General features: G+C 40.0%; 2 protein-coding genes across 5 annotated transcripts; both read left to right on the top strand.

Moving 5' to 3' along the window:
* Positions 1 to 3,595: 3,595 nt before the first annotated feature.
* Positions 3,596 to 43,496, top strand: LOC138744189 (hyaluronan-binding protein 2-like). 2 transcript variants are annotated; one of them, XM_069899954.1, is made up of 13 exons: positions 3,596 to 3,723; positions 9,161 to 9,185; positions 17,825 to 17,932; positions 20,923 to 21,039; positions 22,680 to 22,799; positions 25,365 to 25,539; positions 28,598 to 28,723; positions 32,236 to 32,330; positions 34,250 to 34,466; positions 38,100 to 38,236; positions 38,350 to 38,475; positions 41,259 to 41,404; positions 42,711 to 43,496. In XM_069899954.1, exons 1-13 carry the CDS (start codon positions 3,688 to 3,690, stop codon positions 42,864 to 42,866), a joined length of 1,584 nt encoding a protein of 527 aa, XP_069756055.1. In that variant the 5' UTR covers positions 3,596 to 3,687; the 3' UTR covers positions 42,867 to 43,496. The 2 variants fall into 2 exon arrangements, with proteins under 2 accessions (XP_069756055.1, XP_069756056.1); XM_069899955.1 differs by lacking the exon at positions 28,598 to 28,723 and having other exon boundaries at positions 3,597 to 3,723.
* Positions 43,497 to 58,908: 15,412 nt separating this feature from the next.
* Positions 58,909 to 121,460, top strand: LOC138744188 (hyaluronan-binding protein 2-like). 3 transcript variants are annotated; one of them, XM_069899950.1, is made up of 14 exons: positions 58,909 to 59,018; positions 59,863 to 59,881; positions 66,950 to 67,048; positions 69,907 to 69,975; positions 72,150 to 72,257; positions 93,829 to 93,945; positions 98,468 to 98,584; positions 100,740 to 100,911; positions 107,092 to 107,186; positions 108,193 to 108,472; positions 111,743 to 111,885; positions 117,880 to 118,014; positions 119,506 to 119,648; positions 120,891 to 121,460. In XM_069899950.1, exons 1-14 carry the CDS (start codon positions 58,950 to 58,952, stop codon positions 121,044 to 121,046), a joined length of 1,722 nt encoding a protein of 573 aa, XP_069756051.1. In that variant the 5' UTR covers positions 58,909 to 58,949; the 3' UTR covers positions 121,047 to 121,460. The 3 variants fall into 3 exon arrangements, with proteins under 3 accessions (XP_069756051.1, XP_069756054.1, XP_069756052.1); XM_069899953.1 differs by lacking the exon at positions 93,829 to 93,945; XM_069899951.1 differs by lacking the exon at positions 66,950 to 67,048 and having other exon boundaries at positions 58,910 to 59,018.
* Positions 121,461 to 121,896: the final 436 nt, after the last annotated feature.

Genomic DNA, 121,896 nt, shown 5'->3' on the forward strand with positions numbered 1-121,896 from the left:
GCCACGAGCAGGACTACCAGCTACAACCCCTGAGGGAATGACCAGGTGGAAAGGGAGAATGCCTCAGTTTGCAGGGCAGGCCTCCTAGCCCTCAGGTCAAGAGGCCTGCCTGTTTCCCAATGGCAAGGTCCTCTCAGAGGCACTGCACATTATCAGGTCCCTTCTATGTACCGCTATAAACGCTACCCTGCATGATAGGCTGTTTTCCTTCCCCAGGAGGTCAGCATCAGGAACCTCATTACCATTCTGGATACCGACCCCAGGGTGCGTTCTGCTCCGGAGACACACCAGGAGCCACAAGACAGATCCCCTAGTTGAGAAGGTCCACCTCCTCCACGTGAACCCCCAGTATGCTTATGTGGAGTACCAGGATGGGCAGGAAGACACTGTTTTCATCCAGGGCTTGGTCACAATGACAAACAAGACCATGGACAAGTTGAACCTGTAATAGACTTAGATCCACTTCATCCTGCCGGATTCTGTTTTAAAAGAAGGGGTGAATGTGGTGGAACCACCGTGTAACTGCTGTTCAATATGAATGGATTGTATGGCCTGGCCCTGGGTGGCCCTGTATCTGTAACTCAGCTCCTCAGAAATCCCATAAAGGCAGTCATGCCCAAACCCCTCCCTCAGTACCTACCTTGGAACCAGGCCAGTAACATTTGAGACGTGCTTTCAGTTTATGGTTATTAAAGACTATTAATCATGACTTCTAGACTGATGTGAATCATTGATAGCGTATCAAGGTTGTGAGAGAAGAGTACAACTGATATAAAAATATGGAAATGAAGAAACTAAAATTGATACATGGGTAAATGAATAAAGCCAGTATGAACAGGATAAGACATGGATATTAGAATGCAGGAAGCAGAATCAGTCTGAGTAAGATAAGAATCTCCTAGCCTTTAGACAGCAAGTTCATTGTATGAATGAGATAAGGATAGACAATAGATAATAATATGTAGGAAGTAGAGTTAGTCTGAATGAGATAAGGGTCTTCTAGCCCCAGATAGAATTAGCAGGTTTGCATATGTAATTAGTAAGCCTTAGACATAGCCAGTTCTACATATGAAGAGAACACAGCCCTGAGGGTCAGGAAGGACAATGAGGATAATGACATTAGACACCGACAGGATACCCCCTGGTCCTCCAAGTGCACAGAAACAGCACGTTTCTCCAGGAGGCAGAAGAATGTAAGGGGGGGGGGGGGGGTGTATTCCTATACTGAAATGAACTGTATAAAAGTTGGGTGAGCCCCAGTGTATGTGTGTATTCCCAGGGTAAGGGGAAACACCCAACTTTGCATTGTTGAATAATAAATGTTCTTTGTTCTCAATTTTTGTCTTGAGCAATTTCTGTGAAGGTACTTCTGTTTCTAACAAGGTCATTAACTGAAAAGTTGGGAGCCTCTGTAAGTTTATTCTGTGAAACTGTTCTGCCCATCTAATAGTAGTAATTGCACCCATATCTCCTCTTTTCTTGCTCTCTCCTCCCGTCATTCAGCTCCCTTCCTGTTCCTTTATTTCCATTCTGACTCATTTACCACGTTACCTCTTGCCAGTGTCAAACCTTTTGGAAACGTACATCATGAGGCAGTGAGTTCCACTTTCAAACCATTCTCCCAGTAAAGACATTTTTCCTCGCTCCCTTCATGAGGAGAAAACTAGAATTTGTGACTCGTCATTTTAGCCTTTCACCCACGACACTTCCAAATCATAGAGTCATAGAATTATACAGCACAGAAACAGGTCCGTTCAAGCCACTTCACCAATGCCACCATGATATCTATCTGCATTCATCCCTTTGCCTGCATTAGAGCCACATCCATCTTCATTGTTCCTCTCCAAGTACCTGTTCAAATGGTTTTCAGATGTTTTAATTGTATTTGCTACCTCTGGCAGCTCATTCCAGATTTAAAAACAAATAACTTCTGTATGAAAAAACTTACCTTCCAATCTCATTTAAGTTTCTCTCCTCTCTCCTTTGACCTTGTGCTGTCTGGTTCTAATCTCCCCTGCCCTATTCACTCCATTTATCCCCTCACAATTTCATCATCCTCTAAATTCCAGTGAGAATAAAATCGGCCTATCTAACATCTCCTGATAACTAAAACCATTCATCTGGGTGATTCATTCAAGACGGTGAAACCTTGCAAGACGCTGATGGCGTACCTGGCAGGATACTGAAAATCTCCATCAACCAACCAGCCGGAGTGCTCGCGATCATTTTCAACCTCTCATTGCTGCAGTCAGAGATTCCCACCTGCTTTAAAAGGGCATCAATCATCCTGGTACCCAAGAAGTGTAGCGTGAGCTGCTTCAATGATGTCTGCCCAGTAGCACTAACCACTACTGTGATGAAGTGCTTTGTGAGGCTAGTCATGGTCATAATTAACACGTACCTAAGCAAAGATCTGAACCTGCTGCAATTCACCTATTGACACAATCGCTCCGCAGCAGATGCAATATCGCTGGCACTCCACTCAGCTCTGGATCACCTCGAAAACAGCAACTCCTACATACGGCTGCTCTTTATCGATCACAGCTCAGCCTTCAACACCATTATCTCCTCAGTGCTGGTCAAGAAGCTACAAACTTTAGGCCTCTGTACCCCCCTCTACAACTGGATCCTTGACTTTCTCACTGGAAGACCACAGTCAGTACTAATTGGAAATAACGTGTCCTCCTCACTGATTATCAACACAGGCGCACCCCAAAGATGTGAGGTATCTGAGAAGATTCAGTATGTCACTGAAGACTATCAGAAACTTCTACAGGTGGACCATGGAGAGCATTCTGTCTGATGATATCTCTAACTGGTATGGACAAGAATAAAGAGGGTTGTTGACTCAGCCTGCGATATCACAGGCACCAGACTTCACTCCATCGAGGACATCTACATGAGGCGGTGTCTTAAAAAAGCAGCTTCTATCCTCAAAGATCCCCATCACTCAGGCTATGCCCTCTTCACTCTACTGCTATTGGGAAAAAGGTACAGGAGCCTAAAGGCGAGCACTCAATGGCACAAGGACAGCTTCGTCCCCACTGCCATCAGATTCCTGGATAATCAATGAACCAAAGACGTTGCCTTAATTTTCGTGCATTATTAATTTTTTTATAGTAATGTTGTACAGCTGTTATAATATGAATGTTTGGACTACGATGCTGCCTCAAAACACTGAATTTCATGACTTGTTCATGACAATATATTCTAATTCTCTTCTACTCTCTCTCTCTCTCTTTCTCTCTCTCTCTCTCTCTCTCTCTCTCTCTGTCTGTAGATAATGCTCCACAAAGAATCCACATCTACTTTATAGGCCCTAATAACCTGCTTGAACCCATAGCCATCCAAGTTGTCTCAGTATCTATCCAGTTTCCTTTACAAAGTAATGAGTAATTCTGTTCCCAAAGCTCTGATGTTGAGATCTGGATCATAACTGCACACATAAGCAATATACCTTGCATCATCTGCCCAAAACCTGTGTCCGAGAACTTTGAAGGACGAGAGTTTGCTATCTCTTTGCTAAATAAAAAGCAGATAATTTTTATTTAAACAATGGTTAATGATCAAATGAACCTTGATCTTATAAAACCATCAACAGCTTAATAATTGTGGCAGTGACCACTTATGAAGCATTCATAAAAGAGGCATACTTTCTCAGTGCTTGCTTCTAAGTTTTTTCTTGCGATGTTTTTAGCCTGGCTTGCATTTGTGTCATTGACTGTAAGTATATCCATTGAAATAATTTGTTCAAATAATTAGATTGTCCTTTTCGGTTTTCAAGTGTTTTCTGTTTAAGCAGTTAGAAGATCTGAGAAAAAGAATTAAGAATTTGGTGATTAGTTTTCTAATTTGCTAGGTTTGGTCAACAAGAGTAAAACATTTATTTAAATTAATCAGCTATTTTGGCAAGACCGGGGATGTATATTTTTAAATGTATTTACAAATGGAAACTCTGATAGGAGCAAACTTAATATTGCTTATAGATTTAGAAACTCATCAAGATAGAACATAGGACAGCACAGGAACAGGCCATTTGGCCCACAATGAATCTGTCAGCCACTATAAACTCCATATGGTCTATATCCCGCCATTCCATACCTGTCCATGTGCCTATCTTGATGCTTGTGTTATCTGCTTCTTCCACCTTCTGCAATAATGGATTGCAGGTACATAACATTCTCTGTGTTTAAAACATAAACTTGCCCTGTAAATCTCCTTTCAACATTCCCCCTCTCATTTTACAGCTAAGCCCTCAAGTGTTTGATATACGAATGCCTGACAAAAATGATAGATGCCTTTTAGTGACTACATTCACAAAGGTGACTGGAACTTAGACACAGTGGTAATTGGCAGTACTTTCCAAATGCCATACTTAGGGTGTCTGAGGATGCAGACAAGTGGAGGTCAAAATCTTGATATGTGCCAACTTCTACAAACATATCTTCAGCCAATGTACGGCAGAGGTCAAGTACGCAATCAGCCAGCACTAAAAAAACATCTGGTTACACTGCAGGCCTGATGCAATTCCATGGGATAGCACAACAGATCAACCCCTTCTCCAGGGACATCTTAAATTCAGTAACCATCAATGGGGTAGTAGAGAGGGAAGAGCAGGAATTGGCTCATTTCCCTTCCTGCCTGTGCTCCGAGTTTCCTTTTATTTTTTCCTCATCCTCCAGCCTTGTCGATTGGCTGAGACAGTTTCTGAGCCTTTGCAACAATTTTTAGTGTGCCGATCCCTCTGTCTGCATAATTGTTCTCATTTCAAACCCATGCATATTTCTACATCGATAACTGGAGATCATGGTCTGCCAGCTCCTCACATGCAGTTTCCTTCTAGGCCACGCAGTGATGGCACGACTGCTGGGATGAGGGGTGGAAGTGTGAAGGTGGTGCGGGTGATGGGTAGTGAGGGAACTCAGTTCTGGTATGAACTTCGGAATATTAACTCATTGAAGCAGGATGACAACCACATTTGCAACGTACTTCAATGAAGAGTAACAGGTATCGTTGGATGAAATCAAGAACACAGGAGACAGGGTGTTGTAGCCTCAGTTCACAACTCAAGGCCTCGAGAAAATAGGAGCAGGAGAAAAGTCAGTGCCTCCAATCAATGTGATCTTGACTGTTCTGGTCCGAGCCTCAACTTCTCTTCTGTGGCAGTTCCCCATAACCATCATTTCCCCAGTCCTCCAAAAATGTATCCATTTCCAAAGATCTAGCCTCCAAAACCTTGCAGAGTGGGGAATTCCATAGATTCATTGCCAGAAATTCCTGTGCACCTCCGATTTAAAGGACCATTGACTTACCTTGTAACGATGTCACTTTGTTCAAGGTTCTTTGCACTCGTGGAAAAGTCCCAACATCTGCCCTCAGAGTCTTTTTCTTCTAAACTTCAAAGAATTTTTTTTTGTTGCTGCTCTTGTTAGGACTATCTTCTCACCTCTACTGTATATCGGCGGGAGTCATTTACTGCATCGGCCTCCTCTTTATCGTAGACACTGGACGCCAATTGGGAGATCATTTTGATGAGCACCTGTCCACTGCCATAATGGGGACCTCCTAATGGCCAAACATTTTAATTCCACAGTCATTTATCACATCAGAATCAGAATTTATTGTCATGAACAAGTCATAAAATAGTGCAAATGTTCATATTATAACCATCTTTTGACACTTCTGTAAAAACAGTAAAAATTATAGTGCACGAAAATTAAGTCAGTGTCTATGGTTCATTAATTACTCAGGAATCTGATGGCAGCGGGGAAGAAGCCGTCCTTGCACCGCTGAATGCTTGTCTTCAGGCTCCTGTACCTTTTCCCCGATGGTAGCAGAGTGAAGAGGGCATGGCCTGGGTGGTGGGGGTCTTTGAGGATAGATGCTGCCTTTTTAAGACACCATCTCATGTAGATGTCCTAGATGGAGTGAAGTCTGGTGCCTGTGATGTCGCAGGCCGAGTTAACAACCTTCTGGAGTTTATTCTTGTCCTGAGAATTGGCACCTCCATACCAGGCAGTGATGCAACAAGCCAGAACAAATCTGTCCAAACTGAGGCTACCAGCAAATTGGAGGAACAACACTTAAGATTCTGTCTGGTACTCTCCAACTAGAAGGCATTAACATTGAGTTGTCCAGGTTCTGTTAGGTCCCTCCTCAATCTCTCTCTCTTTTTCCTGTGCCTATCCCTCTGTCTCCTCTCCCCACCCCCTTTCCCTCTCTGAACTATCCCATCCCTATCATCTCAGCTTTTTTCTCTTCTGCCCTCTCATCCATATCCACTATGAACTCTTTCCTGTTGATCTGTGCACCTCCGCCTGCCCCTTTTCGTTCAGGTGCCTGCCTGCCTGCCTTTTGCTCACACCTTGATGAAGGGCTCAGGCCCAAATCATTGGTTACCCTATGCTTCCTATAGATGTTGCATGACCTGCTGAATTTCTCCAGCAGTTTTGTGTATTGCAGTGCAATCGCAGACTAACCTCTTTACTGGTTAGTGTAGCAGTTAGCATAATGCTGTTAAAGTGTCAGCTGTTAAGTGTTAAACTGTTCAAATCCCAAGAACTGGTCTGGTGAATCTCTTCTGGATTGCCTCCAGTTGCAGTAATATTTCTTCATAAATCAGGGCACCTAAACTGCTCCACCTAAACTCTGCACGATTGGTACAAAACTCTATTTTCCAAGCTGCGCAATGAACATTAGGGATCGATGCTATTGTTTCCTATTTTTTTAAATCATTTATATTAATGATTTGGATGAGGGGGTAGTTAACTGGGTAAGCAAATATGCAGACAATACGAAAATAGGGGGAGTGGTGGATAGTGAGGAAGGTTTACTTGGATTACAGAAGGATTTGGTTTGTTTGGAAAAGTGGGCTGAAAGATGGCAGATGGAATTTAATGTAGACAAGAGTGAGGAGCTGCATTTCAGAAAAAAAATTACCAAAATAGGACATATGCAGTTAAAGGGAAGGCATTGAGGAATGCAGAGGAACAGAGGGATCTTGGAGTTTTGGTACAGAGTTCCTTGAAGGTGGATTCCCATGTGGACAGGGTGGTTAAGAAGGCATATGGTATGCTGGCCTTCATAAATCATAGCAAGAGAATAGGAGCTGGAAAGTGATGCTGTAACTGTTTAAGGCATTGGTGAGGCCAGGTTTGGAGTATTGTGTTCAGTTCTGGTCTCCAAATTACAGGAAGGATATAGATAAGGTGGAGAGGGTGCAGAGAAGATTTACCAAAATGTTGCCTGACTTACAACATCTAGAGTACAGAAAAAGATCATGGAGACTGGGACTTTATTCATTGGAATATAGACGGTTGAGAAGGGATTTGATAGAAGTATTTAAAATTATGAAGGGAATAGATGGACGAGACGTAAATAGACTCTTTCTCCTGAGGGCAGGGGAGGTTGGAACAAGAGGGTATAAGCTAAGGGTAAGGGGGGCAAAACTTTAGGAGAAATGTTAGAGGATGCTTCTTCACTCAGAGAGTGGTGGCAGAATGGAATGATCTTCCAGAGGAGATAGTTGTGGCAGGGTCTTTTCTGTCATTTAAGAGACGGTTGGATGTGTACATAGATATGAGGGGGTTGGAGGGTTATGGGCGGAGAGTGGGAGGGGGGATCTAGTTGAGTTGTTCAAATTAACCGGCGCAGACTCTAAGGGTTGATATGGCCTATTTTTGCGCTGTAAACTGTAACCTGTTATCTAATATCCTATTTGTCTTCCTCACTTCTTGTTGCACATGCATGTTAATTTTTTCCCCATCTTCAAAACATCCAGCTCCCTGTCTATTTCAGGTAGCGGGATCTCTTTCACTTGTAATCTCTCTCCAACCAAATAATATTCTGTCTCTTGATTCCTGCTATCAAAATGTATGATGTCACAGTTTCCAAGATTAAACTGCATTTTTCCTAGTTTTCACTCACTCAACCTATCTAAATTCTGTGCAGAATCCACATACAATACAACCTCTAGTGTCTGGCACCTATGGGGATTGGTTGATGCTGGACAAGTGAATTTTCCAGTTGCTTGAGATGGCGTGTTGCGTGATTGGCAAACGAGGTGCACCTATTTTTAACTTCTGCATTTTCTACCTATTTATTTTCCATGGTGTTTTGTCGCTTCAATTCTAGATGACAGGAATTTTTAACTGTACCCTCATTTTCCCTTTATTGTGTCCAAGTGTTCTGCCACATCATTCATCAAAGATGCCCGTTGACCCTCAGTTTAAACAGAATGGGGAAAATAAATAGCAGCCGCTGGGATTTTGAGCTCGTATATCTGTAGTACAGTGTGGATATATCTGAAGCAGACAAATTCACTGTTGTACCTGCATGAGCCAAATGCCTCTTCATTATTTTTGCCAGTTCTGTTTATTTTGCAAGTAAAAGGGTGAGTGAATTTAAATTGATAAAAACTCAAATCGAGCTTAATTCATTTCTAAGAAAAACTATTTTACACCTTTTGACAGAATCAACACACATATTTTTAAAAGCAATTGCAGGAAATAGTCAGCAGGTCACGCAACAAGGAGGTGAGAAATGATTTATGATCAGAAACGGCAAAAGATGGAAAGTGTGCGAATGCAGAGAAAATGAAGGGGGGGGACGGCAATAGAATAAAACAGAAGGCCTTTGGTAGATCAGAGATCAGGAAGGAAAGAACTACTCAAGCCTTGGATGGTGCCAGCGGAGAGAGATCAGTAAAGGCCAGTGAAGAGCAGATAAGGACTCTGGCAATGGGTAGAGAGGAATGAAATCAGGAGTACTGGAAAAGGAGAATGAAAAAGGAAATGAAGGCTAGAATTATGAGATACAAAGGTGATTATCTCAAATTATTCAATGAGGTCCTGAAGGCTGTAAGGCTGCAGAATAGAAATTAAGATGATGTTCCTTCCGCTACTATTGAACATCATGGAAACAGTGTAGGATTTTTATTGCAATTAAGAACCAAAAGAGAAAGCAAAATAGGTGAACAAAGCAAATGAAACAAATGGAAATGCTCTTGCAGAGAGGGGCAGAGCTCCTTCAGGATGAGCGTCTCTTTATGCCAAAAGATGGAGGGAAACAGAGAGCAATGAAGGATATTTTTATTTATTTCTTGTTTGATACTCTTGGTATAATAAAGTTAAACTGAAGATTCTGCTTTTGTTTCATATAGCATGCAGTTCCATATCCATCATTTGGTAAGTTTAATTTTTCTATAGCTACTAACAAATCATCAGAATTATACAAGGTGATTTTTATGAATTATTCTGTTTGAAGTAAGACAGACACATTTCACTGTGTATATTAATATCCAAGATATTGTGCAAGATTTGATTTCTGGTGTTAATGAGTATAAGAAATGATACTGTCAATTTAGTCTCATGTCACAATTTAACCCTAATGTCACAAATGTAGAAAATTGCTTCCTTTAAACAAATTTTAAATTTATATAATTTCAAGTGCAAGGCTCAAATGAAAGGGTTATTCCGGACTTCCAGTGAATCTTTGATCCTGGCACCAAAATAATCTTCGAGCTTGTTAATTAAACACATCCAAAAACACGGTTAATTTCCAAAGCTGCAATTCTACCTTTGAATCTACATAATGTGTGAGTTTATAAATGAAAACTAACAATGTCCTTGGGTTTAGGAATCCTAAATATTATTTTTCCATAGCATTGGTTTCATTGTACAAAGAATATTTTAAGGGTTTGAGTATATTTATTGCTATTGAGTACAACAAGGTAAGGATCTCAGTTCTTGCTATATGTAATAATCTAATCCAAGGTTATCTTTCTTTCTTGAAATGAGTAAATCCTTCTATTCATCATATCTTGAGTGTTAATTAGATTGCTTTGGATTAAAGCTGATGTAAATGTTCCACAGTCTGGAGTGTGGCAGGAATTGTAAGCCATTGCAAGTGGATTTCTGCGCCAAATATTATTTAAAGGCTGAGGTGTATATTTTAAGGACCACTGATTTCTTTTGCCCAATTAAATGTGAAGAATTTAAGATGATGATATTTGTAGAAGTCGTTTGGATTTAGGTTTCATTCTCAAATGCAATTACCCAATTCACAATAGTTAATCCTTGATGAAGGGCTCAAGCCCAAAATGTCGGTTCTGTATCTTTACCGTTGCTACATAAAGGGCACTGTTTGACCTGTTGTGCTTCTCCAGAATTTTGTGTTTTTACTTCAATCACAGATTTTTGTGATTTACTTTCTCATTAGTTAATCCTTAATTGGACCATTAATATCAATATTTCATAGGAAGATGGCAATGGTCATTTTAAACTGACTGCTTAGATGTTTCTGAGGTGATGTCCACTGGTTGCAGCCTGAAAAATTAACCTTATCTAGCCTACACATGTAGACAGAGGTTGGCATGGTGGTGAGGTGGCATAGCAGCTGGCATTGTGGCCCCCAGATTAAGGAATCCATATACAGTCCTCTCCTTGTATGCCGTATGTGTAGATTTCACACGGTTTTCCTATTGGCATGTGAGTTCTGGTCTCCTCCGATGCCTCAAAGGCATGCTGATTATTTAATTGGCTACAGTTAATTACCTCATAGTGTAGGTAAGTAGACAACATAAGAAATTGAAGCAAGAATAGGCCATCCAGCCCATCGAGCCTTCTCCACCATTCAATGAGACCATGGCTGATCTGATGATAGGCTTAACTCCACCCACCTGCTTTTCCCCCATATCCTTTAATTCCCCTACTATGTAAAAATCTATCCAACCTTGGCTTAAATATATTTACTGAGGTGTCCTCCACTTCCTCAATGGGAAACAAATTACATAGATTTACCATCCTCTGGTAAAAGCAGTTCCTCCTCTTCTCCATCCTAAATCTACTACCCTGAATCTTGAGGCTATGTCCCCTTGTTCTAGCCTCCCCCACCAATGGGAAAAAGTGACCTGCCTCTATCTTATCTATACCTTTCATAATTGTATAAATTTCTATAAGATCCCCTCTCATTTTTCTAAATTCATGGAGCATAAAACAGGCACTTGGACCCACACACAATATTGTGCCAACTTATATAAACCTATTCAACAAACTAAACCTTCCCTACTTCACACTTATGCCTGTCTAAGAGTCTTTTAAATGGCTCTATTAGACATGCCCCCATCACCACCCCTACCAATACATTCCAGGCACCCACTATTCTCTTTGTAAAAAAAAATGTACCCCGATGTTTCATCTAAACATCACCTTATACAGATGTCCTCTGATATTTGCTTCTGTCACCCTGGGGTGAAAGGTGGTGCTGCCCGCCCTATCAATGCCTCCTGATAATCTTCTAGACCTCTATAAAGTCACCTCTCGTCCTTCTTCGTTCCAAAGAGAAAAAGCCTTAGATGTCTTAACCTTGCCTCACAACAGGCATTCTCCAATCCAGGCCATATCCTGGTAAACCTCCTCTGCACCCTCTCCAAAATTTCCCCATGCTTCCTAAAATAAGGTGACCAGAACTGAACAGAATATTATAAGGGTGATCTAACCAGGGTTTTATAGGGTTACAACATTATTACAATGCAAAAACAGGATTGCTCTTTGTGTGAGAAGGCCGGATGGCCATATTGCAGCAGGAGATTCATTCTTGCAGGCATCTACGACTGGGCAGCTACAACTTGCTGTGAGCTCCTCAGATGAACATCATGTCCTTTATTTCCATGTATAGAGTCACGCTTGTACAGCAAAGTGGGTACAGCAAAACTTTTATTTTGACATTTAATCATGTTAGGGATGGCACAACTTGCTTGATGATGAGAAGTTGAGAAGGTGGCTCCTATTTACAATTCTTGAGGGATGATAAAATATCTTTACAAAATTATTAAATTAAATTATTACTTCTGCACTTTTATTCTGAATTTTTAATTTAAATGTCGACATGCAGCGCAGTTACGGGCCCTTTCAGCCCTTGAGCTGCCCGATTATACCCAATTTACCTACAAACCAGTATGTTTTGAAGTGGAAGGAAACTGGAGCACCTGGAGAAAACCCATATAGACACTGGGAGAATGTGGGGAGATCGTTCAAACTCCTTACAGAAAGTGGCAGATTCGAACCCCGGTCGCTGTAACAGTGTTAACCGTGATTCCTCTCTTTCTTCTTTCCAATGAGTAACTGGAGCAACAGTCAAACACTCCTGAATCTAATTTCTGGTCAGAACACACTTCTACACCTTTGCATCTTTCTGAAACCTTTGTCCTTTTGGCAAAGATCAACATTTGCTTCAACCTATTTTTCTTTGCCTTCATATATAAAAATATATACAATGTCAGGAGAATAAACAACTGGTTCCTGACAACTCTCACACTGGAACTTAGGACAGGGTGAAATTGTCACTAAATCTCGATATAGTCATTAGAGACTGAGACAAGGAAACAAGGAAGATATTGTATCTTTGGGAGATACTGTATATTTTGGCGTATAAGTCAACTGGCATATATGTTGACCACCATTTTTCAGCCTAATTTAAAGAGTTTATGGTATATCCAGTGTAGAAGTCGACCCCTATTTTTGGGGCTGTCCAGGCCTCCCATAAACAATCCAAATTTTTAAAAAATACCCCAATCACAAGTAAGAAAGCTGCAAATTAAGTAAGTAAAAAAACCCCTCTGCCTAACAGGCAGCAATGGTGAGGTGGTGACGTTGTTCTCCCAGTGGGAGCAAGAATCTCGGCCTGCCAGGCAGGAGCAACAATGGCGACCTCAGAGTCCCAGGTTGGAGTAGTAATGGCGGCACCCAGTGGTGTGGGGGTGTCAGGGAGCAGCGGTGCCAGTAATGGGGAGGTGCTTCCAGCCTTGACTTATATGCTGATTGAAGTCAATCTGTTTTTAATCGGTGAATTTAAGGTCTCAAAAGTGTATCCTGTGTATAAGTCGACCCACCCCACACCTTTTTGAGAAATTTTTTAGGGCTTCATGATGACTTATATGTTGAAATATATGGTAGGTCATAAATTTATGGTAAGAGGACAGGGAACTTCTTCACTAAAACACTGGTCTGCTTCTGAACTCGCTGTTTGAAAGAGTGGAGTGTGGGAGAGCATTCATTACATCCTGATGAAGACTTGGCACATAGACCCTTCAAGGCTGTAGACTGAGAAATAAAACATATCTATTTTTATCTATTTACCACACAGTATAAGCCGATTCCAGCCACTGAAACCTGTGCTACCTAATTAGACCCAATAAGCTATGGTTTCCTCCCAACCCAGAATGTTTTTGGAGGGTGGGAGGAAACCGTAGCTACCAGAGTGGTGCCAGAGTAGGTTTGGAATGGGTTGTTCAATGTAGATAAAACAATTTTATTGGGGCCCACGTCTAATATATATCCTACTCAGATCTTAGGAGTTTCAGGCTCTGTGTTATGGTCAGCATTCTTGACAAAATCTTTAATCTGCCAAAACAATTATTTGTGAATAATCACCGTGTACAATGGTGGATAGTTTTCAGAGAACGTTCTGCTTTGGAGCTATTCCATGCAGCAGAAGGAAGGAAATATCAGATGGTCCACCCACAACAATGAAAATGCCAGCTTATTGATCAAAAAGCAAATTTAATAAGACAATATTAATTTTGTCCTCTAACATTGGCTCATCAAAGAGCATTGCTCAACCAAAAAGGACAGAGCTTCAAATGCATGGGAACAGCCCCATCCTGTAGTTTCCCTGCCACGACACCTGCCATTCTGACTTGGATGGATTGTATTGCTGTTTCTTCATTGTGGATACGTCTACACCTCTGAGTCCCTGGGGCTCAGGGCAGCAATATGTTCATTTCAAGAACAAAAGAAAGTCAAGAAGTCATCTCCCTCATCTTCTCAAAGTCAATTAAGGACTCCTTGTCAGTAATGCTCAGGCCCTGAAAATGAAGACATTTCTAAAATAAGCTGTTTAAGAGTTTTGAGATTAGTTTGCTTTTAGATATTGGTGTCCTATGTTTGCCCATCATGGGAAGTAGTTCGATTGAATACACTGTACTGGGCCACTGTCAAATTATTCATCTGTATGTTTAGATAAATGATTAACCTTGCGTGTACAGACATCACATAATCTATGCACTTCTAATTATCTTTAGTTGCCCTTCATTATCATTTTTCCACTGATATTGAACCTTAATTCTTTCTTCACTGCTGCAACCAGTCCTATTTAATATCGGATCCTCAGACTATTTTTTATCCCACTCACTGACAACCTGACACATTCCTTTACTTAGCATGGACCACCTGCAACCAACCGATGGACCATCAGTTGGGAGTGGGAGAGGTGGCAACGCAAGCACCTCCCCAAACCACCAAAGGGATTTTTGTTTTGCATTGGTGGGAAAATTGTTTGAGAATTTAAAAATTTTTTTAGTCATCGAAACCTTATTTTGCTGTTCACTTGTTTATTACATTGAAATGTTTGTCGTTGCCTTGTTACCGTGGACTAGCAATAATAGACAACAGGATGAGAAACACTACTTCACTCACTTCAATGGCTAAGTCATATTGTACACTAATTGCTTATTCTTCCCCTTGCATCTACTGATCTGCTTTAGATCCCACATACATATTGCCTTAATTTTATAATTCCCACTTGTGCTTTCTTTATCATTCCTCTGTGTGTTTCTAATCTCTCAGCACATCTCCAAGAATTTAATCACTCTACTATTGATGGCTGTGCATTCAGCTACCAAGGCCACAAGGTCCATATCCATTTTAGCATTATCTCTCTACATAATTCTCCTCATTTCTAAGTGATTAAGAATATTTATTTACATAAAATGAAGTGGTCTACACCATCTCATCAACAATTGAATTTAGATAACAGGAATTGCCTTGATAATTTACTTTTATATTTCTTCATGTAGGTCAAGGCTGAATTTTGCTTGTCAATGCTCTTGTGAAGAACCATGTGATATTTCACAACATTAAATATTCTACACAAATGAAAGCTGTGGTTGTGACATTTGAAGAAATGTATTTGTTAAACAAACAAAGGCTACCATTTTAATTTGTGAGCTGCCACGCTTGAATATTTAGTGATGAAGTATTTGTCATCTGCTTCGATGCATGTAAGCCCGCTGTTGTGAGTGTGGGAACAGATTTGATGGGTCTCAAAAGCAAGGACACAGTGTGACAGTAAATGGCTTTATTTACAGAAGACGCATGTGGGAAGATGGCAATAGGGATAAGGCGCATGCAGGCGCACACACGCACGCACACACACGCACGCGCACACACACACACACACACACACACACACACACACACACACACACACACACACACACACTGAATGAACTGGAGTACACAGTGCTGTTACATACAATCAAGGAAAAGAAACAATATGATACCCATCATCCCTTGACTCAGTGCAGGCATGAACTTATGCTACTCGGGATGTTCCCAACCCTTTACTACTGCACACCTTACCAAACGAATTCTCCAGTGCCGTTCCACGGTACTTGGCTTGGAGTGAAGCAGAGTGGTCCCTCGAAGATGGCAAAAAGAGAGAGAAGCAAGCACACGTGGTGCCCTTTTATAGTACTGGAGGACTGGGGAGTCCATCCCAAGTCATCTACAGCGATCAATGGCTCGGAGCCAGCAAAGGTTAATTAATTACAAAAGTACTTAACAGGGCCAATGGTCAGGTGTGCATTGATGGGTGGAGTGGAGCCAAACCTTGATTTGTTGGTGGTGTGTCTTCCGACCAGGTAATGGGCAGTGCTTTCACATGACAGCCACGACCCTTCACAATACATCTGCACCAAAGTGTAAAGTAAGGAGCAAGCTTCTTACTGACGATTGATAAAATGGACTGCTGATCCCCTCCGACCCAGATCAGCCATCCTCAACAGGGCCATACAGCACCTCTGGGGCCAGAACACATTTAAGTAAAAGCTTTGTTTTCTTTTCACCTCACATAACATAAATAATTTTTAATGTTTTTTTTTAATGCAGTCTTTAGGAGAGAATCACAGAAGAAACCAAAACTTGACGGCTTCACAGGGAAGGGGGCCCATAAATTTGAGTAATGTCCTGGAGAGGTGGCGGGGGGTGGGGGGGGGGTCATCACCGAATGGCTGGCCTAGATAATGGCAACATTCACGCATCAGGATTTTGGATCCTCACGAACAAGTTTCATGTCATCACGAACTTCCGTGGGTAGATGGAATTTCCACTCATTTCTCTTTGTCCTGCTGCTTGGGAGGAGGATTTGTCTTTCTAGCTTTCATCAAGTTTTCTATTTCCTTGAAGTGGACTCCGTTTGCTAAATATACGCATTTAAGTTTGATTTAAATATGTTTTTAAGTCTGATATTTTAGTATTGATAACTTTTTTTGTTGGTAGTATCTTTATTTGTTATGTTTTATCTTTTTTTTGTGTAAGTGGGCCTTTTTTTATATAATATTGTTCATTTTATTAACTCTTCACTCTTTCACTCTTTATCTTGGGGGGGGTTAGACTAACTTTAAGCTAGGTCATTAATGTGTACTAATTATTGGGGGGGGGTTTAGTTTATTTAGTCTGCCGATGTAGTACTGTAATTTTTATTTTCTTACGTTTAATCTTTTTACTGTAACTTTCTATTTTATTCATGTTATAAAATCTTAAATAAAGTTTAAAAAAAAAAGTTTTCTATTTCCTCCCTTTGCTTTCTTCTTAAAAAGGCAACACAGTTAGTGCAGAAGTCAGTACAATGGTTTGGCAACACTTGCCACCCAGGTTCAAATTCGGCGCTGTCCGTAAAGAGTTTCAACATTTGGCTCGTGAACGAGCTGGTGCTCCTCTTTCTAGCCACCCTTCAAAAACATACGGGGTTTGTCAGTTAATTGGTGTATTTGGGTGGGATGGGCTTGTGGGCTGGAAGGGCTTGCTACTGTACTGTATCTCTAAATGTCAAGAATGTGGGACAAGAAGAAAAAATAATTATTCTTTGACACACTTGAATCTTGATAAGCTGACATCACAAGCTCATTGATATATTGGTATTAACAGGTCATGAAAACTCTGGTTCCAATTTAATTAATAGTACACGTCTCAGCGTTTTGAATGATGAAGTGAAAATTGGCCTTGATTCTCAACATGACTATTGGGAGAATAAATGAGTTAAATTGCCACCTCGTTGCTGATACCTGAGCAATGCTCTCCCAATTTAACAATAATCATAAACTGTCCCCAGATGTTCCAGTTTATGCTACCAATGGTGGAAACGTGACTGATTCTGGGAAAATGTTAGGTGAATTGTGCATATGTACTTGGTGTACTTAGCCAGTTTTACTTCAAGAAATGCTTCTTTGCTTAGAAAATATGGACCCAATTTCTGAACTGCAGTTTCTTTTGTTCAAGACGCCTGCTCTCGACCTGATGGAATATTGATTACATTAGAAGCCCCATTTCGCCAATAAATGAATTTAAAGGTCCCATTATTGTCACATAATAACACATTTAGAATGAAATTCTTTAACTCTTGTCTACCGGAAGGCAGACAGAGAGTCATCATTTTGTCCAGCGCCCCTCACAGAAACCTGCAGCACCTGGTGTTCCTGGGCGGTCTCCCCTCCAAGTACTGACCAGGCCCAAGCTTCCGAGATCAGACAGTCTCAGGTGGATTCAGGCTATTAGGTGCTGTTTTAGACAGTTATCATCAGAAAAAAAAAACATTTTGCAATCTTGTGCTTTGAGTAAAGCATAAGTGATAAAACAAAAGGTATTACAGGCCACTGGAAAAAAAATTACAGGACCTTTCTCAAACAGGAATGTCAAGATCCCATTCAAGATCAATACTTTAGTTTATTTGGTGAAGGCTTACAATAAATGTTTTATGAATCTTTCAGATAACTGCCAGCCAAACCCTTGCCAGAATAGTGGAACCTGTGAGCAGACAGAAAATGGTTTTGAATGTCATTGTCTGACCCTATACAATGGAACCTCTTGTGAAATAGGTAACTATCAATGCTAAAATATCACTTTCCAATGGTGCTTGTTAAACATGGTTAAACAATTTACCACAATGAATTGAAATAAACAATTTTCAAATGGTTGTTCTTAGAAATGCAACATTTTTTCTTTAACTCTGTTATAGTTGGTAAAGCAATTAATCATTCACTATTAATCCTTTGTCGTGAAAGGCAAGATCGGCAGAGAGAGGAACAGGTTTTCTCCCCACAGATGCTGACTGGTCTATTAAGTATATTGGTATTTCTGTTTTTATTTCAGCTTTCAAGCATCTACACTTCCTTGCTTTTTCAAATCAGTAGAAGTGGAAGTTGGAAAAATAAGTTCATATTCTACTTTTATTGATCTCAAATTATTTTATGCATGATAAATTATTGTCTACCTTCATCCAAAGTCCTTCCAAGAAAAGCTGCTAGGGTTAGCTTTAGCAAATCATTAAAAAAATACATTGAATTGTGCTATTGCTATGAGAGTAAAACTGTCAGTGTTCATCCTTATCGCTCGGTAAAACTGTCAGAAAAATTGGATTTTCTATGTATGTGCAGTTAATTCAAGAAATTCTGATAGGACTGTCAAGGATTCCATCCCTCCAACTGGGTCCATGCTTTGTTGCCTTATCAAGAGAAATAACTTGAATAGATATGAACATCACTGTAAACTTCACTGAAAAGATTCCACATTTTTGAATGAGGACTACATTAATTTACATTGGTGGGCTAAGCCATAATTTCTCCCTGGCAAATTTTCTGAATCTAAAAAAAATATGGATTTCCATTTGTGTGGGTTATAATTCCCTCAAGTGAATATGTCACATTTAAAAAGAATCTTTATTTATGATACTTCACAATTAGCTGCATGAATATATTCCACGCTTCATTTTGCAGCTTGTAAAATGTTTTCAACAATAACTAAAAATTATGCGCTTTTCACTCCTTTGAGATTTCTTTGATGTGATTTTCTGCTCAACCAGTTTGATAATAATGCAGCTACTGGATCCTCAGAGTCATTTTGAATTGACACGAGACCACAAAAGGTATCAGCAAAAGTGAAATCCTTGTCACAGACATCACTAAAGCTTTGTGGGTAACTTCCTCCGAGTTGATGGCAAAGATCGTCATTACTGGTGCATACCTCACCCCAAAGCCCGCACCAGTATGACTTCATTTTGCAAAGCTTCCTCCCATTTTTTTTTTACATTATGGTTTCCTTTTTATGTGGTTACTTTTAGGAAGATAAAGACATCAAATTTCTTTGAACTTTACTTGAACTGTAGTGCAACTAATTGGCTAAAAATTAAGCCAAGAGTCGGCCTAAACCTGGCTTTCTTTGACCATGTCACAGCTATCCCTTGAGTCAAGGATGATGGCCTTCATTCTGTTGATCCACAGAGCAAAGACACCTGTGCATGTATTTGTTTAATCTGTACTTGATGTTGCACTCTAAGAAGCACACGATACTTCACAAATCAACCATCTAATTCCAATGGCATGGAAACCACGATGATTGGATCTGATGAATTTATTGCAGCCTTCACCCGCCTTCACAGCTGTTGAGTTCAGAGCAACTTTGTCCTCCTGTTCCACCATTGAGAACTTGGCTGGATTGTTCTTTGTCAGGGATCTCACCCTCTATCTTACCGCCATGGGTAACCTGACCTGGAGCACAGCTCCAGACAGCATCACTCTCGGGATCACAGGACCACACAAGCTGCTCCACCACGACAAGGTGACTACACGTCATAAGGCAATTGGCATGAAGATGGTTGGATCAGAGAGTTCTTTCCTCTCTTCTACGAGAGAGTTAAAATTCATCTGGAGTCTGATACACTGTACTGACAAGCTAAGAGAAGAAAAATACCAGACTCAAAAGAGATTTGCATCAATCGAATTGGATAGTCAAACTTAGTCTGGACCTCAAACTCTGGAGGCCAAAATTTTATAAATTCTATGATGTAGATTGATCTCTTGTTTGCGGAACAAAGACCAAGATTGAGACTTTGACTCAACTTGCACACAGGAGTTTTTAGCATGAAGGAACAACAGGATGTAGCACATGAGGTACCCACCAACCTCATGTAACTAACTTGTTCAATCACACATGACAACAAAGTTTTTCAAAAGGTTTGATTCCTGACTAAAAATCGGGGATCATGATAGACAATTTCAAGCAGAACACAATGATAATTTTAGATTTGCTGTATCACATAGGAAGTTGGAGAAACATTAAATTGACTTTTGTTGAATTTAGCCTGTTTAATTGCTTAATGATGCTGACACATTGTGTTAGTTCAACTGACCTAAAAATATTTTCCCACTGATTTTCGTTTGTACTCAGCATCTGATCCCCTCGTGTCGGTGTCCAACAATAGTCGGCCAGCATTGCCCTGATATCACTTTTCCATGGTTGCAATGTCCTGATGAAACTTTTCCCCTTTCACCACGATTGTTACTGACCAATAGGAAAATGTTACGGTGATTTTTATGATCAGCAGCCTAAAATCCATGGAATACACCCAAAAGCGTTCAGAAAGCAATATCTTCATTATCCAGTGTCAGTGATCCTACAATCTCCTGTAGGGCCACTGTTGAAAAAAATTATTGGGTGTAAATTTAACATAAAAGCATGGTTTGTGATACAAGGAAAGTCTGTGCTTGGATTCTAACTTGGTATTCTGCTTTTGATAGAAATCTCACTCACTTCCGCACTGGGTCGAAAATACCAGCTCCTGTCTCCAAATCGATAAAAAAAATCAAATAACTTTCATTTCTTCTCTCTTTGATTTTGCCAGAAACTTTCAGATTTTTATTATTTTTGATCCCTTTTGGTTTTGTTCAAAAAGTAGTGAAATATAGCAATATTAAATTTGGAATCTATGAAAGGACTGGACTGCATAATCACGTCATGTAAAGTACAAATGCAATTGGTTTCTGTTCAAGTAAAAGACAATGGACGACATGCTTAATTTATTCTTTTCCAGAGAATGACCCTTGTAAGAATAACCCATGCAGCCATGGAAACTGCCTCATCACAATTGTACCTCCTTATTATAAATGTAAATGCAGACATCCTTATCAGCTTCCAACATGTACCAACGGTAAGCTTTTTCTTCTGACTGGGAACTTGCCAGTATGTATAATCTTTATTTTGCTTCCTAATTTAAAGTTATTTCTCAGCATTTCTAAATGCATGTGTACTAATACAATTTTTAATCTTTCGCATCCACTTGTTTGCAAAAAAAATTGTTCAGTGGCAATTGAAGATAATCAAGAACCAACCATAACTAGAGCAAAAAAATGGGTTGGTGTTGTTTCAACATCTTAACAGTCAATGACTCGAAGCAACCAGAAGTGACACGAAACAGATTTGAGGGTAAACTGAGCTACATCTTGGAAATGTAACCTTCCTACCTCTTGATGTTTTTAATCCCAGGTCTGTTGCAGATTTGGAAAGCGTTACGGTGCGCTGCTCACTCAACTGTGCCAGTCTGATTTAAATCTGCCTCCAGCCCAATCATTTGAGGGAGAATCTCATATTCCCACTGTTGATTATTTTGAGAGTTTGAAAGGAACCAGATCCTGTTTTAAAAACTGCAAATCATGCCCACAATTTAAAAAAAGTGGAGATCATTTCTCAATTCAGCAAGAGCCGAAGGTGGGATTGGCAATGTTCATGTCATGTCTCATTTATGGTGGATGAGACACAAACTTTAACCCAATTCGACCAGAATAGTTTATTAAATAAATTACAACATTTTCTTGGTGTGTATTACAGAGGGAGCTCTGTAAGGAAAACTGAGCTGGGAATTAGAGGATTATTACTGTAAATGGCTTTTAGTAGGATAAAAGATGGAAAATAGGTCTGTCCTATTACACATGCATGGCTAGAATTGATGGATGGAGTGGAAGATTTCTCTATCAACCAATTCTCTTGTAGACTGTAGTTAGTAGATCTGTTCCTCCATACTCATCTTTGTTTTTAACACTCATAACATTTGACACCACCCCAACCATTTTTATCACGGCAGCCAGCCCATAGGCTATCTTCCTTTTCCCATGGCTTTCCCTGGCTAGAAAAGGATGGATCCCCTCCACTCCCTCACCAATGGAGGGGCGAATTGTAAGGGCAGGGCAGTGCGGCAAGGCACAGCGGTGCACATTACAAGTGCGCCCCTGTGCAGTTCAAGTAGGGTTGCCAGTCCTTCCTTAGGTTGTAGGTAATTTTTTTCCAGGGGAACACAGATCTGCATTTCTGTGTTCCAACATTCAATGTTCAAGTAGGAGTCGGACTTCCAAGCAACTGCTATTTGTATAGCCTGTTTGGCAACCCATGGTCTTTTAACTGTGACCTTCTTGCTCATCAGCCCACTGCATCCAGCCAGCAGGTGACTGGCTGGCTGGCTTGTTTTCTGCACCTGTGCATGGCATTTTAATAATCTATGTTGATTGAATTTGCTGATGCCTGCCTTGCTTTGCAAAAGTGGTCACTGTGTAGAAAGAAATGGGGAGAAGAACTCAAGCCAATTATTTGATGCCCAAGGCTGTATTCTGTAATATTCAAGTGAACCTTTAAGTGGTTGAGTGGCCCATTTGCCCACTGGATGTGGCTTTACAACACGAAGTAGGATTATGGGCTCATTCAGTCGTGAAGGAGAGACATTAGCATTTATAAATACCGAGTAAGTTAAATGCTTTGCAATTTGGCATTAAGGATGCTCTATGGTTCTTTGATTTTTAGCTAGTGCTGTTTGTGAACCAAACCCCTGCCATAACGGAGGAACATGCATGCAAACAGAGGATGGCACAGGATTCCAGTGCTTGTGCTCAGACCTATACGAGGGAGAACTTTGTGAAGTAGGTAAGGACACCATCTTCATGGATTTAAAACTGGAGTTGCAATTCAAAAATAAGGAGTTAGATATTTTATAACAGAGATACGGCAAAAATTTTGCTCTTGCAGGCTGCGGGTCATTGGGGTTCTCTTTCTCAAAATTTGAATATTTTTAAGGCAGACTTAGATCATTGTTAATAAGCAAGAGATGGGTGGGAACAGGGAGCTGAGATTACTCTCAGAACAGCCACAATTTTGTTAAATGGCAGAACAAGCTTGATGAGATGAATACACTACACCTGCTCTGAATTCATACACGAGTTCATTTGCCTATTGCAATGAGTAGTTGCAAATACCAATGAAGAAGAGAGGATGGATCTCCTTGGAGTCAGTTAATAGTTCTCTCATAACTGAGGCAGAAGGTTGTAGTTTCAAGTCCTAGTCCAAAATCCTGAGAAAAAGATGAGTGCTATATTAGTGGAGACACTGGTCCAGAACTTGGTACTGACTTTTGTCTCCCAATAATGCGGCTTCAAAAAGCTTGCAAATACTTGCAGGATTTGTTGGTACTGTTTCTATTGTGCAATTCCACTACCTTACAAGCTTTACTAGCTGGAATTCTCACGACTGGAACTTTAAGAACTGAAAATTCATCAGGCAGTCCTTAAACTCTCCAGCTGCTGGGAGTATTGTTCCACCTGCCATTGATTTTTGAGGGGAGAAAGGCTGTTCATAGGTTTACCAATGTGATTGGTGCATCACATCGCACATAGTGTAGGAGGGAGTTCTTCAGTTCGGGTAGGGGCGCATTCTGACAGAGAGCCTTCCCAACAAAGGACGTTGCCAGAGGGCTATTTCTAAGGACGAATTTGATGTCTTTGTAAACCTGTAGCAAAAACCTTTGCATCCTCCTGTGAATGAGTCCTGGTCTGATGGAAACAAAAACAAAGTCAATAACTTCCTTAATACAAGAGTCAAAAGCCTATTCCAGCAGTTCTAGGTCCTGAGGCTAATGAGCTGGAAGTCCAAGGGACTTGAATCTCATGGTACTTTTAATGACTAGGTGTTCCCTTTTGCATTCTAATGGTGATCCATAAAGAGGAGTGTTATGACCAGACAAAAGTCCATTGGAATCTAGTATTGGCTGCAGCAAAATGTTTGAAGATTCAAGGTGGGGTCAGGGTTGAGCATGAGGACCATGTGGGGTAGGCATTGAGTATGTGAGAGGTGGGCTTGTGAAGTAAAACCCTGGGTTTTAAAAAATATATGTATTTTGGTTTGGGATTTATGTGGAGAGAGGGGAGGGCAGAGCATCCAGAGAGGCTGAGGTTGGAATAAGAGAGGGGAGTCGTGAAGTTGATGTCTTGGCAATAATTGGAAAGATAAGGATTCAGAGTGAGCAGGCTCTCTGGGACAAGGTGGGCAAAAGGAGGACCTTTTTTTTAAATTTCCTTTTTTTTTCTCCCTCATCTTTTTCTTCACAGTCTTTCTGTGAATTCCTGCTTACAGGGATGGGTCCTTTTTAACATTATGCATTGTGACCCTTCAACACTTAATAGTCAAGCTCTTGAATGAACAGCCCCCATTTTATTTCGACCCAAGTGGATGGAAATCATCCATGTGAAACAACTTTCGGCATTACTCTCTGCTGACAATAGTTGTATAAGCTGGATGTGAATGAATCAGTGCTCAGAATAAGAAAATCTTGCACCAAAATGTCCATGCACCATGAAAGACTGCTAGTGGTCATTTCAAATATTTGTCCAGGTCATTTCTGTGGGTGGAAGGTGTCTCTGAGATCTACCCCCATTGATTCTCCTAGATCAGTGGTTCTCAACCTTTTCTTTCCACTCATATACCACTTTAAGTATTCCCTATGCCATCGGCGATTAGGAAGGGATTGCTTAAGGTGGTGTGTGGGTGGAAAGAAAAAGTTTGAAAAGCACTGTTTTAATCATCCCGAATTGATTCGTTATGCGTACAGTTTCATAACTCCAAAGGAAAAGGGGCAAAGACAATTTTTCTCAAGCAAAATATTTCAGTAACATTTGGGTCTAGAGCAGTGATCCTCAACCTTTCCACCCACTTTCTACCCACATCCCACCTTAAGCAATCCCTTACAAATCACAGAGCACCAATGGCATAGGGAATACTTAAAGTGGTATGTGAGTGGAAAGAAAAAGGTTGAGAACCACTGTCCTAGATGATTCTCTCCCTGACAATAACATGGGGTAGGCCCATCCTGTCTCCACTATTTCCAGGAGGCTGAAAGGTCTAATGAATAATTAACATCTCTTTGGTGAAAAACTGGTTAAGGAGCCCCTTTGATGCAGTTAGTTTATTGATTATGATCTGGCAAGGGGGCATTGCAGTGGAAGGTGGACAATGGCTTCACTAGGAGTAATAAAAAGATAATACTTGTATTGACTACATTCACTAATGAAGGTTTCAGTTAATTATTGACAGAATTTATACCACACACAAATAAAGGTACAGAAGAATCTTGCATTCTTTTCTCCCTAAAAATCAGGGCAAAAACTCAGAGCCTCCCATTTCTGTATAAAGTGGTTAATCCATGATTTGCTTCTCTAGGAATGGATGATTGCTACAGAGACTACACTAATGGTACCACATACCAAGGACACGTCAGCCAAGCCAGAAATGGAGAGCCATGTCTGTATTGGAGTTCACATTTACTTCTGTCACCAGAAATGATTATTGAGATGCAAAATAATGGAAGCAAAGATGAAGATCATAACTACTGCAGGTAAACTGACATTTGACTTATAGTGTATGGTGAGATTTAGATTAGTCAATGCATTAATTTTCACTGAATTGAAATTTCTAATCAGCTTTATCTACATCCCATGTAGACATTTCAGAACACTTATTCATCAAACATTACAGACTTAAGTACAGAAGGGAATTGCAAGCCTTCCAAGTGGTCTCTATGCCTCAATACCCCACAAACGCGACCTTATCTAACATTGTAGAACATGGCCTGGCCTTCAATAGCCCCCACCTTCTCCAAGGTGATCCAAGCAGCAGGTTGAGTTCTTGATTCAAATCCATAGCCTTGCCTTGTCTTTTCTTGGTGTCTTTGTCCTTTCTGCTGATCCCACCTCATGTCCAACCTTCGTCCAACTTGTTTTTCCCCATACCTTCCACTGCAGGAGAGCTGGTCACTTAGCCACCATTGTGGAGGATTAGTGTCAATTCTCGATCCAGGTTCTGGGTTAAGATCTGAATCAACAGTTTACTCTCCTGAGGAATGAAGGACTCATATAACTTTTCTTTAGTCAATTCCCTTAAACAGGCCTGTGGGAAGTCCATCAAGGATCTCCCTGAACGTACAAAGAATATATTCTCCAATGCTACCAGACATTAACCAATCTCCAAACAATCATCTCCTAGGCAACAAGCATCATCCCATCAGTATTAAGCTAAGCAATGTCCATCTATATGATGCACCATATTGGGGACCAATCACACCGATGTGACCCCCCCCCCACCCCACCCTGCTCTCAGGTATTTTTAGAGTTTTGATTTCCCTAATTCCTGTAAATCACATGACTATAGGGAAACCAGACTGCTGGAAGTTAACAGCCAGGATCAGCAACACACATTCCAGAGCCTCTCGCTGTCCTTGGTCAGGGCTACTGGAATTTCAGCTTGGCTAGTCATTGCCAGTCAACTGCCCCAGTGTAACCATTAACCAAGTTCGTTTTTGTCTTAATATCTTTGGTTACTTAATGCGTAAATGGATTTGATGTATTAAACCGTGCATCTTGGCGCCTCACAGTTTGGCGGGCAGCAACCTCCTTTGAAGAAGACCGCAGAGCCCACCTCACTGACAAAAGGCAAAGGAGGAAAAACCCAACACCCAACCCCAACCAACCAATTTTCCCCTGCAACCGCTGCAATCGTGTCTGCCTGTCCCGCATCGGACTTGTCAGCCACAAACAAGCCTGCAGCTGACGTGGACTTTTTACCCCCTCCATAAATCTTCGTCCGCGAAGCCAAGCCAAAGAAAGAGATTAAACAATACCAATCTAAACTAGAAAGCCCCTTCTACTCCGTGCTCAACCCTTGGGTACCTTGCTGTTTTAAAAATGCCATTCTTCTTAATTGTAACTGCGGCCTCTCCAACATCTCCAACTTTCCTCTTGCCATGCTGTTTGGTTCGGACTTGCCCTTTTGTCTTCTAAATGCGCTGTGTTTTGAATTGACCTCATGCACCTGTGGAGAACTAATGAAGATTGATAAATTGACCATAACCATATAACCATTTACGGAGCGGAAACATGTTGGCCTTTCGAGTCCGCAGCGGTTCACTGATTTTGTGCGCCCTCTTCAGGCATTGGTGATTTTAAGTGTCATGTTGAATTATTAATTTCAGACAATTATTCATATTTATGATGCAGGTAACTGTTGAAAGTGGAACATAAAATAGCATATATGATCATTGAGAACCTATCTTTCTGGTGTTGCAATACAGCAAATCATTGGTTTTTGACAACCTTATTCACCAGTGAATACTGTTAGACGTCTTTCTGCCTTCATTTGCTTGTCCATGATTCCTTCACCTATTCTTTATTAAAATGACTGGGTGGGAAATAGGATCAATCAGCTACAGAAGATGAAAAAAGAATGATTAGTGTGGTAAGCACCTTTTTACTTCCCTGAAAGATTAGTCCTCCCTGTCAATTTATTGCTCCCAAGGAATAATGTGGCTCATTTCATGTGGCGTGCTTTTATCGCTCCTTGTTGGTTGTTAGAATGTCAGTGGTCCTACAGGGCAAAAGAATTTAGGATGCAGTACAATAAGCTTATTTTCATAATGAATGTAACAGGTTTGTATCTCCTGGCACATTACCAGATGCCCCTCGTGCATCTACTTCAGAAAAAAATAATTTTATTGAAAAGTGGGCCAGTTTATCCAATTTAAAAACACTCTTAACCCTTTGGACTCCACGCCCCCGTTATCAGGGACTACCAGCAAGCATATATACTCTGTTTTCTGGGACCTTTTATACCCAACCACTAGCTGGTGTTCGTACGGTAGTTTATCCATGGACCCAATCCGGAGTATATGCTATGAAAGAATAAAAAATGGCTGGAGTCCAAAGCATTAAGATAATAATTAATCAAAGATTCACATTTATGTTCAATTATTTTTATGCCAATGTAGTTAGTTAGACTTGACTTTCAGACATGATACAGCTCTGAGATTTGACTGAATTCCTTCTATACAGAAGACGCGGAACGACATTGATTATGTACCAAGGAATCCAAAAACATTGCCAATTGAAGCATTTAAGTTAAACACAGCAGTTCAGTGGGTATGTTGGTCTACTCCTTTAGCCGGAAGAAGAGAGCACCAGGTACAGGATGCTCTAAATTGATAGCTGAGCACTTGAGATTTTGTTGGAAGGAGTAACAAAATCTTACTCATTTTCTAGCTTTGAACTTTGAGCAGGGAGCCTTGGCCTGATTCTCTTCACTACAGCAGATGCTCCATGCTGTTGTGTTTAATTTCACTTTCAATAACCCTTTTCTGAATAACGAGGATACCTAGATCGTGAGCTCTTTATTCCTCATTGCAGTTTTTTTTCTTTTCTGACAGAATAGTTAATTTCACAAAGTTCACAAAATATTCTATTTGCCACATCTTTGTCCATTCACTGAACCAATCTAAATCCCAAGGGAGCTTGGTATGTCATTTTTGTAGCTTGTGATCAATTTTTTTATGTCACAAAAGGTAAAACGTTCAAAGTTCATTTATTGTCATGCATGCAAATCTACAAATATTCTTCACTCTAAAGGCACTTCAATCAAGAAGAGAAAGAGAAGAAAAAGAGTGCCCTTCAGAGACATCGAATGTCCATAAATCCTACCACCTTCTCTGATGCTGCCACATCGCATCTGTTCCAGTGGCGACTGGCATCCAGGTCACTATCCTTGGCTTCCGGTTGTAAACTCCTGATACGATTAGAAAGCTGTCAACATCTGAGGCCCCTCAGGAGCCCTATACACCATCGCCGCTCTCGTGAATCTGATCTGGTACCTGCCTCCCACAAGCCTGCCTCCAGCAGCCTGCATGGATCCTTCAGCCACTGAGCCCCTCGGTGGTCCGCTGCTATGGCTTTCTGCTCTGAAGAGTCCTTTCCCAGGTTTCTCCTTTGCAGTTGAGGGCATGGGGGGGTGGGGTGGTGGGTTGGCCTTCCACTCTGATGCCCTGTTAATCCCACAACCGTGAGCTGGGCTGCCAAGAGAGGGTGCTGTCATCTTAGGCGTGGACTTCCATGGATCCCCCAATGTACAGAAAAAATTCAAAGGAAGATAAAAAAAATGATGTGACGCTCTGAGCCCAGCTGCAGCACAGGGACTCACATAAGACCAGCTACATGGAGGAAACACACACTACTCTAACCGAAGTTACAACGTCACATTTAACTCACTGGCACCAAGAGGTAACAGAGGGTAAACTTGCAGTATGGATTTTAATTGAAATTGCTGTCATATTAATTTTGTGCATGTTTTGTATCTTGTAAATTTTCTCAACGACCTTCCATTATCTGCCATGACAGAGGTGGCGAGTTGAATGCACAAGAAGAAGAATTGCTAACCTGTGGCCTATTGGTGGTCTAAAAGCTTGAAGCTCGGTAGGACGGGCAAGTCCTGGATGGGGGTCCACATGCCATGACCGGAAGTGCATTTCAAATGAAGTTTTCTGACGTGCGACTGGTTTAAAGGGCCCATGTCCTCAGCAGGCATTTGCGGTGCTCTCAATTCCACGGTATCTCCAGGATTGACAATGGAAACAGTTAAATTGGACGACTACAACAATTGTAAACAAGCAAATCATAGACCACAGCTAAAATAGTGAAGGGATATTGAGAAAAGAACATTCAAACGTTCTTTCAAAGCCAAGCTCAAGAGACCCACTTGAAACGAGAATGAAGTTGAAACAATGAGGTCAAAGGTTTGAAGCACTTTAGACAATGAGATAATGGCTCCATTTCACTTCATTTCATGATCTTCAACAGGGAAGTCATGCTGGGGTCGTGTCCAATACACAAACATGCTGGCAAAACTCAGCAGGCCACACAGCATCCATAGAGAAGTAAACAGCGACCGTTTATTTGGACCCGGGCCCCTCGCCAGATTTAATGATCTACCCTGATAACCCACCGTTCAAACTGGGCAGCACATTTCCAATGTTACAATCTGCCAAGAGTCCTTCATTGGTGAAAATATGCTTTGTGATGTCCTAAAACAGATGTGAAGGGCACTTTATAACTGCAGCTACCAGAAAATGGGCTCTGCTGCCTGGGCCTGTCAGAAGCATAAGCAGAAAATGGGATTGGCAAAACATCAACAGAGATTTTGAATCTGTTCTGCCTGACTGGTAGTCATTAATCTGGTGGAACCGATTGGAAAATCCAGATTTATCTGCAGAGTTTAACAGGCATGAGATGAAATTGCAGAGCATGTGAATAGTTGCCTATAGATTCTGCAGAGGCTTTTGTTTAGGGTGTGGCGGAAAACTTCAGTGTAGTATTCATTTCACATCTGCAATCACCCTCAAGGCGGAGGGTTAGTGGTCTCGTGTGGAATTGAAGACAGATGTATGGATGTGAAGCTCCCTTCCCTGACTGACATTAGTAAACCAATTGGGATTTTAGGCAAAATCTGCCTTCATGGCTTTTTGCTAGTTTAAGCCTAATGTTCCAACTAATATCCTCACCGCTGATTTACAAGTCTCAGAATAACCAAGCTTTGCTTTTGCAAGAATCCTGCTTTTATTTAACAGCTGTGTGAGCTTGCCCAGCCATCTTCAAAGATTTGAATAGGTGAATCAGAGGTTTCTCTGTTCCTGCACCCACTTGAAAATGGGGGCTTTAATCCTATATGGCCTCTGGTTCTTCCAAAATGTTTTCTCTCTTCAGTAAGCTACCCTTCACCTGTAGATAAAACCATTGACATCAAACAAACTGACAATGCAACCATCAGCAATGCTTTTGCCTTGAGAACTCGCAGGATGTGGAACAAAGGGAATTTCCCTGAGAAAGCTAGAAATATGGCCATTAAGGAACAGTTTAGCTCCTTTGTTTGGGTACTGTTTTGCACTAATAGTGTGCAATGTGGCCTACTGGGAAACACCCAGCAGACAAGAATATACAAATGAAAGAAAATTGACGGAGTTATTTAAAGTTGAAAAACTATCACCTTCTCCAACTTCAGGTAATTTCCTCTTTCCTTCTGTTTATAACAGGTCTGGCATTTTTACCCCATATGACTTTTTTCCCTTTCTCTTCAATTTTGTATATTCTGAGGCTGGGCACATCCTAGTAAGGCCAGACTGTACCACATTAGCAACACATTACACAGGCAAAGAGGTTTAACTGGCTCCTAATGGATGTCATTCCACCCTATCAGAGTAATTTCTTGGTTCTACCAATTGTTATACCCATGCTTAAATGGATCTCACGCTAGGAAAGGTTATTGGCCTTACCTCATTTTTACTTTGTTATTTTTCTCAAAAGCATGCGCCATGTTTTTGTACTTTGCTCAATACCATGCACTACTTACCAGACTGTAGCACTACACCCTTCCCTGTTGTCTATTTATTTATTTATTTGTTCCTATTGGAGTACCTGCTGTATGAGTTGACTTGCTTGGATAGCAGGCAAATTAAAGCTTTTTATTGCAGATAAGAAACAATTACAAACAATCCTCCACCTTATCTGCTACCTAAACAAATTTGTTTCTCACTTTCTCAGTTCAAGAGAAAAGTTTCTTTCCACACATGGTGCTGATCTACTGGCATTTTCCAGCAGTTTCTGTTTTTATTTCAGATTTCTAGCATTTGCCGTGTTCTTCATTTTCATTCACAATGTTAATGCTGAAATTAAATTCAGTAAAGCTAGTTTTAATTTACCACTGTTTTATTATCAGAGTACGTACGCGACATCACGTACAACCCGAATTCTTTTTCCTGCACTGAGGAGGAATTACCACTTTCTGGTAATGCTGTACGCATTGCGTGCACATAAACAAATAAAGAGCTGTAAACCAATAACAATTGTAAATAAACTGCAATACACGAAGAATTTTTAAAAAGTCAATAAAGTGCACAAGAGTCCTTAAATGAGTCCCTGACTGAGTTTGTTGTTGAGGAGTCCGATTGTGGAGGGGTAGCAGCTGTTCCTGAATCTTGTGGTACCTAGACCTCTTTCCTGATGACAGAGCATGTGCTGGGTTGTGTGGATCCTTGGTGATCGCTGCTGCTCTCCAACAGCAGCATTCCCTGCAACTGCAATGCTTGACAAAAGTGGAAGTTTATAACTGTCAATAAAAAAGCAAAGTAATCGTGCACTTAAGTCATTGTGTTTAAAATGCCACTACAGAGATGTTGACACTTTCTCTAAGTTCTATGTTTTTTTTAATTGTTATTCAGGAACTTTGAAATTGCAGGGCAGCCCTGGTGCTTTATTCACGATACAGCTGGAAATGTAATCTCCGAGGATTGTGCAGTTCGCAGTTGTTCACGTGGTATGCTTTTCCCATACACTTTTTTGTATCGCATCGCAAAGCTCACCAAGGCACAGGGTGCTCCTGTAGATGCAAAGCACTTCAGAATGTGTGATTTTTTTTTTCTTAAGATTCTTATTAATATTATTATTAAGAGAATGCAACATCATTTGCTGAATATTCAGATTTTGTATGAAAAGGTAAAAATAAACTTTCATCTGACTGCATCCCGTATGGTCCTAAACTATGGCCAGCAGTTTGCTACCAGCTAGTAACCACCCACCCCCCCCCCCCCAACCCACTCCTGCCCTGCACTATTACAGGAAGGGTGTGGAGACTTTGGAAAGGGTACTGAATTACTCCTGGTGAATTAGATGGGAGAGATTAGACAAATTTGGGTTGTCTTATCTGGAGTATCAGAAACAGAGGGAGACCTGGTAGGTTTATAAGATGGAGTGGACGGTCAGAACCCCTATTTAATGGTAAAGATGTAACATACTGGAGGAGGTGGGCTTTAAGGTAAGAAGGATATGCAGGGTGAGTATTTTATAGAGAGTATGTTCTGTCCCTGCTGCCAGCAGTAATAGAAGTAGATAATAATAGTATCATTTAAATATATTCCATATACAGGGTATAGGGTGATGTGTATCATAGGCAAATTACAGAGATTAACCTGAGCATCATGTTCAGTGGAGAAATTGAGGCTGAAGGGTCTGTCCCTGTGTTGTACTATTGTTGGTGACCTAATGTCTTCATTGAGGGGAAGGTTATTGTACTCTTCACTGAGCAGTCTTCCATTTGACTAAGGATTATTGGTTCTATTTTATTGCTGGGTAAAATATACCGTATCGTGTGTTCCCCACACCCCCCCCCCCCCCAAACCACCACTTTATGCTCTACAGGGCAACTTCTCTGGTCACGTGCTAATTTATTACTGTGTATGCTTGGCACCCTGTACTTGCCTCTCTAGAGATTGAACCTACAGATGATGTAAGCCTCTGAGCGTTACTCTCTTTTTTTGACGGCAGGGGAGGGAGGTGGGGGATGGTGCCACACTCATCGATCTACCTTATTGCAATGAGAGGTCTCTAAAGTTCAATTCCGTCAACTTGAATGAAGCCGGAAAATTCATTTCGTGATTTGCCAAGCTGTAGCATTTTGCATGACTCATTTCCACCCTACCTGCTGACGTGATGCAAGTACAACCTATGCTTTTTCTGTCTTGGTATTTTTTCATGCTTGAAAATGTATATAAGTGAAGGATTTATTGCAATAGCAATGTCGGCCAGGACACTTAAATCTCTTTTGAAACACTGTTAGAGTGTTCCACTTGCACCTTATGATCCCAGGATTTTCTAGCAGGAACCTCCAACTGCCAATTTACTGTTCATTTTCTCTTGCTTTCCATAACATTTCAGTGGGTTTCCTTCTTATTTCTGACTGAACTACTGACAACATATAAATGTATCAGACTGATTCATTGCATTTGGTTACACAATAGGAAGTGCTTAATTCCATTAGATTCACTCATCTGATTCATTACCTTACAGCAAACAGCTTTATAATATTTTTTCTCCTTTTCAGAGCTGTACCCAATGATACAGCTGGTTCATTTGAGAACAAGCTAAGGCCTTTGTACACATGAGAGGAAAATACACTAAGCAGATTTCTTTCCTTTACCACACTCTAATTGCCACATTTTAATGATCCTAATTTATATAAAGTTCCTCATCTAGAGGAAATTGAAACATCTATTAAGTTGAATCTTGAAATATAAATCAAAATGAAAAATATGTCAATGCTAAAACAGTGAACAGTCAAATATATATTTCTTTACATTATGACCTATATTTAATTGTGATATTGGTATCTTTATTTCTGATCACCTCTAGATGGGTTTTCATGTACAAATCTGTCTGGACTTTTATAATCTGTTCCAGGTTCTGAAACGGAGACTTCTGATGAAGAAATTAGCATTAGTAGCTACAATGCCCCGGAGATGAAGCCTCAGTTTGTCCTTCAAATGTTTCATGGTGCAGACACGGATATTTATGCAAACCCTTGGCAGGTATCCATCCGGTTGAGGAGACACATCTGTGGAGGATCTTTAATCCACTTATGTTGGGTTCTAACCGCAGCGCACTGTATTTATGAGGGGTATGTGCTTTATTTATTGGAAAATTTGCAAACTATCCAAGACAATAGTTCGCTCTTTCCAAATATAGTATACAAAGTGTAGCCAGAGGTCTCTCTGACAAAAACTGCAAAAGCATGTCAGTGATAAAGAGTGAATGTATTATTTTTCATAACAAGTGTTAAATTTTATTGAGGCCAGAGGACTTTTTCTCTTAAGTTTCGTTGTGCATGTAGGTGTTTGGAACCTGCTTCTATTTGGCTTTGATTAACTGGCAATAGCAAAGCTGTGATACTCCAGTGGCACAATTCATTGGTGAGAGGGGCCCAAGTGTCATGAGGTTATCAAACGTGCTGAGCAGCTCTTCGCTAATGGGAACGTGTGGTGGAGAATGCGTGATTTTAAATGAACTTACTTTCAGCATTTTGTGGTTTCTGCTGGCTCTCAGCACCAGGGGATGTGGCCTCTACATTAACCTCAGGAGCTGTGCCCACAGAGCCTTTAGGGTTCTCTCGATCATTGCAGGGGGGTTTCTCGGGTGTTCTGGTTCCTCACAGCATCAAAGATATGCTGGGAGGTGAGTCGGCCATAGTCAATCACCACTTAGTGAAGGCTTCTGGCAAGATGAATCAAAATGGTGCTGAAGATATGAACATGCAGGGAAACAGGGGACCAGAGCAAGGGAGAATGAGACTAATGGGATTGCTCTTCAGGGAGCTGACATGGACCTGATGGGGCATATGGCCTCCTCTGCATCACTGGGAGAAGTAAATGTGGAAGGTACTTATGACCAGAAGTTAGAATCAGAAATATGACAGTCATCTAATTTTTAAAAAATTTCAAATGAATTATTAGTAAATAGATGTACAATTTAGTTTTGAAGGGTCAGAGAAGTACAAAATGACTTTTAAAGGCTAAGAACACTATGAAAAATTAAGGGTTAAAGGGGCTCACTTGGAAATTCTTACGAGGGTGAAGTAGGATAGTACATACATTCATGGGCCAATAACGTTGAGGCCTGGACTAGTGATTTGGAGACCACTGTCCAACTGGTCTGAGGCTTTGCCTGAGTTTGAAGAGGAAGTAACATGCTTAAGTAAGTGGTGGTGGTAATGTAGGAAGAGTAGACATTTCCTCATCTTCTAGACAGCTAATCATCCATCTTAACGGGGAGTTGGTTGATAGCCAAGTACTTTTATGACATAATTTGGAATATTTTGAAAGAACTGGCCGCAAACAGAGCTGTATAGCCCAGGGGCGTATCAATGCAAAATAACACCTATGGCAAGGATGGGAAAATGGCGACAAGGAGTTCTCACAAGTGTTGTATTTGGCGTTGAATAAATGAGAGCAAAAACTAGGATGAAGAAGGAGAACGACAGTACCGAACATAGAAGAAACAGGTGTGTGTTCCTTGTATGTCCAGGGTGGCAGTGCTTGGGGTGCCCCCTTCAAGTGGCACCCTAGACACATGCCATACCTACCCTATCCTAGATACGCCCCTGGTATAGCCTTCACTTTGGTGGGTAAAATATCATGGAGAGTGTAGGCAGCTATTTCAGGCATTCCTAAACATGATGTGGTGCCATTAAAGTGACATAGCACCACTCCATGAGGGCTATATAGCAAAAACACCATGCAACAGGCAGAGCTAAGTGATCTCATCTGACTAATCAGATCAAAAGTCTGTAGTTCCCCCACAGGTAAAGAACAATTAAAAATCTCAGAGGAGGAGATGACTTCAAAGAGTATCCCATCCTCAATGATAGCAGAATCCAATGTGTGAATGAAGCATTTGCAAACATGTTCAACAGAATAGATGGCCCATCTCAGATTCCTGCTGCATCAAGGGTCTAACCCTTTTGATTCAAAGACGCATCCAAAGATGATGGGAGTAGACATGTCAGCTAGATATGTTTTCTCTCTTACCAATTGTTTTCAGCAAAGCTATAACACAGGATTCCTTAGAAAATCAGAAGACTGATAAATCGCCGGGACCTGATGAGATATATTGGAGCTTACTAAAGGAAGTGAGGGGTGAGATTGCTGGGGTTTTTGCAATGATATTTCTGTTCTCTCTAGCCACAGGGGAGGTGCAGGAGGATTGGAGAATGACAAATGTTACGCTTGTGTAAAAAAGGTCATCAGAACCTTGGAATTATCAACCAGTGTCAGTGGTTGGCAAACTCTTGGAGAGGAATCTTAGGGACAGAATTTATGAGCATTTTGTCGAGCTAAGGGATGTAGGAGCATGGATACACAGTACTTTGAAAGTGGCGTCACAGGTGGATACAGTGGTCAAAAGGCTGTCAGAACATTAGCCTTCATTAGTCATAGAATTGAGTATAGAAGTTGGGAGGTCATGTATAAGATGTTGAGAAGGCTACAGAGAAGTTTTATGAGGACATCGCCAGGACTCAGGGGTCTAAGCTATAGGGAGAGTTTGAGTAGATGAGGACTTTATACCTTAGAAAACAGGAAGATTAGAGGTGATAAGAGAGATATACAAATTCTACTGTTCGTTTGATTTTCATTCACCAGATTTGAGTCATTAGCCCACTGATCTAACTTCTAGCTGATAATAGACAATAGACAATAGGAGCTGGAGTAGGCCATTTGGCCCGTCGGGCCAGCACCGCCATTTTAGATCATGGCTGATCATTACCATCAGTACCCCTTTCCAGCCTTATCCCCATAACCCTTAACTCTGTTACCCACAAGAGTCTTATCTAACTCTCTTTTGAACATAGTCAGTGAATCCGCCTCTACCACCCTCTGTGGCAGAGCATTCCACAGATTCACACTTCTCTGGGTAAAAAAATGCTTTCTCATCTCCGTCCTAAAGGGCCTACCCTGTATTCTTAAACTATGCCCTCTAGTCCTCGTCTCCCCCATCATTGGGAACAAGTAATCAGACTTCACCTTGTCTATCCCCCTGATGATTTTATATACCTCAATCATTTCCCCCCTCATCCTTCTAAACTCCAATGGATACAAGTCCAGTTTTTCTAGCCTTGCTGCATATGACAACCGTGCCATCCCTGGAACTAACCTTGTAAATCTGCGCTGCACACCCTCTATAGCTAGTATGTCCTTCCTCAAGTTTGGAGACCAGAACTGGACGCAATACTCCAGGTGGGGTCTCACCAGGGCCCTGTATGCCTTCGTGAATCCGAGTTGCTAATGGCACAGCAGGGTATTATGTGCCATGGACAATTCATTTAGTCAGGTCAGGTTCACACACCTCAATCTTTGGGATTATCAGGATGATGACCTCAAATAGTAGAAGATGAACATCTGGATTTTCTGCAGTTTATGAGGCTCTTTTTTTTTTTGTTGGTGATGCCTCTAATAAGAATTGACAGATTAGCAAATTGCTTTTCTTTTGTTGTGAGCTGTTGCATTTCATTACATTTTTCCCCACTTTTACATTATAAAAACATGCTTTTCTCAACTTTTATTCTTCATTCACAGAGGATATAGTCCGATCATTCACTTCATTGCAAATCCAGTCAATTAAGCCACAAAGTCAACGAATGCAATCCCAGGAAAAATGATAGAAAGAAAAATGAAATTGACCATGTTAAACTGAATGCGTCCATAGAATTATTTGGCCGTATAATAATTCCAGAATTAATTATCTATTTTTTTAAAAGTGTTCCAGAATCAGAGTTTAAAGTCTACGTTGGTAAAACCTATATCCGTAGGAGAGGGGGAGTAATTTTTGATGTTGAACGGATCATTATCCATGAATCTTTTCAAGAAAATACTGATGCATTATACAATGACATCGGTAAGTATCTGTGAAATTCATCAGTAAAATTAGCTTTCATTTCAGTCTGAATTAGAAGTAACATTTCACTTTACAGTATTTCTGACACTGACTGAATTACTTTCTTCTTCCAGCTTTACTTAAACTCAGTGGTGGCTGTGCTGAAGAAAGCAGTAGAGTTAAAATCATAAGACTGGCAGAAGATTATTTTCCTCCTGGGACTGAATGTAGAATATCTGGATGGGGAAGGACGCATTTAGGTATTTCATTGTTGACATGATTATCACTCCAATTCCAGTATTCCTGGATAGAATAGAGGAAAGAAACAGAGAGAGGGATGAGACAACGAAAGAGTTCAAAGATATAATACAGAAAGATTAATCTATTCCCATTGAGTTGAAAGAAGAAAACCTCCCTTCAGACATTCTTGCTGGACATACTATGTCAAGTTTAACTTTAAAATGTCACATATTAAAAGCAAACAATATGATTTCTATGCCTTACTTTTAGCTAAAAATGCACAATCTCCCTCTAATTTGCATTTTGATTTTTTAAAAAAACTAATTGTTTTACTCTCCTCTGTCACTCTTGCTGGGCCAAGTATCAATTATCAACCCAGGTTCTAAAACTTGAAAATTCCTATCCACAGCTCTCTGGAAATATTTCCACCAAAAGAACTGCAGTGCCTAAGAAGGTAGCTCACCATAACTTTTTTGTCTGGTAATTGGAGATTTGCAATAAATGCTTGACTTACCAGCACTCTCCATAATCCTAAAAAATTGAATTTTCAAAGAGAATCAATGTAAGTTTCATTCTTGGAAGTTTGGTGCATTGGTATAGAAGGTTATGGACCAGATAAAGAGTAGAGCAGAGAAAGAGTTGAGCAGAGAAATGGCTGATAGAATTCAATGCAGATAAGCGTGAAGTTATGCATTTTGGAAGCTGGAGTACATAGTTAATGGCAGAATTCTTCACAGTGTGGAACAACAGTGGGACCTTGGGCTCCAAATCCATGGATCTCTCAAGATGAATGGGGTAGCTCGAAGACTTAAGAGTCATGAGGTAATGTTGCAGCTCTATAAAACTGGTTAGACCACACTTGCAATATTGTAATGTTTGCCTCATTACAGGAAGAATATGGAAGCTTTGGAGAGGGTGCAGAGGAGATTTACCAAGATGTTTCCTGGGTTGGGAACCAGATCTTATGAAACAATGTTATCAGAGCTAGGGCTTTTGTCTTTGGATTAAAGAAGGATGAGAAATTACTTAATAGAGGCCTACCAGATGATGAAAGGTATAGATTGAGTGGGCAGCCAACACGTTTGTCCCAGGGGTGACAGTAGCAAATACCAGAGGACATCTGTATAAAGTGAGAGGAGGAACATTTAGAAAAGATGTCAGGGATAAGTTTTATTACCCAGAGTCATGGGTGCATGGTCTGCATTGCCAGGGTGGTGAGCGAGGCTGGTACAATAGGAGCATTTAAGACTCTTAGACATACACATGGTTGAGAGGGTTTTGGGCCTCAGGTAGGGAAGGTTCACACTGTTCAGTAGGTTTACATAGACGGGCACAACATCGTAGGCTTAAGGTTCTGAATGTTCTAATGTAAACTGTTTTTCTGCTCCCACTACTTTCTAATCCACCCCAAAAGAAAGTTGACTTGATTTCTGTTCCATGACTCCTTATTAAATTTGTCACTTTTATCAAGAAACTGGCCTGGAAGATTCAGAACAGGATTTCAGTTTGTGCGTTGAATTTACACAACTGCACCTTAACAAAGGCATTGATGGAGAAAACCAAATACTTTGGACAGTAAAACCCCCACTTTTCAGAAAGATCTTAAGCACAAAGTAAATCAGAGTTAGTCCTGCAACATATTCCTGAAGGAGTGTGTCATTGTCAAATGTACCATCTTATAAATGTAATAGCCAGGCTGATCTGCTAGTTAGATAACATGCAGAAAATTACAGGACATTTCCTAGTAGATCTAGCAAGTTTTACCCCTCAATCAACATCAGCAGGACAGATTATCTGATACAACATATTGTTTGTAATTTGATCGTAGTGTTATCTAATTTACATTGTAACCTTACACCAAAAGCACCTTGCTCTGTCCTCATGAAATTTCTTATCTGAATGCAAATCTCCAAAAGCAACCTTCTGGATCCCTATTTCCCTATTTCTTCTAACATCCACAATGTTGTAGGTAATCAAGATTACGAGTGGTGCTGCAGGAAGGTCAACCACTCAATTGAGACGAGACTATTATTATCTCCTGCTTTATTTGTTCCTGGCATCAGGCAAATATCTTGTCTGCAATACATAAAAACCACACATGAACTTGCAATGCACAAAAGTGCTGGAGAAACTCTGCAGGCCATGCAGCAATGAGAGTAAGTAGAGGGTAACCAATAGTTTGGGCCTGAGCACAAGAAGATTTTCCTCTACCCTCCTACCCACACCTGTCCCTTCTTCCCTCCTCTCACCTTCTCTCCTTTCCTCCCCCAACCCTATCCCACCTTTCTATTCAGGTCCCTGCCTAATTTTTGCTTAAAACGACATAGGGCTCAGGCCAAAATGTTGGCTATCCTTTACGTCATATACATGCTGTATGGTTGCTGATCTTCTCCACCACTTTTGCGGAATGCTCCTTAGTCCCAATGTCTGCAGACTTTCCTGTTTAACGAACGTGAACTTGAATCTTGTTGCACCCTCATTACATCCCAGTGGGTTTTGCAAGCAATGGAATATTTTTGAAGCACTTGAGGATCTGAGGATGGACTTCAACTAACCACTTCCCAATTTTGCAATCAATCAAGAACATTGTAATGGGAATGAATAATAAAGGAATGACCTCCTTAGTAGTTTATACCCTACTCACAGGTTACCGTTATTCCAATTGTTATTTCAGGTCACCTCGTGGAAATCCTTAGCTTAATGATTTTCAGCGACACTTAATCTGAATAGAGCATAAGTTTATGCCATCTATATCGGCCACATTTAGAAAAGAATACATCTATGATTTCTCATTTCATTGCAGGGCGTATACCGAATCAATTATTGGAAGGCACTGTGGAACTAATAAGCAGGAGCGTCTGTACAGGACCAGAAGTTTATGGAAAGTTACTGGGACAGAATATGATGTGTGCAGGATATTTGGAAGGAAATTCAGTTGATGCCTGTGATGTATGTCGTAGCAAATAATGAAATGTTTATCATTTATTTTTTACATCATATTGGCACATTTATTTATCAAAGAGTTTAAATTGTGGCTTGTGAGCTTTCCACCACCTAGTATTCCAAGCAGCAGCAAATGTGTCTTCCTTGAGGTGGTTTGATTTGGTTTATGTCAGATCTACCAAGTCACAAGGAATTTTGCAGCAATTAAGCTATCATCTGTCCTCTGTACTGATTAACATTCTATAGTATTTTGGTAAATCTGACCAGAATTCAGAGAATTTAAAGGAATAAGAGCCAAGTTTTTCCAGGCATGATGATTTTATTCCAATCTCGTCCTGCCAGTGTAAAACACTTCCTCTGGACCTACCTCTTGTTTTTACTTCACTTACTTTGTTGCCATCCACTTGGAGCTTCTCCCATTATCGCTTTAATCATCCAGGGGTTCCAGCCAGGGATACGCCTAAAATCGCCTGTTACTTGGCATCAAGCTCTCTGACCTACTAATCACATGAGCTTTGATAATGGTAGCCATTTTGCTGTGGGGCCTCCTCACAGAAGTGACTTATTATTTCTTTAGCACATTGACATCGATGTGAATTTCCTCAGTTTCTCCAACACTGTGTGTTTTTACTTCAACCGCAGTGTCTACAGATTTTCGTATTTTACTTTCCTCAAAGTGCTGCTGGTTCCAGCAGCAGTAAACATGGTCTTCATATTTCCTGGGGTTGTTTGTACCACCCTACCATGACCCAGAAAAAAAGACCAACTCTCAGGTTAATGTAATCTTTGCACAAAAAAATCTCAATGCTGTGCAATTGAAAAACAGCATCTCATGAAGTAGAACAATGCCTTGGCATGTCATTATACTTGTAAAGTTCAACTCATGCATTTTTAGTGATTCAGGAAAACCCCTGGTATGCAGCACATTGGGGGATTGGTAGATACCATATAAGTAAATTTTTCAGTTGCTTGAGCTCGCTTCTTATGTGATTGATGAACTAATGTTGCGATGCGCCAATTTTAAACTTCCTTTTTTTTAGCTATTTATTTTCCATGATTTTTTTTTGCCCATTGCTTGATTTCTGGATACGGATAACAGAGGTCTTATTTTCATTTGTGTCTGATTCATTTACCCACCATGAAGTTCCCTCAAATAAATTCAATCAAGACCAAGGTACTTGATCAAAGCAGATTTAACTTTGGCCACCACAGTTAATTTAATTAGACCCTCAATATGTAAGTTGCAAGAAACATGTTTTTGGCACAAGTAGCAATAAATCATCACGAATGCTGAAATATTTCTCTTTGACAGGGTGATTCTGGAGGACCACTTTCTTGTGAGAAAGATGGAGTGCGCTATCTGTATGGAATCATCAGCTGGGGACAGAGCTGTGGAGTTAAAAATAAACCTGGTGTTTATACCATTGTCCCCAGGTTCCTCAGCTGGATAAGAGGGCATATTCAATAAATTGATATAATGTGAAACTTAACCTTCAACCAACATTTTAACCTAAAATTAAACTTTCCTCTCTGGATTTCCTCTTCATGTTTCCCTCCTCCCATTTTCCTCTGTGAATAATTAGTGTTTGCATGTTTATAAAACAGCATGGTTCCTTTTCATTTGTTACGCGGTATCTCAGTTGCTTCAAAGTAATACCTCTCCATGTAAATCATGTTCTTATCGACAGGTCTAACCCTGTCTTGTCCTCAGTGATATGCCTGTTTATTAAAACACTGACTTCAGGTGGTGGAAGATGAGAATAAATTCAGTTCACAATGACAGAGGTTGGACATAATTCCACTGGATCTGGCCTAGAGTAGAGGAAGGTCATTGTATTGTATTTTGTCTTCGATTTTCTTTCTGTTGGCTTCAATTTGTTGGTATTAACATGTGGCATGTTGAGCACTAACTGCAGGCTATAAATTTCTAGGCATTGATGATGCCTATACAAAAGCCATTCTATTATGAAGCCGTTTTTCATCCATCACAAATACCTTTATATTTAGAACATAGTGGAGCCAGTTTGGAGCTCTCCAAAGTGAACATGGAACTGAATGTACCTGTTTCAAATAAATTCGAATGGTTTCATCATCCTAATCCAATAGTTTTCATTTTATGACCATATGCAATGAGAAAGTTTGCATGCAACAGAAACAATGGAGACTGTTTCTCATCACTTGGTGTTTTCCTGCAGATTCCGCCCTGCTCCAGCTCCCTCAACAGCCCCTAAGGCTAGAGCTGGATGAGGTCCTCACCCAGGATGAGACATATAAGGCAATCGAACAACTGAAAAGTGACAAAGCAGCAGGTATGGATGGAATCCCCCCCAGAGGTCTGGAAGGCTGGCGGCAAAACTCTGCATGCCAAACTGCATGAGTTTTTCAAGCTTTGTTGGGACCAAGGAATACTGCCTCAGGACCTTTGTGATGCCACCATCATCACCCTGTACAAAAACAAAGGCGACAAATCAGACTGCTCAAACTACAGGGGAATCACGCTGCTCTCCATTGCAGGCAAAATCTTCGCTAGGATTCTACTAAATAGAATAATACCTAGTGTCGCTGAGAATATTCTCCCAGAATCACAGTGCGGCTTTCGCGCAAACAGAGGAACTACTGACATGGTCTTTGCCCTCAGACAGCTCCAAGAAAAGTGCAGAGAACAAAACAAAGGACTCTACATCACCTTTGTTGACCTCACCAAAGCCTTCGACACCATGAGCAGGAAAGGGCTTTGGCAAATACTAGAGCGCATCGGATGTCCCCCAAAGTTCCTCAACATGATTATTCAACTGCACGAAAACCAACAAGGTCGGGTCAGATACAGCAATGAGCTCTCTGAACCCTTCTCCATTAACAATGGCGTGAAGCAAGGCTGTGTTCTCGCACCAACCCTCTTTTCAATCTTCTTCAGCATGATGCTGAACGAAGCCATGAAAGACCTCAACAATGAAGACGCTGTTTACATCCGGTACCGCACGGATGGCAGTCTCTTCAATATGAGGCGCCTGCAAGCTCACACCAAGACACAAGAGAAACTTGTCCGTGAACTACTCTTTGCAGACGATGCCGCTTTAGTTGCCCATTCAGAGCCAGCTCTTCAGCGCTTGACGTTCTGCTTTGCAGAAACTGCCAAAATGTTTGGCCTGGAAGTCAGCCTGAAGAAAACTGAGGTCCTCCATCAGCCAGCTCCCCACCATGACTACCAGCCCCCCCACATCTCCATTGGGCACACAAAAAACGGTCAACCAGTTTACCTATCTCGGCTGCACCATTTCATCAGATGCAAGGATCAACAATGAGATAGACAACAGACTCGCCAAGGCAAATAGCGCCTTTGGAAGACTACACAAAAGAGTCTGGAAAAACAACCAACTGAAAAACCTCACAAAGATAAGCGTATACAGAGCCGTTGTCATACCCACACTCCTGCTCGGCTCCGAATCATGGGTCCTCTACCGGCATCACCTACGGCTCCTAGAACGCTTCCACCAGGGTTGTCTCCGCTCCATCCTCAACATCCATTGGAGTGCTTTCATCCCTAACGTCGAAGTACTCGAGATGGCAGAGATCGACAGCATCGAGTCCACTCTGCTGAAGATCCAGCTGCGCTGGGTGGGTCACATCTCCAGAATGGAGGACCATCGCCTTCCCAAGATCGTGTTATATGGCGAGCTCTCCATTGGCCACCATGACAGAGGTGCACCAAAGAAAAGGTACAAGGACTGCCTAAAGAAATCTCTTGGTGCCTGCCACATTGACCACCGCCAGTGGGCTGATAACGCCTCAAACCGTGCATCTTGGCGCCTCACAGTTTGGCGGGCAGCAACCTCCTTTGAAGAAGACCGCAGAGCCCACCTTACTGACAAAAGGCAAAGGAGGAAAAACCCAACACCCAACCCCAACCAACCAATTTTCCCCTGCAGCCGCTGCAACCGTGTCTGCCTGTCCCGCATTGGACTTGTCAGCCACAAACGAGCCTGCAGCTGACGTGGACTTTTTACCCCCTCCATAAATCTTTGTCCGCGAAGCCAAGCCAAAGAAAAATTCCTGGAAAGGGTAGAAACTGAATATTTTTGTTCCTACTTCCGAGTTGAGACTCGCCTGCACTGTTGGGAACTCTCTGCTTTTTTTCAGATTCAATAGACTGCAAATGATAGATTGATTTTCACCTTATTGGTTAGGTCGTTCAACATTCCCGACTTCTCCCTCTGTCCCTGGAACAAACTCTTATTCATTTGACAAGATCCTTTCCAAATTGAAATATGTTGCCATTAGAACCATTATTTTATATATATATTTTAATTTAGTGATACTGCATGGTAGCAGGCACACGAGCCCACGTTGACCAAAAACACCTGTGTGACCAATTCACCAAGGTTATGTGAGAAGTTTTGTTTCACAAAATATGACTTTACCTGATTGGCTATTAAAATTAGATAGATCTTCCATAGACCAGTATCCTCTCCACTGCAAAATCATTATCATCCTGAGTCTTATTAGCTACATTGCTTAGCACCATGGTCACAAATTCTTTCAGATTCATCCCCAGGTGTCAGGACAAGTCATCCCGAAAACTAGACTAATAACCAAGAGGAAAAAATACAGCGAAGAGAGGAGTAAATCATGAAAGCCTACAGAAACCATGAATGAAGTAAAAACACAATGGTGGAGAAACTCGCCAGGTGAAACAATGTAGCAAAGGTAAAGATACAAAACCAATGTTATAGAAAAGATACAAATGCATAACCAATGTTATAGCTAAGATGAAGATACATAATCAATGTTATAACCTACTCTCAGTTCTCTCTCTCTTCCCCATCCCTCTGTCTTCTTTCCTCCAGCTCTCCTTCCTCTTCCCTCTCCATTCACAGAACGATACCCCTCCCCTCAATGTTTTCAAGCATTGAAGCCTATGTCATTAGGAACCAACTAAGATGGATCAGTCATGTTGTGCAGATGGAAGATTAACATCTGCCAAAAGAAAGCTTCTACTCCCACCTTCAAGAAGGCAGGCATAATAGAAGTGGACCACAGAAGAGACTCAAAGATGACTTAAAATCCAACATGAAGAAATGTAACATTGACCTTAATAATTGGGAAACCAATGCCAAGAACAGGAAACTGGCAAACCATCTTCCCAGAAGAAACAGCTACTTTCAAAGCCAACAGATATGCAGAACTAGAAGAGAAGTAAATGGATAGAGAGCCAGCAACAACCAAAGCCTGATCTGCCATCTGGGAACAACCTGTCCTGAATGTGGAAGATCTTTCAAAGCCAAGATTGGACTCATAAGCTACTTGAGAACCCATAAATAGATCAGTGGAATGAAGTCCATCATCCTCGACTTCGAGGGATAGCCACGACGACTGCGGCAGCGTGCCCTCCCTCCCTGCCTGTGGAATTGTGCTCCTCCCCTCCAACATTTTTTTCGGGTGCCTGCCTACATTTTACTCATTCCTTAATGAAGGGTTCAAGTGCAAAATGTTAGTTATGCATTTTTATCTTTGCTTTATTAAGTATACTATTTGACCTGCTGAGTTACTCCAGCATCATGTTTTTACTAATAACCAGGAGATGTGAGGTCAACCTGCTGCATCAAATAGGCAACTTAAATCTGCTTAATTAAATGATCAGGAATTAAATAGTTGGAATTGTAACAGAATATATAGATATATATAGATATGATTTTTGGGAGATAAATTGGGAAAGGTTTGTTGGAATAGGTCACATACAAACACTTTAAAACAAATTTTATTTGAAATACTGGAGATGCTAGACATGTTCGCTATTCAGCTTTTGCAAGAGCTTTGAAGAGTGCTCAAGAGACTTCACTAATGGATTGTTGTTTACCAAAGGCAACAAATGAAAGAGCATGCCGGAGCTGCTATGTCTGGAAGAGAACTTGCCTTTCTGAGAGGGTCGTGTGGTTTTGCAAGCAGAGAGAGTCAAGCAGGCTTTCTCTCAGAGAGTCAGAGAAAGAGAGAGAGACACACAGAGATCACTTGTACCGTGTTACAGCCAGCAGAATTAGCTGGGACTGGAACAAGATGAGCTGGCAAGCCCATTTGGAAGACAGCCTGGTCAAAGCCCTTGTGGTTCACACAAGAGGAGAGGACTGGCTATCTAATGTTTCACTTGAAATAAGAGAAATAGAAAGGCACTCTGCTGTGACCTGAAAAAAAGAGGTTATCATCTGGAGAACCCTGAAGGGGCAAGTTTCGTCAGCAAGACACTGGAGTGCCTGATAGAAGTACATCAGTTGTGGCTGTCCTGGAACAACAAATCTCTCTCTTAAAATTTGTGATCTTAAAGGGAACTTCCAAGTGTTGTTATCAAGTGAAAATATTATTACTGCAGGGAAACAGACCATTTCAGGATTATTAGTAGAGGAAATGGCATCCAGGGTGGACAGGATCTCTAGAATATACAGTAATGTAGAATGATAGATAGCTACAACACAGAAGACAGGCCATTCAGCCCTTCTTGTCTGTGCCAAAACATCATTCCTCTCATCCCACTGACCTGCACCCATTCCATAACCCTCCAGACCTCTCCCATCCATGTATCTTTCCAATTTATTCTAAAACTTAAGAGTGAGCCCACATTTATCACATTAGATGGCAGCTCATTCCAAACTCCCACCACTCTCTAAGTGAAATTCCCCCTAATGTTCCCCCTAAATCTTTCACCTTTCACCCTAAAACCATGTCCTCTCATAATTATCTCTCCCAATCTAAGTGGAAACAGCCTACTCACATTTGCTCTGTCTATTCCCCTCACAATTTTGTAAGCCTCTACCAAATCTCCCCTCATTCTTATACGCTCTAAGGAATAAAGTCCCAATGGGTATACCCTTTCCCTGTAACTCAACTCCTGAAATCTTCCAACATCCTAATAAACCTTCTGGGCACTCTTTCAATCTTACTGATATCCTTCCTATAGTTTGGTGACCAGAACTGCACATAATACTCAAAATTTGGCCTCACCAATGGCATTTACAACCTCACCATAACATCCCAACTTGTGCACTCAAAACTTTGATTTATGAAGGCCAAGTGCCAAAGATTTCTTTACAATCCTGTCTACCTGCAATGTCACTTTTAGGGAATTATGTATCTATATTCTCTGCAATCCTCCATGCCCTACCATTTACTAAGTATGTCCTACCTTGGTTTGTCCTACCAAAATGCAACACCTTACATTTGTCTGAATTATATTCTATCTGTCATTTTCTGCCCCATATTTCCAGTAGGTCCAGATTCCTCTGCAAGCTTTGAAAGTCTTCCTCGCTGTCCACGATGCCTCCAATCTTAGTGTCATCAGCAAATTTGATCCAATTTCCCACATTACCATCCACATCATTGATATTTTCAACAAACAACAATGGTCCCAGCACCAATCCCTGAGACAAATCACAGGCCTCCAATATGAGAGCAATCATCCACTGGCACTCTGACTTCTCCCATTCAGCCAATTTCAAATCCATTTTCCAAACTCTCCATGGATACCTAGTGTCTGAACCTTCTGAACTAGCCTCCCATGTGAGATTTTGTCAAAGGCCTTATTAAAATCCATGTAGACAATGTCCCCAGCCTTTCCTTCATCTACTTTCTTGGTTCCCTCCTCAAAAAATCCTATAAGATTCATTAAACATGACGCACCACGCACAAAGCCATGCTGATTCTCCTTAATCAGCTCTTGGCTGTCCAAATACTTGTATATCCCATCTCTCAGAACACCGTCCAATAATTTACTCACTATTAATGTCAGACTCACTGGCCTATAAGTTCCTGGTTTATTTTTGGAGCCTTTTTTAAACAATGGAACAATATGAGTTACCCTCCAATGTGTTGACCCAGATACTATTTTGTTCTCAGGAATAATTCTTCTGCATGAGTGAATAAGCACAGGGCAGACCCATTATTAGCACTTGTATATTTCATCAGGCTGGCATATTGCCATGGCACTCTGAATGCACCAGGATGTTGAGTGTGAAGGAGGTGATTGAGAGTCAATTGCTATGAAGGTAAGTGGAGCAAGAAATAATTAATGATATTCCTATTCTCGGCATCTCAAAATGAATCTAGATAATTACAATTAAAAGGTCCCTTTATGGACTCCAGATGAGATCATATTTACCCAAACATTTGCTCATGCCACAAACATTATTTGGTTCTATATTGATAGAATGATTCAAAGGGCAATTATGCCAATTTAAAAGTTTGGGCATGATATAAAAAGGAATATGAAGAAAATATTTTAATTTACTGATCTAGTCTCACCTCCTGCAGAGATTACTGAATTAGAATAATTCAATACCTTCTGAAGGAATTTGGATGGGCACTTCAGTGAGATTAACATGTTGAGCTATCAGGAAACATTAAAAGATTGGTGCACATGGAATTCCTCCATTAAGAACCACCATGAACTTTATGAGCTGAATAGATTCCTTCTGCACCCAATCAATTCAATCATTTTAAAACAAGGGCCTTGACAACTTTTATTTTTAAGTCCAAGTTCCTCTTTTATCATTTCCAATGAGGAGATTGGAGCAACTTCAGTAATGCAATATATGATGTTGAGGTGTCCTTTCTGCAACTGATGAATGGGCGCAACAATTTTGAATCTCCAGGATTTTGTTGTCCATATTTGAACAGTAGTTAATGGATTTCTTTGTGTCTCCTTGCACTTTGATCTTTGATATGCTGTTTACTTAATGCGAGTCAAAATGAAGTGGAAATATTAGCTGCGGTTCAGATGAAATAGTATATTCAAGTACAGTCAAATATTGGTACGTCCTAACATGTGACAAATGAAGGGACATCTCTCAGGGCCACATATGATGAAAAATCACTGCAAAAATAAATCCTCAGTCAGACTTTAGAGGTAGATCTTTGTTCTTTCCCAACATGGGTTAGAGAACACATGGATAACCATGCCCAGCTCAGTGAACAGGGGCAAACTCTTTCCTGAGGTGCAATCAATGTTGCAATCTCCATAATCAATGCGTATGAAAGCAAACTGAATGATCTGTCCTAGAGAAGCTCTCAGGGAACAAGGCAACATGAAAAAAAGTGCAGGTATTTCTATTTTCCATGTCAGCCTCAATTGGAGATGATTGCTGTAGACATTTGTAACTTGCTGGGCCTGGCAAAGATATTGGACCCTTGTGTTGTGGAGAGAAATCACAGAGACCTTTGGGGAAATAAAATAAAGTATTTTTGAGGCTGTAGTTGAGGAGGTGAGAATATTTAATACCTTTTAATAGCTGGGGAATGTATGAGGATGATGTAACAATTACAGCACAGAAACAGGCCAATTTGGCCCTTCTAGTCTGCACTGATCCAAGTACCCTCCTCTAATCCCATTTACCAGCACTCTGCCCATATCCCTCCATCCCCCTCCCATCCATATATTTATCCAACTCTTTATTAAATGACAAAATTGACCCTGCCTCCACCACCTTTCCCGGAAGCCCATTCCACACAGTAACCACTCTCTGAGTAAAGAAGTTCTCCGTCATGTTATTCCTAAACCTTTGCCCATCAACTCTCAACCCATGTCCTCTTGTATCTATCTCTCCTACTCTCAGTGGGAAAAGCCTTTTCACATCAACTCATTATCTTAAACACCTCTACCAAATCCCCTCTCAGCCTTCTACGTTCCAAGGAATAAAGACCTAATTTGCTCAATCTTTCCTTGTATTCCAAATGCTGAAACCCAGGCAACATTTTTGTAAATCATCTCTGCACTCTCTCTATCTTGTTAATATCCTTCCTATAAATCGGTGACCAGAACTGCCCACAGTACTCTAAATTTGGCCTCACCAAATGCCTTGTACAGTTTCATTACTTCCCAACTCCTATATTCTATGCACTGATTTATATAGGTAAGCATACTAAAGGCCTTCTTCACCACCCTATCCACATGCGCGCCTACCTTCAGGGAACAATGCACCGTTATTCCTAGATCTTTCTGCTCCACTGCATTCTTCAACACCCTCCCATTTACCACCCATGTCTTGCTTTGATTATTCTTTCCAAAATGAAGCACCTCATACTTCAGCATTAAACTCCATCTGCCATCTTTCTGCCCACTCCTCAAAGCAGTTTAAATCCCTCTGCAATCTTTGAAAACCCTCTTCATCATCCACAATTCCCCCTATTTTACTATCACCTGCATATTTATGATGAAAGGTTATTGTCATACACACAAGTACAATGTAAAAGTGCACAATAAATCCACTGAAATTCTTGCATACTGCAGCCACACAGATACATAAAATAAACTAACAAAAATAAGTATAATTAAGCACACGAGAGTTATAAAAGGAAAAGGAGGATTGTTTCGTCATTCCCCTTTAACTCCTGAAAATGCCATGTTCCAATTTGCAAGCAAACGGATTGCTCTCTATCTTCCCCATCCTCTGCACCTATCTGCTCTTGGCAGAATAATGACTTTACTTTTCCATTCCTGTTGCAATTCATTTGACATTGGCAGTATTAACTCATTCTGCATTGCAATACTGTGCAAGATGTGACCAGCAACAATGATTCCTAGACTGGGTGGTAAAATTTATCCAGGGCACCTTAAGCGAGACTTCAATAGGCATTTGGTCTGCTTTATTAAAATTCTTGGAGTCCCATGGGCCTCATTATATTTGTTCTCCTGCTTATGACTTAAGACAGAAGATATGACTGTAGGGGATATCTCTGATCATTAATCACCCATCTTGGAACCTGATTCTGAGTCACCATTGTGGTGGATTGTAGCAATAAATATAGTCAAGACAGCTTCCTGGGTAAGAAGCGTTAACATGCATGTCAAGTTGATTGACGTTGCACACCAGGTGGCCATTTGATCAATGAAAGTCTCTCTTATTAATAGATTGAGGCAAATGCAGCATTCAAAGGCACACCTATTTTGTCAAGTGCTCTTTACACTTGTTCAAACTTTAGAATGCGACAGCTTTCACTCTTTATTTCATGGATAATAAAACTGTCTGGACAGTTCATTAATGCCCTTCTTCAATCAATGGTTGAGTGGTGAAAGACAACAACAGTAGATGCTGGAATCTTATGCCTTGATAAAGACTCCAAACCCAAAACCTTGACTAACCATTTCTCTCCATGGAAGCTGCTTGATCTTTTGAATTCCTCCAGCCTTTCATTGTTTGTCCTTCACAGTCACAAAGATAGAAAGTCAGTTGGAGATCTAGTACTAAAAACATTTTAACACAGGGCCACTTCCATTGTTGCAGACAATGTGAATCTACTGCTGCCTGAGTAGTAAAAGTTCTCGTAATCCAGCTGCCAAAATTGCCTTCTTTTCTCCTTCACAAATGGCACAGATTTATAGGACCCCCACAGCCTGTAAACTCTATGGCTTTACTGAATATAGTGTGTATATAAATGTGAAGGCACCTTTAAGAATTGGGTGCAGAATGTGGCATAAACCTTGATAAGTTGTCAGACCATTCATTGCTGTTTAACTGAGGCTTGCTTCCTTCATAAAACATAGCTCTTACAAATTGCCTATACATGCAGTCAGTCAAAGAAGCCGAGAGACCTGATATTGGTGTCAAGTCTGAGATGCTACTGCTTGAAGGCATGGGAGGACAGAGATCTAAAGTCAGGGAAATACCCAAGGGACTGATCCAAATTTTGCTACAGAAAGGATGTGGAAGCTTTTGGAGAGGTTGCAGAGATGATTTATGAGAATGATGCTTAGATTGCAGAACGTGTCTCATCAGACAAGGTTAACAGAGCTAGGGCTTTTCTTGTTGGAGCAAAGAAGGATGAGAGGTGGCTTAATAGAATTCTACAAGATTATGAGAGGCATATGGCCAGCATATCTTTCCTGGGACAACAGTAGAAAATACCAGAGTACATCCCTGGGATGGGCGGCACGGTTGATGTAGCAGTTAGTGTACTGCCTTTACAGCGCCAGCAATCGGGACCAGGGTTTGAATCCAGCACTGTCTGTAAGGAGTTTGTATGTTCCCCTCACATCTGCGTGGGTTTTCCTAGCAGCTCCGGTTTCCTCCCACCATTTGAAGGTTAATTGGGTGTAAATTGGGCGGCACGGACTCGTGAGCCAAAATGGCCTGTTACCGTGCCATGTGTCTACATTTTAAAAATATATAATTAACCTCCCCCTCCCCCAAGTGTACAGCCAATGCCTTATTAATATACTTAATAATATACTAATAAAAATAAAGACTCTTAAGCAGGGATCAGGAGACACTTTAAGAGAATCACTCCAACCGCGAGTGGCATCAGCTAAGAGCAAAGCACGACCAAGGCTCTCCACTGGCTGAATATGTGCTCTCATCTTCACCAAAGGTTTTTGTGTTACCTCAGCAAACATTTACTTTTATAATTTTAAACTTTTATTTACATTTTTATTTATTCTTATTTTATTTACTTTCCTCAATTTCTTTTTTTGTCATTTGCTTGAATTCCGGATAACAGAAGTTTTACTGTATATATAGAGGGAGAAATTGTAAGATTGGATGACAATAATTTTGATTGGAAAAGGGTCTCACAAGAGTTTTCTTGTGTATCCAGGTATTTTCTTAACAAATAATTAAGCTGATGGACTGCACTTATTTTTTAGAGCTTTAGAATTTAATTCTCATCTTCCTTATAAAACAATGCGAGTTACAAGAATGAAAGGATGCTTCAGTCCTATTATGATCTGAAAACTATTGTCCAAATGCTCCAGAAATCAGAGTGGTGGACTCTGCAGTACAGAAACCACCACTGCCCAGAAACTCTTGAGAATATGAAGTGTGAGAGAGGAGATACAATATGTTTCCAATTATCCAAAACACTCGGACCAGATGTGCATCAGTTAATTCCATTTTCCGGATATCTGATCTGCAGCCCAGTTTAAGCAGCAGAAATTTACATCGGCCGTCGCCGATCCCGACACTTCCCAACTGCCATTGTCGAACCTGCCCAGGCCCAAAGTCGCCGCTCAGATCCCTGACACCTCCCCACCACCATCACGGAATCTGCCCAGGCCCAAGTTCCCCACTCAGATACCGACACCTCCCCACTGCCATTGTCGAACCTGCCCAGGCCCAAAGTCGCCGCTCAGATCCCTGACACCTCCCCACCACCATCCCGGAATCTGCCCAGGCCCAAGTTCCCCATTCAGATCCCGACACCTCCCCACCATTATCATGGAACCGGCCTGGGAAACTCCTTCCCTGGCTCCGGCCATCGACCCAGTGGAGCTCCCAATGCTACGGCCACCAACTCGAACACTGGCCCCGGCCGCTGATCCAACAGACTTCCCGACACCATGGCTGCCAACCCAAACCCTGGGTCCGGCCGCCGACCCACCAAAATTCCCAATGCCCCAGCCGTAAACTCAAGCCTGGGGCTTACCAGAGCTCCTAACACTTCGACTGCCAAATCCAGTGTTGAACCAGTGTGCTTACCTGCAGGATATCCTGATGCTGATGCCACTGACTCTCGTCTGTGCCCCAACCATCCTCGGGACGGAGCTTCCCACTACCCTGAAGTCCCTGCTCTGATCTCAGCCCAGTAGGATCAGCCTAATACTTGTACAGTATCAGTGGTTAAAACAACAACAAATAACAAGGGAAGGTTTTTCAAGCATCAAATAAAGTTTAATTCTTACGTCGAGTACATGAGTATTTGAGAGCAATGTTGGACTCAAAATGGCACTAACATCGCATCAGAGTCCAACTTGAGTACATGAGAACTCCAATGGATTCAAAATGGCGAGTCTCACTTGAGCGTGGCAGGTAAAAAAAATTCAACTTTTTTTCAACTTGTGACATCATGTTGCCGCCAAAGGTTTTTGCGGATAACTGGTAATTTCAGTAAAGTGGCTTTCGGATAATTGGAATTGTACTGTATGTGGTATTCAGTTCCACCAGATGGCTCCCTATCAAAAAAACATCCCAATGTACTTGATTCATTTTCCATACCATACCATCCCACTGCCATCTATGTTGGCCCACAAAGCATTTCATTTCCTCACGAATTTTCCCATAATTTCTACCCTCTCGCATATGCACTTCAGACAATTTACAGGGGCCAATTCACACCCAACGTATATGTCTTTGGGATGTCTCTGCAGCACTTGGGGAAACCACAGGAGTCTCAAGGAAAACATTCAAACTCAACGGAGGGAGCACTAGGATCAAGGACTCAGATTGCTGGGATTGTGGTGCAGCACCGGCCCCATCACAACACTCACTGGGCAGACTTTGATGGAGGACAGGAATATCGAGGTTTTGGAAGTGGGGATGGGGACATTAACTCTGAGCCCTCATCAGAATAGGAGCATGTATTGAGCAAGCCCAGACATTACCATTGTGTGAATGAAACAACAGGGGTTTAGATGAGCTTACATTAACAAAGAGTAGACCATTAACAAAGAGGTCATTGGAATAGTCAAACCTGGAGGGAAACATTGTAAATGAGAGTTTTAGGACCAATCTATTAGGAGCCTTGACTTAAGCAGTTAGATTCTTTCGAACAAGAGTATTATTTAAACCATAATACTGGAAAATAATAATTTACTTCAGTTTCTTGGGTTCACTTTCAACCCACCTCCAATCCCAGGAAAACCCTTTGGCATCCTACTTTACTATTCATGACCTGCTGTAAATTTCAGTCCATACCAATGTTACTTGCTCCAGTTGCAATTACTTGCTCCAGTTGCAATGTTACTTGCTCCAGTTGTTACTTGTTCCAGTTGCAATGTTACTTGCTCCAGTTGTTACTTGCTCCAGTTGCAATGTTACTTGCTCCAGTTGTTACTTGCTCCAGTTGTTATTTGCTCCAGTTGTTACTTGCTCCAGTTGGAAGTGTACGAGTGTGGCTTATGAATCAGAATCTGTTTTATTGTCATGAACATGTGTCGTGGAATTTGTTGTTTTACGGCAGCAGGATTGTGTTGATCAAGGTACAAAATTGCAATAAATTATAGTTCTGTAAACACAATATGTAAAAATAAATAATTAGTGCAAAAATTGGAAAAAAAAATGAGGCTGATGGTCCATTCAGAGATCTGGTGGAGGTGTGGAAGAAGCTCTTATTGTAATGTTAGGTGTGTATTCGGGCTTCTGAGTACCTCTACCTCCTTCCTGATGGTAGCAGTGAGAAAAGGGCACGGCCTGGGTGGTGAGGGTCCTTGATGATAAAGGCTGCTTTCTTGAGGCACCGCATCTTAAAAATGTCCTTAATGAAGTGAAGATTGATGCCCATGATGGTGCTGGCCATGGCTACACCCCTCTGTCGCCTTTTCCTATCCTGTGCATTGGCACCTCCGTACCAGACAGTGATGCTACCAGTCAGAGTGCTCCTCAGGGTACACCTGTAGAAATTTGCAGGAGTCTTTAGTGACAAGCCAAATCTCCTCAAACACCTAATGAAATATAGCCACCTGGCAAGCCTTCTTCATAATTGCGTCGACATCATGGCCCCAGGATAGATTGGCAAATTTGTAGATTACATTTGAATTTTTGAGTCGTGCCTAGCCACTCAGTCATGAGTGTAGAAAGAGAATGAAGCAGTTGGCTGAGTACACATCCTTGAGGTGCATCTGTGCTGATTGTTAGATGTGGTTACGGATTTGCACTGACTGTGCTCTTCGGATGAGGAAATCAATGATCCAGTTGTGGAGGGAGGTGCAAAGGCCCAGGTTTTGACACTTGCTGACCAATACTGAGGGGATGATGGTGTTAAATGCTGAACTGTAATCGGTGAAAAGCAGCTTGATGTATGACTTGCTGTTGTCCAGGTGATCCAGGGCTAATTGGAGAGCCAGTAAAATTGCAGCTGCTGTGGAATGGTTGTGGTGGTAGATAAATTTTGCTGTGGGTCCCCATCTTTTCTTTGGTACAAGTTGATTCTGGACATGGCCAACCTCTCAAAACATTTCATTAAGTCAATGTGAGTGTCACTGGCCAGTAGTCATTGAGGCAGCTCACTCTCCCTTTCTTGGGTACCGGTATAATTGATATGTCTATGAACCTCTGGCTGCAGCAGTGAGAGATTGAAAATGTCCCTGAACTCTCCAGCTAGTTGGTTGGCACAGATTTTCAATATCCTGCCAGGTCCTCCATCAGGGCCAAACACCTTGCGAGGGTTCACCCTCTTGAAAGATGTTCTGATGTTGACCTCTTAGGTGGATATGACAGGGTCACCAGCTTCTTCAGGGATTCTCATTAGTACAGTTGAATTCTCCTTTTCAAAGCAAGCATAAAAGGTGTTCATCTCATTGGGGAGTGAAGCATCACATCCATTGTAGGATGTAATAGCCTGAAAGCCCTGCCATACCTGGCAAGTGTCTGGACCACAGGTCTTAAAGGCCCCTAACCTGACTTTGCCCTCAGCAGGTTGAAAATCCTCTAGTTAATCCACGACTTTTTGGTCAGGGTACTCATGGTTTGAGGCATGGGAAAATGCTCATCAACACAGGTCCTGATGAAGACGGGGACAACTGTGGCATATTCATTCAAGTTTGAAGATAAAGCCTTGAATATGATCCAGTCCACCGATTGGAAGCAGTCCTGCAGGAGCTCCTCTGCTGTTCTTGACCGTACTTTCACCATTTTCACCACTGGTGCCGTAGTCCTCAGACTCTGCTTGTGCACCAGGAGTAGAAGTATAGCCAGGTGATCACACTTGCCGGAGCACGGATAAGGGATGGCTCGGTAGGCATTCATGATGGTGGTGTTACAGTGGTCAAGTATGTTAGAACCTCTGGTGGCACAGGCAATATGTTGGTGATAGGTCTTCAGGCTGACCTGCTTGAAGTCCACTACAATGATCGTGAAGACATTAAGGTGTGTTGCCTCGTGGCTGCTGATCACATTGCTCAGCCCCTCAACTTCCAGCCTGATGTTAGCCGGGGGCAGAATGTACACAGCGACCAGGATGATGGCCGAGTTGATTGGCCTCACTTTCAGGAAGTACTTTTCTGCATCTAACTTTAATACTGGGCAACTGTGTCAAATAATGGATAATTTTGAATTACTTATTATTTATGCCTTCCAAACACTGAATTCAATGCTACTGTGTGTCAGCCGGGATATATAGTGTACATTTGTTTTGGTTTAACCCATTTTATATTATTTTTATGTTTAAAATAATTCACTGGGGTGAACACTCAGGCAAGTGCTGGTGCATCAACACCACCCCTGGTATGATATGAACAGAAAACTTGCTGTGCCAATTTAAGGAGATAGACTAGGATCTTTATTAATTATATCCCTCCCTACAATCAGGCATCAATTTGAACTGGAAGTTGGAAGGAAGGAGCAGCTGATGAAAGTGTAATTTAGCCTTTGTAAGTACAAATGCGTTCATTATAATTTTGAGCTTTTTTTCTATTTTTACCAAAGTCAAAGTTTTTCCTCATAAATTATCTATGTTTGAAGACTGGTTAATAACTTCTAGTGTGTTCATATGACCCTTGACTTATGCCGAAATGTTGTAATATAAATAGCAGAAAGTCAAATCTGCAGAATGAAGCACATTACTTCCAAATCTTTGAACGATGTCAAAAGTCATAGTTCGGTTAATTACCAGGTGCTTTTTCCTCTGGCTGGCTGCTATGTCGCTTTCTGTAAGTAAGCACTTTTTTAACACTGCTGTTAAAAGTGTGTATCTGCGATATTTTTGTTGAAAGTAGGAACACAACAAAGTACTTTCTGCAACCTGCTGTATGCATATATTAGTCAACGACTAAAACGATGACACACAACTTTCTGGTTTTAACATAATTAAAAGTTGCCTTTGTTGGAGAATTTAATTTGTCCGACTATTGAAAATATGTCGATGAAGCATCAGTTCATTACGGTGTTTCGCTGTCTCTCTCCCGATTATTGCACACTTTCCTTCGCATAATTTCTGTGCTCAGTTAACTCTGCATTGCGTCCATTAAGCCCTCAGTTACAAGAGAACATTGTCTTACTTGGAATTCTAAGAACATGATGTCATGCTGGGTTTTCTTTTATTGTTCCTGCTTAGAGTTTATTCCTAAAAACTGCTTTTAATTGAAGTAATATAAAGGATTGTACAGACTAGCTTTACACAAGCAGCTAAGAACAAATTGTCCCATTGAGTGAAAACCTGTTTTAATTCAAAGGGACCTCTGAAAATGGTTACAATTGTGCAAGCATTTCACTAAAAAGATGTATGAACAAGATGCAATGTAAATGTTGACAGAGTGATGTCATAATATTACTGCATCGTATCCATTTCCATGTAAACCCTTTAACTAGTCAATAGGCACACTCTAGTTTGAACCGTTGATGATACATTCAAGTTTTAATATGGACCATTCTTATTAGTGTTGAAGAAACTTATTTCATTGGAAAACTTTAAAATCATACCGATTAGTTAAAATTATTTAATTATATTAAATTTACTGATTTTTATCAAACTATCATATTTTTGTATCTCCACAGACAGCTAAAAGTGATAATGGTAAGTATTTTTAATCTCTCTCTCTCTCTCTCTCTCTCTCTCTCTCTCTCTGTATATATATTTATTATACACAATGATGTTCAATATGTAAAATTAAAGAAATATTATTCTTGAGTACTTCACAAGATTCTCTAATCCAGCTCCACAATGGCTAACACTTTCATTGAGATAAAAACTGAAAAAGTGACATGCATGGGGATTTTTACTGCAGTTTCATTCGATTTCGGTGTAAAACTGGTCTTGACCTGAATCTCATGGAAAGAGATGGCTTTAAGGTGGCAATGAGTTTAATGCCTCATCAAGTATATCAGGTAGGATGATGCCACCATTCATATAGCAGTTCCTCCACAATATTATTCACATTCCTTTGGACATTTCATATAAATCGGGCAAGTTAATAATACTTGACCCCTAATCCTGATTTCCTGCCTTCAACAGAATGGAGCTAATTCCAGCCTCAAATATTTTCCACAGGCTTATTAATGTTTTACTATTCTGTTGTACCTATTTCTTCCTCCACTCCCCAGAACAATTAAACTTTTATTATAGAAAAACTATAAAGCTGCAATCAGGTAATTGTCCTCACTTGACCATTGAAAGGAAAATGATTTAAGGGCAGCACAATTAGCGTAGAAGTTTGCACAACACTATTACCGTACCAGCAACCAGGTTCAAATCCGGTGCTGTCTGTAAGGGGTCTGTACGTTTTTGTCACATCTACATGGGTTTCCTCCAGGTGCTCCAGTTTCCTCTCACCTTTCAAACATGAGGGTGGTAGGTTAGTTGGGGTATTTGGGCAGCGACAGCTCGGGGGCCAGAAAGGCCTGTTATCGTGCTGTATGTCTAAATTTAAAATCCATTTTATTTGAAAATGCCTGATTTTTCAATATATGGCTCTGATTAGTCAGCGGAATCCATGACTAATGGGAAAAATTCAGTGAACAATGCACAAATTCTTCATCAATGCTACCAGACCAGATGTTGCGAAGACCTCGTTTTGACAAATGACGCCAATGTGTCCGGCCATAATGTTTCCCAGTTAGCAGAGGATAAAAAATATCAACACCTACTATCCGCTAACATTCAACAGAAGTCCTTGCTATGTGCCTGACTCCTTACTGCAATGAGAATGTGTATCTTAATTTATTGCCATTATTGCTATTTAATCGGGAATTCCCAGATACAAGGTAACCAATGAAAAATAATAATAGGTGTACAAGTTAGGACCTGGAAGGAAAATGATGTTGTTCTCATTGCATTGGCGCTCTTGTCTCTGTTGAGAGTAAAAGTTCCAATTGCAAGCGCCCGCAACCAGTTGTAGAGCAGGGATTAGGTCTGTCAATTGACAAACTAGGCATCAGGTAAATAAGGTTGGGCATTGCCTATAATGGTTTTGCAGCTGTTTTCTCTTTATGTTTTCTGGGGCACATCTGTATACCTGAGCAATGATTCGAAGGAACTTCCTCAGTAAAAAAATGTTTGTGTTGTCAGTGGAAATTTCTAGTGTTGAAGAGCAGGCAATATGATACCTGGCCCAAAATAAATATAAATGAATGGGCAATGTTCATTGTGTGCAGAGTTAGGCATTAGTTAGCCTGACAGACATAACATTTTAATTAGTGGAACATATTTCAAACACATATCCTTTGTATGGATTCAATAATTTAATGATTGGATAATGCTGAGTATGACTAATAACATAAGGCATGGGATTAGAAGGTTTGCAGAAAGACGTGGTAGAAAGCAGTAAAAGATTGGTTTACACTCTGATGGGAACTGTAGACAGGCTGTCAGACATCTCCCTTGAACAGCTGATCAACCCCTTCCACTGCTACAGAAAAAGAAGTGAGTTCCACGTTTAACACGAGCAGACCTTGCTTCAGTCATGCTCCAACTGGAATTTACTGCAAATGAATGTTCACGAAATTTTATAATGTTCCATAACAAGTGTACACAAAAAAAGCACCTGTCCTGTTACCTGAGGCAAGTCAGTATATTTCTGCTACATGTTTATGATCAGGAGTCCAGGTCTACTGTTGCCCTTGACAACACATCTCTTTCCATGGAGGAAGCTCGGTTCCCTTTTGCTGCTTAAAATGCAGGATGAACTCACGGGTAGCCAACACATAACTGTTGTGTACTGAGAAATAGCTGCAAAAGCAAAGTGATCTTTAATACTCCCCCAGAGCCCTGAGAGACGTAAGCATTTCTCAGGAGGAAGCAGACTTTTGTGCTCTGGGGTAGAAGTGAGAACAGAAGCACAAAATGCCCTTTGGACATCTCCATTTCCAAATAATGGCAGGAGGCAGGTGGTGAAGGAAACTCCTCCATTTTAGACGATTGCACCACACTTTACCCAGGAAACTCTACAGTCAAACTCAACCCTTTCAAGTGCATGTAATTGCATGCATGGCTTGGTTCAGCATCATGCTGAAGACGCTGTTTACATCCGGTACCGCACGGATGGCAGTCTCTTCAATCTGAGGCGCCTGCAAGCTCACACCAAGACACAAGAGAAACTTGTCCGTGAACTACTCTTTGCAGATGATGCCGCTTTAGTTGCCCATTCAGAGCCAGCTCTTCAGCGCTTGACGTCCTGCTTTGCGGAAACTGCCAAAATGTTTGGCCTGGAAGTCAGCCTGAAGAAAACTGAGGTCCTCCATCAGCCAGCTCCCCACCATGACTACCAGCCCCCCCACATCTCCATCGGGCACACAAAACTCAAAACGGTCAACCAGTTTTCCTATCTCGGCTGCACCATTTCATCAGATGCAAGGATCGACAATGAGATAGACAACAGACTCGCCAAGGCAAATAGCGCCTTTGGAAGACTACACAAAAGAGTCTGGAAAAACAACCAACTGAAAAACCTCACAAAGATAAGCGTATACAGAGCCGTTGTCATACCCACACTCCTGTTCGGCTCCGAATCATGGGTCCTCTACCGGCACCACCTACGGCTCCTAGAACGCTTCCACCAGCGTTGTCTCCGCTCCATCCTCAACATCCATTGGAGCGCTTACACCCCTAACGTCGAAGTACTCGAGATGGCAGAGGTCGACAGCATCGAGTCCACGCTGCTGAAGATCCAGCTGCGCTGGATGGGTCACGTCTCCAGAATGGAGGACCATCGCCTTCCCAAGATCGTGTTATATGGCGAGCTCTCCACTGGCCACCGTGACAGAGGTGCACCAAAGAAAAGGTACAAGGACTGCCTAAAGAAATCTCTTGGTGCCTGCCACATTGACCACCGCCAGTGGGCTGATAACGCCTCAAACCGTGCATCTTGGCGCCTCACAGTTTGGCGGGCAGCAACCTCCTTTGAAGAAGACCGCAGAGCCCACCTCACTGACAAAAGGCAAAGGAGGAAAAACCAAACACCCAACCCCAACCAACCAATTTTCCCTTGCAACCGCTGCAATCGTGTCTGCCTGTCCCGCATCGGACTTGTCAGCCACAAACGAGCCTGCAGCTGACGTGGACTTTTTACCCCCTCCATAAATCTTCGTCCGCGAAGCCAAGCCAAAGAAAGAAGAATTGCATGCAACACCAAAAAGGATCAGAGATTTCATCTGAAGTGTGAGGCAACAATGCTTTTGCCTTACTCACACCTCCAGCCTCACTACTCACAGCACTTCAATCTTACTTACCTCTTCCGGATCTTCAACAATGGCCACTTTAGCAACCTTCTCCTCAGCCCCACCTCATTTCAGATACAAATGCCTCATTCTTTTTTCATGTCAGAAACATTGCAATACATTCTCTTCTTCTTTGCAATAGTAGGTTGCCTCCAATTACCAAAGGAGATTTGCACCCCTCCTTCCTCCACAAAACATGAGTAGTGCCAGATCACCCTTCATAGAGACTGATCAATGCTCAGGGAAACACCATTCAGAATCCTTACACATTCCTTTTGTTTATCCTCCTTTTGTCTCACCCTAGAAATGTGGCATGGAAAGTGACAGATCCTATCATCAGCCCTGGTTCTCTCTCTCACTTTTTCTCTCTCTCTTTCACATTCTCTCTTTCACTTTTTCACTTTCTCTCTCTCTCTCTCTCTCTCTTTCCTTCTCACTTTCAATCTCTCACTTTGTCTTCTTTCTCTTCTTCTGCCCTTTCTCTTTCCTCCCTCTTCTTATTTAACAAAAACTATCCTTTGCCCCTTTTATTTCAAAGCATACAAAAGTCAATATAGCTTCAGAAACAAAGTGCCAGACTTCCTGATAACGAATATTGGCACTATGTACAAATTGGACGTTAGACTAGAGGGTATATTTTTCACATGGTAAATTATTAGAAATGGGAGAGAGGACATCGGTGGAACAAGTCTGTAAAAAGCTTTACTCTGGGGGGCTTTGAGAGGCCAGCCTAACTAATGGGAAAGTGATGGGCATAAAATAGGAAATGTCAATCATACTCTGCAGTCTGCAAGTGAACCAGGGCACGATATTTCATCGCGAGAGAAACCCAAAAGTCATCACAAAGTAATGATACCATTCTGTCCACACGAACAAAGGACTGTGCGATTAAAAACAGTCACTTTCATGAAGCCTCTCTAGGTAGTATTTACATATCCCAAACAGGCCACGACTGACACGGCTTCTGGAGGAAAGTGGTATTTTTGTTTTATTTATTCATTTGTGAGATGTTGTCATCATCGGCTTCTAAATAATAAGTTTTGCTTGTCTCATTGAGAGTAATTGCTTTGGATTTGTTCAGCTCTTTGTTGGGTAGATCACAAGAGTGAAACTGTTCTGGAACAGTGGCTAGAGGATGGCCTAGTCTTGGAGAGCAAATGTTAAGATGAGATATTATCAAGTTCCATAGTCTTTATTGTAGCCAAGATTCTCAAATTTTCTTTGTAAGTCTGGATCCAGCAATGGTGAGAACCCCAGGAGGAGGCTGAGATTGCCCACTTCCCAGAACTATTCTCCCAGAAGAGTGGCATAGGTTCCAAGGAAGAAGCAGACATTAATTGACTCAGACGCTCTAAAAGATTATCCTTAACAAACCTAAGCCACATTACCATTTTTATTACTGAGGACGACAAAGTATAGATGCATATTGAAACAATGATGTAGTTGAGGTTCTCTAATGAAGACTGGAGATCAATCTTAAATGACAAGCATTTTAGAATTCTTACTTTACAAGAGAATGCAAAGTATTGTGAACATATTTCTAGATTTGTTGTTTTGAATCTGAAAGCTTTTATCTACTCTGTATCCGCTGGCCAGTCATTCTCATAAATTTGAGCGTACCAGGGAAATACCACTGCTTGTTCACACAAAGGATGTATAACCATATAACTACACTTTTTTGAAGGAAATCTGCAGTGAACCCCACAAAATGTAATGAAATTTTATATTGTGCAGTTCAGATCGTGGGATTAGCAAAAAAATCAGACATAAAGCACTATAGAACATAATGGCTCCACACAGGGCTTAGGACCAGCTGTAGTGTAAACGTCTGCAGATTTCACGCGCCCATGCCCACTGAAGGCAACTCGGTGTCACAGCAGCATACCCAGCCTCTTGCCCTGACACTGGACTCAGTATTGCACCCAGGGGCTACACTCAACTGAGGGGGTCAGGCTTGAATGAGTCACCAACCTCCACGAGAAATCAAGTGAGAGCAACATGATTTGTTTCTGGCTATTTTAGCTAAATGAATCATTTTAATTACTTCACATGGCCAGTGAAATTTTAAGAGGTTTTATTATCCTTTTAAAGAAACACAAGAGCGGCAGATGCTGGAACCTTGTGCCAACAAAGTGAAGCCAGGGGGACTCAATAGGTCAGGACGGATATATGGAGAGAGATGGACAGCAAATGCTTCAGGTCAAGACCACTCATTTTTCACCATGTATGCTGCATGACCTGCTGAGTTCTTCCAGCTCCTCTTATGGTTCATTTTTATTATATTGGAATTTTATATTATAATATATTGGAATATAATATATTATATTATATTCCAATTTATATAATATTGGAATAAAAGCTTACTGGGACCACCAGCTGTCATGGTGATCCACGGGAAGGGCTGCAGTTTCCTCTGAACATGAGGCCATTGCAGCTCATGCCCTACTCTACCTTGTGGAAGGGATTGAGCAGCAATTCTAGCGGGACGCCGTGGGACGTGCCTTTGCCAAATGGAGATAGGGATCCCATAAGGCATGAGGCAGGTTTGAATCCACAATCCAGCCTGTTGAGGTAAGACTGGATCTATCTTTTGGGTTGATACTTAAAAATGAAATGTTGCCTGCCCAATCCCCAAAACTGGTCACTACTGGATAAACAAAAACGTGAAATCCAACTGCTGAATGTAATCCTATAGCCTTTGGCGGAAATTACACTCCATAGTACAATAGAACACCTCAGCACAGAAACAGGCCCTTCAGCCCTTATAGTCTGTGCCAATCTAGACTGTGAATACTAGATAACTGTTGGGTTTGGCACTGTTGTGATTGGATGATTGAGTATCAATGACTGTCTCTGCCCAATGAATCAATGGCATCCGTGGAACTGTAAATCCAACGTGGCTCATTTGCTCCAGAAAAATGTCAGAGAATTAAAAATAAAAGAGCATTTTAAATACACCAAAATTGTCCCAGAAATGTTGATCACTTTAAAAAGAATTGCCATAATGCAAATTGATCAGGAGTTTATTAAATCCATGAATGTATTCAAATCAAATGAAACTGCATTTCAATAAAATAGGCCATGGTAGAGAGCTCCATGTACTGTACAACTATAAACGTCTTTATAAAGAAAATACATTGATTATTTTCCAACCCTTAATACAAAAGAAATCTTCTGTTTGGATTTCTACTATTAATATGTTTTTGTGTAAGAGGAATTTAGTTTTGCAGCACAACCAAATGGGCAAGTGAACTGGCTTGTACCATTGCCTAAAATAACAAGATCCTGTAAAATGAACCATTGTCTGTAACCCCTTAAATGCATGACTGAAAATAACCATCTTCCAATTGGTGCAGGCAACTGTTAGAAGTGAAGGCAAATATTTCTCAACCCAAATTTTCCAGAATCATTGATAAAATCTTCTTCTTAGGCAATACTGCGGGGTCAAGTTTGATTCGCTTCCAATCCAGTCCTATGGGCTCTGAAGTGTCTGAAGAGTCCTTTGTGGGATCTGCAGACTCAGCCACAGGTGGGGCAGGCGGTGCTTGCTGGAGCGGGAGGGTGGGCTGGTTTGGAATGTTACGCACGCCTTCTGCTGTTTGTTCATGACGTTCAAGTACCTCCCCCAAGAGACTGGAGATGGACAGTGCTTTCCTATGTTATTCCTTCTCTCATTTGTGGTCTTTCAGGAGCTTATCAAGGTTCTTGATTATCTGGAAGGGCACTGTAAAGAAGTAGGCACAGATTGGCAGGAGAATGTAATGCCATCCTTTCATTTTTTTCAGTGAAGGGGTGAATGATGGATTGGTATTCAACCTTCAGATGTGCACATACACAAATATTATCTATGCACCGTAAACACACAATTGAGGTTAGGGGTGACCATGGTTTTGGAGAGGAGACAATGACTGTTGAAGAGCTTCCTGCTTGTCCTGAACATTGACACTCTCACACAGGAGGTCAGCAGATGCTGAGGAGCTAGTGTAGTGCCCAAGCGTGCTGGCGGAGCTCAGCAGTTCATGCAGCGTCCATGCAAAGATACCTGCTGGCCTGTAGTCCTTTTCCCTCACCCCCAACCTTCTTATTTGGGCTTGTTCCTGACCTTCTGCATACCCGAAGAAGAACTGCATTCCCGAAGAAGGACCGCCTGCTGTTTTCTGTGGATGCGGCGAGACCTGCTGAGTTTCTGCAGCAGATTTGTGGTCAGTACTCTCGAGCAAGAAATGCATTGGAGGTGAGGTGTGTAGTGAGAAAGGTTGAAAAGCAGCTTGGTGCAATGCCGTAGCCCAGTCTGCAGCAGACCCATTGGTCAGACTTAAGTCTTGTACACCACCAGAAAACAAATGTAGAGTTGTAAAAAATTTCTGAGCCAAATTTCATACTTCATTATCGATCCACGGTCAAAACATTGAAAGCTTTATGATGTCAATGAAGGCCACATGCGGGTTAATGCCACCCTTGCTCTTCTCCAGATACCATTCAATAATTTCCGCAATTTGACGCCTCATTTTAGATGCTATTTACATCAATGATGTTCTTCAGATTTGTAAGGATGCGCTCTTCTTCCTCTTTTAGGGTTTTAGAGTTATAAACTCAACCCAGGAGTACATAATTTTAAAAAAAATTATTTTTATTTACAAGCCGATTTTGGCCATTGAAACCCATGTCGCCAAATTAACCTACAACTCTGAATGCTTTGGCGGATGGGAGGAGACCAGAGCACCACAGGAAAACCCATGCAGGTCACGGTGTGGTGGGGCAGAGGGGTGGCGGTGGGAACATACATACTCCCTGCAGACAGCATCAGATTTGAATCCGGATCACAGGCGATGTAACAATGTGCCGCTAACCACTGTGCCTACCAAATACTTCATGCTGAGAATTATGCTGATGGACTTGGTGAGCAATATCAGCATAATTCTCACTTTAGATTTCAGCTTTTATTATCAGTACATACATGACATCACATAAAACCCTTTTCCTGTGGGCGAGGATCAGAGAGAATTTTTAAAACTCAATATATGTGCACAAGTATGAGTTATTAAATGAGTCCCTGATTGAGTTTGAGGAGTCTAATGGTAGAGGGGTATCGGCTGATCCTGAACCTGATGGTGGGAGTTTTGTGGCATCTAGACCCCTTTCTTGATGGCAGCAGCAAGGACAAAGCACGTACTGTGTGGTGTAGATCCTTCATGATTGCTGCTGCTCTTCAACAGCAAGGTTCCCCGTAAAAGTACTCGAGGGTCGGTAGGGGTTTGCCTGTGATGTATCCACTACCTTTTGCAGGGCTTTACGTTTGAGAGTATTGGTGTCCCCATACCAGACTGTGATGTAGCTGGTCACCACATCTACTCCAGAGGTCTTTGTTGTTTAGAAGTTGCTGGATCTGACCATCAGGCAGGTGAACAGAGGAATGATTGATAGAATTTAATACAGTAAGGTGCTGCATTTTGGGAGAGCTAACATCAAGGGCAGGAGCTAAGTAGTGAATGGAAGGGATTTGGGGAGTGTTGTAGAACCTAGGGATGTAGGAGTACAAATACACATTACTTTGAAAGTGGTGTCAAAGTAGATAGGGTGGTCTTAAGGCTCCTGTCACGTTGGCCTTCCTCAGTCAGAGTACTGATAATAGATGTTGGGAGGTCATGTTGCAATTGTATAAGGCATTGACGAGGCCCCATTTGGAATATTGTGTTCCGTTTTGGTCACCATGTTGTTAAGCTGGGGAGGGTGCAGAGAAAGTTTACAAGGATGTTGTCAGATCTCAGGGGCCTATGCTATAAGGAGAGGTTGAATAGGCTCAGTTTTTATTCATTGGAGCACAGGAAGTTGAGAGATTTACAAAATAGATCGGGTGAATGCAGAGTCTTTTGCCTAGAGCAGAGGATTTAGGTTTAAGGTGAAGGGGGCAAGATTTACAGAACCTGAAAGATACTTTTTTTTAAACACAGAGGGTGGTGAATGAATGAAACAGGGGGTGCAGGAGGAGGGGTTGAGGCAGGTACTATAACAACTTTTAAGAGAACTTTGGAAGGATACATGGATAAGACAGGTTCGGAAGTCAAACAAAGGCAGGTGGGACTAGTATGGGACCTTTGGGTTGTCATGAGTAAGTTGGGCCAGAGCCTGTTTCCATTTGAAGTCTATGTCCTTTTCAACCTTTTGCTGGGCTGAGATTTCACTGAAATAGTCACAGATGGGGTCTGTGTTGTCTTTAATGAGCTCGTCTAATCCTTGTTCTCAAGAGGGCAGGTTTAGAGATTTGGATGATAAAAATTGTTATTTGAATATAAATGTTGTGTTTTGTGAAATGGGAGATAAAGTTAATTTTCTAAATTTGAACCAATGTTATTGTAAAAATAATACTTAAATCTGATTTAATCATAGGAGACGATCATACGGGCATGGATGAAGACCATATTCCTAGTTGGATGGAATATGTCTACCATGATAATGGTTGGTGGTAAACTTATAACATTATCTTGCACCTTTAACTGTATGTGATTTACAAAGTGTATATTGTCCAATATAAATGTTCTGGTTTGGGAATTTTATCATTTTGTCCATGAAAAGTGATAGCAGAATGTTTAATATTTTTCTCTTTTTGTCTCATACTCAGATTGCCTGGACAATTAGTTGTATAAGTGATTTAGAGGCCCTAATATTCCTCATTGACTGTAGACAAAAAAAAATTAATAGTTTGCAATGCAAAAAAATTCATTTCTAATTGGTGAAGATCCCTTTAGTGGCATCAAAGTGAGCAGGCGCCAATTGTGATTTCCAGCTCCAAACAAACACACTTCTCAGTTCTTCTTTATCATCTTACCAAGAACCGAAGCAACAATGAGATGAGGGACTGTGGTCCTGGACTTCCTGCAATGGTATCGGAACCATGAATGCATCCTATTTTCTTTGGCATTAGAAATTCACGCACGCACGCACACACAGCCAGGGTTGACAATAGCAATAAGAATCGTCATAGTCGACAACAGCCATTCTTAACCAGGATCCTATCTCTCCCCCTCTTTCAGGGCCATTCTCAACAAGGGTTCTACCCAGGGCGCTGCGCTAATTTTTTAGGTGTTGGAGCTCACCAAAAATGGCAACAGGGAGGGGCCTGGAGCGGTCCCCTGAGGTGATGGAGCAGTCCTCTGAGGTGCTGGACTGAAGCTCCAGTGAGCTCCAGCAGCACTGCACCCCTGGTTCTACCACTCCCCCCACCCTTCCCCGAGGTCACAGCATATTTACATAAAAGCCTATTTTCTTTTCACCTCACAGAACATCAATTTTTAAAAATGTTTTTAATGTGGTGAGCAGGAGAGAAATCCGGAGGAAACCTAAAGTTGACTGCTTCGCAGGGAATGGGGGTGGAGGGGCAGGATGGGGAGGGGCATAGTAGTTAGTGCAATGTTTTTTACAGTACCAGTGACTAGGATCAGGGTTCGAATCAGGCACTGTCTAAGTGTCTGCATAGGTTTCCTCCGGATGTTCCAGTTTCCTCCCACCAATCAAAACGTAGCAGGGTTGTAAGTCAATGGGGTGTAATTGGGCGGCATGGGCTCATGGGCCAATAGGGCCTGTTACTGATCTACATTTAAAAAAAACTTTGAGCAAAGTCCTAAGAGGGCCATAGCCAAAAAAAAAAGGTTGAGAATGGTTGGTCTACAGCATGGTGTTGATCAGTTGTTCCTATTGCATTAGCAATTATGGTAAGTGGAAGGAGTGCTATTAAGGGTAGGACATACAGAATTAATGTCAGTGCTCTTGGGAGCATTGAGGAACCCAAGGGGAAAACACAATATTTCACTGGAACAGATTTGAAGGAGATTCACCAGGGTGTTACTTGGACTGAAGCATATCATAGAAGAGGAAAGACTGGATAAGGTGGCTATGTTTTCCTTGGAGTAGAGAAGGCTAAAGGTGGTGGGGGGTGGGCAGTTGATGGAGATGTAGATACTTTTGAGGGACATAAATAGGTTAAGTTGTGGAGCACTTTTCCCCATCGCAGAGGTACTTAGAACTGGAAGGTTAAGGATTAGGGTAAGGCTGTCAGAGGTTGGGAGGGGATCTGACAAATACCCTTTTCATCCAGAGGGTGGATTGGATCTAGAACATATTGTACTAATTGGGGGGGTGGTGGCAAATATTCTCACTACATCTACAAAGTATCCCGATAAAGACTTGATTCACGAACAGATCAACGGCAGGTAAATGGGATTGATGTGCAAGGCTGAAGGGCCTGTTTCTGTGCTGTATGAATCTGCGGCTGAACAACGCTAACAATATGTATGGTATTCCCTATAGTCATTTCTTTGCCTGCCCTTTTTATGAAAGATGTGTAGAACAAATTTGAGGAAAGGAGACTAAGATAACATTGAAGGGGGATTTCAGATTTTTTTGTTGCTGAGGTTGAATAGATTCAAACAAGATCTGTGCAAGAAATAACGGAATAAGTTTGACCTAAGATGTTAATTTGGTTTCTCTCTCCACACATATTGTCCGACCTGCTGAGTGTTTCCAGCAATTGTGCATTTTCTACTCTCCTCAAATATATCTTGATTGATGATAGAATTAAAGAACCTTCAAGTGGGGGTGAATATTTATTAACAATAATATTAATGTTTATCCAGATCCCTGTTTGTCAAACCCTTGCCAGAACCAAGGAACCTGCGAAACAACTGCTTCAGGTTTCAATTGCCGATGCCGTCGTCAATTCCACGGGAAAAGGTGTCAGAGAGGTAATATGTTAATAACGTCTACAGTCATACTTCCCAATGTACATTTAACAACGGCTGGCCTAGTGGTTAGGGAAACACTATTACAGCGCCAGCAATCGAGGTTCAAATCCGACGCTGTCTGCAAGGAGATTGTACATTCTCCCCATGTCCATGCGGGTTTCTTCCGGGTGTTCCGGTTTCCTCCCTCCCTTCAAAATGTACTGGGGTTGTAGGTCAATTAGGTAGCACGGGCTCATGGGCAGAAAGGGCCTGTTACCATGCTGTATGTCAAAAATTAAATGTAATTAAATCAGTGCTACTTTGATAGGTTATTGAACTTTCTTTATGGGCCCCTAGAAATGAAGTTGGGATAAGGAACTCAGCAACTGGTAGCCATAATGCTACGTTTCACTGCAATGGTGTATCAATCTTCTTTCCATCCACTTCTGACTGAAAACTGATCAAAATAATAAACGTAGCATCTGTGTAAACTGATTTTACTTTTAATCCAACTATTAATAACATATAAAACTGGATGATGTCGTAACTGCTCATTTTACTGTTGGTAGTTGTCAGAATAATTTGATAAAGGTTATTATTCCGATCAATACTGCCACACTTAAATGGAATTTTACAATGATAGATAATTATGCACCTTCTGAAGTTTTATTTTTCTGGAGCAATGGGGCTAATTGCCTCCTTGCTCACATTGTTCTTTCTCTCATGTGACCATCTCTATTCTGGATGCCAGATCTGGAAAGGAGAAAGACAGCGGAGAGAAAGCATATGGGGACAACAATGAGAGATTGGAGGGCACGGGTGCAAGACAGGGTACCAAGAGAGAACAGGAAGGAAGATGGGGCACATGAATTGTCTGTAGGACTTTTGAGGAGTCAGCCCATTGCACCTGGCAGATCTGTTGAAGCGAGTCTTATTGAGAATGGATGGGATTCAAATCTAGCTGCCGTTCAGATCATTTCTGGATGGCTGGTGGTTAAGGGTGGACAGCAGTGGCGTAGCCAGAGGGGTGCAGGGAAGCAGTTGCTCCCCTAAGCACATTTGTTCAAAAGGGGCGTCTTGTTGAACTGTGTGCTCACCAGTGGTGGATTGACCACTAGCTTAGGCTAAGTAGGTTCAAGCCTAGGGGCCCAAAAGGGAGGGAGGGAGGGAGAGGGGGCAGATAGTAAATTGGTTATAACAATCGCTGATGGGTGACAAATGGTTTTTTGGACGTCATCAATTGGAGCCCCGGTTCAAAACATTGATTGTTCTTCTCCCGCTGAGTTACTCTTGTGGATTGCGTTTGGCTTCAGAGCACGGCATCTGGCATCTCCTTATGTGCCTCCAGTCAATGGGTGTCAACATGTAAGCTCCCTGCTGATTGGGTACATTCAGCTATTAGCTGGTGTGGATCGGGGTTTTTGTGTTGCGTATGCATGTTAATCACTGCGAACCCAAGGCACAAAACAATATTCAATTTATAGTTAGAGTATATCAGAGAGCTGTGAGAAAGATGTTTTATTTAAAAACTGAATTCATTAGAAGCAAATTGTGCCCCACAGTTCAGGTAGGCTGAGGGGAGGGTTCAGAATTGGGGCATCAGGAGCTCCAGTGTGTGATAGGCTGAGGGGAGGGTTTGGAGTCGGGGCATTGGAAGCTCAGGTGTGTGGTAGGCCGAGGAGAGGGTTTGGAGTCGGGGCGTCGTACAATTTTTTCAGTGCTTCAAACCCACCCAAATTTTGTTTAAGATGTAAAATAATTAAATAACATGCGTGTTTTATTATGTTTTGATTTTAAATACCAATAACAATTATGTGCTTCCTTTAAAACTGCATCTTCCTTCAAATCTTTAGGTTCCTTGTGTTTTGATGTTAAATACAAAATAAAAATGTGTAATGAATTTTAAATTATTTGGTCTGCGTCGTGAAAGTGCGCACATTAATTTCCTTTGTGCGCAGGTTGCAAAATGTGTTTACACATGCACAGCTTTGAGGGAACAGTGGTCATGGCACTTTTTTTATGTGCTTGCTCCCCCTAAGGTTAAAACCTGGCCACATGCATGATGGACAGTTGTTGAGTCCCAATACAAACAGCACCACTATTAATAAATATAAATACCATTATTAAGTATGAAATATGTTCACATGATTTAGACTGCTTTCCTCTCCAGGAGTAAATCAATCTTCTGATATTTGCAAATTATCGCTCTCAGTAAACAGTCGAGATTACTTTTGACAATATCACTAATATTATCCAAAGTATTGAAGCTCTCCTTTAACCTTCTGAAAGCTGGATCATTATTTTTGATTTTTTGCATGAGTGACTGAAAAGATCAGGTAACAATGGATAACAAAGATTTTGCTCCTGAACACATTAGAGGGTGGATTTTGGATTGCTGATCACGAAAATCACCTTAAAATGTTCCTATCACGTATGGTTTTTAGATATAACCTATTTTTGTGATTTCCTGTCATATTTTCAATCTACTTCAAGCATACCAAACCATTAGGTGGACATGTCATTGAAAATTTCTGCATTCGCACTTGAACGTCTTCCCTGTTGCTCTTGGTGCAGTCAGTAACGAACATGCTGAAAGGTTTTCACCAGGGCATTGCAACCATGGGAAAGCAGTAACAGCTCAATTGGAATCCATCAATGCTGGCCGACTATTGTTGGACACTGACACGAAAGACATCAGATGCTGAGTACAAACGAAAATCAGCGGTGAAACATCTTGTGGTCAGTTGATCTAACGCAATGTGTCCACATCATTATGTGATTAAACATCCTAAATTCAATAAAAGTTCGTTTAATGTTTCGCCATCTTCCTACACAATACAGCAAATCTGAAATGATCTTTGAGATCAGCTTGAAGTTGTCGATCATAACCTGCAATTTTTTCAGGAATCAAACCTTTTGGAAAAAATATAGTTGTCCAGTGTAATTTTTTTAATTTTTTTTATTTTTCACACAATAAACCATACTGACCAAAATGCATACAGATATTTTTCTCTTGAATATATATTAAGTCCATGTGTTTGCTTGTTTGCTCGTGGATCCATCTTCCACTCAGTTGCATTCTATGGCCCTAAATTTAATCAATAGGAGTAGTGTAATCGACAATTAGGCAAACATTTTCAAAGATGAAATGAAAAATTTTTGGCTATTTACTTCAGAGAAAGGAAACAATATGTAGGTTGGACCTTCGATAAATTGGACTGGAGTAGTAATGGTGTAAGTGGATTGGACTTCTTGATATTGCCATATTTGCCAGTTCTATCCCAGTTAACTGAGAGTGTGATACTGAAATGAAATCACTGTTTGCCTTCAGATCAAGGTGCATCTACAAACATTATAAAAATGTGACGCTTTCCAATATTATAGAGTCAATGTCCTTGTGGTTGGAATCCAGTGCTCAAGAGTTGATTAACTATGTTGGCAGACTCTGCAGCAATAGGTTTCTGCAGTTCCACAGTCACCAGTACCAGTAAATTGTGCATATACTACTCTGCAATTTACTACCTAAATTTGGCATAATATATCCCTCAGTGGTGCTGCTTTACAACAAAGTCAATGTTATAGGATCATTTTAGATTCTGAGCCTTTTGGGGACTGAGCAATATGACTTGCAAAGCACCTGTCAAAGACAATCATAAGATGAGAATATGGATGCATACATAGGAACATAGGAAGTAGGAACAGGAGTAGGCCAAAAATGGCCCATCGAGCCTGCTCCGCCATTCAATACGATCATGGCTGATCTAATTTATGACCCAACTCCACCTACCTGCCTTCTCCCCATATCCCCTAATTCCTCTATCATGTAAAAATTTATTTAACCGAATTTTAAATCCCCTCAAACCCTCACTACCCAAGAAGGGTTTTTGAACGGGGCTTTGGAAGTACAACATTCATCTCTTCTCCAGAATCAGACACACTTACTCTTCCTCCAGCCTCCGGTACAATTTTATTGAATGTGACTTCTTAATATTTCAAGTAATCATCAATCTAATTGGGATAAATTATTTTTGGGCAAGGATGTGCGAGATAAGTGGAGGATATTCAAAGGTGAAATTTTGAGAGTGCAGCGTTTGTATGTTCCTCTCAGGATAAAAGGCAAGAATTGTATAAATGGAATTATGACATTTTTAAAGGTAGAAAAGAAATACCAATTTTAAGGCATTTGTTTCAAATATGGAACGGGATACATGTGGAAAGAGGTATAAGGAATTATCAGTTGGCTCAATTGACTTTAAAAAAAGAATCAGTTTCTTCCGTTTACAAAGAATAATTCTTTATTTGACAATTGATATGAAAAAGGTATACAGAAAATATGAGATTGTTTCAGAGGTTTGTTGTTTATGACGTTTGATCAATTAAAGGGGAAATATAGGATATTGTACAATACAATATTTGCATATTATCAATTCCGATCATATTTGATGGAAAAAATAGGAATGAACTTGAGACTTCTGGAATATAGTCAATTTGAATATGTGTTAACAGAGATCTTTATTATTCAAAGATTTGTAACTACTATGTATAATAAATTACAAGAAAAAAAGGATTTGTATAAAACTAAATTGAAGTGGGAACAGGATTTAAATATACAAATTCAAGAAGAAATATGGATGAAATTGTGTAGAGATAGTGTAACTAATACAATTAATGCTAGATATCAAATGGGTACATCAAATGTATTATACACCCTATAAACTGAATAAATTTGATTTGAATTTCTATGCTCAATGTTTTAGATGTTAAAAAGGGGTTGGTAATTTTTTGCATTCAGTATGGTCATGTGAAAAGGTAAAAGATTTTTGGAGAGAAATATGTGAAGATTAGAGAAGATATTGAAAGTGAAGGTTAAATTAGATCCAAGAATTTTTTTGTTGGGCAATATATATGGTGAAGATGTTAAGTTAGAATTAGATAAATATGACAGGAGATTTTTGAGTTTAGCAACGGCAATATTGAGAAAGTGTGTAGCTAAAATGTGGAAATTGGAAAATAATGTTAAAATAGAAAAATGGTTTAATGAAATAAAATGTTCCCCTTAGAAAAAATTAGTTTTAATTTGAGAGCTAATTATGATACATTTTGTCAAATATGGAAGCCTTATATGTGATTTATGAATATAGATTAATCCAGACCTTCTCATCCAATCTTCCAACCCCCCCCCCCTGAAAATATGGTACTTTAATCAAGAATTATATTATGGTATTATTAATGTGGTTATAATCATTATGATGAATGTTTTCTTTCTTTTCTTTTTTATAACTGTAGGAGTTAGGGATGGTGGGAGGTGGGGGGGTGGTGAAAATTGAACATCATTTTGTAATGTTATAGCAAGTTCATTTGAAATGTATGAAGATACTAATAAATAAATCTTCCAAAAAAAAAAGATAAAAGCCAAGTTTAGAAAGCATAGAGAAACTTGGTTTTTGAGAGACATTAGGGATCTGGTTCAGAAGACGAGAGTGGTGTATATGATGCAACAGGTGTAAGAGCAAATGAGATACTTCACGAGTATAAAAATGCAAGGTAAACCTCAAGAAAGAAATCAGGAAGGTTAAAAGAAGACATGAGGTCACTTAGGCAGACAATGTGAAGGAAAATCTTAAGAGTTTCTACAGGTATATTAAGAGCAAAAGGATAGTAAGGGACAAAAATTGATCACTTGAAGATCAGAGTAATCGGCTTCGTTTGGAACCAAAAAAAGATGGGAGATATCTTAAATGTTTTTTTTTCTCCATCAGTATTCTTCATGGAAGTAAGGAGAACAAGCAGTGAGGTCATGGACCCTTAACAAATTAAAGAGGAAGAATTGCTTGCTGTCTTAAAGAAAATAAGGGTGGATAAATCCCCGGAGCCTGACAAGATATTCCCTCGGACCTTGAGGGAAGCTAGCGTAGAAATTGCTGGGACTCTGGCAGAAATATTTAAAATGTCCTTAGCCACAGGTGTGGCGCCAGAGGATTGGAGGGTAGCTCATGTTGTTCTATTGTTTAAAAAAGGCTGCAAAAGTAACCCTGGAAATTACAGGCTAATGAGCCTGACATCGTATTAGATAAATTATTAGAAGGTGTTCAAAGAGAATGGATATATAATTATTTGATTAGCCATGGGCTGATTAGGGATTGTCAACATGGCTTTGAGCCTGGTAGGATGTGTTTAACCAATCTTATAGTGTTTTTCAAGGAGGTTACCAGAAAAGTTGATGAAGGCTGTGGATGTTTTCTACGTGGACTTTAGTAAAGCCTTTGACAAGGTCCCAAATGGGAATTTAGTCAGGAAGGTTCAGTCACAAGGTATTCATGGTGAAGTAGTGAACTGGATTCAACAATAGGTGGACAGGCAAAGCCAAAGAGAAGTGGTGGATGATAACTTCTCAGACTGGAGGCCTGTGATTACTGGTGTGACTCAGGGATCAGTGTTGGGACCATTGTTATCAATGATCTGTTTGATAATGTGGTAAATTGGATCAGCAAGTTTGCAGATGACACTAAGATTTGTGGACAGTGAAGAAGGTTTTCAAAGCTTGCAAAGGGATATGGACCAGCTGGAAACATGGGCTGAAAATTGGCAGATGGAATTTAATGGAAACAAGTATGAGGTGCTGCATTTTGGAAGGACTAACCAAGAAAGGACATATACAGTAAATGGTCGGACACTGAGGAGTGTGGTAGAACAGAGGGATCTGGGAATACAGATACATAATTCCCTGAAAGTGATGTTACAGATGGATAGGGTTATAAAGAGAGGTTTTGGCATATTGGCCTTCATAAATCAAAGTATTGAGTACAGGAGTTGGGATGTTATGTTAAAGTTGTATAACACATTGGTGAAGCCAAATTTGGAGTATTATATGCAGTTTTGGTCACCTAACTACAGAAAAGATATCAGTAAGATAGAAGGAGTGCAGAGAAGATTTACTAGGATGTTGCCTGGACTTCAGGAACTGAGTTACAGGGAAAGGTTAAGTCTTTATTCCCTGGAGCATAAAAGAATAAGGGAAGAATTGATAGAGGTATTTAAAATTAAAGGAGGATAGACAGAGTAAATGTAGATAAGCTTTTTCCATTGAGGGTAGGTGAGATGCAAACCAGAGGACATGGGTTAAGAGTGAAAAGGGAAAAGTTTATCTATGTGAATGTGAGGGGAAAATTCTCCATGCATAGAGTGGTTGGGGTATGAAACAAGCTTCCCATTGAGGTGGTGAATGCGGGCTCAATTTTAACATTTAAGAGGAATTTGGACAGGTATGGAGGGCTCTGGACTGGGTGTAGGTCAGTGGGTCTAGGCAAGAAAAAATGGTTCAGTAGAGACTAGGTGGGTCAAAGAGGCCTGTGTCTGTGCTGTAATATTTTATGATTTGAACTCATTCAATCAATATCTGCTACCCTCCGCGACATGATGCTTTCAACTCCAAGCAGAGAAGTTGTATTGAGAGGGCAAGTGCAACTCAAGAATAAATAATCCTTTTGTTGCTTTTCAGTTTCAAATACATTTGCAATATTAAAGTCTAGATGATTCTACTCTGGAATGATTGGCGAACAACAGTTGCATGTCATTGAATTTTCCAAAGCCACCAGCCCTTTACTGAACAGGAGCATCTCCAGTCTTAATTGAAGGACACTGGCCTTGCCACACCACTGGCAAAGCTTCGTGTGGCTGGAAATGCATTGCTGCAATGCTCGGGGAAGCCTCGCCCTACATTTCTTTTTCAAACAACACAGTTCAATGTGTTGTTTGTCCATAACCATGGCAGCAAAGTTTTGGCATGGTAGCTAGTGCAACGCCATTGCAGTGATCGGGACCGGGGTTTCAAATTCCACACTGTCTGTAAGGAGTTTGTACATTCTCCCTATGTCTGCGTGGGTTTTCCCTGAGGGCTCCGGCTTCCTCCCACTATTCAAAACCTAGGCATGTAGGTTAATTGGGTGGCAAGGGCTCATGGGCCAAAATGTCCTGTTCCCGTGCTGTATGTCTAAATTTAAAAAATAAGGTAGCCATTTTTCTCATTGACTGGGGACATAATTACAAGTAAAAGGATCACTTGGTAGTATTGAGATGGCAATATCTATGATATTCACCTCCATAGGAATGCTATAGAGTCATTGAGTCACGGACCAGTACAGTACAGAAATAGTCCTTTCAAACCAAATCCTCTGCACCAATTATAATGGCTTCTTATCTCTTCCCCTGCATTAGGGCCACATCCTAGTAAACCTTTCCTATCCCAGTACCTGCCCAAGTCCCCGTTAAAAGCTGTAATTATATCTAAACTCAGTTTCTCTAACACTATGTTTTTACTTCAACCACTGCATCTGCAGACTTTCAGGTTTTCCTCCTCTCACTGTAACAAAAGCCTCACATTCCAGTCATCGCCTCAATGATTCTCTTCTGTTCTCTTTCCAATGCTATTACGTTCTTCATGTAGTGTGGCAACGAGAACAGTAACCTGACCAAAGTTTTGTACAGCTAGCACAAGGACATTCCAATTCCTATACTCAACACCTAGCCCTCTGGAGGCAAGCATGCCATATTGCCTTCTTCACTTCCTTATTCAATTGCAACTCCAGATTTGCATCCCAAGGTTTCTCCTCGGTTCTCTGCAGTTTATTGTAAATGTCAGCCAGTATTTGACATTCTGAAATGAGATATCTCACAATTGCTAGGGTTAAATTTTCATCTGCCACCAGTCCACCCAGCTTTCCATCTGATTTATGTCCCTGTTTTGCCTTTGACAAGCTGATGACTACCCAGGACTCCATTATTTTTTGTGTCATCAACAAAGTTACTAATCAGACCCCACACACACACACACACACACACACACACACACACACACACACACACACACACACACACACACACACACACACACACACACACACACACACACACACAATGGTCCCAGGACCAATCAATCTCTCTGACTTGTTACGTACTTCCAGTAAGAAAAATTGATTTCTAACATATTGTAAACTAGCAGGATACCTGACATTGCCTGGGAAATGAAACACTCAGTTGTTGATGATCTTAAAGGTTAAATTCAATGAGGTCATGATATTCAGCATAAAATGTTACCACAATTATAGTAAACAGTAATGCAAGTCAATGCTAGTGTTTTGTTTCTTGCTGCCTGCTCCTTGTTTGTCTGGAGTCATCAACAGTGAGGGGTGAGACTGATGTTCCTCTGCTGTCTCTTGCTTTCCCCTTTGTCTAACTCTACGGACTTATGAGGAGTTTCTTCCAATGTTTGCTTTGCTTGAACTGGGTTTGGGCACTTGTTTTTATTCTGAATGCACATTGATGCGCAGCCCTGTAACTAATGAGGTGTCCTGCTGCATGTTCACATTATTTTTTGAACTTCGTACAACCTTAAAGGTTAAATTCAATGTGGTCATGACATTCCGCATCAAATGTTACCACAATTATAATAAACAGTAATACAAGTCAGTGCAAGCTGGTCAAAAAACACTTTTGAACTTCATATGACCTTAAAGGTTAAACTCAACATTCTGCATCAAATGTTACCCTACTGAATCTCCTTGGACATATCTAGAGTGCTCCATATTGATTTGCACAGAGAACAAACAGACATACATGCGCAAATATGTATTAAATTAATTGACTTTAAATTTAAAGGCCGCGGGGCATGGCAAGATGGCGTAGAAGGAAGACATATATTCCACCTCTCCCCAGCTGGATTATTAAATACCCAGTTTTTCAATAGTATAAAAGTTATTAAAAATAAGATTTACAGTTATTTAAATAACAGTGCTTTATGATGGCATCCAATGTGAAAAAGTTTAAACCTCAGCTTCAGAAAAAACTACCATATAAAAGTGTGGAAGAACTGAGGCCTACCTGCATAGCTGAATCCACAGAGTCTTTGCTGGGAGTTTCCAAGCCTCAGAGGACTCCAGCCCGTTTGAGTTTGACTCCAGCGCCGATCCTGCATCTGCAAGATGGCGCCGGCACATCAGTGAGTTCGGCCGCTGCCGACCCACATTCATGTGAAGCTGTGCGCGTGGGCGGCACAGCCGATAAGGGGACCCGCGAACCCGCGACCTTGCTGGGCAGCCCAGTGGCGCGCAGGGTAGCATCAGAGGACGCCTCTGCGAATCCGACGGCCTTGCCTGGCCTGCGTGTGGCATCGCGGGTCCGAGAGCTGCTGGAGAAAGTCGGGGCTGTGGCGTCCCGAAGAGGTCAGGGTGCATTGGGTATCCAGAACTGCAGCCATTCAGTCAAAGGACCTATGATGACTGAGGAAGAAGAGGAACTTCTTCCTTATTGGAATTCATCCAGGAGGAGGAGCTTGCAGTTAAAGAAGGTGAATCTCAAAAAGTGGAAGTGGAATCTGGACTGGATTCAGTGTTCACTGTTTTGGGAGGGATTGCTTGTCAAATGCAGCAAATGCATAATATGTCAAAACAAATATCAACTCAAATGAATCAAGGAATTATGGAGATGAAAATAAAAATGAATACTTTATGTGATGAAAGGTCAACTGTGAAACAGAAAATTACTGTAGTTAAAAGTGATATTAATAAATGTATAAAATCAGTTGATACTGTGAAAGATCATTTTAAGAAAATTGAAACAGCTTTCTCTGAGTGTCAAACTCAGGTAGAACGTAATAGAGGAAAAAATGGAAAAAGTGTAGATTGGGGGATTCAGAAAAGAGATTTAATGAAGAAGATTGATTCATTGGAAAAATCAAAGTCGAAGGAATAATGTGAAAATAGTTGGTCTCCCAGTGGACATTGAAGGTGCTGACCCTATAAAAATCTTTAAGCACTGGATCCCAGAGGTGCTGGGTAAAAAGCTTTTCCCAGAAGGTTTGGAATTGGATATGGCTCATAGAGCTCTGAGAAGAAGACCATTTCCAGGACAAACACTGAGAGCAGTCTTGATTCGTTGTTTAAAATATCAAGATCAAGAAATGATTTTACATATGGCAGTGCAGGACGCAAGACAGAATCGATCTCCATTAATGGTTCAAAATAATAGGGTGTTTTTTTATGCTGATTTGAGTCAAGAGGTTATTAGAAGATGATGAGAATTTAATACAGCTAAAGATGTTTTGTGGCGAAAAGGCTACAAGTTTGCTTTTTGTTATCCTGCAATTTTGAAGGTTTTCTATGGAAATTTTCAATCTCAATTTTTTGCTAATTCTTTTCCGGAATGGGTCTTCTCCCCCCCGTTATCTCCTAAGAGGAGAGTAAACGGAAATGGAAATGGACATGGGAATGGAAAGAATGGAAAGTATGGAAACAATGGAAAGAAAGAAGAGATGACACAAAGTCTTCTTGATGTTGAAGATCCAGAGCAGTTGTTGGGCTTGGAATCATTGGGCTGAATATATGGATTCTATTCAATAGTATTTCATTAAATAATTAATATGTATCTGACTGAAAACTTTGATAATCATCTGCCACTAATGAGTTCACCACACCCAGTTTTTTAGGGCATTACTACCTTTGGGTGGTTTATTTTTTGTTTTTTAAAACAGTTTTTGATGGGCTTTTTCTTCTTTGGAAGAATTATAGAGAGGAGCATTATTTTATAGTGTGTAAATATATTAGTAGTTAAAAAAGATGTCTCAATTGAATTTTTAATGTGCAGGGGTTAAATAATCCAATATAGAGAAAGAAAATATTGGCTTATATTAAAAAAATGAAAATTGACATTGCTTTTTTACAACAAACACATTTGACTGAGAAAGAACAATTGAAATTGAAAAAGGATTGGGTTGGTCGTGTTTTTTCTTCTTCTTTTAATTCTAAGACAAGAGGAGTAGCGATTTTGATTCATAAAAAAAATTACCATTTGAATTGGAACCTTCAGAGGGGTATGCTGGCAGAGTATTAAGAGTGAATTGTAAAATTTTTGCTGAATCGTGGACTTTGTTGAATCTTTATGCCCCAAATATAGGTGATGACTGGTTTATTTCAGAAGCTTTTTCATTATTAACTCATTAATGAAAATGTTTTAGTTGGTGGTGATTTTAACTGTGTTCTCGACCCTTTATTGGACAGAAATCCAAAAAGTATAAAGAAATCAAAATGGCAATGCAAATTAATACGCTAATGAAAGATTTAAATTTGGTGGATATTTTGAGAAAAGTTAATCCTACAGAGAAAGATTTCACATTTTATTCTTCGAGACATGATTCGTTTTCTAGAATTGATTTATTTTTGGTATCAGCTCATTTACAAGGTAGAGTATTACGAGCTGAATATAAAAGTAGAGTTATATCAGATCATTCACTATTACTTTTTTCTTGTGAAAGTTCGGAGGTAGTACATCTGTCATTTAGATGGAGGTTTAATGTAATGTTATTGAAGAAACCAGAGTTTGTTACTTTTGTTAAAGAGCAGATTTCTTTATTTTTGACTGAAAATGTTAATTCTGTGGATAGCCATTTTGTAATATGGGATGCTTTAAAAGCTTATTTGAGAGGGCAGATCATTAGTTATTCTATGAAAGTTAAGAAACAATATATGGCAGAAAGTTTAGAGTTAGAAAATAAGATTGCTGAGTTAGAGAAGGATTTTCAGAAAGGTAACAGAAGATAAAAAAGTTATATTAGAGAGGTTGAAATTACATTATAATACTTTACAAACTTATCAGTTTGAGCGCTTAAGTAATCGATCTAAACAACATTATTATGAGTTCCCTTGCTCATAAGGTACTTGCCTGGCAATTGAAAGCCGAGTAGGTGTCTTGGACTATTAATGCTGTTAAGAAGAATTCAATAATAACATAAGCCTCAGGAAATTAATGACCAGTTTTATTCATTTTATCAAAAATTATATACTTCTGAGGGGAAACAGGATAATAGTTCTATTGATTCTTACTTATCTAAATTAAAGTTAACAGTATTAGATGGAAATGGTGCTCAGGAACTGGAATCTCCATTTACGGATTTTGAAATTAAGGAAGCTATTCAGGAAATGCCAAATGGAAAGTCCCCAGGGGATGATGGATTCCCTGTGGAATTTTATAATGATTTTTCTAATAAATTTGGAGAAGTGTTGAATCAAGTTAGTGAAGATCAGAAGTTACCAGAATCATGTTCCAGTGCTTTAATAACTGTCATTCCAAAAAAAGATAGAGGTCCATTAAAAGTGTCTTCATATAGACCTATCTCTTTATTACCGTTTTGAGTTTTGTGTGCCCGATGGAGATGTGGGGGGGCTGGTAGTCATGGTGGGGAGCTGGCTGATGGAGGACCTCAGTTTTCTTCAGGCTGACTTCCAGGCCAAACATTTTGGCAGTTTCCACAAAGCAGGACATCAAGCGCTGAAGAGCTGGCTCTGAATGGGCAACTAAAGCAGCATCGTCTGCAAAGAGTAGTTCACGGACAAGTTTCTCTTGTGTCTTGGTGTGAGCTTGCAGGCGCCTCAGATTGAAGAGACTGCCATCCGTGCGGTACCGGATGTAAACAGCGTCTTCATTGTTCGGGTCTTTCATGGCTTGGTTCAGCATCAACCAGTTTACCTATCTCGGCTGCACCATTTCATCAGATGCAAGGATCGACAATGAGATAGACAACAGACTCGCCAAGGCAAATAGCGCCTTTGGAAGACTACACAAAAGAGTCTGGAAAAACAACCAACTGAAAAACCTCACAAAGATAAGCGTATACAGAGCCGTTGTCATACCCACACTCCTGTTCGGCTCCGAATCATGGGTCCTCTACCGGCACCACCTACGGCTCCTAGAACGCTTCCACCAGCGTTGTCTCCGCTCCATCCTCAACATCCATTGGAGCGCTTTCATCCCTAACGTCGAAGTACTCGAGATGGCAGAGGTCGACAGCATCGAGTCCACGCTGCTGAAGATCCAGCTGCGCTGGATGGGTCACGTCTCCAGAATGGAGGACCATCGCCTTCCCAAGATCGTGTTATATGGCGAGCTCTCCACTGGCCACCGTGACAGAGGTGCACCAAAGAAAAGGTACAAGGACTGCCTAAAGAAATCTCTTGGTGCCTGCCACATTGACCACCGCCAGTGGGCTGATAACGCCTCAAACCGTGCATCTTGGCGCCTCACAGTTTGGCGGGCAGCAACCTCCTTTGAAGAAGACCGCAGAGCCCACCTCACTGACAAAAGGCAAAGGAGGAAAAACCCAACACCCAACCCCAACCAACCAATTTTCCCCTGCAACCGCTGCAACCGTGTCTGCCTGTCCCGCATCGGACTTGTCAGCCACAAACGAGCCTGCAGCTGACGTGGACTTTTTACCCCCTCCATAAATCTTCGTCCGCGAAGCCAAGCCAAAGAAGAAGAATCTCTTTATTAAATGTGGATTATAAAATTATAGCAAAAGTATTAGCTAATAGACTTGCTAAATATTTGCCTAAATTGGTACACATTGATCAAACAGGTTTTATTAAGAATAGAAATGCATCAGACAATATATTTCAATTAATTACTTTGGTCAATGCATATCAAAAACAACCTAACCATCCTATGGTGGTTGCATTAGATGCAGAAAAAGCTTTTCATAGGGTTGAGTGGGATTTTTTATTTAAAGTGTTAGAGAAATTTAAATTTGGCCCTTTTTTTATTGGTTGGGTTAAGGCTTTATATACAAACCCGATTGCTAGTGTGGTGACAAATTGACAGATTTCTTTACCATTTAAATTGACTCGTTCAACTCGACAGGGCTGCCCATTGTCACCAGCCCTATTTGTATTGATAATAGAACTGTTGTCTCAGGTTATTAGACAAAATAACAAAATTAGAGGGATGAGGGTTAAGAATGAAGAATATAAAATTAATTTGTTTGCGGACGATGTGTTGGTATATTTGACGGAACCGGAATGGTCATTGAAACAATTGTTTGTTGAAATTTGTAGAATTATCGTGATATAAAATTAATTGGAATAAAAGTGAAATTTTACCAGTTGGAGTGGGAGATTATTCTAAATTTAAAATTATTACAAAATTAAGGTGGACAAGTAAAATTAAATATTTTGGTGTGTTTATGGATACAAATTATCAATCATTATATCAATTAAATTATGTACCTATATTAAGACGGATTAAAGCAGATTTGATTAAGTGGAAAGATCTTCTATTAACTTTGATTGGTCAGGTTAATTGTATTAAAATGAATATTTTTCCTTGAATTCAATATTTATTTTAGTCACCACCTTGTTTACCTTCTGAGAGCTTTTTTCAAGATTTGAATAAAGCAGTGCGAGAGTTTTTATGGAAAGTAAATTAGCTCGAGTGGTGTTGCATAGACTTAAATGGAAGTATACATTGGGCGGACTACAATTACCACATTTTCAAGATTATTATGAAGTGGCCCAGTTGAAGTTTATTAGTAGATTGATGGATTTAGATCAGCCTCCTAGCTGGGCTAAAGTGGAGATGGTGTGTATTTCTAGGGTTGAGATACATGAATTTATATTTTGTTGGAATTTGATTTTGTTACAGCAATATGAAATGCTGATATTGAAACATTTGTTAAAGATTTGGATTTTAAAAAACAGGGTGTTAGGGTCGAAAAATAAATGATCAATTTTCACTCCATTGTATAATAATCAGCTTATTCTTTTTTCAATGTTTAACAATCATTTAAAGATTTGGGATTCTAAAGGTATAAAGACAATACTGGATTGTTTTGTAGAGCGGCAATTTCTTTCTTTTACCCAAACGAGAGAAAGATTTGATATACCTGTAAATTCTTTGTTTGCGTATTATCAACTTAGGGCTTTGATAAAAGATAATTATGGTAGAGAGATGATTTTACCTACTTTGTCGAGATTTGAATCTTTGATTTCCTCTATACCGAAAAAGGGTTATATTTTAGTTATGTATAATTTGTTACAAGATTGTATGGATAAACCAGATTGGGAGAAATCTCAACTCAAATGGGAGAGTGATATAGTATTTATTTTCCCTGAAGAAGATTGGATGAATATGTGTCAAGACAATGTAATTAAATTGACTAAGGTGCGATATGGAATGGTTAATTATAATTTTTTACATCAATTATATTTGACCCCGGAAAAGTTTAAAAAAATATGGGTTTAGTAATTCGGATTCTTGTTTTAGATGTGGTTCACGTATTGGAACTTTTTTACATGCTCTATGGAATTGTGTTAAAGTTCAATCATTTTGGCAAGGAATTAAAGTAGTTTTGGAGAAATTATATAATTTTATACTCCCGTTAGATCCAACGATTTTGTTGTTGGGAAATTTATATTCATTAAGGGGAATGGGAATGGATAAAATTTAAATTGCTTTTGTACGTTTGGTGTTATCAGTAGCGCGTAAATGTGTTGCTAGTACTTGGAAAGATGATACTGAGATTAATATAGGACATTGCCATAATGAATTGAAAGTATGTGTTGTTATGGAAAAAAATTACTTATACTTTACATGATAATTATTCTTCTTTTGTTAGTAAATGGTCTCCGTATTCGAAATATATGCATTTAGATATACTTTGAAATGTTGTTAACATTTATAATTTTTTTAATGTAATTTATTTTTTTTGCTCCCCTTAAGGGAGCTGGCTGTAGGGGTGGGAGGGGGGGATGGGTGTTAATGAAAAAATTTCCTTTGACTATTTCTATATTATAACCATATAACCATGTAACCACTTAAAGCAGAGAACAGGCCAGTTCGGCCCTACTAGTCCATGCCGTAGCAAATCCCCACCCTCCTAGTCCCACTGACCAGCACCCGGTCCATACCCCTCCAGTCCTCTCCTATCCATGTAACTATCTAGTCTTTCCTTAAATGTAACCAATGATCCCGCCTCGAAGCTCATTCCACATCCCCACCACCCTTTGCGTAAAGAAATTTCCCCTCATGTTCCCCTTATAATTTTCCCCCTTTAATCTTAAACCATGCCCTCTAGTTTGAATCTCCCCCACTCTTAATTGAAAAAGCCTATCCACGTTTACTCTGTCTGTCCCTTTTAAAATCTTAAACTCCTCTATCAAGTCCCCTCTCAATCCAGAGAAAAAAGCCCCAGTCTGCACAACCTTTCCCTGTAACTCAAACCTTGAAATCCTGTCAATATTCTCATGAATGTTGTGTGTTGTATTGTATGTTATGTTTTTGTTATATTTTAAATAAAGTTTGTTAAAAAAAAATTAAAGGCCCCTCTCAAACATTACCCTCTGCCTCCTATCTCCAAGCCGATTTTGGATCCAGTTTGTCGTCGCATTTCAGATCCTGGGTGATGTAACTTCCTGGACCAACCTACCCCACAGAACCTTGTCATGTATACCATACCTTCCTTAATGTTCTCAGTTACCTCAATTCAATCTGAAGGGCAGGATTTCTTCTATACAAAACCACAGTGACCCTAAGTAAATCCCTGCCTTTCTAAGCGAATTCAAACTCGGTCCCTTCAGATTTTTTTTGGCTCTAATTACTGTTGCGAGCCTCACTGGCCTCTTATTTCCAGGCTCATCCTTGCTGCCGTTTCTGAATAAGGGAACAACATTTCATGAAGAAAGTGTTGTGAGGAAACACATTGTTGCTGTCTCCAAGGATATAGCTGCTGCCAAAAGGGCCCACAGTGAACTGTAAAATCATGTGTAGGCTGCCCAGCTACCTAACATGAGATAATAAGGAAGATGAATTAATGAAGAAATATGAATTAATATAGGATCTCTGATGGCTTCTGGGCATTTTGAAGTGTTATTCAACTAATGAACTACTACTTGGAAAGTCCTCTTGAGACGGATTTTTCTTGTTCTACCTGCTCTCAAGTAATGTTTTCTGTGGAGATACTTATTCTAGTAGTATATAAATAAGATTGAACATGAACAATCTGATTAACATGACATCATCCATTCTTTTTGATGAAAAAATCCTAATGCTTTTTTTCTGCTGCTTGCATACTGATAATTCAGGCAGAATTTGCTGTAAGGGGGAATCTCAGCTTGCATCTGCAAATCCAGTTATTGGGACAGGGGAGTTGAGATGATGTTCGTGTCACTGCTCTGTCAGAAATGGTGGAGCACAGCAAATAGAGGCTTTCTGGAAATTGTTTCAGCAGGAATTAAAACCATAACACAAGAACTTCCAAAATAGAAACAAAAGGTTGTGAACATGCACCAGAACACCTGTGGCTGACACCCAGGAATTTTGGGAATAACAGAGGCTCCCTCAGATAAAATTTTTTAAAAACCTGGGAATGGGACAATCTTCTTGATTTGTGACATATATCCGTATGTACACTGTATTTTTGGATGTGGAATTTCAATATTAATAAAGGAAGCACCTGTGGGAGAACAGAGTTAGATGAACATCCATTGGACATACTTTTACCATGTGCTTTGACCTGAAATATTAACTCTTTTACTTTAAAATAAAAATACACACTGGAGAAAGAGACAGAGACAGAAACATGCCAGCTATGAGAGGGAGTGCAGGTCATTACAGCCTACAAACCAAGAGTGAACACACATAGACGGGTGTGTACCTTCATTACCTGATGAGCCAAAAACCCGCTTTGAGAAAGAGAACCAAACAGTGCTGACTAGAATCTCTGCAAAGGCTGAGGACCCTGTGATACCTGTCTCTGAGGACGACGTCAGAACATAATTTAAGAGGATGAACCCTTGCAAGGCATTAGACCCTGACTGCGTACCTGACAGGATACTGAAAATCTGCGCCAACCAACTTGCCGGACTGTTCACGGAGATTTTCAGCTTCTCATTGCTGCAGACAGAGGGTCCCATCTGCTTCAAAAGGGCATCAATCATCCTGGTGCCCAAGAAGAGTAGAGTGAGCTGCCTCAACGACTATCATCCAGCAGCACTAAATTTTACTGTCTGGTCATGGACAGAATTAACACATACCTAAGCAAAGACCTAGATCCACTGCAATTCACCTCTTGTCACAATTGCTCCACACCAGATGCAATATCGCTGGCTCCCCACTCAGCTCTGGATCACCTCAAAAACAGAAACTCATACTTATGGCTGCTCTTCATTAACTACAGCTTGGCCTTCAACACCATTATTACCTCAGTGCTGGTCAAAAAGTTACAAACTCTAGGTCTCTGCATTCCCCTCCCCACAACCCCCTCCACAACTGGATCTTGACTTTCTCATCAGAAGGCCACAGTCAGCATGAATTGGAAACGTCTCCTCCTCACTGATTATTAACACAGACACACCCCAAGGATGCAGGCTTAGTCCACTGCTCTACTTATTATGCACCCATGACTGTGGGGCCAGGCACAATTCCAATGTCAATCACACCACAGTTGTTGGCAGAATCACAAATGACAATGAGGAACTGTACAGGCGGGAAATAGATCAGCATGTTGAGTGATGTCACACCAACAACCTTGTGCTCAACATTAGCCAAACCAAGGAGATGATTATGGGCTTCAGGAGGAACACGACCCAGTTCTCATCGAGGGCTCAGTAGTAGAGAGAGTCAAGAACTTTAAATTCCTGGGTGTCAACATTTCCAAGAATCTGTCCTGGAGCCTCCATGTTGATGCAATAATGAAGAAGGCTCGCCAGCAGCTATACTTCGTGAGGTGTTTGAGGAAATTCAATATGTCACCAAACACTACGAAAACCTCTGCAGGTGGACCATGGAGAGCATTCTGGCTGGTTGCATCACTGTCTGGCAAGGAGGTGCCAACTCTCGGGACAAGAATAAACTCCAGAGGGTTGTTAACTCGGCCTGTGACATCACAGGCACCAGACTTCACTCCATCAAGGACATCTATAAGAGCTGGTGTCTTAAAAAAGCAGCCTCTATCCTCGAAGACCCACCACCACCCAGGCCACACCCTCTATTCTTTGCTACCTTCAGGAAAAAGGTGCAGGAGCCTCAAGACAGGCACTCAGCTGCACAAGGACAGCTTTCTCCCCACTGCCATCAGATTCCTGGATAATTAATGAACTGCCTTATTTTCTCATGCGCTATTTTTTAAAGCTTATTTCTTGTCGAAAGGTGGTGCATGAGAATGTTTTCCCTGTGATGCTGCCTTAAAACACTAAATTTTGTGACTTGTTCATGACAATAAATTTGGATTCTGATTCTAAACTCAGCTGGTCAAACAATGTACTTTAGACAGCCAAGAGAAAGATACATGAACAACATTCCAGGCTTGAGCCCTTCATCAAGGTGTGTGCAGACTTTCGTGTTTTATTCCTGTCTACTACAAAACTCTTCGCGGGATGCTTACCCTGAAGAGGTTCTCCTTCACTCTCTGAAGGGAGTTCTGTGAGATTTTCTCTCTCACTGCTCCCCATCTGTAACCCCTGCTTCTTTCAAACTCTATGGTCATGAGCTCACCCGGACTCTCTCCCACGGCCAAATACCTTGATGAAGGGATCAAGCCCAAAATATTGGTTTATGTATCTTTGCTATATGAAGTACACAGTTTGACCCAAGTTTCTCCAGCATTGTGTTTTACTTCAATCACAGTATCTACGTGTTTTACTCAACTCTCTTACCTTCTCCAAACGTGCTATACATCTTCAGCATTCTATTATATTTAGTCTTCCAGCATTTTGCTTAAGGACTGGTCCTTTCAAACCCTGCAATGGCTAATTTTTTTCCCCTACTGTTTACAAATAGTTGATTCCTCAATAGAGGGAATAACCCTACCCTTAACATCTTTCCCCTCTCCCACATTACCTCTCTCAATTCTTCTGAAGGAGGTTCAGAAAATCAAATAAGATGGTGCAATTCATGGAACAACATAGGAACAAAGGGACATCAAGCCAGGTGAGGCTTGAAAGCCAGGTTTGAAATCTGTCAGTGAAATTCAACCACAAATATGGAGAATGCTCCATCTAGTTATAACATGGAATTTACCAAAACAACCATTTGGAACAAATATATGCTAAATGCCTGCCAGTAGACTATTAATTGGTCTGAAGTTAAAAAGGTTAGTAAAGACAAATGCAGAATTCTGAGATGGATATGCTAAATGCCTGCCAGTAGACTATTAATTGGTCTGAAGTTAAAAAGGTTAGTAAAGATAAATGCAGAATTCTGAGATGGATGTGCCAGGGGAAGCAAAAGAGTCTATGGTGAAACTGATCCAGAAGACAACAAGCAAGACAGTGTTGATCAAATGAGTGGCCCAAACTGAAACCTTATTATACACGACGCAGTGAAATATCCATTGACGAAGGTTGTTTATTATGGGGGACCAGGACGATCCTTCCTGCGAAATGGGAGGCTGCCCTGTTATCAGAGCCCCACCGTAATCAGGGATGGTTCGAATGAAAGCTTTGGCATGTATGCATGTCTGGTGGCCATCAATGGACCTCGATATTGAACAAATGGGGAGAAGATGTTGGAAAAAAATCAAGGAGGAACCTGAAAAAAAAGGTGGGAGGCAGAGAGGAGAAGAGAAAAGGAGGGAATAAAAACTATTAATATTTTTATATGCTTGGAATTCAAATACCTTCTCTGTACTATTAGTACAATTTATCTTTTGGATGGTAGTAATTAAAAATAAGTGCAATGAAACTAATTTAATCATTCATCTGCTGATATAAACCTATAATTACTGATAACTGAACGAGAACATTATGCTACATTCTGTATTTTTTTGTTTTAGTAAATAATCCTTGTAAGAAAACTGCATGCAAAAATGGAGACTGTATTATCCTGGCCAACCCACCATACTTCAAATGTAGATGCAAACACCCATATGTATTACCTTCATGCAAAAAAGGTAAGATTTACTTTATGATGAATCAATTAATCTTTTAAAGCCTAAAAATGAACAACACAGCACCAATGTGATATATCCCATTTACAGTTTGACGATCCAGGTGTAGGTTTGCATGGGGAGAAATGAGAGGAGGAGATTAGCTGCCTATTATGGATGGAACCTCAATGATGTCAATGGAAAATCATTATGGGACAATTTGTAACGTAGCTAATCAAAGCAGCATGCACTAAATTATAAACAGAGCAATTCAATAATCTTTGGGTGTAGAATCTCTACCTTGTAACTAATAATATTTTTAACCAAAAGTAGACTTTATCCACAATAAATTATGTACAAAAGTAAAACCATTCAAAAGTCTCTTCCCACTACTAGTTTCGTAGCCATACATTTCCATCACTGTGGGTTGTTACATGAATTCCCTATTTACACCAGGAATTGGACAGGATTTTGAAGTCTACATTTAACAATAATATGGTTCTCCAACACCCCTTTCTGTTTCAAGATGAGGGAAATGATGCCCTCCCTCATGGAGTCTGACATGCTGCCGACCAGGAGTATAGCATTGTATACTACCAGAAAGCCTGGGCTCGTCCAGACCCACAGAACTCAGCCGGTAAGCCATCACCTGTGGGAGATTTACCTGACTCAAAGGAACTGATGGAGTCCATCAGCTGCCCCAGGGTATTTCCTGGTCCAGACTCTCCTGCTTGCTGTTGTCTAAGACTTCCAAGATAGAGGACACAGAGTTTTGGGAGGCCATTTGATCTGCAGCCTTGGAGTTCGGCGTAAAAGGATCTGCTGATCCTCTATATCTCTGTCTGCGAGGATGTGACCACCATCCTTAAAGCAGTGGATCACAGAGCTCACTCGGTGAATCTTTTGCAAGAAGAAGTGTGAGCACATCTTATCCTGCTCCACTGTGCTGAGTCAGGATCGGAGAATGATCTTGGAGGATTAAGGTGAAAAGTGTGGCTTGCCGGCTCTTCAACTCTCAGATTTCCTCTCCCACATCCACCTCTCTCAACTGCAGATCTGTCTGGAGTTGAGTTAGTTCCCTCTTCCTCTGACTTGCTCTCCGAAAACCCTTGTGGATAAAAAAAATCTCTTGACATTCTCCTTGGTCACTACCCACCAGTTCACTGGGGAGTCAAAGAAGGGGTTCATGGTTCTCCAACCAGTGTACTCCTTCTTTAGTTCCACTACATTTGCTGGGGTCAGCAACATCATAGTCAACTTTCACTTTCCCCTGCCCACCTTCTTGTCCTCCTGTAGGTGACAGGTGGTGCGAAGGAGATAGTGGTGAGATAAGAACACACCGTAATGTCAATGGTTCTAAACACAAAGTCTATCCAAGACCAGGTTGAACCCTCCAATCTCAACCAGGTGGGCTGCAGATGTGTTCCATCTGCAGGTCTGCTGAAAGCATCGCACAGCTATGCATCCTTTACCATGTCCATCAGGAGTCTGAAGGTGTTGTCCGATCTGTCGGCACCACCAGATCATCCAGCGGCATCAATGATGCAGTTGAAGTCACTGCCCAGAACGACCAGCCTGGATGTCACCAGCAACAGTGGAGGCTGCTAGAAGAGGGCCAGCCTTTCACTTTGCATGGGTGAGAAGCACACATTGATTAGCAAGAGCAGGGTGTCGCGGTACTTTACATCCACAATGAGGAGAGACCACTCCAACCATGTACCTTAATCTCACTGATTACAAGTTGTCTCCCTGCAGCAAGATACCCAGAATGGATGAGTGAAGGGAGGAGAATTTAGGGGAGACATTAGGGGTAAGGTATTTACACAGAGAGTTGTGGATGCCTGGAAGGTCTTGCCAGGAATGGTGAGGGAAGCTGGAATATTAGGGTCATTTAATATTAGGGTCATCCCTCTTAGACATGCACATAGATGAAAGAAAAAAATGGTTACAAGGTAGGAAGGGCTTTGTTTTGTTTTTGGTAGGAATATATAGATTGGCACAACATTGAGGCCTGAATGCCCTGAACTGTATGGTAATGTTTTATGTTCTACAACAAATATGTTTGCAAGGATGAAGTACTTTAGCTGTAAGAAATTGGAAATGGTAGCTCTCCACTCAGCTCTGGATCACCTCGAAAAGAGCAGTTCACACATATGGCTGCTCTCCATCGACTAAAGCTCGGCCTCCAACTCCCTCAGTGCTGGTCAAGAAGCTACAAACTCAAGGCCTCTGTACCCCACTCTGCAACTGAATCCTTGACTTTCTCATCAGGTAGGCCACAGTCAGTATGAATTGGAAACAATGTCTTCTCCTCACTGATTATCAACACAGGCACACACCAAGGATGCATCCACTGCTCTACTCGTTATATACCCATGACCATGTGGCCAGGCACAATTCCAATGCCATCTACAAGTTTGCCAATGACACTACAGTTGTCAACAGAATCACAAATGGCAATGAGGAAGCGTACAGGAGGGAGATAGATCAGCTCGTTGAATGGTGTAACGACAACAACCTTGCACTCAATGTCAGCAAAACCAAGGAGATGATTGTGGACTTCAGAAGGAAGTCAGGGGATCATGACCCAGTCCTCATCGAGGGTTCAGTAGTGGAGAGGTTCAGAACTTCAAATTCCTGTGTGTCAGCATCTGAGGATCTGTCCTGGACCCTCCAAGTTGATTCAATCACAATGAAGGCTTGCCAAAGGCTATACTTTGTGAGGTGTCTGAAGACTCTCAAAATCTTCTGGACCATGGAGAGCATTCTGGGAGGTTGCATCACTACCTGATATGGAGGCACCAACTCTCAGGACAAGAATAAACTCCAGAGGGTTGTTAACTCGGCCTGCGACACCACAGGCACCGGATTTCACTCTATTCAGGACATTTACATGAGGTGGTGTCTTCAAAAAGCAGCCTCTATCCTCAAAGACCCCCACCACCCAGGCCATGCCCTCTTCACTCTGCTACCATCGAGGAAAAGGTACAGGAATCTAAAGGGGCACAAGGACAGCTTGTTCCCCATCAGATTCCTGAATAATTAATGAATCAAAGACATTGCCTTACTTTTCATGCACTAATATTATTATTATTTTATTATATTTTATTTTTTTATCATAATGTCGTAAGATGCTTATGACATGAATATTTTCTCTGACGCCTCTGCAAACACTGAATTTCATGACTGTTCATGACAATAAATCCTGATTCTGATTCTGTTTATGTTGAAAACAAACCTGTGATCTAATGGAGGGTTAACTCATTGAAAGACTTTGATAAAGTGAATTAAAAAAGATGATTCCCTCCATCAGATAGATTAACCTTGGAGATCATCAGTTCAAAACCAATAACAAAAGATCGAGAAGGAAATGAGAAGAACATTTTTAACTTAGAGTCATGGAGATCTAGAGGGCTCAGCAAGAAATGACAATGGACGTTGTCTCCATAAATAATATTAAAAGGGATTTGGGAAATTTTTAAGCAAACAAAGATAAGATGAAAGATAAAAAGCAGGAATATGTAACTCACCTCACCACGGTTGGTGCAGTAGTTAGCACAACACCTTTACAGCACCAGTGACCGGGACCAGGGTTCGAATCCCACGCTCTCTGTAAGGAGTTTGTACGTTCTCCCCGTATCTGCGTGTGTTCTCTCCAGGGGCTCCGGTTCCCTCCCTCACTGTACCGGAGGTATAGGTCAATGGGGTGTAAATTGGGCTTGTGGACCAAAATGGCCTGTTCCCAAGCTGTATGCCTAAATTAAAAAAGCCAACACAGGTATGCTGAGCCAAATGGCCTCCTGCTGGGCTGCAGATGTTGCTCTGATAAACGCGAGCACTTGATGTAAAGAATGCCCATCCATTCCCTGACATGATGCCTGTGGCTGATGTTTAGACTACTCCAAACACAGAAAGAATTAAGTGCCTTTCATTACACCAATAAACATCCAAGGTTTTGACTTAACTTTTTCTTTTCACTCATTCCTAAAGGTGTTTATTTTCAGTTAGGCAGAATCATCTTGGGAACAATATTTTGTCTTTCAGCTGCTCTTTGTTTGATTTCTGGTCTGAGCAATGGTTTTTGTAAATTAAAATCTCAGCCATCTTCTTGATTTTCTTGCATCCATCTTCTATCTCAATAATGACTGACTTCGCTCCCTTTTTCCCATATTTCCCTTTTGTTATGAGTTACCTTCATTCCCCTTGAGTTTGTAAGCTGGACAGGCCTTCCCACGTAGTTTCATTTCTAGGATTTTTAATACCTATTTTCATATATTTAATTTGAATCCGTCTTTCCTTGCAATTGTCATTAAACACTGACCTGTTAATGTTCTGTTTTTCCATTTTACTTCTTTCAATTGTATTAAAGTCTCTCCCTCCAGGTTTTTAGGTGTATCACTGTTCCTCCTCGAACGTGTTCATGGGACTTTCAGCAAGTGCATGATGTGTTCAGCTTTTTCCATTTTTTTTTAACTTTTGAGTTTTGCTTTCTCAATGATCTTTCTTTACTCACAATAAATAACTTTTGACAATCTTGTCTTTTAAGCAACTGCACCTTGTAACCCGAATCCTTGTAAAAATGGAGCTACATGTAGAGCTCGGAAGCAAAAGACCTTCACCTGCATCTGCCCTGGATCATTCAGAGGAGAGCTATGCGAAATTGGTAATATTATTTATTATACTAATTGGGTCTGATATTTCTGTTCGGCATGTGTCATAGAATATAGAAATCTACAGCACTGCACAGGCCCTTCGGCCCACAATGTTGTGCCCATCTAATAACCTGCTCCACCCATGGCCTAGAATTTTCCCATTGCATAACCTTGCATTTTTCTCAGTTTCACATAATAGACTCTTAATAGACTCCTATTGCACCTGCTTCCACCACAATTGCCGGCAGTATATTCTTTTTCTGTGTGGAAGACTGTACCTCTTACATCCTGCTGTACTTACTCTCAAGCACCTTAAAGCTATACCCTTTCACATTCATCAACCCCTGGGTTGGGGTGGGGGTGGGGGGGGGGAACCTCTGGCCATCCACATAATCAATGCCTCTCATTATCTTATGCACCTCTTACAGACCACCCCTCATCCTCTGTCCCTCCAAGAAGGAAAGAGCAAGTTCACTCAACCTCCAATCCAGGCAATAGCCTTGTAAATCTCCTTTGCATCCTCTCTTTTCTGTAATGAGTTGACCAGAAATGAATGCAATATTCCAAGTGGGGCCTAACTGATGACTTATGTAGCTGCAGCATTGCCTCATGGCTCTCGAACTCCATCCATCTTTGTGAATAGCTATAGATACAAGCTTCTTTGCCCTGCTGCTTATTGTTTATACAGAATAGGATCCTTGTAAAATCCAACAAAGAGACCTGCCGTCAGTTTGATCCAAGCAGCTTGGTGAATCTTGAATAATTTCATTACATCACCAATGACAATCCTTATTCCAGCAATGTTCTATTTAACATTTCCATTACTGTGATTTTCCATCCAGAGTTAAAAACATTATCTATTAACCCTGTAAAAATGTTCCAGTGTATCAACCTATTTAAAATTTACATCTTGGAAATATGGATGATAAAATTACACTGGACAACAATTTTTTCAAAAGGTTTGCTTCCTGAAAAAATAATGGGGATTATGTTAGACAACTTGAACACAAAGATAATTTCAGATTCGTTGCATCACGTGGGAAGTTGGAGAAACATTAAGTTAACTTTTATTAAATGATGCTGATACATTATGTTAGTTCAAGGGAACAAAAAATGTTTTACCACTGATTTTCATTTGTACTCGGCTTCCGATGTCTCTCATGTCAGTGTCCAACAATAGTCAGCCAGCACTGACGGATTCCAGTTGCCCTGACACCGCTTTCCCATGGTCGCAATGACCTAGTGAAACCTTTTCCATGTTCTTCACCGATTGCATCAAGATCAGCAGGGAAGAATTCCTAGTGCAACTGTGGAAAATAAATTTTCAATAACATGTTGCACTTTGTGTTTTTGTACACTTGAAGTAGACTTAAAATATGACAGGAAATCACAGAAAAAATAGGTTAAATCCTAAAAATGGTACATGATAGGAAAATGTTAAGGTGATTTTTGGGATCAACAAATCCATAAATTACACCCAAAAGTGTTCAGGAAGCCAAACCTTTGTTGTCATTAGAAAAAAACGGGCTTTAGTGAGTGGAAATAATCCTTCCACAGTAATCTCAACATTGATGCATCGGATCCATTGACATAGACCTTCACTCTAGAAATGTAAAAAGCTGCCATGTCTTCTTCAGAACATTCTATAGCCCAGTGAAGTAATTAGAGGGCAAATATTTAATGTGGTCTTCAAATAGAGGGCTTTGACATGAGGAAGAAACATTCAAGGGGTTGGTTTAACCCCCACCCCCAGGGAACCATTAAAATAAGACAAAACATCTTAAGGTTCATTGGTATTGCCAGCAATAATTTCAAAATACAAACCATTCCAAAGTTTCAAATACTTTGAATCTATCAACACCCTATTTTGGCTGCACAGTTGATCATAAAACTACTGCATTACACATGTGTAACTTGCTCTTTATACTTGGAGAAATAACCATAATTTTATGAGTCTGCTTTGTTCAAACATATTCCGAGATGGGAAGTTCTACACTGGCACTCAAATATAATTACTTCAAGCTCCCTGCATCTGGCATCTTAATAGTTATGCCAAATCCTTATGTTGAACTTACTGTCCATTATTTTACCTTAAAAATTATTTTCAAAAACCAACATATTCAAACTAAGTGAAGCTCTACTCATTTGCACCTTCTTTCTCCGTAGTACCCAATGAATGCTACCAGGGCAATGGTGTGTCATACAGAGGTCGCGTGAAACAAACTGAACGGGGGAAAAGGTGCCTGCACTGGAGCTCTAACTTGCTACTCAAAGAAGTTATCGGTACTCATATGAAAAATCCCAGCAAATATGGCATTGGTGATCACAATTATTGCAGGTATAAAAGCTCAGGTGGACTGTTTCCACCAAGCTCTATGATAATAGTCTAGATTTATAAGTCAATGCTTAATGCTGTTCTCTAAACTTTTGAACTCATGGTCTATCAAAACACAGATTTCTAAAACAAATACCAGATTTGGAGGAAAGTTGGCTGCAATAGTGGTTTAAGCAACCTTTTTTTTGTAACCAGATTCAGGAGGAGAACATGATTAGAAGCAGTTCAGTCTTCAAAGACAATGTTTTTTTCATTTAAAAATTTCACAGAATTCTTCAGACCTCCAAATTGGCCAATAACAATTTTCAAACACTGGAATATTTCACATGAAAATAATGTTTTATTATGTAGGTAACATTTTATAAAGTTAATTCTATTGCAAGTTGGTAGTAATTTCTAAGGTTGTAATTTGCATTTCAGTCAAAACACATCTTAAAATTGAATTTTTATTGCAAGCTCATTTCCAATCTCGCTCCTATTTCTTATCATCAAAACATGGCTCAGCTGTAATCTTATGGAACGGAAAAATAGCCTTAAGGGACTGACTCCCAATCTCAGCTATTAGGTTCTTGTGTTTTTAAAGTGCGATTATGTAGGGTTATAGTGACCATCTTTGCAAAAACAAATTAAATCCCCATGGACTCCATCTCGTGTTAGTGACCCCACAAATATTTAAGAAACAAATTTTTAAAAAAGTTGCCTCAGATAAATGTTACCAATCATGGAGTAAGAAGCTCAGTATTATGTTTAAAAATGCAATTTTATCTGTGATAATCTAAAATATTATTGGTTGTCCATTTCCCACAAATAACATACAACAATTGTGTATTATAAAAGGGATACAGGAAAAATGACAGAAACTGTGTTTGTGTGAAATGTAGGGACAGAATGTGAAAGGAATGTGGTGAGTGAGAGACAAAGTGCATTTTGACTGAAGAAAGGGAAAAATATAAGGCTGGCATTCAAATGGTGGGGATACAATATGGTGTGGATTAATTGCGAAATACCCTTCTTATCATTCAGCTCAAATCACGGCTTTGGGATTTGAGAAGTGGAGTTCATGATAGGTGGTTAAAATGAGTTGAAAGTCAATGTCTTCTGTGTAGACTGAGAAAAAAAATGCAAGGGATTATAACACAGGCAATTATTTAAATTCAAATTTATTTTAAATTTTAAAAAATTTATTTAGAAATACAGCACGGTAACAGGCCATTTTGGCCCACAAGTCTGTGCTGCCCAATTTACCTACACCCCCCAGTATGTTTTGAATGGTGGGAGAAAACCAGAGCCCCCGGGGAAAACCCACGTAGACACAGGGAGAATGCACAAACTCCTTATAGACATCAAGGGATTCCAATCCCGATCCCAATCACTGGCGTTGCACTAACCACCTCACCAGCCGAGCCACCCAGGTGTTAGCTTCCCCCATATAAGTTCCAAGATGTTCTGGTCACCTGCACAAGCATGCATAAATGCAGAAACCCTGAGCTTCCTGACAGACATCCACTAGTGTTTTGTCAACCACGTTCTCCCTAGTCTTCTCTTTGATTCTTTGTCAAAGAGTAAACATCCAGGCAATTCCCCAGCATTTACATTGGGGACTCTGACTGCTGCACCTGTGCCAGGTTAAACCTGGGGTAGCAAAAGCAACTCCATTCATTTCAATATAGAAATCAGGTAGAGGGACTGAGCTGAGTATCAGACAGTAAGTATTTTCAATTAATTTGGTTTACTTAAATGCCAAAAAAAATCTGCTGGTGAAACTCCGTGGGTTGAGTAGCATCTGGGGGAAAGAAATTGTCTCCTTTTTGTGTCAAAACCCTTTGTCAAGACAGTTTTGATGAAGGGTTTTGGCCTAAAATATGAAAGATTCCTCTCCATTCACCACCACCACCCCACCCCCAGCTCTGCTCAATCCACTGAGAATCTCCACAGCAGATTGTTTTTTTGCTCTGGATTCCAGTACCAACTGTATTATTTTTCCAGGTAATATAAATGTCATAAGTGCATTTTGTTTTTAATGTCCTAATTTTTTAAATACTGGAGATTGATGACTTTTTAATACTTTGTAAATGTTTTAATTTGTTTTGGCTTTGTCATCTGAATAAGCCAGGAATATAACTTGGCCTCTTATCAAAGACATTTCAGTATTTCAGGGTATGCTCGCCTACCATAAAAGGGGATTTATTCATGTCGGCTAAGTTCCATGCAGAGTCTTACTGAAAAATGGCATGGCTATTGCAAGGATTACTTTACTAGGGGTCCACACAGATAAACGGCCACATTTTTTTTGCAGTCAGTCCATTGTCATTTATTTTGTTATTAATTAAACACTCCAAGTTGCCCCTGAAAGGAGGAGACAGCCATAATGATAGATCTGGGGCCATACAGTCCAAAATGAGAAGGACAACAGAAGAGCATTAGTGAAGAAGAGATTTTTTTTTAATGAATGTGTCTGCAACTACATTAAAAATTCCTCTTTCAATCTTCTTATTGGGTTTTATAGAACAAGCACACATTGTAGAGAGAACGCAAGGTGACCAATTATGAAAAATATCAGTACATTTCCAAAAATAAAACACTAGTGATATACCCCTTCCCCATACAATGTTGTCAGAATGACAAAAAAAAAAGAAAAGAAACCCCTACCGAAAAAAACCTAGGATGTTTTGACATAAAATTTAAGTTCTGTTGTATCTATAAAACATTACTAACTGAGGGAAAAACCATGAACACAAACAAATACAGTTCAATGATCAAAACAGATTTAATGAGCATGAAAATAGTCCATAAAAGGACTCAAAATTCTATGAACATTTGTGTTAGCATATTTAAAAATGCCAAATTTATTTAATTACAGTACACTCCTCATCTACTGCGGAGTGAATGAAACTCTGGACATTAGCCTTGTAATTTTACCTCTATGCTATGTGCCCACTGACTCTCAAAAATAAATCCCTTTCTCCACCAAATAATGGAAACATGACACTGAAAATAGAATATTTTGTGCAAATATGCAGAAAGATAACAAATGTGTCACCAAAAAGGGATCTTTGGAGAAAACTGTAAGTAAGTTATCCAGTCTTGTTCCACTAAATTCTCCTGCAATGTAAATCAAGGAAACCACTAGGCCTCTTTCAGCAAAGATCAGAAGTTATGCTGTATTTATTCTTACTTGATATGAAACAAACATTACCAATAACTTCGAATTCGACGTCTTCCAGCCATTGTTCAGCTTGAAGTTAACAAAGAGGGTCAAAGCTACGTGACAATTAATGGTGTTCATGGTTTTTCCTTCAGTTAGTAATGTTTTATAGATACGACAGAACTTAAATTTTATGTCAAGCAAGTGATGTACTCCTATGGGATGATATCATCAACTACTGGATAATATTCCAAGCAACAATGTATAAGATTCCCTCATGGAGACAACAAGTTAGGCTAATATTGCAATTGCAATAGCCAAGGAGAAAGAAAAGATTTACTGCTTGAGGAGTTGAGGAGCCAGATGAAAAATAATGTGAAGCTCAAAACAGCAAGTGTATGTCATACAAAAGAAAATAATTTGCTCAGGGTTTGAGAGTTAATGAAAACAGGCTATAGCCAATGGAAGAGAAAGTTAAAACTTCTGGTTAGTGTTTAAAAAACCCAAAAGTGTTACTGAGCTTCATTTATTGCTTGGGATGAATCAATTCAATTTCTATTAGATATTGTCCCTGTGTTGACCAGCTGCTAAAAGAGTCAAGCCTTGACTGTGGGATAAAGAGCAACCAGGAGGATGATTTATGCAAGAAGAGCTAAGCAGTGAGCAATTACACCACCAGTATCCTAAAACCTGCTTGCAAAGCTTCTAGTAATTAGCCATGCAGCAATCAGCCATGTCATTGGAAAGCAGCCATGAGAAGTACTTGACTAAAGGAAGAAGTATTGGGCATTATGTGGGCTTGATTTTAACATTTAAGAAAAATTTGGACAGGTACATGGATGGGAGGGGTATGAAGTGCTATGGTCCAGATAAAGATCAATAGCACCAGGTAGAATAATAGTTTGGTGCAGACTAGATGGGCTAAAGAGCCTGTTTCTGAGGTGTTCTATGGTCCTATGGTTCTTTGGCACAGAAAAAGCAGGGCCTTTGACCTAACTTGTCCACATTGGCCGACCTAATCCCATTTCCTATGTTTGGCCCATATCTCCTCCAAGCCTTTCCCATCCAAGTGCCAGTCCAAATGTCTTTTGAATGTCACAATTATCCCCACTTCCTCTGGCAGTTCATTCCACACGACCACCACCCCGTGTGAAGAAGTTGTCCTTCAGGTACCCTTTAAATCCTTCCTCTCTCACCTTGAATCTAAACACTCTAGTTTAATTATTTAATAGTGGCAAGGTGATTAACACTGAGTTGCTTAAACACCCAGAATCAGAGAGCAGACGTTTGGTGGTGTGTGAAACCAGAGGGGATCATAGAAATAGGGAGAGTTGAGGCCGTGGAGATACTTGAAAGCAACACTGAGAACTGTAAAATAGAGAAATGCTCATCCAAGAGCTAATGTAGGTTAGCAAGTACAGGCGTGAGGGGTAAATAAGCCCTAATGTAATTTAAGACACATTCAGCAGATTCAACTTGTTTCAGGTTAATGTAAGGCTGATGCAGACTGTTTTAGAATAAATCAAGTTCAGTCTTGGCTGTATGTTTCAGCAACAAGTGACCTGTGGGGACCAGCTGATCATAAAGAGGTAGAAATCATCTTGGAGGTGCCTTGAATATACGGCCAAAAGCTTAAGTGGGGTTCTAATCCAATCTCACAGTTGCAAATGGATCACTTGAGCCTCAGGCCTTCTTCAGGAAGTGACGTGAAGTGAACGCACATCTTGTGATTGATCTTCCTCATTGCTAGCTGACCACACCTAATAATCCTTTAGTACCATTTGTTAGACAAGCAGTGTGATAATGTAAAAACAGTAAAACCATTAGAAGAAGAGGTGCTGAGTGAAGCTCGTTATCATCAGCTTAAGTGCACCAAAGATTCAAGATTCAAAATTTCTTTATTGTCATGTAATAGTACAAAAATGTAATATTACACAAAATTGCTTTCTGCCTGCAGTTAGTGTCGCCTGGCACCCCTCACAGCCCAAACTGTGTTTTCAGCTGAAGTCGCCCAAGAACACGTTGTGTGAAATAGGGAGAGGGCCAGGATAAATCCTTGGGGATGGGAGTTGTGGGGGGGGGGGGGGGGGGCATGGGAGAAAATCAATGGTAATTGTGGGAAAGAGTCTTTGAAATACAATTGCATGGCTTGAACTGTAAAGGTAGGAATGGAATCAGGAGAACAGAATCCCATCCAGAGGAGCGGTCGGGGGAGAGGTTTTAGAGGATGGTGTGCTCAATCATTTCAAACACAAATAACTGGTGATTTTTATGAATATGAGAATGAGTTTATTGTCATACGTTCAATGTATAAATGCACCAAAATTCTTACTTGCTAGAGTCAAACAGGTACATTTTCTTTTTTTTTTAAATTTTTTTATTTTTCACACCATAAATCACATTAGCCATGATATACACTTTTTCACACATATACAGTGACTTTTTCTCCCCCCCCCCCCTCCCAAACAGGTACATTTTCTAAAGAACAAAGCTACAATGATATACATTAAATTAGCCAAGTTTGGAAAGAGATTACAGATATAAAGGATAGATAGATGGATAATAAATATTCATAGTTAACGCATGAAAAAAGTAATGTTTCAATAGTGCGTACAGGTCTTTTCGTCCTCCTGGGATATCTTCGGGTAGTATTGGGAGGTTGAAAAGCCTAATAGTTGTTGGAAAAAACTGTTCTTGAACCTGGAGATGCTGGTCTTCAGGCTTTTGTATCTTCTTCCCTAAGGTAGTAGAAGGAAAAGTTTGTGGCCAGGGTCCTTTATGATGTCTGCCTTCCTGAGGCAGGGCCTCACATTGATGTATTCAATGGATGAAGGTCAGAGTCTGTCATGGACATTGCATGTTTGCTAATTTCTGCAGTGTTTCTGGCCACTTGAAAAAGAAAACCAGGGAGTGCAGTAACTAGTCAGGGTACTTACTGTGGTGAAGAAGACAGAGAGTCTTTGTTACAATGTTTTCATTGAATTCGTGCATGTTACCTGTTTGAACAATAACAATTTTTCAAACTTATCTACTCCCAGAAATCCCGATGGTGATGAAAAGCCTTGGTGCTATTTTAAGGTCAAACATGATAAATTAAATTGGGATCATTGTGCTATATCGCAATGCACTACAGGTTCGTATTATCAGAATTAATTTATTGTGTTCCATTCATTGTATGATTCTGATGGGTGTTGGTGAATTCTTACTGAATGCACAGAAACTCACCTGTATCAGAATAAATGTTGTAATTCACGCTTTGCTGGTTAAATGATGAAGATACAATGCCAACTAATTCAAATTACGTAGAACTGGATTAAAAAAATTATTTTAATTTTCCCTTAAACATCCCAAAAATTGTAGAATGAGGATAGTAACGGATCAGAGGATTTTGTCAAAATTCAGGGCAGAACAAGATAATTAATTTTCCTTCAGGCAGCAGGAGTTAGCACAACGCTGTCTGTCAGGATCTTGTATGGTCTCCTCATGTCCAATTGGGTTTCTTCTGGGTTCTCGGGTTTCCTTCCATCATTCAAAAATGTACCAGTGTTTGTTGGTCAATTGGGTGATTGGGTGGTACAGGCTTTTGTACTCAATGCCTCTATTTATAGAGTTCAGGATGTTTAGACATGTACAAATATGAATGCTTCAATATATGTTTATTCAATCACTTTCTCAATCTACCCTGCTACATTCAAAGATGTATGGTATATACCAATCTCTGCGTTCTTCTAATCCCTTCAGAGTTGACTTTATATTGTCTTATGTAAACATGCTGGAGAGACTCAGTTTGTTAAACAGGGTACTTTAAAAAGCAAAGATAAAGATACAAAACCAATGTGTTTTACTTCATTATTCTGCCACTTCTTACCCTTCTATCAAAATATATCTCTTTACACTTCACAGTTGTATTAAGTTTGAGGCTGTGTATGTATGTATCTGCATCAAAAATAGTTAAACAGAACTAAATTTCTTTCAAAGTTCACCTTCATCGATATCATTTGCTTTACTGCGTTTTCCTATGGATTCATTATTATCTTAGACAACTTGAATAACTAATGAACTCTTAAAATAGTACCAAATACTTAAATAAGTGAATGAATCGAAATTGAAAGAAAGGATTTGGCTCTTCCCCATTATAGCATCTGGAGCACAACACCAGCGTACAACTACAACCAAACCTGCACCACGAACAACTCCCTCCACTGCCTTTGTTCCTGCCTTCCAGTGCGGAATACCAGAGGTTGGAAATTTCACGTGGAGAATCTTTGGAGGAAGAAAAACAGTACCTGGCAAATATCCATGGCAGGTATCTCTCCAGCTGAAGAATCGCATTGGACTCTATAAACCAGGACATCTGTGTGGTGGAACATTGATTAAACCATGTTGGGTTCTCACTGCTGCACACTGCATTGTTTCACAGTAGGTATTAACTTGTTCAAGTTTTTTCTTGAATTATCTTGTTTCAGGGCAGCATTAGTTCCTATTACCTGGATGACTTTCAATAAGACCTCAAGGAAATGCCATAGGAGATGAAAATTTGAAATAAACACAGGGAGTATGTTAAGAGCAGCGGTGAGCAGATTTAATGGTTTATCATTGGGCCTGCGAAAAACCTGGCAATAAATTAATTTTAAGGTATTGGAAAATAGGAAAGGGTGCGAGAGAACAGAAGAAATGTGATTGGGTCAAAAGCAGGAAAGATTAAAAGATAAAAGGATGATAGATCAAGGTAATCTACTGTTATTTTATCCAGATACAGGAATGCACCCTTCTATTAGGAGGACACTTCAACAAAGTAATTGTTTCAGCTTTAAGCCTCATCGGTGATTTAAAAGATTCATAGTCATCATAACATGTTTAAATTTGTGTTGAGTAAGATCTGTCCCAAACAATACTGGAGTTTGAACAAGACTACCTATTCCACCTTAATGAGGAGCCATTAACTCTTTCTCCTTTCCCAGATATTCCCTTTCCCTATCTTTTTTTTGTTCTTATGTTAATTCCATCTTGCCTGTCCTTACCAATCAATGAGCTGGAAACAGGTGTGTCAGACAGATAGTCAGGGCCAGGAAAATGGAAAAATGAGCAGGAATTAGAAAGTGAAGTGATCTAAAAATCAAAAGAGTAAAATAATGAGAGCATTAACTGGAAAAGAGGCTCCAAAAAGTTGAAAGGGATAAACAAACAAATCAATAATTCAACTGGAACCAATCATAACACTTCATCATCGCTAGGCAGCACAGTTGGTATAGCAATTAGAACCAGTCTGTTACAGTGCCTGCGACCCCGGTTCGAATCTGGCAATGTCTGTAAGGACTTTCTCCGCGTAACTGTGTGGGTTTCCTCCCACCTATCAAAAATAATTGGGTGTAATTGGGCGGCACAGGCATGTGGGCCAGAAGGGCCTGGGCTGCACTTCTAATTTTAAATTTACAAAAAGAATGTCAGAAGTCAAATTAAGAGTTGATGCTCTCAATAGCAATTAATTGAAAATAGTTAGTGTGGTTAAGGGAAGGGTGGCATGGTTAGCAAAGCAGTTAGCATTTGAATTCTGCGCTGTCTATAAGGAGTTTCTACATTCTCCCTGTGTCTGCATTGGGTTTTTCCTGAGGGCTCCCACTTTCAAAATGTACTAGAGGATGTAGGTTAATTGGGTGTAAATGGGTGACACGGACTCATAGGCCGAATTGGCCTATTAATTTTTTTTTAACTCTCTAGACGTACACTTGATGTTGTGGAAGGTGGTTATTGGAGACCAGTCATCACAGACTTGCAACATTACTGTGGGACAAAAGATATTTGGAAAATATATGGAAAAGGAGGGTTCAGACAGACATGGGTCATACGCAAGGAAATGGGACTAGCCCAGAATGTCAACTTGGCAGGATGGACATGTTGGGCTGAAGGGTCTGTTCCATGTCGTAGGACTTCCTTGGAAGAAGAATCTCAATAGCCGTCTCTCCATAAAATGATCAGCTGATTGCTGTTGTTTGTACTGCAATCACATCTTTTCCAATAATGATGATCAAATGCTATCCTTGGGCAAAATGTAAATCATTTCAGAATCTGAGCTGAGAGACAGTTTTTTTTGTTTTCATTTGTTCAAGGAACGTAGAATTTGCGACGCATATAATTTTCCATTGCTAATTAGCTCTAAGGTTCAGGAGCCAGTAAAGTGAACCACATTGGTGGATTTGTCAGAGAAGGATTTCCTTCCAAGAAGGATACTTGTGATTCAGGTGGACATTTACTACCATCCAGTAATTTCATTTTTACTGTTATTGAGCCTAGCTTTTGATTCAAGATCAATTAATTACTAGATTGCCCAGCTGCCATTGCGGGACTTGAATTTCTGACTCTAGCCACCAATTCATGGTAGCATAATTACTGTTCTACAGTACTCTGAACAATGATGATGGGAATGTAACATAAGAGCTGGCTACTTCCACTTCACTGTAATGGCCTCTGACTTCGTTGAATCTACTAGCATTTACTCTGATAGATCATGGTGGCAAAGGCTTGAATACACCGACTACATTAGTTACAGGAGTAAAAGAGAGGATGGGAATTTTGTGTTAGATTTTACTTCCTGACTCCTGACCAGGCCCCAGTGCAATAGAGTGTTTGCCCCTCACCTGATTGAAAGCATTCCAATTCTCAGCACCATCTGGAATAAAAAGCAGTTCACTTGAAAGGTTTCCAAACAGCCGCTTAAATCTCCTACGTTGCTGCCATACTGTCTCTCAGCGACGGGACCCAGGCTCTTGCACCTTTCCTCCTATCATAGTTTGTTGTTGGAGAAAGTGACCTGGTGTAAACTTGTCCTCTCCTGACAAAGCCTAATATCCTTAGAGCAGGCCCCATACACAAATCAGGCTGGTGTTCACATAGCTTCTGTGATCCATTGGAAGCAGTCTTGCTAACTGCTACCAATAGGCTGGCATATTTATAAATTCAGTTTGTTAAGCTTGCATCGTAAACTGTAGCAATTCACCAAAGCTACTTCGACACCGCTAACACCCAAAAAAATGAGACTAGCATTGCCCTGGAGAACTTCACCATGTAAAGCCTTCCAGCGAAATGTCACACTTTCCAGTCTTGGACAGCAACCTCTCTTCTCTCTTCCCTACTTGGTTTGATATTCCTGAAATGTAGGAGCATCAGGATAGAATGGACTCCATGAGGGCCATAACTATTCAAGGACAAAGAACCATCTCTATCTTCTCCTCTCAACAGGTAGAGAGGTCAGTTAGAGGATTTCCCACCACCTGTTAATATGCCAAGGCCCAGTTTAAACCTGAATTAGACATACTAATTTATGCTATTACCTGAAACTTTTAGAAAGAATTTAAACTAATTAATGCAGAGGTTAGTCTGCATCTGGAAGTTTTAGAAGCGCATACAATTCAAAAGATACAATTCAAAAGACATTTGGATAGATATATGAATGGAATGTTTTTATATGTAGAATGATATGTCCAAATGATATGACCGCAGGACGAGCCCAGAATTTTAGCTTGGTTTGCCCAGAAGAGTTGGGCCAAAGATCCTGTTGTGAGCAATATGACTTTATAACTGTATGAGGTTAGTTCATACTTTGTGTCAGGAGTATGCACTTAATACTGTTTTAATGCCTCTTTCCTAATATGTTTTAGTTAGAAACCATTTTTATTTCAAACTAATATATAGGGCACAGCCAAAAGATTTCCGCTTAAAACTTGGTAAACAAGATCTGGATAAAGAGGAACCACATCAACAGAACTTTGATGTTGAAAGTATTTTTGTCCATGATAATTATCAAGAAACCTCGGTGGGATTATATAATGATATTGGTAAGCAAGCTGAAACACTGCACTGTTAAATTTCTTTCTTTTAATTTTTTTTTATTGAGTTTTATCAGAAAAACAAAAAAAAAAGCAGTAAATCAATTGCAATGAAACTTTTGCAGATTGACAAATAATAACATATGGTACAGTAGCAATGCTATTTAATTCTAAATCCAATAAATGGTAATACATACAATAAGATATAAGCAATAAAAAAATGAAAAGAAAAAAGTTCAAACCCACAGCGATCAAAGTTAAAATTCATATTGTATGTCATGTTAAACCCAAACAAGTGGCCTCAGGGGATTCAAACAAGCCCGCCCAGTGACATTCATCAATCCACCTCATTAGTCAAATTATGGAAGTGAGCTATAAATGGGTCCCAAGTCTTATCAAAAGAAATCTTGATTTTTGTGACATTATGTCTAATTTTCTCCAGATCTGAAAAGGACATAATATCTAATAACCATGTGTAGGTGGGAATTCATCTTTCCATTTTAACAGAATTGCTCTTCTTGGTAATAAAGTGGAGGATGCTTTAACCTGTCTTTAATTAGAAGATAAAATAATATTTATATCTTTAGAAAAACCAAATAGTGCAATTACAGGACATGGATCTAAACTGATCCTAAATATGGTTGAAAAAGTTCTAAAAATGTCAGTCCAATATTTTTGCAAATATGGGCAAGTTCAGAGATATGTAACAAAGAGGCCTTGAATCTTTTACATTTGTCACAAAGTGAATTAACATCAGAACAAATTCAAGCAAGTTTGATTTTTGAGAAATATTCACGATGTAGCACTTTGAAATGAATAAGACTATGCCCAGCACACAACCATGAATCATCAATCAGGCCCAAAATTGGTCCATTCTTCCTCTGAGAAAGAGATATTCAGATCATTCTCCCATTCATTTTTAATTCTTCTTAAAGAAATTCCTTTTGTATTCAACAGTTTATAATATAAAGCAGATATCATGCCTTAATGAGTAAATTGTAACTCGAATAGTTCATGAATAACATTTGGGTCAGAAAGAGTAGGAAATGTTAAACTTTAGAGTTAACAAAATGTGGAATTTGATAGTATCTGAAATAATGTCTATTTAATAGGTTAAATATTGTTCCCAACTGTTGAAAAGATATAGAAAAGATCTTTAAAACTATTAATACCTAAAAAATTCTGTTCTTGAAAACCCACATCTAAAATAGATGGTTGAAATAAATAATTAGATATTATAGGATTTGTAAATATAAATCCTGTAAGTCCAAAACATTTTCTAAATTGATCCCAGATCTTCAATCTCTGTGTCATTATTAAGTTCTTTGTCAATTTTTGAATAGAGATTTAAAATAATATGAAAAAATTGTATTATCTTGTATTTCATATTTCTTTTTCATTTGTTCAAAAGGGAAATTAGATGTGAATTTAAGACTCCCAGAACAAAGTCAATATGAATATTTAATTATGGATACATTTATTTAGAAATTTATTACTAATATGTATATAAAATTGCAAGATACTATGGTAAAAAAGACATAAATCAAAACAAAGATGAGAAAAAGATTTAAATATACAAATTCAATTGGTTAAGGTTGTGCCAAGAGAGTGTAACAAATACAATTAATGTTAGATATCAAATGGTACGATACAATTTTTTACATCAATTATACTATATTAAACAGACTTAACTCAAATTATTCTGATAAATGTTATAGATGTAACAAGGAAGTAGGGACCTTTCTACATTCAGTGGAAACATTTTGGAAAGAATTGAATATATTATTTGGACAAATTATGAAGATAAAATTACAAAAAGACCTGAGAATATTTTTACTTGGTGATATATATGAACCAGATTTAAAATTGAAGTTAGATAAATATCAAGTACGATTTTTGAGTATAGGAATAGCGGTAGAAAAAATAATGTGGCAGTAATGTGGTAAACAGAATATTTTATAATGATGATAGATGGAATACTGAAATATAAAACTGTATACCATTAGAAAAATATTACTTATATTTTAAGGAAATTGAATGGGAATTTTTATTTGGGAACCGTACATGGAATTCATTAACAAAAGTCCATTCACGTCATCCTTATCGCCCGCTCCTTTCAATTAATAATTAAAAGATACAAAATTACGTTAGGAAAATATGAATAGTGATTAATATATCATTGAGGTGTTTTCTTTCTTTTTAGGGGTGAGGGGTGAGGGGGAAGGGGTAGGGGACAATTTTTTAAAATTATGTATTGAACAGTATTACAATGTACTATGTATATAATTGAATAAATGTTTGTTATTGATACAAGTGATAAATAAAATTTTCAAAAAAATTTTTTGGAATAGAGATAGGTAAAGATTTCTCTAATACCACCCATACGGAGGTACTTCAACTCCATCTCAATCCAATTGGGATATTTATCTGTCTTTTTCAATGCAACAAAAAAGTAACATCTGTTTATAACCCAGTAGTAAAAACAGAAATTAGGTAGAGCTAATCCCACATTATTTCTAGTGTTCTGAAGACCCCTTTTATTCAATCTAGGTTTCTTGTTTTGCTGGCATAATAATTGATTCAAAATTGTCAAAAAGAGCTTAGGAATAAATAGCAGCAGTGATTAAAAGAGGTATAAAATTTTGGTAGAATATTCATTTTAACCAAATTGATACAACCAATCATTAGACAATGAGACTGGTGACCATCCAGTAAGAATTGATTTGATTTGACTAAAAGTTAAAAGTTTTCTTTAAAAGGATTTTAAAAATTCTTAGTTATAATAATGTCTAAGTATTTAAATTGTTCATTCACTATTTTGAATGAATATTTAGAATAAAGTTGCAGTGCCCCCTTCATAAGACTGCATTGAATCATCATAAATGATTGATCTTATAACCAGCAAATCTGTTAAAAACAAGAAAGTAATGGCAGTATATCCAGTATGGATAACTCAGGGTTAGAAATGAATAATACAAACTCATCTTCATAAAAAGATAACTTAGGTTCACTAGTTCCTCTAAACAAACCAGCAAAATCAGAATTTGCCCACAGAGCAATAGCAAGGGGTTCCAGTACTGTCAAAAAGCAATGGGCTCAGAGGGCAGCCTTGTCATGTGCCTTGAGTTATTTAAAAAGCTTGGATTGCTGGAAATTGGTATGAATTGAGGGCATTGGAGATATATATAAAAGTTTTAACCAATGAATAAAAGCTAGGTCAAAATTAAATTTTATTAAGGTAGCAAATAAGTATTCCAATTCTACTCTATAAAACACTTTTTCAGCATCTAAGGCTAAAATACATTCATTGTTATGAGTAGAAGGTGTATACATGATATTCAGTAATCTATGGATATTATAATAAGAATGCCTATTTTTAATGAAACCTGTTTGATCCAAATTTATTATAGCTGGTAAGACATTCTCCAATCGATAAGCTAAAACTATAAATAAAATCTTAACATCCACGTTTAGTAAGGAGATCGATCTGTAAGATACACAATCCTCTGAGTCTTTGCTCTTTTTAAAGATCACCAAAATAGCTGCTTCATTAAAAAAGAGGTAATTTTCCTTCTCGGAAAGAGTCATTTAATACCAAGTTTAAATGGGGGAGTAATTGTTTAGAAAAAGTTTTGTAAAACTCAACAGGATAACCATCCAGCCCCAGAGCTTTACTTGATCGTAATGAAAATACTAGTTTATTCAATTCTTCTTGTGAAATTGGAGCTTCCAGACATTCTTTATTTTCCTGATATATTATCGGTATATTTAAATGGTTTAAAAATTCATTCTTTAAATCATGCTCATTATTAATTTCAGAGGAATATAAATTAGTATAGAAATCTTTAAAATATTATTTATTTTGGATTGATTGATAGTGGTAGTACCATCAGGGAGATGTATCTTATTAATTTGCATATTAGCTGATACGGCTTTCAATTGGTTAGCCAATAGTTTACCAGACTTCTCTCCATGAATATAAAATTGGCCTTTAGTTCTTAAAATCCAGAAAGATCAAATTTAGATTTTAGTTCAGTTCTTCTTCTGAATAGATCCAAACCTCTATTTTGAGCAAGGTTTAAATCAATTTGCTTAATCTGATTCTTCAAAGGAGGTTGCTGCCCGCCAAACTGTGAGGCGCCAAGATGCACGGTTTGAGGCGATATCAGCCCACTGGCGGTGGTCAATGTGGCAGGCACCAAGAGATTTCTTTAGGCAGTCCTTGTACCTTTTCTTTGGTGCACCTCTGTCACGGTGGCCAGTGGAGAGCTCGCCATATAACACGATCTTGGGAAGGCGATGGTCCTCCATTCTGGAGACGTGACCCACCCAGCGCAGCTGGATCTTCAGCAGCGTGGACTCGATGCTGTCGACCTCTGCCATCTCGAGTACTTCGACGTTAGGGATGAAAGCGCTCCAATGGATGTTGAGGATGGAGCGGAGACAACGCTGGTGGAAGCATTCTAGGAGCCGTAGGTGATGCCGGTAGAGGACCCATGATTCGGAGCCGAACAGGAGTGTGGGTATGACAACGGCTCTGTATACGCTTATCTTTGTGAGGTTTTTCAGTTGGTTGTTTTTCCAGACTCTTTTGTGTAGTCTTCCAAAGGCGCTATTTGCCTTGGCGAGTCTGTTGTCTATCTCATTGTCGATCCTTGCATCTGATGAAATGGTGCAGCCGAGATAGGTAAACTGGTTGACCGTTTTGAGTTTTGTGTGCCCGATGGAGATGTGGGGGGGCTGGTAGTCATGGTGGGGAGCTGGCTGATGGAGGACCTCAGTTTATTATCCAACTGCACGAAAACCCTTCTCCATTAACAATGGCGTGAAGCAAGGCTGTGTTCTCGCACCAACCCTCTTTTCAATCTTCTTCAGCATGATGCTGAACCAAGCCATGAAAGACCCCAACAATGAAGACGCTGTTTACATCCGGTACCGCACGGTTGGCAGTCTCTTCAATCTGAGGTGCCTGCGAGCTCACACCAAGACACAAGAGAAACTTGTCCGTGAACTACTCTTTGCAGACGATGCCGCTTTAGTTGCCCATTCAGAGCCAGCTCTTCAGCTCTTGACGTCCTGCTTTGCGGAAACTGCCAAAGTGTTAATCTGATTAATCAAATCTAATCTTTCTTACCTTGCCTTTTTGTTTTTATTGGCTGTATAAGAAATAATTTGGCCATGTAGGTAGATTTTCAAAGCATCCCAGACCACAAAGTGTGAAACATCTGGGGTTGAGTGGACATCAAAGAAAAATTGAATTTGCTTCTCTAAAAAAGTCAAAAACTCTTATTATTCAATAACAGGGTATTAAGCCGCCATTGTTTTTAAATACTCAGTATTTGGGAATTCCAAACTTAGACTTGAGCATAATCTGAGATGAGTATATTTTGATACTCACAAGCATTAACCAAATTAATTAGCTGGTTGTCCATTAAAAAAATAATCTATCCAAGAATAGGCTTTATGAATGGTTGAGAAAAGAGAGGAATCACTAGAGATAGGATTCCATACCTCAGACACTCCCATATTAGATAAGAAGGAGAGAATTGTTAAAGCAGATTTTGAGAGGTCTTTTTTTTCCCGAAGAGCCTAAAATTGTGTTCAAAGAACAATTAAAATCTACACCTATAATGAGTGAGTATTGGGAAAGATCTGGTAAAAGATCAAAAACCTTTTCAAAAAATGTTGGGTCATCCCCATTTGGAGCATAAATATTGGCTAAAACCTTCAGTTTATTCTGTAGTGTCCCATTTTATCCATTATACTATTATGCAGTATAAATGGTACATTTGGTTGCATTAAAATGAAGACTCCCCTCATTTTGGCTTCAGAGGTTGAGTGATAACATTGAAAGATTGGTCAGTCTTTTGAATGCATGTTTCTTGGAAATGCATAACATTTGCCTTTAAATGTCTATTGTGGTTAATTTTCTAATTTTGTCTCATTTATTTTATTTTTTGGAATAGAAACAATGACTAATGGAAACTAACATTTGCATTCCAGCTTTGATGAAGATTAAACAGGTGAATGGTCACTGTGCAAAGGAAACTAAATATGTAAAAACTGCATGCTTGCCAGAGTCTGATTTTCAACCAGGTACTGGATGCCACATTACAGGATGGGGACAAACTGAAACAGGTACCGTGATTATTTTTGAATACTTTTCCATTGAATTTGAAAACCAATTCTACAGTAGAAGTCCTACAATCCAGACTGCTCTGTCCGGATTTTCCGGATTCTTTAAAATTCAAATTTAAAGAGGTATAAAGAAAAGATGAACAGGTATATGTTGATAGTTTATTCATGACCAAATACAGCGTGCTTCATTAATCAAAACAAGCAGTTTTAAAGAAAAATAAACTCTCGTGTGTAATGCTAAAATCATGTCTAAAAATGAACATTGTAAAAGAAAAAGCCAGTATACAAACGAATTTCTTTGTGATAAGATTAACTGTATTAAGTGTGATCGCTTGTTGCCACTGTGCAAATGAGGCACTTATGCACACGCACAAAAGCTCAGTAAATCTTAAAAGTTTGAGAGTCCAGGTTCTCAGATGGTCTGGATTTCTGACATACAGATTTTTGGACTTTTACTGTAACTTTATATCGAGTTAAACAGGAACATCTTCCATCACTGGGGGTGTAGTGCAATGCACAAAAGCACTCGAGAAACCCAGCAGGTCATGATGCAGCCATAGGAAGTAAAGGGTAACCAGGACCTCAGGTCCGAGCCCTTCATCAAGGTATAAGCAAAAATAGGGCAGGTGCTGGAATAAAAAGGTGGGGAGGGAGGGGGAGAAGAGGAAATGGAAAGGGGCAAGGGGAGGAGCACAAGCTAACATGTAAGAGGTCATATAGGTGGAAGGGTACAAAGAGAAAAAAGACGAGAAGCGATAGGGATGGAGGGTAGCTCTTTTTTTTACCCTTTACTTCCTAGAGATACTGTATGAGCTGCCAAGTTTCTCTGGTACATTTGCATATTGCTTTAAATCAGAGATTCTCAATGAGGGCCATAGCAAAGTTAAGGGGGGAGGGTTGGGCAGGGACTGAAATCCATAATTTTGTTTTTAATTTTTATGTAGTCAGTTGGAGAGAAGTATGGAAGAAATCAAGTATGGAAGGGGTCCATAAACTTTGAGCAGAGTCCCAAGGCAACCATAGCCAAAAAAAAGTTGAGAATGGATGCTTTAATCAGTGGTTTTCAAACTGCACCCCTAAACTCACATGCCACCTTAAGCAATCCCTATGCTTTTGGTGCTCAGTGATTAGTAAGGGATTGCTTAAGGTGGCATGTAAGTGGGAAGGGAAGGTTGAGAATCACTGCTCTAGACACAATTACTACTGAAATATTTTGCTTGAGAAAAATTGCCATTGGCTCATTTCCTTTGGAGTTGTGAAACTGTGCACATAACGAGTCAATTAGGTACGATTAAAACAGTGGTTTTCAAACTTTTTCTTTCCACTCACATACCACCTCAAGCAATCCTTTACTAATCACAGAGCACATGCTATAGGGATTACTTAAGGTGGAATGTGAGAGTAGGGGGACAGTTTGAAAACCACTACTTTAAATTGATATTGCCTGAATTTAATTTAAATATCATTTTCCATTCATTGTTGCTTGCACAGAAGCCTCATCGAATCAGTTGTTGCACACAATGGTGAGAGTGATATCTGATCAGCGATGTAAGGATCCTAACGCTTATGGATCTGTGATCAATCATACCATGTTTTGTGCGGGAAGTTTAGACGGAACCGCCGATTCATGTCAGGTTTGCAAAGACAAATTTTTCATTTATCTAACTTGCTTTTACTTTTGAATGAGTTCTCAACTCAGACCAAATTCGAAGCAACAGCTTTACCCCAGAGCCAAAGAAATAACGCGAGAAAGCAGAAAGACTTCATGGGACACTTGGATTAGTTTCAAAGTGGATAGATGGATGGCACCTTGGCAGAGTCCATATGGTCGCAGAGAGGTTAATTAATACTGTGGGCTAATTTGGTTTTAGTTGAAAAAGGAGTGAAATAAAAAGAGAAATGTGGATGGGAAAAGATTAATAACAGTTTAGATTAAAGAAAAATCCTGAGGATCAGAACAGGGATAGTTATTAAGATATTGAATTTAGAAAAGTTTAGACGGCCAATTCTGATGAAATGGAAACAAACCATTGCACCTACCCATACTCAATGGTTACAGGAGGTAATTTCCTCCCTTAAGTTTAGAAAAGATTTGAAATAATGTTAAAGATGTAAAGGTGAACCTTTATAAGACATGCGGCCCATTCATGAAGTATTACCATAATATAATGAATTAGGGTGTTTGGATCCTCCTGAACAGGGCTGTCTGATCTCCAAGGGTCGTCCTTCATTTCCTATTTTTATTAGGTATGCAAGTTGGCCTTGTTTAGAGGGAGGGGTTTGATTATTGGGGGGGGGGGGTCTCTTTTTCCTTTTTTTTTTGAATAGAGATAGGTAAAGATGACTCTAATACCACCCATACGGAGGTACTTCAACTCCATCTCAATCCAATTGGGATATTTATCTGTCTTTTTCAATGCAACAAAAAAGTAACATCTGTTTATAACCCAGTAGTAAAAACAGAAATTAGGTAGGGCTAATCCCTCATTATTTCTAGTGTTCTGAAGATACCCTTTATTCAATCTAGGTTTCTTGTTTTGCCATATATATGGCATAATAATTAAAGTAAAATGCTTTAAGATTTATATATTCATTCAAGTGAAGTTTGTTCAGTGGAAATAGAGTATAGTATTTTTGTCTTTTAAATTGTTTATTCTTAATGCGGGTGCCTGTAAGGGTAAGCCACAAGCAACCAGAAAATATAGTTATCTGGCATCTACCAATCCCCATAGGTGCCGCTTACTAGGTGTTTTACTGAGTTGATTTTTAAATTTTCAGATGGCTCTTTAAAAATTTTTAATCTCCACCATCAAAACTTCAAACGAAAGTCATAATTAATATGTTATAAAATAGCACACTTGCTTTTTTGCATTCAGGGTGACTCTGGAGGACCACTGACATGTTTGAAAAATGGCCGCCATCATCTCTATGGAATTGTGAGCTGGGGGGATCGTTGCGGAGTGAAGAATAAACCTGGTGTTTATGTTCGTGTCACTTCATTCCTTAAATGGATTAAAGCACGAGCTACCTAAGTGTCTTAACACTTGGAATTATTGTGGATCGTAAAAAAAGAAGTTTGTCATTGGTATTTAAAGTACCTCATTTCCGGAGAAGCTGCATCAAAGACATTAAATGTGTCATTACCACAATGGCAATTAGATCACTTCTGCCATCTCGATACTAATTCTGATTCATCAATAATTATGTAATATTGTTTATCATTATGGAGAAGTATAAAGTACCTTAGATTTTAACATTCTATAGCATCATTTCAATTTACAACATTCAGAAAGCTTTCATATTTTAATAAACAAATCAAATTACAGATTTTCTTACGTGCAATAATGCCATTGTAATTTGTCTATCCAATAATGTAAAATATCAGTAAATACAATTATTGGTTTTTGTCAATCCTCAAATAAATGTTTTCAATCTTGTTTCAAAAATGTTAAATTGAGTTAAACAGGAAAGTCTGCAGATGCAGATACAATAGACAAAGGTGCTACGTCTTTTGTGGATTGCACTGTAATTAGAATGCAATGTTTATTAACCAAGGCCTGATGATTGAAAAGCGGGCAGGCCGTTATTGTTGTACTCTTTGTCCATTACCATCATTTCTTAGTGTAACCAATGCTTTTCACCCCATTCGTTTCTGCATTCTTTAAAAGTAATTGCAATGAATATCAGGTGAAGTTGACCTGCACAAAAGGGTGTCGATTGGGGCTGTTGGAGCTGTTGTAGAGAGCATTTTCAGGGGAATAGTTGCAAAGTCATTAGTACAGTGGATAAGATCATTTAATGACCTCATACTTATGAACAAATGTCATATACCTCTAAATCTGCACATTATTTTATTTACTTGTCAATATGCTGCTCATCTGG

Source organism: Narcine bancroftii, chromosome 10 (assembly GCF_036971445.1).
Source record: "Narcine bancroftii isolate sNarBan1 chromosome 10, sNarBan1.hap1, whole genome shotgun sequence".
Lineage (NCBI taxonomy): Eukaryota > Metazoa > Chordata > Chondrichthyes > Torpediniformes > Narcinidae > Narcine > Narcine bancroftii.

Coding starts and splice junctions, on each gene's coding strand:
- LOC138744189 (XM_069899954.1), top strand. CDS start 3,688: ATGTTTTTAGCCTGGCTTGCATTTGTGTCATTGACT. Junction 32,331..34,249: donor AGTTCGCAGTTGTTCACGTG/GTATGCTTTTCC, acceptor AATCTGTTCCAG/GTTCTGAAACGGAGACTTCT. Junction 41,405..42,710: donor ATTCAGTTGATGCCTGTGAT/GTATGTCGTAGC, acceptor TCTCTTTGACAG/GGTGATTCTGGAGGACCACT.
- LOC138744188 (XM_069899950.1), top strand. CDS start 58,950: ATGTCAAAAGTCATAGTTCGGTTAATTACCAGGTGCTTTTTCCTCTGG. Junction 72,258..93,828: donor CGGGAAAAGGTGTCAGAGAG/GTAATATGTTAA, acceptor TTTTTGTTTTAG/TAAATAATCCTTGTAAGAAA. Junction 100,912..107,091: donor GGTGATCACAATTATTGCAG/GTATAAAAGCTC, acceptor ATCTACTCCCAG/AAATCCCGATGGTGATGAAA.